Below are 123,567 nucleotides of genomic sequence, written 5' to 3'. Positions count from 1 at the left end.
TATGGGTGCCATTTACAGCTTCATCTAAGGCAGCAAAGATGCAAGAGATGGCTGTCCCTGTTTGAACCAAGGCTTGAGGAGAAGGAATGTGAGGACAGCTGAGAGGATCATAAGGGTCTCCCTCTCTTCGAATCAGGACGTCTTTCAGATATGCTGTCTGCATAGAGCCTCCACCATTGTGAAAGACGTCTCTCAACGTCTCACCACACATACAGTACTGTTTGACCTCCTGCCTTCAGGTAGAAGATACTGCAACATTAGCTGGACGAAAACCTGATGCAGTCTGCAAGAAATCTGCACGTTGGGAAAATGTTTGTTAGCCAGTTAGACAACGTCCCCAAACATAAAGTCAAAGCTATAAATGAATGGCTAAAAAACAACAACGTGAATATAATGTAGTGGCCGAGTCAGAGTCCAGATCTCAGTCCAACAGAGAATTTGTTGCTGGACTTGACAACGGGTGTTCACTTGCGATTCCTGTGTGACCTGGCAGAGTTTGAGCAGTTTTGCACAGAAAGTATGGGGGGAAAGTCTGGATGTGCAAAGCTGATAGATAAAGACCTGTGCATACAGACTGAAGGCTGTCATGGCTGACTAAATACTGAACTAAGGGGGTGAATAGTTACGACAACAATTACTTTGTGCTTTATATTTGCCATTTATCCGGACCGCTTTGTAGAGATCTGTTATCACATTAACATTAAAGTGTCAAAAAAGCCTAAATAATGAAGCCTAAATAAATGTGAATTTCCCCTTGGGATTAATAAAGTATCTATCTATCTATCTATCTATCTATCTATCTATCTATCTATCTATCTATCTATCTATCTATCTATCTAAATCCACTTTGATACAATGTTGTGTAACAGTAAAATATGAATACTTCCAAGGGGATGAATTTTTATAGACACTGTAAATATCCTACTAGCACGCTTTTGTGAATGCAAAATAACAGAAGAAAAAAGGCTCACTAATTAAACAAAGAGATCAATTAAACACACAGCCTGGCTCACTGATTTGTGGCTGTGCTTGGAATAGAAACCTGTGTCCATCATGGCACCCAAGGACTGAACCTGAGTACTGCTGTCCTAGACTCTGCTGTTCTTCTCTCTAGGATGTTATGGCTTTCTGAGTGTCATTTTGAATTATTTCTGTCTATACAAAAAAAGAAAAAAAAATTTGAGAGCATGAGATAAATGCCAAATGGCAACAGATCTTGGTATACATTGGAAATTTAACAGATATTCAGTAAGCCAGTGGTTCTCAGTCTTGGTCATGGGGACTCACTGTGGCTACAGGTTTTTGTTCCAACCAACTTCTATTTTTAATTGGACTGCTACAACAACAATAACAACAGCATTTATTTCTATAGTACATTTTCATGCAAATGGTGTAGCTCAAAGTGCTTTACAGGATAAAAAAGAAGCATTTATAAAAAGTAACATCAGGCAATACTAAATAGCAAAGAATATAGTAAGGTTCAATGGCCGAGAGGTGACAAAAAACCAAAAAAAACTACAGAGGGCTTGAGAGAAACAAAAACAAAATCTGCAGGGGTTCCAAGGCCATAATTGCCTACTCCCCACTAGACATTCTACCTAACATAAATGACCTCAATCAGTCCTCATGGTTTTCAGGCTTCACATGAAAGAATTAGATGATGACGGTCATGTGGACATCTGGCCTTCAATCCATCAATGTAGGGACTGCACGGTGCTTTGATCAGGTGGTGGTGGCACAGATCACCACAACAGAAAAAACAGAAAAAGAAAAGCAGAGAAAAGTAAGGATTAGTATGGATTGCAGAGCCATGATAAAAATGATAATTCAATGCATATACAGTATATCGGAGATACATTCAAATGTAGCTATGAGAAAGCTATGTTAAAATAAATCGTTTTTTTAGCAGTTTTGTTAAGTGCTCCGCCATATTAACCTGACAAATTTTTATTGGTAAGCTATTCCAGATTTCAGGTGCATAACAGCAGAAGGCTGCCTCACCACTTCATTTAAATTTAGCTCTTGAAATTATAAGCAGACACTCATTTGAAGATCTAAGGTTACGATCTGGAGTGTAAGGTGAAGGTCAGTGAACCAAGAGAGTCGGAGTCATCAGGCGCTATTGATAAATACAGCTGTGTGCCCTCAGCATAGCTGTGGTAGCTCACGTTAATCTGACCTAATGGAAGCATTTAGATCGAAAAGAGCAGTGAGCCCAGGATAGATGTTTATGGAACGCCATATAGAACATCATGTGTCTAATTACCACAACCAACAAAGAAATTTCTACCTGTTAAGTAAGACTCAAACCAATTTAAAACACTGCCAGAGAGGCCCACCCACTGACTAAGGTGGTTTATAAGAATATTGTGATCAATGGTATCAAATGCGGCACTCAGATCTAAGAGGATGAGAACAAATAAATGGCCCTCTGTCTGCATTTACCCGCAAATCATTTACTACTTTAACCTGTGCAATTTCTGTACTGTTATTTGTTCTAAACTTGTCAAGAATAGAATGTTTATTCAAGTGATTATTTAACTGCGTAATGACTGCCTTTTCTAGAATTTTACTTAAGAAAGGCGGGTTGGAAATAGGTCTAAAATTGTCAAAAACAGAGGAGTCGAGATTATTTTTCTTGATCAAAGGTTTAATAACAGCAGTCTTAAGACAGTCTGGGAAGACCCCCGTATCAGTTAGCATGTCAGATACTTCTTTGCCAAAGCTTGATGGTATTGGGTCAATGACGCTGATGGAGGGTTTCATTGAGAAATTATTCTATTTAAATCAGGTAAATCTGTCCCTGGTGAAAGAATTTAATTCACTTAAAATGTAATACTAGGTTTTAATAGGATCAGTATTGGGGGGATGTACTGTATTATTTCTAATAAGTTTTTTGGAGGCATTCCATTGAGTGACCAGAGTTTTAGCAAACAATCAATAGTAGAGACATTTTATTCTTTTTTGCTGGTAATCCAAGAGTTTTATTCTCTACTACTACCCTAATGAAGTGATCTGTTTTTATCCAGTTTCTGTGTTTTGGAGTCAATGTACAAATTAAGAAACTAAGCTTTTTTTACATTTTTATTTAAATGTACTAAGACGTTATATGGTGTAACTGATAGAGGCACTGGCGACCCCTTGAACCCTCAGATCAGACGTCAGACACCAGGTAAAAGTCCAACAGTTGCCTTTATTATTAATAAACTGTGCACAAAGTACCCTCCTCTCCACAATACTCATAAATAATAAACAAACCACTAATCAATAACACTCCACCACTCCCAGACACATTGCCACCCTTACACCCAGCACAGCTCCACGCTCTGGTGTTTCTCTGAGTCTTTTATAGTCCTTGACCCGGAAGTGTTTCGCCTTCTCTGTCCACGTGACTAGGAACACTTCCGGGTCAGAAAAAAATCCTTTTCTTCACCCCGGAAGCACGTCATTCCTCTTGTTCATGTGACTCTGACATACTTCCAGGGTGTAAGGAAAATAATTACTGCTCCTCCCTGCAGTGCCTTCTAGCGGCCCCTGTGGTATCCAGCAGGGTTGTAAAGGAAAACTCCAATGTCCATAATTCCCTGCTGACATTCGGGGTACCTCCATACTGCAAGGAGAGCTCCACCTGGCAGCCTGGGGGTATTGGCCGGGATAAATGGCCGGCCACCTATCACAATGGGAAATGTATGTTTTACTTTTTGACAATATTTTCATCCTGATTTTCATTGTTCTTTCCAGGTTTTTCTGGTTATTAATCCATTATTTTTAATTAGTGTATCTGATGATAAAGTAGTTGGAGCCTTTCATCATTCAGTGTTGTTTTCCCAGGTGTCTGCTCTGCTTCTTTTTAATTATCATTAGGATACAACGAAAGAAGCAAACAACACAGAAAAAAGGTCAAAAATAACTGAAAAAAATTTAGTTGAGCATTTAAAGATATTTAAAAAATATAAATACTTTATAAATGTAAAAATCATACTAGTGTGCTTTTCTGAATATAGAATAAGAGAAGAGAAAGAAGAGCGGCTAATTAAATTAAATCAATTATTACCACTGATTGTGAATCTGGTTGGGATAAAGGCCCGCAGCCACAGGGGGTCCCCAGGACTGAGTCTGAGAACCCCAGCAGTAAGCCAACTGGCTACCCATCCCTCACTGGTCATACTGACCACATACAGAGAAGGCAGTCCAGGCCAGATATTCACTATTAACCGGTGGAATTGGTCCAGCACTGGGAACAGACTTCAGTGACGCCTCTTCACCCTTCTGTTATGACCACGTGTTTTACAGCCTGAAGAAGACATTTAGTTTGAAGAGATGCCCAGAAGACTGAAAAAAGAACAAAATGCTCAACATCCTTGAACATTTCTACTGTGTCTGTTCAATCCTTTCTAAATTCAGTTTATGGGGTCCACGTGGTATGGTGGTGCAGTGATTAATGCAGCTGCCTCACAGCTCTGGGTTACTAAGTTTGAATATCTACTCGGTCAATATCTGTGTGGAGTTTGCATGTTCTTCTTGTATGTATGTATGTATGGTTTTCTCCCAGGATATTAGGTTGAATAGTGACTTATTTATTGATTGATTGATTGTGCCTTAGATGTTTGGCAAATATATTAATGTGCAATGGACTGAACTGGCATACAATCCAGGATCAGTTACTACTAAGTTACTCTCCAACTCACTGCTTTGTTTGGGAATAAGTGTGTTTAAAACTTAAACAAATTAATGACTGTGATGGACTGGCGTCCTATCAAGGGCTGTTTAATACAATGTGTTCAATGCTGTCGCGATGTGGTGTGGTCTCTCCCCTTAGCCTATATTGGATTCAGAAAGTATTCAGACCCCCTTTAGTCTCTACACACTTTATTTGCTGTTGCACTCCAGATTGTAGTCAGGTGTATGTATTTTGTTTTAATTCTTCTTGAGATGTGTCAAGAATTTGACTGGAATCCACCTATGGAAATCTGAATTGATTGGACACACACCTGTGTACATAGAGTCCACAATTCACACTGCCTGCGGTGGGCTGGCACCCCTGCCCGGGGTTTGTTTTCCTGCCTTGCACCCTGTGTTGGCTGGGATTGGCTCCAGCAGCCCCCGTGACCCTGTAGTTAGGGATATAGCGGGTTGGAAAATGGATGGATGGATAATGGATAAATGGAATTCACACTGCATGTCAAGATGAAGACTAAGCCATGAAGTCCAAGGAACTCTCTGTAGACCTCTGTGATGAAATTGCGGTAAGGCATAGCTTAGGGCAAAGGAATAAAACCATTTCTAAACCTTTGAGTGGACTCAATAATTGTGAACTGTAAGAATTTATCCACCAGGGCTCTTCCTAGAATTGGTTATCTGGCCAAACTGAGTAACCAGACAAGAAGAGCCTTGGACAAGGACCCAATGGCCACTGTAACAGAGCTTCAGACGTCCTCTGGGGAGATGGGAAAACCTGTCAGAAGAAAGACCATCTCATCAGCACTGCATCAATCAGCCATTTATGGTACAGTGGCTAGATGGAAGTCACTCTTGAGTAAAAGGTATATGATGGCATTTAAAGGACTCTCAGAGGAAAGGAAAGGAAAATCACATCTCTGGTCTGATGCGACAAAAATTAAACCTTTTTCAGCAGAAATCCAAACACTATGTCTGGCAAAATGCTAGGCACTGCTCATCACCTGCCTAACGCCATTCCTAAAGTAAGCACAGTAATGAAGAGTCATGCTATGGGGGCACTTTTCTGTGGCAAGGAAAGGGAGACTGGTCAGAACTGAGGTAAGGATGAGTACAGCCAAATACAGAGAGATCCTCAAAGAAAACCTGATGGTACACTGTCTCAGTCTGGGGCAACAATTCACCTTTCAACACAGCAATGACCTGAAGCAAACAGCCAAGGTAATGTTGGAGTGGCTTCAGGAGAAGTCTCCAAGTGTTGTTGAGTGGCTCAGCCAAAGCACAGATTTAAACTCCATAGAATATCTGCAGAGAAACCTGAAGATAGCAGTTTGCAAATACTTCCTATCCAATCTAACAGGGCTTGAGAGGATCTGGTGGGAATAACAGGATAAACTGCCCAAATTCAAGTGGGCAAAACTTGTATTTTATCACTTAAGGAATATAGCTTGTGACCACCAGGGGGCACACAGCTCCCCAAATACCCAACTGCACAGGCACAAGTGCAGCACAACACAAGGCTCTATTATTTCAATGGGAAATGCTTTTTAATCGTTTCCCACCTTCAGTGCACAGTGCATAGTACACATCCCAGTAAAACACAGTCCCAAGCAGACTGTACTTTGTCTTTCTTCTCTCTCTGTCTCCTGCCGCTTTCACTCCCCCGGCAAGCTTCATCCTTCTTCCTCCCAACTCTGGCTCCCTGAATGGAATGAGGCAACTCCTTTTATAGAGCACCTGGAAGTGCCCCAGGTGTCCTGTGATCTCCTTCCAAGCGAACTTCCGAGTGTGGCAGCATTCCTGCTGAGGATGGCTCAGCCCTTTCCCCTGTGCCCACTGGTGGTGGCCACAGGACCCAGCAGTGGTGAACTTCCATGCTCGTAATCCGTGGCAAGCCAGGAGGGCTGCCCTCTGTCATCCCAGTGAAGGTATTCCCCATACAAGCTCCTTCCCTTAAGAAGGCGTCCCTCCAGGTAAGAGTCCCAGCTGTCCATCACAACCTGAAGTTAGACCTCTTATAACTTTACAAGACGCTGAAAAATTAGTTCACACTTTTGTTTTCAGTTGACTAAACTACTGTAATGCACTCCTTACAGGACTACCTAAGGAAGATATCAATTGGCTACACTTAGTGCAGAATGCAGCAGTCAGAATCTTAACTAGACAAAGAAAATCTGAGCACATCTCACCAGTCTTAGCGTTGTTACATTGGTTACCCGTCTCATTTAGAAATACTACTAATGGTTTACAAAGCCTTAAATAATCTTGCACCGTCATATACTTTGGAATGTCTGTCCCCTTACACTCCAAGTGGTAACCTTAGATCTTCAAATGAAGGTCTGCTTATAATTCCAAGAGCCAAGCTTAAAAGAAGTGGTGAGGCTGCTTTTTGCTGTTATGCACCTAAAATTTGGAATACTTTATCAGAAGAAATTCGCCAGGCTGTTATTGTAGAACAATTTACAAACTGCTTAAAACCTATTGTTTTAAAATGACTTTTTTCATAGCTACATTTTAGATGTATCCCTATTAGTCTACATGGGAACTGAATTATCATTTTCCTCTGGGTTCTGCAATTCCCTGCTAATCTCTACCATGCTCTGCTGTCTTTTCTACTTCTTCAGGGGTGGCAATCTGCACCACCACCACCACCTGATCAAGGTACCATGTTGCCCCCTCTGTTTATGGATTGAATGGCAGGTGTCCCAGATGTTCACATGACCACCATCATCTTCAATTTCTACTGAATACTTCTATGAATGAGAGAATTCAAGTTTTGATTTTTAATAAATTTGCAAACCTTTCAGAAAACATATTTTGCTTTGTCATTAGGGATTATTGATTGTACAGTGATGCACAAAAACGACAATCTATCAGTTTAAAATGATAGATAGATAGATAGATAGATAGATAGATAGATAGATAGATAGATAGATAGATAGATAGATAGAACTTTTATAGTTAGGAATATACAAGGCCATCTTTAGCATATAGCTGATAACATGCAAATTATAGGCAAGTAAACTTACTTAAAAAGTTAAGGTAGGATGGTCAAAACATGAAAAATAGAATATATTTATGGTGCTGAGACTCAGGGTCAGAGGCTGCTTTCTAAAGAAGTGTCTGCATACTTTAAAGCACATCGACAAATATTAGTGTAAAGTGTCTTTGTTGTAATGGTAATCTTATGGCATCCCTTCTGAGATATGTTGAATAGAGTTGCACTAACAAAATACTTGGTTATTTAACCCAGTTAGAAAAACATTGTGAGCATATGCATCCAAGAAATAGATAGATAGATAGATAGATAGATAGATAGATAGATAGATAGATAGATAGATAGATAGACTTTATTAATCCCCAAGGGGAAATTCACATACTCCAGCAGCAACATACTGATAAAAACAATATTAATTAAAGAGTGATAAAAATGTGGTACTGAAAATGAAAGGGTCTGAATACTTTCTGAATCCACTGTATATTATTGGACTAAAAATTCAAATTTCTCTGTGGATGTAAACTAATTAGTAGACCAGGAAAACAATGCTAACTACGAATATGAACAGCAGGTGGCTTGCCATCATTTGGTATTTTTTGTGCTGGTCTTTTGCAGCATCTCCTTTTTCACACCTCTGGCACCCCGAGCCAACAAGCTTCTTAATCTTCAGATGACGGGAGCTACTCCATTCCTGCAAAAGGGCCTGTTGAAGTTGCTGGTAATTGGCAGACAGGCAGTCACAATTCTTGATGTTGCCATCCCAAAGTTGCTTTGTCAGGTTCAAGTCAGGACAGAAAGCAGGCGAAGACAGCACCCTCACAACCACATTCAATCCTCATAACAGCTGTAACCACAGCAGTGGCATGTACACTGCCATTGTCTTGCTATTGGGTCAGATGTCTAGGAGGAGTAAGCAAGAGGGCCTCAGGCAGGCCACCTTACTTTAAAGTCAGCAGCATGGAGCATGAAGCCTATGCCTCATTGTCTCATCATTGTATTTGTTGGAAATTTCTGCAGCAGTATTGAAGGCCGATTTGAAACAATCTCTGAGGTTGACCAATGAGTCTTGTTATGATATGGTCACTGGAGGGTGACAAGATTCTGGATGGATATCTGTTCTGCTGGATCATCTTAACTCACTATGTCTGGCAGCACTGTCATGTGACATGCCTTCCTATGGCATTCCAATGGTGCTTTGTCTTTTGTTTCCACTGTCAGTTGAAGTATTATGGTATGCACACAAAACTTGCTAAGGGTGACTTTTGTCTTGTTGTGACCTAAGGCTTTTTTTAAAGGTGACCCACTCAGACATTGTTTTACCTGGACCTCAGTGGTTAAAAGGCTTTCGTGTGTTAAGCAAATTCCAATGCCATATTGCCTAAACTAGATTTCTGGTCAGAGAACTAAAAAAAATAAATAAATTTTTATTAAAGTAACCGAAACAGAACAAGAATTTTCTCATTACTGAAAATGTTCTGTTTCTGTTTCCATTAGTATATTCAATGGTATATTCAATGGCCACACGTTCCCACAGAAAAGTAGTGTAGCATAATGTTTAAGGCGTATGATTTTAAACCTTGAGACTCTGAGTTCAAGTCCTGTTACTGACTATGGAAGACCATGAGCAAGTCACTTTACCTGCCTATGTTCAACTGGAAAAAAAACATACAGGGTGAGCCAAAAAGAAGTACCACATTTCAAACATTTATTCTACAAAAATGCTACAAGATAAAATAAATGTCATTATGACACAAAAAAGTGTATACAAAATAGATTTTTTTCACTGTGTTTTAAAAATGATGTCTTCAAGGTGGTGGCCATCATTAGTGATAAACTCCTTGAGATGATTTCTGAATGCTCGTATGACTCGTTCAGCTATTTCAAGGGAAATAGCGACGATTTCATGGCGAATAGAGGCCTTGAGGGATTCAAGGTTTTGAGGTCGATGTGTGTATACCTTTGACTTGAAAGAAACCCACAAGATGAAATCGCGTGGATCGAGATCAGGCGATCAGCTTCCCCGGAAACATCTCCCTCAAAACTTGCATGGATCCCTGCGCCGTATGAGCTGTTGCTCCATCTTGTTGAAACCAGGCATCCACCACATCCATTTCTTCCAGCTGGGGCCGCAAAAAGTTTTCTAGCATTTCAATGTAATGTTCTGAAGTGATGGTGATGGTGCTCCCCCTTCCTAAAAAATGTAATGGCCTACAATGCCAAATTCCACAACCACACACCAAACTGTAACACGCTCACTGTGCAGGGGACTCTGATGAAGGGTTGGTTTCAGCCCAATAGCAAAGGTTTTGCTTATTTATGCAACCATTCAAATGGACATGTGCCTCATCATTGCACATCTTGATAAATGGTTTGCAGAATGTTTGCACACAACTCTCTATGGCTCTCCCAGTCTCTCTCAGTGAGTTCCTGCACTATCATAATTTTGTATGGATGTAAATTAAGGTCCTCATGCAAAATCCTCCTCAAACACATGTTGGGAATGCCTAAGGCAGAAGCATGTTTGCGTGCTTCATGTCTAGGAAACTGCAAAATTGATGCCCTTATAACTTGGATGTTTTCAGGCGTTCGTACAGTCCAAGGACAACCTGGAGATTTTCTGTTCAATGTTGTACCTGTCTGTCTAAATTTAGCCAACCACTGAAGAATTGTTTTCCAATTTGGGACATCACCATTAGTAGGAATGCTGAAGTGCGTTTGAAAGGCACGTTGTGTAGTGATGATGGATTTGTTGTTTTGAAGAACGCTTCAACGGCAAAAGCACTTTGCACACCGGACCAAGGCATGTTGCCAACTGAAAACTACAAGGGATTGCCTATCAAAGACCCCCACCCCAACCCACTCGGCTGCCTTTACCTCACGCAATGACCTTGAGAAATGTGGTACTTCATTTTGGCTCACCCTGTATAACCAACTGTATCTCAGAAGTTATTAAGTCACCTTGGATAAAGGTGTCTGCCAAATAAATTTATGTAAGCGTAATATGCATTAAATCGTATGGACTGATGCAGCAGCCTTGTAGCCAATAATTCATTATCACTGCCTATTATATAGATAGATAGTGACAAGAAAACATTCTTGATCATTGGTTCACATCATTGATAGAACACAAAGGCTCTCAGGACCCCAAACATGTACAGAATATAAGAAACATACTTATCAAAAATACCACAAACACATATCAAGCAAGATGTTTTTCTTGGCCTGTTACCACAGATAAGCTAATGATTCTGTGTTCAGGTGAAGCTTTTATAGTTAGGAATATACAAGGCCATCTTTAGCATATAGCTGATAACATGCAAATTATAGGCAAGTAAAGTTACTTAAAAAGGTAAGGTAGGATGGTCCAAACATGAAAAATAGAATATATTTATGGTGCTGAGACTCAGGGTCAGAGGCTGCTTTCTAAAGAAGTGTCTGCATACTTTAAATGTAAAGCACATCGACAAATGTTAGTGTAAAGTGTCTTTGTTGTAATGGTAATCTTATGGCATCCCTTCTGAGATATGCTGAACAGAGCTGCACTAACACTAACAATACTTGGTTATTTAACCCAGTTAGAAAAACATTGTGCGCATACAGTATGCATCCAAGATGTAGATAGATAGATAGATAGATACTCTATCAGCACTGAATTAAGACATAAGTTCACAATAAACAATTACAATATATAACTCTTCTTCCTCTTTTCATACTTCTATGTGGGGTTGTTGCACCTGTTCATCCTTCTCCATACAGCTCAATTCTGCACCTCCTTCCCCTGTCACAGCCTTTTTCTTCATGTCTTACTTTACTTTATGCACCCACCCCACTTAGACCTCTGTCACTTTCTCTTTCCTGGTACTTCCATTCCCATCACTCTTTTGCCGACATACTCTTTGTCTCTCATCACATGTCCATACTACTTAAATCTACTTTCCTGTACTTTCTTAGATATCTCTTCTGCTTTTATTGTACATCTGAGTATCTCATTTCTTATTCTGTCCTTTTTTATAACTCAACACATCCATCTCAATATTCTCATTTCTGCCACACTCAACCATTTTTCATGTGCTCCCTTTACTACTCATGTCTTGGCACTATACATCATTGCTGATCTTACCTCTGTCTTAAACATCTTACCTTTAACTTTCACCTTTATTCTTCAGTACTCCTCATACCTTCTTCCAATTGTTGCATTCACACAGCCCTCTGTATGATATCTCTGCACCTAATTCTCCATCTTGGGCTACCACTGCTTCTAGATATTTAAAAGTATCCACTCTTTTCAATAGCTCCCTCTGCAAGCTAACTTCAGAATCCTGATCCTCATTAAACCTAAAATATTCTGTCTTCTTTCTATTTATCTTCAATCCTCTATCTTCCATAGCCCTTCTCCATTCTTCCAACTTCCTCTTTAAATCTTTCCATCTGGGTGCTACACAACAGAATGTTATGAGCAAAAAGCGTGAAACGCCAGACAAAAATCCATAACCAGGTTAAAAAGGTAAATACTTAAAGACAATCCCTGGTACGAAAACACAAAATAAAAACTAAATATCCATATTTACAGGGAAAGAATCAGAGCTTCCACTGTTAAATGCAACTTCTGATATCATTCCTTTCTTCACCATTTCAATTCAAGCATATGAGCTAGTCTCAAACTTTCCGTTATGTGACAGCCCGAGTGCGTGAACGTGCACGTTTGTTAACGCTCGCGCTCACGCGCCACCCATCCGCCGTCTTCCCTGTCAGGTGCACGTGGGCACGCCGCCGCGTTCTTGTCGAAGTTTTTCGACGGAAGTGACGCGCCGATGACTATGGCGGCTCTCAGTCCGGTTCCGGGTTCGCTGTGAAGTGAAGCGGGTTGAAGTGGACTTTCCCGGTGGGGAGAAGGGGGGGGGTTCGAAAAGAAAGAAAGAAGAAAGTTTTTTGCTGATTTTGTATAAGTGGCGGCAGCGTGAGAAGAGTCGAAACTGTTAGTTTTTGTTTTATTATTTTTTTATTAAGGTTATTAACGTTTTAATAAGTGTGATTTTAACAGTGCGGCCCGGCTTGTTTTTTTTTTTTCCTTCTTCCCTCCGGGTGCCGCTTTTGAACGGTACCGGTGGCTCCCTTGCTGGCTGGAGGAGCGACCTGAGGGGGGTGGCGGCGGTGGCGGCTCCACTCCCTGTCTCGATATTGCACTCTCCCCGGGCTTCTCGGTGTCCCTTTCCCCCCCTCCCTCCCCGACTTCTCGACATGCTTAAAACCCGGCAATGTCTCCTCGGGATCCGCACTTTCCTCGGGGTCACGTCCCGCATCTGGGGCTTCATTCTCTATGTACTCAGGAAGCACCTCCGCACGGTGAGTAAAGCACTTCGCTTCACTTTCTTTTTGCTCAGTGTTTGTGAGTGTGTCGTGTGTGTGTGTTATTTAGCTTTTTGAAAAAAGAAAAAAAAAAGTGAGTTTGTAAAAAATGTAAAGCCGCCGCGGCTTGGTTCAAGTTGAAGAGCTGGCATCCTTCTTTATGTTCGCACACAAACAAGTTGATGTTTGTACAAGTTGTGGGACTTGTAGTGTAAAGTTGCGACCACAGAGCCTCGTCTCTTCGTCTATCATGGGACGTCCTTATGAACGGCTAAAACGGGCACTAAGAGAGATTTGAAGTTTACTTTTGGCCTTAATACCTAAGTTACATTTCCATCAATTGACTAATATTTGCCTTTAAATAGTAAAAAGGACAAATATTCGTTAAGCAATACGTATGCATTAACTCGTGTGCCTTTATGTATACGGTTGGTTCAAAATAAGTGGAAGTCTCACTCTCTTATAGTGGACTCTCTAAAGGTGTTTTGGCATTAACCATCGCTGAGGCCAAGGGTATCTACAACATTTTTATATATAATTAGCCTCTTTATCTTACTCAGTAGGATCTCAAGAAGCATTACAGCTCAGTGCAGTAAAATGTTGGATCCAACTGTAATTTTTTTTTCTTGAAAATACACAGATTAAAGCTGTGTAGTGTGAGGTTACAAACGCTTTTGACTGCTTATGACATTTTCTTTTATTAATTACATCATGGCCATCACCTTTTGGCACTACAATTCCACAGTTATGGTACACAAGTTGAAAAATGCCTTTATTTTTATCAGCTTGTTTTAGTAGAATCCTATAATGTGTATTCTAGCTGGTTTGATATATAGGGAGAAACTAAATACACTAAACTAATTTGTTTAATAGATGCCAAATACCGGTATATGCTTGTGTCAAAAGTGGCTTGCATATCATAGGTGTTACAACACATTGTGGTTTGGTTAAGTCGACTTTTTTTGCCCAGGAAAGTATGAAACATTGGCATTGCAAGAAAATATACAAAGACATGACAACTGAACCGGTGTTTTCATAAGTATAAAGATGAATAATTACCTTTATGTAGAAGTTTAGTGGCATCTCTCCAACAAATGGAACTCAAAATGCTTATAGCTATAGTAACAAGAGTTCTTAAACTTGTGTAATAAGAACCGTTACATTCCTATTTATTGTCCTTTTTGTGTCTAGCTATAATTTTGCCAGAATATGTTTACACCGATCCAATGTCCAGAAAGAGATCCAGTATCAATTTTTGTGCACAAAATTCAAATCACCTTTTACTTAGGTATTTTTGGGTTGACAAATGTACTTAATGTGATGTGATCCAATCACAAGTGCAGGTTTGTAACTTGGTCAGGTGCTCTTAAGTTGTGACGGGATCACTGAAAAGACATGTTAATACAAGTTTTAAAGAGGGTCTTTCTATTTTGTAAGCAAACTTGAAAAAACAAAAGTCCTGCTCAGCAAATGGGCACCTTTATATGATGCCTTTTTATAGCAAGCACCTTCCTTGGGCACAAGTATAGATGCATAGTATCACTTCAGCCATGTATCCATTTTCTAACCAACCTAAGCAATGTTCGCGTCAGCCCTGAATGGGAAGTCAGTATATCATGGGGCTTATTCATGCATGAACCAATGGTCATTCAAAATGGGGCAAATATTTGATATGACACTTAACAGAAGGATACGTGCGATAAAGGGCAAGAAAACTCTTTAAGATGGTTGACCCATCAAGCAAAAGATTGAAGGAATACTTTGTTGGCTTATTTTTTCTGATATAATAGTGCTATCTCGATTTATCATTATCTTTAGTTGACTGATCTTTTGCAGGTTGACTGACTTGCTTAGGGTCATTTTATGTTTAAAGCAGTTATTGAAAAAGTAATCTTGTGGTTTAGGGGCTAGTTCCTTAGCCTATATGTCTCCCTGACTATGACTTTAGTGTAAATGCTGTATGTGTTTGTTTTAGAAATTGATAACCTTGTTCAATGATGGTGCACTGGTACAGATTGATATTCTGTATTTCTGATTAAAAACACAAAAGAAAAAGCTTAACAACTGTAAATGGGCCTGGTCTGTGCCCTGGGATAGAGGGCATCCCCTTCATGGGTTGGTTGCTGTTCTGTGTGTAGAGGTGTCTGGATATACACAGTGAAACTAAGCTGTAAAACTGGATCTTAAATCATTTTGTATGTATATTATTTTCCATTGTACCTTCAGCATAATTTTAAAATATCACATTGAGCAGTGTGGCTTTGTAGATAAGGTATTTCACAATAAATCGCAAGGCTGTCACTTCAGTTGCCATCACTGACATACTGTATGACCCAGAGCAAATGAGGTGACTTTTCAGTGCACCAAATTTAGAAAAATAGAATCTGTTTCAGTCCTGTAAGTTGTTAGACATATTTGGTTGAAAGTACTAGGTAAATAAATAAACAGTATTTCATTTGGTCTAAAGGGAAAATGCAATTGTTACATAAGCTCAAGAAATAGAGAAATTAGCTGAATTGGATGAGCTTTGTTGGGCTTAATGGCCTGTTGTCAAAATTATTCTGTTTTAATTATTAGCATACTAGGCCCCTTCAAGTTCGATCTCAATTCAATTTATTCTTAAACACACTTTATATTGCTATACAGTAGTTATAGATATATTGTGGACAAAAAGAATTGCAGCATAAACACAAAACATTATGACAAGGTCAACAGCTAACATCATGCTATAAATATAGTGTATTCAAAAAGTTAATAGTTTCATTATGTATTTCTACATATAAGTATTACAGTAAGTGTTATGATGCACCATTCAAAAACATTTTATATAAAAATATTAAGTCTATAGTAAACTACAATCAGTCCAGTATATCCCAGAAATTAAGATTCATTAGTCTTCAAACAAGACTTATAGAGTGGTTTTTAAGTCGAAATTGCAACTCTCTTAATAATTTTAAGTAGGCCTAATTGAGGAAAGGATCATACTGCAGGCCGAAAGTTACTTTTTTTGTCGGGGGGGGGGGGGGGACAATGGGGTAGTAGTAGATCTCTAAATTATAGGCCAAGTGCTTCAGAGAACACCAAAAAGAGAGCGAAAATCGGAAAGACTTTGCAAAGGCAAACATAATTATTGCAGTCATGCTAAAATTACAAGTCCTTGACCTTGATGTAAATGCTGAAACTGATGGGGCTTATTTAATATTTAATCCTCATACTTTGTTGTGCATATGTTTTATTTGCTCAGCTCAGTGTGAATTATATTTGTCTTGCCAAGAGTTGCTCTGGCTGAAAAGTACAAATTGTATCTTTGAAGAATCACTGTGCCTTCATGTATTGTGGTCATTATTAATGAATCAACCTCCAAGTTATGTTGCACTCGTTTAAAGTAACTTTCTAGTACATTGCTGTGTTATAATTGTTTGCACACACTTTTTTTTATAATCGGTTTTATAAGTTCCAATCAATGTGAATTTTAACGCGCATGCACAGGGCTACAACTGCACCCCGACTCCTCCCAGAATTTTTACTTTTTGAATATGCAAATCAATATAAGTAACTCCTTCCATTCACTGTTTTGTTAAAAGGCAATGGCAAAAGCACGTTAGAATTTCAACAAATAGGAAATGGAGGGCCTGCTTAGTTAAGGGGAGGCACAGAAAAACATATTTGGTGGCTTAAGCAGTGTTATAAGCAACAAGTGTAAATTGGAGTGGCACAGTGTGCCGGAGGTACTCAACAGTTCAAGTTCCAAAAGTCACACAGTGCCTGAAATAAAAAAAAGAAGTTGTCACGCATCAAAGTCGATGTAAAAAGGTGATTCACAGCCCACCATCTGAGTGTCAACACCACTGGAGGGGGTAGCGGAATTCCGGGGCTCACACTGTATGAGCAGCGAGGTGCTGCAATTCTTGGCGAGACACTTATACTTTACCAGCGGGTGAGGGGGAGTTTTAATTTTTTTTTTTCTTCTTACCATTATCCATACTTGTGTAAATAATTTGCATGTTTAATAAGACGAACAAGCAGGCAGAAGATGCAGTATTACTGTTTATTCTGTTTCAGAGAATATTAAAAGGAGATGCGACTCCAGGTAGTGATGGTGCTGCTGTGCTGAGCACATCTTTGGGTGCTGGCTGCAAACACACCCCTGCCTCAGAAACCGCTGGGCAACCATATGGCTGTGTGCTCACGGACTCTTTTCTGGAGTCACAAAATGCAGTAGTGGATTCTGTAAGAGATGTGTGGAAAGGAATTTGGAAATGTAAATTCTGTACTATGTAATATTGACTACAAATTAAATGAGTTGGTTAAAAAATAAGTGCTATATCTGATTACCTGTTTTTACAATCTGCTAATTACATTCAAACAAAGTTGTAATCGGTTCGATTTGGATGATCATTTGGTGGGTCAGGTTCATCATACCGTATCTCTTTAGGCATGGGCAAGCCACGATTGTGTGCCACATTATGCAGCACGCTACATGCTTGCACAATGCGAGACGTATTCTTTGGGCTACAGAGCAGCACTCTACCAACGGCCCTTAAGCTGCCCTATAGTACATTCTACCACTGCCCGAGCCTGAGAGCTAAAGTCATTATAACGTCCCTCTTGTTCAGTCAGTGGGTTGGCGAGTGGGGTGAAAAGCCATTTCAGCGGGTACCTGCTGTTACCTAAGTAATCATGTTATATGGTTACATCATACAGATAACTTTTTTTTGACCAAAGGGATAATATTAAATATCTTAATGAGAAGCCAGCCATCACACACAACAAATTTGTTCACAACACTACTATTCCTCAGAATGAATGAATCATGAGTTGAGCTTGGCCATCTCGCTTCAGCTACAGCATTAGTGTAATGCATTTTCGCATCACAGATAATTTGCACATTATTCGAGTGCAAATGTTTTCTATTTACATAAGCAAATTCATACTCTAAAGGCGACTATAGCAATGTGAGTGCACTCGGTCGCTCTGATTACATTTGGAAAACTGGACATTACTGCGGCAATGTGCTGTATCAGCTCGTGCTCCTAACCGCTCTCTGTCCCTCATGCCTACGTGACCACACAGTAATACCTGAACTATTCCGAAGCGACGTTTGCACTGTTTTGTGTTTTTTTTTTTTCCGTTTCTCACACCCTCATACACCATTATTGTAAGAGCATCCTTTATCTATGATGGAGCATTCGATCAGAAGAAAATGTGAAGCTGGTTTTAAGTTAAACGTCTTTGAAGTAGCAAAAGAAATTGGCATGTTTATCTTACTCTGTGTGAGCTTTCTCCTTTGATTTCAGGTTCCTTTCACATTCTAAAGCATGATGCTGACTTTAAATTGACCACTCATTAGTGTGTGACCAGATGGGCAGAAGTCCAGTGACCTCATGTCACTTAGTGCAGTGATTCTCAACCACTGGGTGGGTCGTGAGTTGCTGTCATTGAGTGTGATAGTGGGCTGTTGAATGTTTTGCAACAGGATGCCTAAATGATCCGCATTGCTGTGCTTTTGCAGGCACTTGATAATTATTGATTCACCAGAGGGGAAGTTCAGACATTGATACTTGTTTCACCAAAAGAGGCCCCCACCTCCCCTCAATTAATCAACTAAAAGAGGAGAAACTGGGTTGTGACACCATAAATCCTAAGATACATTTACTTAGTGTGTTTGCACGTGCTTTACTCACAGAAAGGTGGTTCTAAAATTCCATGTAAGCCTTTATTCCAGTTAGAGAAACCAAAAACTTGATATCTGAGAAACCAGATTTAAACATGTGGATTTCTCTGCTAATATCCCAGTTACTTGCCATGTAAACTCTTATCTGGGTTACAGTTAAGGACTTCATAATCTGCAGATGTCCATTGGACTATTGTCAGCCAATACATGTCTTTTGCTTTGCATTTGCTTACAGCAGCCCGGGGTAAAAAACTATGGAAGCCTCCACAAATTACATTTCTCGAAACAAACAGCCTTGATGGACTAAGTGGTTTACTCTTGTTTGTCAAATTTATTCTGTTCTTATGTTCTCAGGCAATCGCATTATTTCTTCCCCTGGTTGAGGTAATCTCTCTCAGTATTTCAGAAATCTCTAACTTTAGGTTGATGAGCTGAATGTACAGTGCTATGATGGGGAGCACAATCATAAGTGTAGTAGGGTAACACATTAAAAGTAACATGCATTAAGTAGTTTTATTACTGTTTAAAGTAATGAGCAACCTAATGTAATGCTTATTTTATTGAAGAAAAAATGTATGCGTTATTCTTATCCCAGCAGTTCTGGGAGTAAGGCAAGAAGCAAACGGTATTGATATGCCAGTCCTTTCATTTCTCAAACGTGCAGCCAAGTAGAAAAGAGTGTGCTGCATGCAGTCCACTAGCAAACATATTAATAAAGTTTAAGTTTAAAGTAGTTTTAATGCAACTTTTTGCTGTTGATCTGTTGGGACAGTGTGATCAGGCAATGCATTGTCCTGTTTTCATACTGTGATTCTTGGGGGCTCAGTTTGGGGATGTGAAAGGGGGATGGATGTTACTGCACATAAAGGACTAAACCTATTTATAAAGAACACGAAAATTCTTACATTTAGCTGTGTTCTGTTCAGTTTCAGCATTGCATAACTATCATTTTTTGTAAGTAATGGGTTATATAACTAAGTTACTTTTAAAAAGTACACACTGCTCTTGAGATACAGGCTTCATGCTTGTTTTTGGATTCATGATGGCCATTGATGTGTAATCGTTTTGTTTTTTATTGTGCATGTTTTGATGTAGAAGTGTTTTGGCAAAGGAGAATTCCATAAGTAGACCCTCGCATGTGATCAGGGGTTTTTAGGAAATCAGGTTTCTGCCTTAAGTAGGATTTCCTTACCTTATCCTGGTTTTGTGTGTGTGCAGGTAAATGCACTGACCGAGAAACAGCATGACCTTGTATTGGACTAATTTCTGGGTTAATTTTTTGTTTCTTCATCAGTATAGGTTTTTATTTTTTCTCTTTCAAAGTTTACTGATTTTTTTCAATTTTAGATATTGGAATTTCCAAATACTTACTAATAATTCTTATATAGACACATAGATACACGTTTAAGGAGAATTTGATATATTAAATGCTAGAAAACTACATTTTCAACAGAATTTGTATTTTTCAAGTACACTATATGTGTAGGTATTGAATTTCACCATAGAATTTTGGGAGTTGTGTCTGTTATTTACAAGTCTTGCAGGGTTTAACTTAAAGTGGAAAAATATTACTGCTGCTTTTTCAAGGCAATTGCAATTTCTACCCTATTACGGAGTTAATTCAGTAATAAATATACATAATTCCTGCACTCTGAGAGTACAGTGATATGCGAGTTACAATCGTTATAACTTCGAGAGTCAGGTACTTAAATTAGGTAGTAAAGGATTATGATGAGAATTAATTTGCATTTATGCTCTTAAAGTAATGGACATGGCTATACTTATGAATCCAAAAAATCAATCCCCTTTAAAACCAGTTTTCCAGGTCAGAGTTGTGGAAGCAATTGCCTATACTAACTGTGCTGTGAGGGAGGCAAATACCAACATTACACTCGCACACATCAATACTTGTTCATGTACTCTAGGTTCTAAAAATGGGCTTTGAAGGGTGCAACTGTCACAAGTAAAAATTGAGGCAATTTTCAAACCAAATGGCAATCTCTATACCAATGGTTAGTCTAGAACACAATTAGCAGCTCAATTTGTTTATTCCAGAATGTAATTTGTTTAGTTCCATAATAGCTAGACTTCTGTGTGGCACCTCTTCAAGTGCATGAAGCACAAGGTTTTAATGCTACAAAATGTATTGAGATAGTGTATAATTGCAGATCTACACAGTTATCAGAGATACTAAAACTGCGTGCTTAAATTACTCAGAACAACAAGCAGTGAATTTGTGCCATTTCTTAGGGTTTTGAAGCCAACATAGTAACCATTAATATAACAACTAAAATGTGACAAATGCAGTGAAAACACTTATTACACATATTTGAATTAGAATGTGATGCAGTCTCCAGTTAGAAGTAATTACTGAAGTTAATTTCAGCCTAATTCAATACATATTTTTGAATTTGTACACCGGCATATTAAAGTTTGATCACATATAATGTTCTCACACCTTGAAAACCACAAAAGATGTGAATTCTGAAAAAATGGGTCAATCTTCAGTTGATGAGTTTTTTTCCACAAAGATATTGTTAAAGTTGGGACAATAATGGGGACATTTGGAAAATGGTAGGAGACACCTGAAATTAGATTTGTCTATTAAATATTACTAGCCAACCCGTGGCGTACCATACGCCGCATAATCAGGCCGCTTTTTTTAATGATTTTTAAGCACAGGGAGAAAATTAACATTTGAAAAATCGGAAATGTAATAAATCACCAAGAAAAGTAACATTTCATGTGCCCACCCCCAACTCGTCACCTGAGTCATTTTCCTCTTTGCACAGTCCATATGCACGTGTGAGTCACGTAGACTTTTCATTGTTGTTTGCGGTTTTGGCTGCTTTTCTATATATAATCCACCAAGTCATCCGACCATGGTAGTACCGAGGGGGGGCGTACAAAGGGCAGGGACATAATCAGTGCGAGCGTATGAGCCGCTAGCCATCTTGCTGATCATGTTTTGTAGACTCAATATATATTGGCTTTTCACTCAGCGCGAGGGTGCGCATTCATCTCGAATTATTACATCCTGCTAGACTTATCTGCTACATGGCTGCGTTTGAAAAACCGACTTATCCCGGATGAGTTTGACTGGCATTAATGATTAGGAATCTGGTTGGAACAAAACCCTGCAGCCACAGGGGTTCACCAGGACCGAGTTTGGCAAACACTGCTGAACAGAGACGAAACCGACTCAGGTGAGGAGTGGGGGCAGGCAAAGTAGTTGCAGCTATTGATTATTCAGTGTTGTTTGCCTGGGTGTCTGATCTGCGTTGACTGACATGGCTGTTTTCTGCGTATCCCATGGTTGTCTTCCGGCAGTGTGAATGCTTCGAGAGACAAGGGCGTCCTTGTGTGGTGAGTTGTTGCAGTTTGTGACCACGTCGCAGACATTATCCCAATGTTGGCAAACAAAGCCAACAGCCATGTTGCGAAGTTTGAGAGCAACAGTTTCGTCAATGACATTTTTACATCCAGCTAGTCTGCTAGACTAATGTGCTACACGTCTGCGTTTGAAAAACCGACTTATCCCGGATGAGTTTCACCGGCATTAATGATTAGGAATCTGGTTGGAACAATACTCTGCATCCACAGGGGTTCACCAGGACCGAGTTTGAGAAACACTGCTGAACACAGACAAAACCGATTCAGGTGAGGAGTTGGGGCGGGCAAAGTGGTTGCAGCTATTGATTATTCAGTGTTGTTTGCCTGGGTGTCTGATCTGCTCAACAGGATCGTAAATAAAAGGAAACAATGTGAAGGCAATGTCACAGGTGATCCTGTGGTATAGCGGGTCCACAGCTCCCCTTCAAAAGCCCATTTTTAAATAAATAATCATCGCACTCACAGTGTAGCGAGGGGCGTGGAAGTGTGGCTGAAACGGTTTCCGGGTAGACTCGTGCTGCGGGCATTTCTCCCCTGTGCAGTGTGTGAGCGAGTGAGGAGAGAGAGAGAAAGCCGGTATGTTAGAGTGAGCAAAAACAGGCTTGAAGGCGATGTGTTCCTGTGGTATAGCGGGTCCATAGCTCCCCTTCAAAAGGCCATTTTTAATCAGGCGACTGACAGTAGTGGAGTCAGGCACAGAGAAGGTCAGCTGCAGAGATTGCGTCTCGACTGTTGCAGGGCCTGAAGCAGGTGAGACGCTAATAAAAAAGAGGCACAGGGCTTATTGGTTTTTAAAGACTGCTTCCTTCATTGTGTTTTAACTTCAGTTTTAAAGGATTGCGCGGCTCTCTCTTGCGCTGCCTGTGTGTGCCTCTGTCTCTCTGTGGCGCTGCCTCTGTGTGTGTGCGTGGCTCTCTCTCTCACGCTGCCTGTGTGTGCCTCTGTCTCTCTGTGGCACTGCCTCTGTGTGTGTGCGTGGCTCTCTCTCTCACGCTGCCTGTGTGTGCCTCTGTCTCTCTGTGGCGCTGCCTCTTTGTGTGTGTGCGCCTCTGTCTCTCTGGCGCTGCCTCTGTGTGTGCCTGTCTCTCTGGCGCTGCCTGTGTGTGCGCAGCTCTCTCTCTCGCGCTGCCTGTGTGTGCCTCTGTCTCTGTGTGAACCAAGGTTCCACTGAGGTTGACTAATGAAAAGTCAACGTGGCTTAGAGCTGCAAGTGGACTGTGGCACAGACAAACAGAAATGACGGCATGTTTTCCGAGGCGTCGCGTCTGAGTTGGTGGGCGTAGCTCTGTGATTTTTTCGTCGTATCCAATGGTCTAAGAGTTGGTGGCCGTGGCTCCATCCTGCGTGCGCCATTGGCGTCTTACTTGTCGGCGGTTTAGTGAATCCACGCCCCTTCCGGCGTGCTTTCCATGGGTGGCTACTTGTCTCCCGGCTTAGTGAATTATATATATATATATATAGATTCTTCAGTAAGAGTTATTAACAATGTAATTTGTCCTCCATATACAGGTGTGAACATCAATCTCACAACAGCAAATGCCACATTTGCTAGCAAACCTGATTTGAAAAGCATGTTATGTAAGCAGCTTTAAATAGTTTTCATATGTGTAAATATCATAATCATATTTGCTAATTATATGGCACTGTTAATGTTTGAGGTTTGGAATTTAAGCAGCTTTTATTTTTCAGATACTGAATGCAAAATTTCAGTGAATGAATTAAGTATTTCACTTGGTAATATAAATCAGGTAGTCCACTATGATTTGATCATTCTCTGTAAAACCATCCATTTATCCATCTTCCAAACCAGCTTTATCCTGAGCAGCGTCATGTTACAATGGGGGAACCCCCCACTGCCACCAATGAAATTCAGGCCCTAATGATTATGTAAAATTGTTTTTTAAATGTGCTGTAACTTTTTAATTGAATTCTCAATGTCATATATTTTCATATATATTTATGATTTATGCAATCTAAATCTGCACAGTTCTCCAGTTAAACTTTTTGCAAGTTTCTAATTTTATTTATTACAATATGTAATATTTTGAGAGAACTCAGGGCCTGCCTGAAGTAGGGGCTTGAGTTGCCACGAAACGCTGACATATTGTAATCTGTTCATTTAGCCAACAAAAGGTGTCATTTTACTTGATTTCTGATTGCATGCATGGCTAACACAGTACAACACTCTACTACTACAGAAAAGGAAAATAGAAACCTTTTTTATAATACTGTACAGAAAAAGAAAATAAACTTATTTGGCAATTAGTCTTTTTGAAAATTGCATTTAACATTGCAAAAAGAATTAAAACTTACATTGTTAGATGTTGAAAGGTTTTTGTAGCAGTGAATGATAAATGTCAAAGACATAACATAGTATAACATCGTTTGTGTGGGTTTCCTCCGGGTGTTCTGGTTTTCCGCCCACATTTACAAATATGTACAGGTTAATTTTGATGCCAGTGTCCAGCACTGAGTGTGTACATCAGTGGGCTATGTTATGGACTGGCACCCTGCCCAGGGTCATTTCCTCCCTCGCATCCTGTGCTGAAAGCATTGGCTCTGGCCATGGCAGGTTTGAAAAAGTCATGTTTTCAATCTTGATTATTTGCTTGTCTCAAGCACATAAGGTTAGACAAGCCCCAGAAATGTTCCATACATTTGGGAGATATTTTCTTACAATTAATTGCCTTATCAGTGCAGAGCCTGATTTAATTTAGATCATTGTTTAATGTACATTTATTATAATGCCTATACACAGTAATGAAAATTGTTATTGTCGGCTCCTAATATGTATTCTTCGGTCCTGTCAGATATCAGGAGTACCTTGTTGTTATTTATGCATTTACATTTACATTTTACATTTACTTTTACATCATTTAGCAGACGCTCTTATCCAGAGCGACTTACAACAGTGCTTAGTAATCTACGACTGTTCTTCAGTCTTTAAGGCTAGGATTACCCATATTGGTCAAGTATGGCTCACAATTAATTGCCTTATCAGTGCAGATCCTGACTTAATTTAGATCATTGTTTAATGTACATTTATTATAATGCCTATACACAGTAATGAAAATTGTTATTGTCAGCTCCTAATATGTATTCTTCGGTCCTGTCAGATATCATGAGTATCTTGTTATTTATGCATTTACCCATATTGGTCAAGTATGGCTCTTTCCTGAGAAGTGAAGAAAATCCCTCCATTTAGCACTTAGAATTAAGACAGTACAGTAGGTGAGCGTATAGGCACTATAAGGGGTTTGCATGACTTGCTTTGTTAGTTGTTTTAGATAAGGTATGGTAAATAAAAAGTATTCACAATAACATAAACTACCTAAGCCCCTACTCTGCCCTTGTTTTATAGTTTGCACAGTCACTGTTACTTGCATATCTGCACTCATTCATTGTGTTCATATTGATTGCCACAACTAAAAATTTCACTGTACTCTGTACAGACCCTGTGAAGCTGTTACATAGGGTGTGCAATGTGCATGTATTAACCTTACTATACTGTCCAGGCAGTGATTTTTACAGTGTGTTTTTGTCAGTGTCCTTGAGCATCTCTATAGTGAAATGTTCGATTTTAGTCAGAAAGTGCAAACTAGTTTTTAAAAAGCAAAGGCAGTAACAGGATTATGGATTGGGTGAAAGCTGTGCACATACATGCTATATAACTAGTACTAATGGAGTCTGTAGTAACAGCACAAGAGTCAGCAACAATATTTCACCTGCCACTAAAGTAGCATTTGTGAGATTATACAGTTTTAGACTAAACACTACTTGACTACTGGGTAACTGTGCTACTTCCTGCTAGCTAATACCACAAAATGATGACGTCTTATGTGTGAAACACACTTGAATATGGTGATGTGATGTAGACTTTTTTCCACAGAAAATTTATAGATTATCTTCTGTATGACCTAAATATTCAACAGGTTTTAAGGTGGATAGTAATAGTGTGTTTTCTTTGTGCCATGGTTAAAGTAGGACAAGTAGCATATCTAATAATTAAAAAGAAAAAATGTCAGGGGGACAATGCAATACCTCCAAACAATAGTACAAAATCAAAAACTGTCACAGGCTTTCTACACATTGTCAGAATATCCATAAAAACATTCTTTGTTGGTTTGTTTTCATGAGACATCTTATAAATGATGAGGCATTGGTATTTCTTTTGTCTGTGGATTCATCCAGACTTATCCCTAAAACAGTACTGGCTTTAACTGCAGTAATTGCATTGTCAATTAATATGTTCAAAATGGAAGGCTGCAGCTCAGAAATCCCAATGCTATTCTTTCATAGCATTTAGATTGTACTGATAGACACTCAATTTTCTTCAAAAATCCAGCAAGCATTAGCAGACCTCTTTTGTGCACATCTCTGTGAGACTGGACTGCCACTAATGTATTGTATAGCATATAAAATAGAACTCAAAATGTGAAATAATAATTACAACTGAGTACTTAAATATAGTGTTACATTGTGATAGACAGTAAATACAAGGTAATAACACCTAGTTACACTAATTATATGATAATTTGCATAATAAAGTACATCATAATTAGGGACATTTTAATGTAAAATGATAATTGACCATTCTTACAGAAAACTAAAGGGTAGTTCATCATTTTATACAATTTAAATCTACCTTGGAGTTCTTTTACTTTTTCACATTAGCATGGTCTTGTTCTCCTTTTTATATTGTGCATTTGTACTGGATTGATATAAACAGGAACTGTGTTAACCCTTTGTTAAAAAAATGCTAGGCTAGTTGTAATTAAGTGAGAATTGCATCACAAAAATGAGTTAAAAGAACCACAATATGGATTTGCAAGCATTCAGGAAGCATTCTGTGTGGACTATACTAGATACCCTGTGTAACTGCTAGAAAGTTGTTTTTTCCATTAATAAATGGAAAAAAAACTGTGGGTTTGTGATGAAGATTAATGTGCTTGTCTCCTTGCAAATAGTACTAAGGCATCACTACTTGTTCATCTGAACAATCTTTGTCCAGCACTTTGCTGTTGTGTGCATACTTAAATTTAGGCTTAATTTTGATTGTTACAAAGTATGTTCTGAGACTTTAACCCAGTCACTTGCCAGATGTGGTGTTCCCACTTTTGGGTGGTCATGTTTCTATTCTGTTTCTTGATGTGGTATGCATCACCCTTATTATATGGCTGTAAATTAAATTATTGTTGTGGTTGCCTTTAATTTTATTCCTTCATGTAAAAATTACTTTTTTCACCATGTTATTTTTAAACAAATAGTAGCTGTATATTATTGGTAATGTTACTGTTAGCTGCACAGTCTTTACACTTAATGTAACTTATACAGGAATATAGTTACGGTAGTTGGTTCTTAACGTATGGGTCATGTAAATATGGCTTGACTATGCCATAAATACAGAAAACCTTTGTGGCTGAAATTCCCAAAAAGGAACTACACTTCTCTTTCTCAGCCATTACTCTCCCTTCTTCCTCTGTATTTTGTTACTTAATTCTACACAAAGTTTGTAAACTGTCATAGTGAAGGCAACATAAGTAATTTGAAAAGAGGATCACAGTTGTGGAAAATGTCAAGATCCAATAGACTAATGCATTTAATACGTTTTATGTGGCTCATTTAGTGATATTCCTGTCTAAAACCATTCAATTTTTTGATCAGGTACACCTATTAAAGTTTTTAAGCATGGATATTGTATGAAAATGTATGTATTTCCTCATGATTTCTTTCTATCACAATTTTTATTAAAATAGTAGGGAATTTTTGTAATAATTAGATCTCTGAGAATGCTTGTAACTTGTGTACCTTGTATACAGTGGCATGAAAAATTATTTTGCCCCTCCTTGATTTTCTGTTATTGATAGTGAATATTTTCAGGACATTAACCAAAATTTCATATTAAATAAAAAGTACTTGAGTGAATAAAACATTTTTCTTAAACTTGTATTTCATTTATCTGCTGAACATTGGTACCATGTGAAAAAGTAGCAGTCCATTTTAAAGAGAGTATTAGCTGAATGATCACACCTAGATGTGATTATAGTCCGCCGTTCTCGATATAAATCTCACTTTCTCAGAACAAAATTCCAGTAAGCCCAAAATGCCATAATCAAAGGAAAATCCTGAAGAGTTAAAAAATAAACACTTTTGTTTTTCTGATTTGGTAAAGATCTACAAAATTCATTCTGCCACCACAGTTAGTGCCATACTCTTCAAATGAAAAACTGTTGAAACAATAGTGAATTTTGTCATGGTGCTCAGTCTGCCAGAATTACTCCAGGACATAATGTGAAAACATCCAGGAAGTCACAAAACATCCTAAAAAACATCTAAAGAACTGTAGGCTTCTATTGCCTCAGTAAAGGATGGAGTAATGGGCTTCACTGTAGGGCAGCAGCACAGAAGGCACTGCTAACCAAGAAGAACATAAGTGCTCATCTCTTGTTTGTCATGAAGCACACAGATGTTCCCAGAGCTTCTTGGGAGAATGGCCAAAGTGGGACTTTCTGTATAAAATTGGCCTGTTATGTTCTGTGTATAGCAAATCAAATTACATCACATGTATTGTCAAACATGGTGGTAGTATAATGATGTGGGAATGATTTACTGCCACAGGACCTGAACATCTTGGTAAAACGTAACAAACCATGAATTCTGCTCTCTATTAGGAAATTGTTAAGGTGAAAGTATGGTCATCTGTCTATAAACTTAAGTGTAGCTAGTCTTCTAGCAAGATTATCATTCAAAATAGAAAGGCTAGTCCACATAAGAATGACTGAAAAGATGCACACTTCAGGGTTTGAATTGACCTAGACAAATTTCAAGCTGTGGCAGTACTTTCAATGAGAAATTAATGCTATAAATCCAGTGTTTCTCAATTAATGCATCCTTACAAGGAATAAAGGCTAAAATATCCTTTACAGCAATGTGAAAGATGGGTACTCGGTTCTGGGAGGTGTTTGTTTGCATTCAGTGAAGATGGTGCAGTAAGTTATTAAGTATAAGGGGGCAATTACTGCTTCACACAGTGCTCATTCATTTTGGATAACCTTGTTTATTCAGTTGCCATTTACCTAATATTAGTTTTTGGTTTAAAACCTGAAAACATTCAGTGTCATAAATTTGAAGAACTGTAGAAGAGATCAGGAAGTGAGGCAAATATTTATTTTTTACAACACTGTAGACAACCACAGCAGATAAGAGAGAAGGAAGTTTTTATTAAAAAAGAGAATTAAAATTATTAAGGATTAAATAATAGAACAGAGAACTATTGGTTGTGCAGGATTTGGTGATTTTAGTCAGTCTGGCTGCTATGCACTCTGCTACTTCCAGTATGTGCCTTACTTTTTATAGTAGTCAGACAATGATAACTTGCTTTATAATGTTGTGTGGCGGAACAAAAATGAATCTTTAAAGGATTAAAAGCAAATTTCTTAATGTATTACTGTGTAAGTTGTGGAATGGTGTATGTAAATTCACATTTTCATTCTTATTCCCTACCTCCTTCTGTACTTATTTAATTTTTCGAATTTCACATTTATAATGCTTTTTTTATATACTGGTGTTTACCAATATAAGTACTCTTGCTTAGTATATTACTTGTGATGATATTGTCATAGCCACAGCCAATCTAAAAATAAAATTATAAGTTTGCAAAATATATGGTTGTGTTTTAATGTGTAATTTTTTTCTTACATACAACTACATTTAGTCCTGTTGGCACTGGTTTATAGCTCCTCTATTCTAATCCAATTTTGCTCACTGCATTCCGTAATTCTGAGTGTTGATGTGAGTGTATTTTGCTGATGCCGAGGTCTGACAGATAAGCTGGGGCCAGACCATTTAAACATTTTAAAGTCAGTTCTAAGACTGACCAATGAAATGAATCCCAAATAGGAGTGATGTGCTCACACTTACTTGATTTGGTTAAGAGCTTCACAGCAGAGTTTAGGACCAACTGCAGGCGAGAGAGAAGAGTTTGACTGACATCACTGTACAATCAGTTGCAATAGTCAAGATGGGATGAAATAAGGGCATGAACATTTTTTTCCAAATCAGCAAAACAAAGAAAAGGCTTTTTTTGTTTTTTGTTTTTTTTAAATGAATCTTAACTGGAAAAAGCAACTTCTTGCAATAAAGTTTCTACTTGTCCAGTTTAATTGTATTGCCGAGGATAACACCCAGACTTTTTGCAGTTGTCTTGTAATGTTTTGTTAATCTGGCTAGGTTGGTAACAAGCATACCAGAACACACTGGAAGGACTAAACAGCACAATCTTAGTTTTGCTTTGATTTAAGTTAAGAAAAATTGACAATATCCAGCTCTTTATACCAACCAAGCGAGCTAAAGGAGACCCCAGAGAGTTGTTTCTAAGCGGCAGATAAATTTGGGTGTCACCCGACAAAAACAGTGGAAAGATGCATAATGCTTATGAAAAATATAGCCAAGAGGAAGCATGTATAATGAAAACAGAATTGACCTTGTGGGATCCCATATTTTATGGTATGGGAAGATAACAATTCACCCAAATTAATTGAAAAAAACTTTCACAAAAATATGAATGAAACAAAATTAGAACAGTCCCATGAGTGCCAATAACATTTTATACATGATACAGTAAAACATTGTGATCAATGGTGTCAAAAGCTGCAGTCAGATCTAAAAGTACAAGTACAACAGGTGACCCAGAATCAACAGACAATGTAATATTAAGAACTTTTAAAAGAGCTGTTTCAGGACTGTGATGTTATTTAAAACCAGATTAAAAATTTTCACGTATGTGATTATCCTCTAAAACTGATCTGATTAAACCACTGAATTAATTATTAAAAATGCAGAGAGAGCTACCAACTGATTAAGCTTCTTTGAATAACAATAGAATCACAATAAAACTACGTTTTGGTTAAAAATGCTTAACAAGAAAACTGTAAAATTATAAGTAAGATGACTCGACAGATGTTGAAAGTAATTTTCAGGCACAATTTAAGTACAATGGTAATGACAAATTGTAGGAATGAATGGTCTGTCATATTATACTTACAGTATAAGATTATGTATGGCTTTGTAAGACAATGCTTCTTTGAAAATGTAACAATGATATATTAAGGAAAGCAGATGTTTTCTCAGTAATGTGTTTTATGGTACATTTAGGACTTTTTTTTGGATTTAATCAGCAATGAGTTTTTAAATACAGTTCTAACTATTGACATTGGTATTTGGTATTGGTATAATTCTGATTTCTACATCTTTGAAAGAATAAACCTGCAGTCAAAACAAATCTAAAATATTTCTTATCACATCTATTACCAAAAGGATTATGAACACCAACAAGAAGTAAAGATTTTGGAGTTAATATTTTCAGTTTTAATTTGAAATCGCACAATTGATTAACTGCTAAAGTAATCCAATATACTCCTCAGTACAAGTAGTTGCAGTATAGTAAATGTACAATTCACTTCCATAAAGATATTTGCAACTCATGATGATGAGTAACAATAAACACAATAATATCCACTATCTGATTGTCTGTCAGAGTCTGCTATTAATAAATACTACAAAAATTAATCAATATCTTGATTGTGGGACCTGTATGAAACTTGTTTGTAGATCAGTATGCTTGCCATTCTAATAACACAGCATAATAATGTCTTCTATAGCATGGCACTATGGTACCTAGTTAGCATTTATACCTATAGCCATCGTTCAAGCTGGTATCAAGGTCTTTTAAATTAGAATTAGCTAGCATACCCAGATATGGTGCTGAATTAAAAAAAAAAAAAAAAAGGCAAAAACTAGTCATGAAAAGTGAGCTAAAACTATTCTGTGCTTCACCATCTCTTGCAAAGTGCTTTACAACACTAAACTGCTAGTCATTTTACAGCACCTTTCAAGTCTAGGTTTAGTGGTATGTTTACATTGTTCGCATTGTACATAGTACAATGAAATTCATACTTGCATGACATTTTGTCGTCTTAACTTTTCCAGCATTGGTAATGCATGTAAATTTAGAAAATTCCCAGGATTATACTAGGGCTTGACTCGGGAAATTATCTGTTCACACTTCCTCTGATTACTGAGTCATATTTGTTCTTACGTACTTTTGCCCCAGGAATTCTCAGAATAACCGGCATGTGCGAAAGAATCTTTTAACCTACAATATGGAGTGCAGCTGCAGTAGCTTTTCATTTTGAGCTTTGGAACTTTCATTTTTCAATTCAAGGTTGTTTTAGAATGGCATACATGCTAAAATAAGCTTTTGGTTTCTGGGTTTTAGGCAAGAAATTGCCAAAATTTTGAAGAAGTTGTAGGTTTATGTAAATGCTGAAGGTTACTTTTTGAGTTTAAAAAAAAAAAAAAAAAAATTCAAACTGAGTCTTTTTAGATCTCATTTAATAGTTGCACATATGAACATTCCTTAAAATCTGGCAGTCTGCCATTCACTGTTTCTCCCCCCTTTCAGGGGCTGTTTAATGCACTTACATTTCATTTTTACTAGTGTCCTTGAGTATGTCATTCAGTTTTAAACTGGAAGAATTTGCACGATTGCATTATCGGTGTATTTGGGAACTGAACAACCTGGATAAGGTTCACACACTAACTTTTCTGTACAACACTGGATCTTGATTCCAGAATCAGAAACTGTGAACTGAAGTCCAATCCAATGTCTGTATTTACGTTGCATGCTCTAAATGTGACCTAAGCGTTATCTGAGAGCTTACATGCATGTTCATCGTATGCATAGTGCACAGCATATCTTCCACTTGTGTTACTATATAGTAACAAAGCATAAACCTGGATCCTCACATGTTATTGGATAGAGGGAAAACCTTTTGTCCAAAGGTGGGAATTTGCCATTTTACAGAAGCTCATTTTTTATATATATATATATATATATATATATATATATATATATATATATATATATATATATATATATATATATATATATATATATATATATATATATATATATATATATATATATATATAATCATATTATGTGATATCATCTACTTTTAAATTCTGGTCCGTATTTTTAAAATTTTTATTTTTTTACTGTATCGAGGATTTGTTCTGTTCTGTGTATTATATTGTATTGACACCCACTGCACGCCCAACCTACCTGGAAAGGGGTCTGTTTTTGAACTGCCTTTCCCAAGGTTTCTTACATTTTTTCCCTACAAGGGTTTTTTTGGGAGTTTTTCCTTGTCATCTTGGAGAGTCAAGGCTTGGGGGGGCTGTCAAGAGGCAGGGCATGTTAAAGTCCACTGCGGCACTTCTTGTGTGATTTTGGGCTATACAAAAATAAACTCTGTGTGTGTATTATATACAGTGGAAACTCGGGTCATGACCGTAATTCGTTCAAAACTCTGGTTGCAACCCGATTTGGTCGTGACCCAAAGTAATTTCCCCCCCAGGGTTGTATGTAAATACAATTAATCCGTTCCGGACCATACGAGCTGCATGTAAATATATATATATATTTTTTAAGATTTTTAAGCACAAAAATAGTTAATTATACCATAGAATGCACAGTGTAATAGTAAAGTAAATGTTTACTTACTTCTTCTGGTCACTCCAGCTCCTTGATCGCTCAGCTGGAGCGACCGCTTCCTTTTGCCCCACCGAGTGTCGTCCAAAACACCTGTGCTTCGGCTCTCTCTCTCGCTCGCTGCACGGAATACACAGGGAGAGACTGAACATGTGCGGAAATCATCAGTGCGTACGAACCGGAAGGGAAACTGGCTTATTCTTCACCTGCGTGTGTGGTCGTGAACAGATGCAAAAGTTTGGCAAACTTTTTGGTCGTAACCCGATTTGTATGTGGTCCGAGACATTCGTGACCCGAGGTTCCACTGTATGTATATATGTGTGTGTATATATATATATATATATATATATATATATACAGTAGAACCTCTAGATACGAGTTTAATTCGTTCCAGCACTGAGCTTGTATAGCGAATTTCTCGTATCTAGAACAAACTTCCCCATTGAAAATAATGGAAATCCAGTTAATCCGTTCTGCACCCCAAATATATTAACATAAAAATCAATTTTCCTAACAAATAACACTGATAAATTATATATACTGTAGTCTACCTTTAATAAATAACACTGGTAAATAATAACTGATTATTAAAAGAATCAAAACAGGTGTCCAAAGTGCAGTAGAGCATTCAATAAATCTTTAAATAAATAATCCTTAAAACAGTTGTGAAGTGGAGGTTTAAAATACACAAGAATAACAATCCTTTAACACGAGGTTAAAACGTCAAAAGGATGCAGTCTTTAAAAAACAGATGACAATCCCCGGTGCTTCTTCTCTGTTAGCGTCTCACCTGCGGGCTCTGCAACAGGCGAGACACTCTTAATGCAGCTGACCTTCTCTACACCGTCCTGCTTCAGCTGTTTGGCTCGCCTGTTCAGCTCACTGTTCAGCTACACGCGAGCCTGCACTCGCTCTCCCGCACTGACTTCCTGCCTGCCTGCGCGCTCGCTCTCGCTCTCTCTCTCTCTCTCTCTCTCTCTCTCTCTCTCTCTCTCTCTCTCTCTCTCTCTCTCTCTCTTTTCTTTTACTTCTTCTCCCCCTTAACCGGCTCGCGCTTCTCTATATATGCGGGGAGGACATGGCAGCTACAGCCCATCAGCCACAGGAACAATCATGGATGTGGGCAGTTTCCCACCTGTGCACTTAAGTGAGAAACGCAGACACCGCAGATCGCGGCTCGCAACTGCTACCACGCCCCCTCGCTAAGCCGCGAGCTATACCCACAGCCTGGCTCGTTACGCGAGCCAATGCTCGCATTTAGATCTGAATTTTTCGCTCATACTTTCCTCGTATTTTGAATTTCTCGTATACAGAGGTGATCGTATCTCGAGGTTCCACTGTATAATATATACACACACATACATACATACATACAGTGGAGCCTTGACTTACAAACTCAATTCGTTCGCGAGGGCTGGTTGTAACTCAAGTTGGTTGTAAGTCAAGACTGTTTTTCCCATAAGAAATAATGGAAATGCCCATAATGTGTTCCGAACCACCCACAGCAACACTTACTTAACTTTTTTTTAATAGAAAAGGGTTGTATAATCTGTATAGTTTACAAAAAACACCAATATTTTTTCTAATGTACTAACCAAAAAATTATAAAAAGTGCCTAGCCTACAAGAAACAACAATTTCATACTGTACTCACCATTTAAGTTGACATCTTTGGCTTGCAGGAAGGAAAGAAGGAGGAGGAGAATGAAATGGAAGGTGGTTATTGTTTGGAAGTTGTTTCCTTATACAAATCTTTTCATTGTAAAATTGTCGAGATGGTGGATTTCGACATGCTGTACATATTAGCGAGATCGGTCACACGAACACCACTCTCATATTTCCACATAATTTCTTTCTTTGTTTCGATTGTGATCGCTTTCTTTACCTTCATTACCTTCGCTTGCTTCCTTAGCAATTATCGAAATAAATTATATAAATCACTGCACTGACCGAAATTACGTCCACAAACACATGTATCTGGGCTCCGACTGACGCTTACAAACGCTCTCAGCTGTTTGCCATTATGAATGTAGTGAAAAGACAAGCAAACTGACACCTTATATTGGCTAACTAAAAAGATTACAATATGCAAGCTTTCGAGGCAACTCAGGCCCCTTCTTCAGGTTTGCATCTTGCCTGAAGAAGGGACCCGAGTTTCCTTGAAAGCTTGCATATTGTAATATTTTTAGTTAGCCAATAAAAGGTGTCATTTTGCTTGACTTTTCACTATATACTGTATATATAAAAAAAAATATTAAATCTTGGAAGGGGACGACACGTGATTTTCCGAGAGAGACACTTTCACGTCCCACAAGACGAGACATTGTGCCAAGAGATTTAACCATGCCCGGGGCTGGAAATAAAAGATGAGTAGATGACAAAGTAGAACTTTGTAAAGGATTCAAAAATGTTGGCGCGATACACATACAGAGCAGATTAGAGATAATGGAAGTACGAAAATTCAAAAGCCTCAAAAAAATGATAGTAAAGATCGCATTAGCGCAAACAAATGGAAATGTTTACTTGGTGAAATAACGGAACAGCGAAATGAGATTGAATATATTGTTCTGAGACTTGTACATCGTCCAATTCGTGTTGCTATCAGGGTAAAGTAGTGTTTCTTCCCAGTGAAGAGGCGTATCCATGAGAATTAAGATTTGTTGTTTGGTGAAAGTGAAATCCCGCAAGAGAAAGTTTTAACCCCCGCGAGAAGAGCTTATGCAAAGAGGTTTGGAAAAGTCCTGCCCACATAGCCATGTACACAGTTCAGTCATATCTCATTTGTGTGAATGCTATTGTCTAGACACATTTCTTGTAGAAAGACACGATATTCACTCAAGGACAGTTATATGTTGCGTTGTCACAATGTAATTCCAAACATGGAATCAAAATTCAATGTGGTGTTGACGAAAAGGTAAAAGCGAAGAGAGATTGAATATATGGACATAGGTGATATAAAAGTATGTAGATAGTTTGTCTTTAAACTTTAAGTTGGAGGCTTGTAGATCATCTAATATCCATATTACTAACCGAGAATGGTAAACCGGAAGGCACGGACCGAGGTACACAACGATGGATGCAGGAGACATAGTGCGCAGCCGGCGACAGCGCGAGTCTCATAAACCGCCAGCGAAGTGTGATCCACCGCGCACGAAGGAGTCACCGCTCAAAAACGAAAGAGCTCAACTAACGCCACACAGAAAACAGGATTCTGCACACAGAAAAGAGGATTCTGCACTGCACCCCAGAGTCAAATGGAAGACACTACGAGGTCCGCAAAGGTCCACAAAGATAGTATGAAAGGCGCATGCGCCTACAACGCGCTTCTGAACTAAACGTCCACACTACACAGCATGGTCCGGGTAATAAGAATAAACAAACTCTCCGTATTAAACGTACGGCATCCTCACACGTCCAAACCATATAGCATATATGAATCACATTACAGTGATGCATTATTAACAGTACAACCACAGAAAACTCTCCGTATTAACAGTAAGTGCAATTATCCATATTACTAACGGTAGACAACGGATAACTAATGGAGTCACGATCACGGCTCCAAAACGATCCAGCTCAACTAACGGAGCTACAAAAGCGAGCCCGCATGGATAAAAACAATAGACGTAGGCGCCTACAACGCGCGTCTGAAACTGCGGAAGCAAAACTGTCTCGGCTCCAAAACCAAACAGCTCGACTAACAAAGCTACAAAAACGAGCCCGCATGGACAAATACAATGTACATGGACGCCTACAACGCGCGTCTGAAACTGTGGAAGCAAAGCAGGCACGGGTTCAAAACGAAAGACCACAACTGACAGAGATACAAAAACGAACCCGCCTGGATAGAATCAATGAATGCAGGTGCCTACAGCGCACGTCTGAAATGCTGCAAGCAAAGCAGGCACGGCTCCAAAAAGAAAGAGCATGACTAACGGGGCTACAGAAACGAGCCCGCCTGGATAAAAAAAATAAACGCAGGCGCCTACAACTCGCTTCTCAAACAGCGCAACCAAAGGAGTCACGGCTCCAAAACGAAACATCTCAACTAATGGATATACAGAAGCGAGCCTGCCTGAATACAATTAATGAACGCAGGCGCCTACAACGCGCCTCTCAAACAGCAGTCAATAGATAAACGGCAAAGAAAGGAACGACAGATGGCCGTTAAACAATTCCGCCAATTAGCTGACAACGCATTCTGTAATGAGTCCACTATTAGTGAACATTCATTAGGATTAATGAATATCATTTGCTGTCATTGTCATTCACTTAACTTCCCTGAAGAAACAACTGGCAATACAACTAATGAGTTTACACGTTGTTGTCCAAAAGGTCAGGTTAGACTGCCTCCTTTAGATGAATATCCTGAATATCTACGGAAGCTTCTAACTAACAATGTACCCGAAAGTAAAAACTTTATGGACTGCATTAGATCCTACAATAGTTCATTTGCTTTTGCATGTACCGGGGTAAATATCAGGCCACCAGCTGGCAATGGCCCATACTGCTTTCGCGTATGTGGACAAATATTACATCGGATTGGAACAGTGCACCCTCAACCAAATCATGAACGCAAATATGCACAAATCTACGTGTTAGATCCAGATGACGTGATCTATCAACAGATGAACCTTCCTGAAAACAAGCAATGCACAGAGCTGATAATGAGAAACGTCGCTGAAGTCATAAACAATCACCCATTAGCTAAGTCTATAAAAATGCTACATGAGGTTGAAAGAGAAGCCAATACAGAAGCAGAAGGTGTAGCGCCAACTACTATTGCTTTAGTGTTAATAAAGGACAAAGAACAAGATCCAAGACGATACAATCTTCCCATCGTTAATGAACTTGCAATTGTCTTTCAAAGTAAAGATGGTGAGTCTCCATTTGATCGTGATATTGTCCTGCATTTACGTCCTGATGGAACCAACAAACCTATCTTCCAACGCATAGACATTTGTTTTCCAAAACTTGATACTTTGACATACCCCATTTTATTTCCAACTGGACAAGAAGGATAGAGTGCTCTTTCCAGATATAAAAAACATCAAGCACAGAAACGATCGTGTGTATCCATGAAAGAATATTTCTCCTACAGACTCTCTGTAAGAGACGAGTTTGATCCATTACTCAATGCAGGAAAGCTAACTCAACAATACATAGTTGACGTTTATATTCGAGCAGAATCAAATGATCTCCAGTGGATTAGAAACAACCAACCTACACTGCGAGCCGATAACTACAAATCAGTGATAGACTACAGAAATCGTGATGCTGACGTGATGGATCACCCTGCTGGAAAACCAGTTATTCTACCATCTACCTTTCAAGGCAGCCCACGTAATATGCAACAGCATTACCAGGATGCAATGGCTATCGTAAGAAAGTTTGGCAAACCTGATCTATTTATCACTATGACCTGCAATCCTAAATGGAAAGAAATTACAGATAATCTTATGCCATGGCAAAGAGTGGAACATCATCTGGATTTAGTTGCAAGAGTCTTTAGACTTAAACTAAATAACCTGCTGGAAGATATCAAAAATAGATCTCTATTTGGGACTGTTAAAGCCATTATCCACGTTATCGAGTTTCAGAAGAGAGGTTTGCCGCACGCCCATATATTACTAATACTTGATGATGATTCCAAAATTCGCACAGAAGATGACATCGATAAAATAGTGAAAGCTGAAATTCCACACCGTGACACTTCTCCGCGTCTTTCAAATTGTTATCAGAAATATGATTCATACACCATGTGGCAATAGAAATCCAAACAGTCCATGTATGGTTAATGGCAAATGTTCTAAAGGATTCCCCAAAGAATTCCAAGACGTTACACTTGGAAATATTAACGGATATCCTAAGTATATGAGAAGGACAAATGCATTGCAAATTATTCCGGGTCGTCCAATAGACAATGGCTGGGTCGTACCATACAATCCGTATTTATGTTTACGATACAACTGCCATATAAATGTTGAGATCTGCGCTACAGTAAAAAGCGTTAAGTATCTATTCAAATACGTTTAAAAGGGTCATGATTGTGCTAATGTGTCAGTATCTGAAAGAAATGATCATGATGAAGCTCGAATGTATGTAGATTCACGGTACTTCAGTGCTCCAGAGGCCATGTGGAGAATATATTGCTTTCCAATGCACAATCAGAGCCACACAATATGTCGTTTGCCAGTTCATTTGGAGCACGAACAAAATGTCTGTTTTCATGCAGGTAATGAGGTCCAAGCAGTGAAGAGAGCGGCCACAAAAGATACTAAACTTACCGCGTGGTTTAAACTCAATCAAAACGATCAGGATGCTCACCAGTGGAAGTATTGGGAGATTCCGGTTCACTATGTTTGGGTTGACAATGGTACGTTCTGGAGAAAACGACATCACCACGGTAATAATGTCATAGGCCGAATGTACACTGTCAGTATAAAGGACCCGGAAAGGTTTTATCTACGGTTACTTCTTCAACATGAAACCGGAGCTACGTCATTTGACGACATTAAAACTGTTCGGATTGGCAACACCATCAAACTCTGTAAGACATTCCAAGAAGCAGTAAATGACAAAGGATATTTATTCGATGATACACTTTGGCAGAAAACTCTAACTGATGCAATATCGTATTCAATGCCAGGTCAAGTTCGCCAACTGTTTGCTTATATCTGTGCATTCTCCTCCCCATCAGATCCATTGCACCTCTGGAATACAAACAAACGAGGAATGATCCATATTACTAACCGAGAATGCTAAACTGGATGGACGCAGGGACATCCGGCCATGGGCCGTAGCCGCAAAAAGACGTACTGCGCAGGCGCCCCAAGAAATGAGGGGCCGCGAGAGGCGGACAAGACCACAGAAAAAAGGAGTCAAAGAAATGAGGCGCCAAGAGCACAGAAAAAAGGAAAAAGCACAGAAAAAAGTAGTCAAAAGCAGGCGCCGCACGAAACCCATTGCACACGAAACTAGCACACAAAAAAAAGAAGACGCTCGCGCACAACAGCAAGGCAACCCCCCCCCCCCCCTACAGGCACCGGACGGGACACACACCAAGAGGGGGATTTAACAAGCCCCTGGAACACAAAAAAAAAGAACACAAAAGCACCCCACACACCCTACAAGCAACGGACGGGACACACACAAAGAGGGGGATTCAACAAGCCCCTGGAAAACAAAAAGAAAGAAGACGCTCGCGCAACAAAAATCATCACCCCCCCACCCCCCACATCAATAAGAAGTGACACCCAAAGCCACATATCTAAAGGAAACGTCCATATTACACATACGTCATCTCAACACCTTCACACTAGGCAGCATAGGTGGATCTCCTTACAATAAAGCACTATTAACCGTTCAACTGCAGAAAAGGCTCCATATTAACAGTGAGTGCGATCCTCCTTATTACTTATCCATATTTCGCACGCTGAGGAACAAACAAGACATGAATACACGGTCACGGGTACAAAACGATTCAGATCGGACAACGGGACCCAAACACACGAACACGAATGAAACAAGAAAATACACGGCGGCGCATACAACGCGCAAAGGAAACTCCGGGAGAAAAAATGTCTCGGATAAAAAAACGCAAAGCTCAAGTGACCCCGTTACAGAGACGTGCCCAAATGGACAGACACAATGAACGTAGACGCATACAGCGCGCGTCTCAAAGTGCTACATCGAAACAAGCACGATTTCAAAAGAAAGAGCTCGCGTCTCAGACATACAAAAAAGGGAGCGAAGAGACAGAATAAATGAATGGAGACGTGTACAACGCGCATATGACCTGCCACAAAACAAGCAAGCAAGACTCCAAAAGCAGAGAACTCAACTGACCGACATACAAAAGTAAAAAATAGCGCGTCACAAATAATGGACATGCAACAACGCGGCACTCAAACGACACAAGCAAAACATGCCCGTCGCGGACATCAACACCAGACACCTGCTAAACGATTATGCCAGTTGGCTGACAACGCCTTCAATAATGAGTCCACTATTGAGGAAAATTCATTGGGATTAATGAATGTCATTTGCAATCATTGTCATTCACTTAACTTCCCAGAAGAAACAACTGGCAATACAAATAATGAATTTACACGTTGTTGTCAAAAGGGGCAGATTACACTGCCTCCTTTACATTCATATCCTGAATATCTACAGAAGCTTCTAACTAACGATGTGCCTGAAAGTAAAAACTTTATGAACTGCATTAGATCCTACAATAGTTCATTTGCTTTTACATCTACCGGAGTACATATCAGGCCACCAAAAGGCAATGGCCCATACTGCTTTCGCATATGTGATTAACACAACGCACTACATTATGTCCAAAAAATATTAATGTTAATCACATTAATAACCAGGTCATTTCATTACTTCCTGGAGAGACACGGCTCTTTCTAAGCTCTGACAAAGTTGACTCTTATGACGACAATGAACATCTGAATTTCCCCTTAGAATATTTGAACACTATTAACCCGGACGGATGACCACAACACAACCTTACCCTTAAAAACGGAACAATAATCATGCTATTAAGAAACCTTAACACTAAACAGGGTTTATGCAATGGCACACGTTTAGTCATCAACACCATGACACACAATGTTATTCAAGCAACAGTTCTTACAGAATCACATGCTAACAATACTGTTCTCATTCCTAGAATTGACCTTACGAGTTCTGACCTAGAATTACCTTTTACATTGAAACGCCGACAGTTCCCCATTAAACCTGCATTTGCCATGACCATCAACAAATCACAAGGACAAACCATGGACAAGGTTGGCATCTACCTCTCTGAACCCGTTTTTGGACATGGACAACTTTATGTTGCCTTCTCACGTGTTCGACGTTCATCTGACGTTAAAGTTAAAGTTATAAATGATCCATGCCAAGGAAGACTCATTCAAAGACAAGACACCATCTTTACTACTAATGTTGTATACAAAGAAATATTCCAATAAAACATTACTCTATGCCAAACACTCTATTTTTTATTTATATAGGCATCATCCAAACCTACACACTATTCTATATCTAATTCATACATCTCACTCTTTGTCATGCCCCAACGCCAGGGGTTGGCGAGCGAAGCCCCCTAGTAGAAGACATATGCCACAAGCTGCATGGAAACGATGATTCCTGCATCAACTGTGAGGCCTATGCACTTAAAGATATTCAGTTGGCTCTAATGCTCCTTGGATATACGTTAGATAACTTCAATTTACCAAATGTTCCAGATTCATTACCAACTCTACATTCAACACCAATAAATCTGCAAGAAGAACAACATATTGCGCAAACTATGATTTCCAGTTTAAATACCTTACAATCTGCTGCTTTTAATAAGATTGTTCTTGCCACAGAAGACGACAGCCCCATACCCAAATGCTACTTTCTTGACGGCCCTGGGGGAAGCGGAAAGACATACCTTTATGAAACACTTATACATTTCTTTACTGCAAAACAACAGTTAATTATCGCATCAGCTACAACCGGAGTAGCAGCTAATTTGTTGATAAATGGTCACACATGTCACTCCTTATTCAAACTTCCAGCCCCAGTCACGGAAACATCGGTATCAACTATGAAAATGAACAGTAACAATGCACAAGAAATCCGTCTTGCGAAACTATTGATTTTAGACGAATGTACAATGGCATCCAGTCATTTACTCAACACCATTGATAAACTTCTCCAAACGTTAATGAATAATAATATTCCATTTGGAGGAAAAGTACTGTTATTAGGAGGAGATTTTCGACAATGCTTAGCTATTGTTCCACATGCCATACATTCAGCTATTTTTCAGTCCAGTTTGAAATACGCATTTGGCATTACTTTGAGACAATACATTTGGTACAAAACATGCGATGTCCAGATCCAGAATATACCAATTGGTTATTGCAACTGGGAGATGGAAAGCTTACCAATAGATATGGACTTCACCCAGATATTATTCAGATCCCTCAAGCCTTTATCTGCGACGACTTAGTGACAGAGGTGTTTGGCACAACAATGTCATTAGACCAGATACCACTATTAACACAACGGGCTATATTATGTCCAAAGAATATTGACGTTGATCACATAAATAACCAGGTCATTGCGTTACTTCCTGGAGAAAGCCGCCTCTTTCTAAGTACTGACAATGTTGATTCTCTAGTGTGTGTGTATATATATATATATATATATATATATATATATATATATATATATATATATATATATATATATATATATTAGTTAAAAGGAACAAAATTAAAAATAAAGAAAATCTTATGACTTGGCAGTCACAGTGAGGCTCTATAAAGGTGTAATGAGCCCCAGTAGCATTTCCTGACACACATCTTCAGAATGATTCATTTTGCTGAAAGTACTTGGCGTTAGCGTGTCAGAGAGAGGATGTGCAGCAGCATTGTTTGTAATGGTACTCAGTTTTGTCTTAATTCTCACCATTAAAACACTCTAGACGAGAACAGGCCATTCAAACAAAGCTTGCCAGTCCTATCCACTTATTTCTTACAAACAAACATCAAGTTGAGTTTTGAAAGTCTGTAAAGTTTTACTGTCTACCACACTACTTGGTAGCTTATTCCAAGTATCTTATCGTTCTTTGTGTAAAGAAGGACTTCCTAATGTTTGTGTGAAATTTACCCTTAACAAGTTTCCAACTGTGTCCGCATGTTCTTGATGAACTCATTTTAAAATAACAGTCTCGATCCACTGGACTGATTCCCTTCATAATTTTAAACACTTCAGTCATCCATCCATCCATCCATCCATTATCCAACCTGCTATATCCTAACTACAGGGTCACGGGGGATCTGCTGGAGCCAATCCCAGCCAACACAGGGCGCAAGGCAGGAAACAAACCCTGGGCAGGGCGCCAGCCCACCGCAAGGCGCGCACACACACTCACACACCAAGCATGCACTAGGGACAATTTAGAATCGCCAATGCACCTAACCTGCATGTCTTTGGACTGTGGGAGGAAACTCACGCAGACATGGGGAGAACATGCAAACTCCATGCAGGGAGGACCCAGGAAGCGAACCCGGGTCTCCTAACTGCGAGGCAGCAGCGCTACCCACTGCGTCACCATGCCACCCCACTTCAATCATGTTACCTCTTAATGTTATTTTGCTTAAACTGTAGAGGCTCAGCTCTTTTAATCTTTTCTTATAATTCAACCCCTGTAGCCCTGGAATCAGCCTAGTTGCTGTTATCTGGACATTTCCTAGTGCTGCTATGTCATTTTTGTAGCCTGGACACCAAAACTGCACACAGTACTCCAGATGAGTCTTCACCAGAACATTATAAAGGTTGAGCATAACCTCCTTGGACTTGTACTCCACACATCAGGGCGCTATATAACCTGACATTCTGTTAGCCTTCTTAATGGCTTCTGAACACTGTTGGGAAGTCGATAGCTTAGAGACCACTACAACTCCTAAATCCTTCTCATAAGATGTACTCTCGATTTTCCGACTGCCCATTGTATATTCAAACCTAACATTTTTATTTCCTATTTGTAATACTTTACATTTACTGACATTAAATTTCATCTTCCACAAATTTGCCCAAGCCTGTATACTATCCAAGTCCTTCTGTAATGATGTAATTCCAAATTATCTGCTAATCCACCTATCTTGATATCATCTGCAAACTTAACCAGTGTGTTACTTATATTCCTATCTAAATCATTTATATTTATATATATATTAAAAATAGCAGCAGCCCTAGCACGGACCCCTGTGGAACACCACTCTTAACATTGGCCAATTGTGATAAGGTTCCTTGCACCATCACCCTCTGTTTCCTGTATCTGAGCCAATTCTGCACCGATTTATAAACATCGCCCTGAACTCCCACTTCTTTTTGTTTGATGCCCAGCCTCTCATGTGGCACCTTATCAAAATGCTTTCTGAAAGTCAAGATAAATAATATCATATGCTCCACTTTGATCGTATCCTGTTGTTGCCTCCTCATTGAATTCCAGCATGTTAGTTAGTCTTTGTTACTACCTCCAGGAGACATATATCTCATAACTGAGCCTGACCTTTTAGATTGTTGATTGATTTTTACCAGCCCAACACACCACAGAATAAACTAAACTAAATAAATGTAGTCTCCCAAGGAAAAAAACTGCTTTACCCCTTCTTTTATAGTTCCTCTGTGTTACGAGAGTAGCCCAACCTGTAGTAGCCCAACCTGTCATTGATGTACATCATCACCACCATCACATCCACTCCCTGTATAGTGATCAGTCATGGAGGCTGTTTGGTGTAGTGAAAGTCAATAACCAGTTCCTTGGTTTTGGTGATGTTATGTTGCAGGTAATTATTCCGGCACTAAGAAATAAAGTTGTTGACCTTTCTCCTATACTCTGTCTCACCTTTCTCCTATACTCTGTCTCACACCCATAAATCATCTGAGAATGTCTTCAAGGGACATTACCTGGTGTTATATTTATAGTCTGAGCTATACAAAATAAAGAGAACAGGAGACAGGACTGTCCCTCATGGTGCTCCAGTGTTGCTGCCTTCAGAAATACAGTCCTTCAGTCTGATGGGTAGTCAATTACCCAGGACACCATAGGCTCATCAACCTGCATATATCTGCGTTTACCCCTTAACAGGGATGGCTGGATGGTACCAAAGGCACTGGAAAAATCAGAAAACATAATCCTCACAATGCTGCCAGGTTTGTCTAGTTGAGAATAAGCCTTATGGAGCAGAAAGATAATTGCATTGTCCACTCTAATCGTTGCCCCATAGACAAACTGCAGTGGACCAGGTGGTCTCCCACTAGAGGACTTGTATTTTTCAGGACCAGGATCAGCCTTTCAAAGAACTCCATGAAGTGAGACATAATAACTACAGACTCCTTACTTCTTTGGAACAGGAACAATGCAGGATGCTTTCTACTGCAGTGGCACTTTCTGGAGCCTTAGGGACAAACTGAACAGGTGACAGAGGATACTACAAAGTTAGTCAGCAAAGGCCTTAAGAACTCTAGTACTGACTCCATCTGGTTCCATGGCTTTTCCAGTCTGTAGCTTCCTCAGTTGTCTGCTCACTTAATCTTTAGTTATGGGCAACCAGTACTGATGGTAAAAGGTGGATTTTTCACTGGCCATTCCAGCTGACATGGGAAGAGTTATGTAGTAGGGATGATAAGGGGACCAGTCATTAGAAGAAGGTGGTAGTGGAATGGAAAATCTATTAAATACATATATGCACTCACCAACCGCTTTATTATAGATACACTTGTTCAACTGCTTGTTAATACAAATATCTAATTGGCCAATCACATGGCAGCAACTCAATACATTTAGGCATGTAGATATTGTTAAAGACAACCTGCTGAGTTTCAGACTGCACATCAGAATGGGGAAGAAAGTGATTTAAGTAACTTCGAACACGACATCATTGTTGGTGGCAGACGGGCTGGTCTTGAGTATTTCAGACACTGCTGATCTGCTACAATTTTCACACACAACCATTTCTAGGGTTTACAGAGAATGGTCTGAAAGAGAGAAAATAGCAAGTGAGCGGTAGATGTCTGGGCAAAAATGCCTTGTTGATGCCAAAGATCAGAGGAGAAGGGCCAGACTGGTTCAAGCTCATAGAAAAGTGACAGAAAGTCAAATAACTACTTGTTTTATGTATGACGAAAAACATCTCTGAATGCACAAAATGTCGAACCTCAAAACAGATGGGCTACAGCAGCAGGAGACCACACCGGGTACCACTCTTGTCAGCTAAGAACTGGCAACTGAGGCTTAAATTTGCATGAGCTCACTAGAATTGTGCAATAGAAGATTGGAAAAATGTTGCCTGGTCTGATGAGTCTTGATTTCTGCTTTGGCATTCGAATGGCAGAGTCATAGTTTGGCGTCAACAGCGTTGAAAGCAGGATCCATCCTCCCTTGTGTCATGTCAATATGGACAAAAATCCCTGAGGAATGTATTCAACACTTTGTTGATTCTATGTCATAAAAAATTATGGCACTTCTGAATAAATAATAGTGGCCGGTGTGTGTGTATATAATTTTAATTTTATGTTTTTAGTGTAATGATGCTTTTGATACAAATACTTTTTTTTAGCAGTACCTTTTTTGTACCATTGGAGAAAATTCCACAGCTAAAATGAAATGCTTATCTAACTGTATATCTTGCAGCAGTCCTTTTCCAAATAATCCATTTTGTGTTCACCCACCTTGGGGATTTAATTTATACTGGCTAGTTAAAAAGTTTCAGTCTCTACCTTTGGAAGGATATGAGATTGTTGTCTACAATGACACAGTATAATTGGCATCTCAGATGACTGATCAAGTAAGCAGCTAGAAGTACATTTATTTGATGGGTTTCATTGATACTGAACTGCAGGTGGAGGAGGGTCAATCCCAAAATAGCATCTACTCATTAACAGCCTTAGATAACATAGGGTACTGCACAGTGTTCGACACTTTACAAACTAAAAATACATGGCTTGTTCCTAGATTCCACTTACCAAATAACAGAGCAAGTGAAGTAATACATTAAAGCAAAAGTTATAGGTAACTGCAGCAAATTATATTTTCAAGGGATTTACTACAGTTGTCATTTACATAAAATGTATATGAAACATGGATATTAATAGAAATACATGAAACACACAGAATGTTCAAAAGCAATATAAAACATTTTCAAAAATGCATAAATTACAAAACATTATGGAAAATAATTTTGTAATCTTGAGTAAAACAAATCTGAGTGTAGGTATTATTGGGAGCAAGTTTCAAAGTTTAGGAGGACTACAGAAAAGAAGAACCAAGTTAAAGATTAGGGCCTGTTGATACTTATGCTTTCTAAATAAAGTTGTCTATTTTCAGCCGACTGAGTTGAAGCCATTTGTTGTTATAGCTGAGGGTCCTAGGAAAACAAGATATCAGGCTTTTTAGGGTTCTCTCCAATTATTGGCCCTCGATATTGTACTATATTTTGTGCAGGAAATTACACCCTTGTCATAAAGAGTAAACCAATAGGTGTCTTTGGCATAAATGATCGGAAGGACTTAGAATTGTGCATGCCACATCAGCCGAACCCAGGAGTCGCCCCCTATGGAATATGAGGTGTCAAAGTTAATCCTTCTCTCACAACTTTGAAAAAACAGGGATCAGTAATATAGGAATATGGAATGTTGTTTTATACTATTTAAACATTGCTGATTACTTGTATTTGTGATTTTTGACTCTTTACAAGTGGTGTTAGCCCTTTAAGAGCCATTCCCAGAAGGTTAAAAATGGCACATTTCAAACATAACCATATGGGGTATCATTTTAAACTATTTCAATGTCAGTGACTGAATATGATATTGTTTTTAATTTTTGATCCTTTATAGGGGATGTAGCTCTCTATTGACCGCTATCAGTGGGTGAAAGTGACAAATTACTCTTAAAATCGAGAATGTTTAGACTTTAAACATCATAAGAAATGTAATGATTTACATCATGAACACTCCAAATTAGGTCGATTTGCACTAATTCAGACTTATTTTATTCACTTCAACATAGTTTTCACATTATGAAAGCAAAATACCTTATGTAAAGTACTGTTAAAGATGAGCTTTATAGTTAAATCAATTTAACAATCCACACTAAAGCTTTGTCAGCAAGTATTTATGTCAATAGATTTTTGTCTTTTGGAAGAGTGCTGACGATTAAAGTCAGTATATACTATGTACTTGGTAAGTGGTTTGCTAAAGAAAGGTTAAGTCTACTCTAAAGCTTTACCTAATCTCATAATGTTTGTTTTACAAGGTGATTAATGAATTTGATGTTCAGCACATTACAAGCTGGAAAAGACACCATAATTTAGGGTGTTCATAAGAAGTTTAATGATTTACTTCATGAGGTAGAAGTACATAATAAACAGGAATAGTTGCATCAAATATTTGAAATCTTAAAATGTGTGCTTCAATATAAATGTTTAAAGTCTAAATATTCTCAGTTGTGATAAAACTTGTCATTTTTCACCCTCTGATAGAGGCCCATAGAGGGCTGAATACATAGTAAAGAATGTATAATGAAAAATATTATTGATAATTTAGGACCTTGTTTGAAATAAGTCATTTTAGACTTTTGGGAGAGACTTTTTAGAGGGCTGGGACTACTGGTAAAGAATCATGCTCATGATCAGCAACTTCATAAAACAATCCATATGCCTATGTTGCCAATGCCTGTTTCTTTGAAGTTTTGTGAAAATGTAACTTTGACCCCACCATATCCAAATAGGGGTGAACTCCTGGGTCATTTGATGTGGCATTTACAACCTTAATTCCTTCTCATCATTTTTGTTGAAGACATCTATTAGTTTACACTTTATCACAAGGGTGTAATTTACTGCACAGAATATGGTCCAAACATGGCCTATAAAGTAGGGGTTTTATGGTCTAGAGCAGGGGTCCCCAACCCCCGGTCCGCGGCCCACTACCGGTCCGCAGCCATCTGACAGCCGGGCCGCGAGAGAACTGCCGGCAACGGCGACTCACTCAGACTTTTCAGAACACTTGGCGGGCGGGGCTTTGTAGCGGTGCAGAGAGAGGAGAGAGACCGAGGTGAGAGACTATTACAACAAAGTATTTTTATGGTCCCGACAGTTTCCCCATATGACATGAGTCTATAGAAATCACGTTACTACGAAATACATTCAACAGATGCTTTCATTACAACGAAGTGACCTTGAAATGCTTGAACGAATCATCCACAGAGCAGTTAGATCTGTGGTTGCAGCTCAGTTGTACACGTTTGCACAACGATCCCCAAACAGAAACATTGTAAAAAAAGTCTCTTTCTTCGAACTTTCCTCGTACTGTTTTTTTTTTTTTTTTTTGCTGTTTTTGTTGTCTGTGGTTTTCATTGATTCCTTTTGCTTATTGCTTGTCAACATTTGAAAAACATCCATTGAAATTTAACTCATTGTCACACTCCTATAGAAATGACAGACACGAAAAAAAGATTGCAGTGTTAATGTTTGTGATGTGCAATCTGTTGGATTGGCAAATGTAAAGCATATGTCTTTGTTATATGCAAAAAAAGAAGAAAAATCTCAGATTGCAAACATATGCGAACTGCTTAATAACTTTAATAATAATAGAAATGTTATGTAAATTGTGTATAAAACTGCCCCCAACCCCCCCTGACCGGTCCATGGAAAAATTTGCATCTAATAAAGTGGTCCTTGCTGTCAAAAAGGTTGGGGACCACTGGTCTAGAGGGCTAAACATGGGGACTAATCCAAAATAACCTCAACATGTTGCATAACTAGACATCAACATGGGTTGAACAGTATATGGGGATTTTCTCATACAGGTAAGGCAAGAAGCGCTTGACCAAAAAAAACAAAGCTGAAGTTAAAGGATTCTTAAGTAATTCTTATGAATGCAAAAAAACATAACTTGCGCTATTAGCAGTGAATTAGGTCATTTCCTGTAGCTGTGTAGGGGAGGTAGTGTTTTGGATTGGATTGACTGGCTGCACTTGAAATAAAAAAAAAAAACGACCAGTAAACAAGTTAATGCTAAGAATTTCGGGGTTTCTTATTTTTTAATTGCAGAAACATTAAGTATAAACCTGTTGTGATAAAGCTGTTGATTTTTGAAGGATGTCTCGTTAGTTTTTCTTCTACAGGTTTAAACTTTTTTTGTTGCGGTTGTTTTAACGCATTAAGACAAAGGTCCGAAATTATTTTTGTCTGTGGGCCAGTTTTACTCTGTATTCAGGGGCATTACTCCTTTTGATTTTTAAACTATTGCCATAGTGCATTATTTTTTTTTTTTATTATGTGTGATCTTAAAATTATATTTATTACATTTACTGCACTATTTACCATGTAATGTAACTTTTCAGTGCTCAGATGCATAAACAGTGATGCAGCTCCTCCGTTTGCTCATATACTTCTAGCTGTGCTTCAGAGCATGTATTTAGTATGTCAGGGCTTAGTTGCAGCCGAAAAAAAGCACATGGAGTGGCATGTTAGACTTTTTTGTGAAAAATGTAGGGGTCACAAAAATATCATAACTTATTTATACATAAATGCAATATGCACTCCTTTGCATTTATGCAAAGCCTTTAAATGTGTTAGCGATCTATTGTGTGTCATTTTACTTAACTGTTGTTTACAGAAGACCAAATTAGTGCTATTTTTACTTGAATGGTTTATTTTGTTTTAAAATTTTAATGTTTACAATTGATAGCAATACGTATTCAATTAACCTTCAATGACATTTGCAACTTTTCATTTTACTACTTAGGGCCCTATGGAATCAGTTTTTTTTTTTTTGGTTTTTGGTTTTTACTGTTTTTCCTCATTTCAGATTTTTTTTTTTAAACTGTAAGTAGCAACAGCTACAACAAAACAAACAATAAATGACACTTTACATTCCTTTTTTTATTTTATTAAAATCAAATAACATTCCATTCAAATAACTCATGTTTTATATATAAAAAAAAAGGTTTGAAACAAATCACCCCCCACCCCTGAGAAAGAGAGTTAGGCTAGCATAGTAAAACTTAAAGCTAGTAAAAATAAGAAAATAGATAAATTAATAAATGAATAAAGATAAATTGAGTAAAAGAGGGAAGATAACCTTCTTCCTCAATTTAAATGCTTATCCTAAAATGTTATTGATTAGAACATGCCAGGTTTTGAAAAAATTTTATACAGATCCTCTAAGTGTGAATTTGATTTTTTTCCATTTTCAAATAGTATACAACATCAGTTACCCACTTACTTAAAATAGGAGAGTTAGGATTCTTCCAGTTGAGCAAAATAAGTCTACGTGCCAATAGTGTAGTAAAAGCAATTACAGTTTGTTTGTCCTTCTCCACTTTAAGCCCATCTGGAAGTACACTAAACACAGCTGTTAGTGGATTAGGAAGGATTGTGACACCAAGGCTCTCTGAATGGCATTTAAATATTTTGGTCCAGAATGATGTTAATTTGGTGCACGCCCAAAACATGTGGCCCAGTGAGGCCGGAACTTGATTGCAATTTTCATAGGTTTCATTTTCCCCTGAACACATTTTGGACATTTGTAACCAATATAAATATGCTTGGTAAAATATGTTGAGTTGAATGATTGAATGCTTTGTGCATATTGAGCTAGAGTATATTCTATGCATGTCTGCCTTCCACTCCTTCTCTAAAATAATAAGTGAGAGATCCTTACCCCACTGTACCCTGGGATCTTTGAAAGGAAGGGACTTCAAAATATTTTTATATATTAATGAGATGTTGCCCGAGTCTTCACAACGGATCAATATTTCTTTTGGAATAGAATTAGGTGATAGGTATGGAAAACCAGGCAGGTTCCTTTTAACAAAGTTTCTGATTTGAAAGTAGTGGAAAAATTGTGTTGATAGGAGGTTAAATTTGAAGCGTTATTGTTTATAAAGATGCAAACACATTATCTATATTGAAGTCTCAAAGTGTTTTCATCTCAAACGATTTCCAGAGGTTAAATACTATGTAGGTTTGAGAGGATAGAAAAAGGTAATCATCATGTAGAGGTACAACAAATAAAATCTTCTCTCTCTTAAAGTGCTTCCTACATTGGTTCCATATTCTGAGTTATTGATGGACAATTGGATTATTATTATATTGACAATAATTTGTGTTTACTGGGGCTAAATACTAAATATTCTCCTTGTCTTTATTCTTGGACACAACTATGGTCATTGTGAGCTAATTTCTATTGTAACTGGCAATTTTTATTATAACTTTAATATTATCCTTTTTATTTGGACAATTCAGCAGTTATTATCATTTTGATGCGCAAGGAATTTGGGTATGACTATGGATGGCAATTTTAAAATCGAGAATCAAATTAGCTCAGTGATAAAGTCAAGCTTTTTCCAACTAAGACTTTTATCTAGAGTCAAGTCCATTTTATCATTTGATGATTTTGTGAAAGTTGTACATGCTTTTATCTCATTCTCTCATCTATATTCTGGGGTCAGCCAAGCTTCCCTCTTCCGCCTTCAGCTGGTACAGTACACTGTTGCATGTCTCTGTACAGGCACTAAGAAGCGTGACCATATCACCCCAATACTTGCATCCCTTCATTGGCTTCTAAAACAGTTTAGGAAAAAATGTAAGGTTCTCATCTTTACTTTCAAAGCCATGAAAGGATTGGCCCCCATCTACCTTAAAAACAGCTTCCCTTTCTTCTCTTCGCCTAAAGACTTTGAAGGTTAAAGTGGTTACTTGAAGAAATCAGCTAATTGGATACACATTCAGCTTCATGAGTTTTCTTGTGTAACTAACAGTAGGGAGATGACCTTTCTGTGTTAGGTTTTTTTTTTGGGGGGGGGAATGTTTTCTACACAAACACTAACCCATTAGTTAACTTTATTGTACTGTTAATGCAAACACATTGAGCATAAAAGAAAATTGTGATGGTGTACTTTATGAAGGATGCTATTTAACTAAAGATTTGTTCTCAGCAGGAGTCTGTTTAAAGATCTGTGTGTAAAGCGCTGCATAAAATCCACCTTAATCCACCAAACCTTAAATCCACTCTCTTACTGGGTATGGATAACCATTCAAATAGGAATTCCTTTTTCATTTTTCTAGAAGCTCTTTCACTATTCATGAGGGAGACCGAACAGGTAATATACTCTATGATGTTCATGTTAAAAATGTAATATGTAGTATATAAAGAATAGGTTTGACATGTGATAGAGAATGTATCCTAATTATAAATAAAATAAAAACTTAGCTTTCAGATCCTCACTCTTCCAGTCCTTTTCCCAAGTCCACAGTCTTTCATTTTTAGTGCTGCTGTGGTATTTAAAATGACAGGCTCACCTGCTGGTTAACCAGTCAGGTCCAACTGCTCATAGACGAATACACAACAAAGCCCTGCAAAAAAAACAAAACAAAAAAAAAACTAAATAAATAAATCATGATTTGTGTGCTGTCTAAAAGATGGGGCAAGAATGTAGCATCATAATTGAATTGCAATGTAAAATTAAATAAGCTAATTTGATGTAAAAGTAGCCTGATTGCCGCATTAATTTCAAAATGCTATCCATTCTTACACCAGAAAAATAAGGTTTTGTGGTAATACAGAAATATAATCTAAGCCAGTATAAATGTGTTTTACTCTTACATATTATGCATAATCTGGAGAGAAGACAGAAGGGGAAAGAATGTTTTTTTTAAATGTATAACTTGACCAGAAAATAAAATAATTGAAAACCCCCATCTTGATATGGTAAATGTTTAACTAACAACAAAAAGATATAACATGTAGGAAAAAATAAATGTCACATCCATACTTCAAATGCAACAGTTTACAGATTTGTACTTTTCAATGTTTCCATAATTTAGAAATATGATACCTCTTCTTTGTTTTGGTTCCACTGGTTGTGTTAGTCTCCCCTTTATTTGGTATTGTACATTAGCAAGTCTTGCATGTGTCTTGGGGTTTTTTATACTCATTTGCTGTAAAACTAAAGTATTTCCAGACACCACTCCAGTTACTTTCTTTGTCAGTTAGGCATGCTGGTGAAGGCACTGTTGGCGCTGAAGTTTCTGTCTTAATACCTGTGAGTAGCTGGAAACAGAGCTGCAACACTAGCCATTTCAATTGACAATGTCCGTCTCAATTGTCAAAAGCTGAAGTGAACTGCATGTGCACTTGTAAAGTAGGCTGTAGAATCAGTATGTTTAAAAATGAGAATTGAAGTAATTTTAAAATGTTAAAATCAGTACTTATCGATATTTCAATACTTTTGACAACCGTAATATTTTCTACATTTGGGAATGTGTATTTTGGACTACATTTTTTAACATGAATTTGAATATATCTTGACAAATGTTTTCCCATTAAGCTTATAAATCGAATTTCAATAATTAAAACAATGATCAGTCAAAAATACATTCAGCTATACACTCTAAACCTTTATGCTTAAAACTGAACTAAGTAAAACTCCACATATATACAGTGCATCCGGAAAGTATTCACAGCGCATCACTTTTTCCACATTTTGTTATGCTACAGCCTTATTCCAAAATGGATTAAATTCATTTTTTTCCTCAGAATTCTACACACGACACCCCATAATGACAACGTGAAAAAAAGTTTACTTGAGGTTTTTGCAAATTTATTAAAAATAAAAAAATTGAGAAAGCACATGTACATAACTATTCAAAGCCTTTGCCATGAAGCTCAAAATTGAGCTCAGGTGCATCCTGTTTCCCCTGATCATCCTTGAGATGTTTCTGCAGCTTAATTGGAGTCCACCTGTGGTAAATTCAGTTGATTGGACAGGATTTGGAAAGGCACACACCTGTCTATATAAGGTCCCACAGTTGACAGTTCATGTCAGAGCACAAACCAAGCATGAAGTCAAAGGAATTGTCTGTAGACCTCTGAGACAGGATTGTCTCGAGGCACAAATCTGGGGAAGGTTACAGAAAAATTTCTGATGCTTTGAAGGTCCCAATGAGCACAGTGGCCTCCATCATCCGTAAGTGGAGGAAGTTCGAAACCACCAGGACTCTTCCTAGAGCTGGCCGACCATCTAAACTGAGTGATCGGGGAAGAAGGGCCTTAGTCAAGGAGGTGACCAAGAACCCGATGGTCACTCTGTCAGAGCTCCAGAGGTCCTCTGTGGAGAGAGGAGAACCTTCCAGAAGGACAACCATCTCTGCAGCAATCCACCAATCAGGCCTATATGGTAGAGTGGCCACACGGAAGCCACTCCTTAGTAAAAGGCACATGGCAGCCCGCCTGGAGTTTGCCAAAAGGCACCTGAAGGACTCTTAGTCCATGAGAAAGAAAATTCTCTGGTCTGATGAGACAAAGATTGAACTCTTTGGTGTGAATGCCAGGCGTCACGTTTGGAGGAAACCAGGCACCGCTTATCACCAGGCCAATACCATCCCTACAGTGAAGCATGGTGGTGGCAGCATCATGCTGTGGGGATGTTTTTCAGCGGCAGGGACTGGGAGACTAGTCAGGATAAAGGGAAAGATGACTGCAGCAATGTACAGAGACATCCTGGATGAAAACCTGCTCCAGAGCGCTCTTGACCTCAGACTGGGGCGACAGTTCATCTTTCAGCAGGACAACGACCCTAAGCACACAGCCAAGATATCAAAGGAGTGACTTCAGGACAACTCTGTGAATATCCTTGAGTATGGCCCAGCCAGAGCCCAGACTTGAATCCAATTGAACATCTCTGGAGAGATCTTAAAATGGCTGTGCACCGACGCTTCCCATCCAACCTGATGGAGCTTGAGAGGTGCTGCAAAGAGGAATGGGCGAAACTGGCCAAGGATAGGTGTGCCAAGCTTGTGGCATCATATTCAAAAAGACTTGAGGCTGTAATTGCTGCCAAAGGTGCGTCGACAAAGTATTGAGCAAAGGCTGTGAATACTTATGTACATGTGATTTCTCAGTTTTTTTTTATTTTTAATAAATTTGCAAAAACCTCAAGTAAACATTTTTCATGTTGTCATTATGGGGTGTTGTGTGTAGAATTCTGAGGAGAAAAATGAAATTAATCCATTTTGGAATAAGGCTGTAACATAACAATATGTGGAAAAAGTGAGCCGCTTTGAATACTTTCCAGATGCACTGTAAACAAGACTGTCCAATATAATGTAGTTTTCTTGTAGACTATAATATACAGCAGAGGCGTTGTGCAGAAACCTTGAGTGTTTTGTGTTAGAGCATCATCAATTTCTTTCCAATTTAGATGGTCTATTTCTCATAAAGAAAATTAGCTTTTTTGGTTAGTTTTGCAAGTATAAAACATCACTTTCCCTTTTACCTATGTAGAACGGGTGTCTTACTAGATAGGTCAATGCATGAATAATTTAGTTTACAACATCACTATAGATTTTTCATTACATAATGTTATCCCATTTTGGTGCTACTCCAAGTAATGTTATTAAATGATTGGCAGTATTTATAATTCTAACAGATGAACCATTTTGGAAAAAAATATTTGGTTGAGTGTGGTGCAGAATCATAGAGAGGCATATGCTTGATAACATCATTTTGTAATATAGATTGAAGATAATTTGACCAAGAATAATTGTGTGCAGTGCATCATATTAGCTTCTGACAGATTGATGAAAATGTATTTTTAGCTGAACTCCATTCACAATTTGAGATTTTGACTGAAGGATTCTGTTCCTGTTGTTACCCAGTGTTTTAACACTAGAATTACCAGAGCCTACGAAAAAACTCGTAAATCCGTCCCACCTTAAATCGCGTCTTAAATCCGTTTGCACCTCTCCGCCAGAGTCCTTTGTCATCTAAATGTGCTGATAAAGCTACTAGCAGCCAGCTATTCCATCCCCCACCGACTTAGAATGAACTTCTCTCCTAGCTCAAGCCTTGCCTTGATTTGATTACCTGGGATTGAAGTGGAGTTTTACAGTGGAAATAATTCTAGCGTTATTTGGAATACACGCATTTCATGTGTGTTCCATTTCTATAGTTGGCTGTGCAAACACATTTTTAAAACAGAAACGTTTTTCATATTCTAATAGTAAATGACAAAATGTAGGCATAAACTATATAACGTATGAAGCCTGAAGTCCATATATCAAAGAAACACTTTCACAAAAGGTACAAATAAAAGAACACGTGCGCCTTCATTCAAAAAAAAAAAAAAAAAAAAAGCCGCGTTAGCATGCCACATTGACACTCTTACTACAACCGCAGCAGTGGTGTAGTGGTATCAGCGCCTGACTGGGAATCAGAGGGTGGCGAGTTCGATTCCGCACGGCTCCACTTCGAGAAATTAACTGCTCTTATTCTTACAATTTTAGAGTAACAATATAAATTTGATTTCAGTCTGTAACAGGCGGTGTAACTTATGATACTGGTAAAGGTTAGCTTTTTTTTTTTTTTTTTTTTTTTAATTCACTTTTCATTCTCGCAGTCACATTCAGAATCAATCCATACAACCCCATCTGACACAGCTGGTTTCACATAAATAAAAGTGTACTTTTATTCAAGACTATAACCGAAGAATAAAGAAAGCAAGTTACAGTTGATGGTTGATACGACAGCTTGCGTGGTGCAATGTTAAGAACTGCTGATTTCCGATCCGTGCTATATAAAATCATCACATTCAAATATTAACAGTTCCCACACACCCAAGGTCCGCCATTCCTACATTTACAACATGTGTACTTGTTGCAGTGTACACACCTCTCTGTGCTATGGTTCCTATTACAGTGAATGAGCACCTGACACTGTACTTTCTTCCCTGGGGGAAGCTGAGGTCTTAGAACGGAAGTTTGTTGACGCTGTATCATCTTTTCTTTTTCCATCGCCTTTTCCTGTAAGAAGCGACGACGAAGTTCCTCTGCAAGGTGAGCCATGAACACTCTTCTTTCCTCAGCGGACCCCGTGCATGCCTTATACAGTACGTGTGCGTTCATCGCTGCTAGGTCAAGGATGTTGTAGAACACAGCAACCGGCCACCTGCGTGTTCCTGTGCGCACTGAACAAGCACGCGCCTTCTGGTCCATGATGTCAACGCCACGCTGGGGAAAAAAGAAAGACAAATATATGCGACATTTTGAAGAAATCATTTTATCACCAGAAGAGCACCAGAATACTTCGTCACACTAATATTTTTTTCATTAGCATACCTTCATGTGGTTGTAGTCTGTGACCGTGTTTGTTTTTTTTTTTTTTTTATCTTGCCCAATCTCCACATCATGGTGCATTGTGCTGAGAATGCAGACAGACTTCATCTTTTTGGGCACATACACTGTCAGCATGGCACTGGGAGATCTAAACACCAGCGTGGAGAATTGTTCGTGTACTGAACTGACTTTAGCTGCAGGTGGAAGTTCCCGTCGCACTTTATTCATGGTGCCAAGCAGAGTTGTATTGCGGTGCAGCAGTCTATTAGCCAGCGAAAGTGACGTGAAGAAGTTGTCTGTTGTTACGGTTCTGCCTTTGTCCAGAAATGCTTTATGACCACAGACTCGGAAAGTCTTTCTCCCGTGGGACGACTGGGATCTTTTCCTAAATAAGGAGTGGCATTGCACATGTACTTTGTCTCCAAATCTGCCGCAATCCAAAAAGGCAGAACCGTAACAACAGACAACTTCTTCACGTCACTTTCGCTGGCTAATAGACTGCTGCACCGCAATACAACTCTGCTTAGCACCATGAATAAAGTGCGACGGGAACTTCCACCTGCAGCTAAAGTCAGTTCAGTACACGAACAATTCTCCACGCTGGTGTTTAGATCTCCCAGTGCCATGCTGACAGTGTATGTGCCCAAAAAGATGAAGTCTGTCTGCATTCTCAGCACAATGCACCATGATGTGGAGATTGGGCAAGATAAAAAAAAAAAAAAAACAAACACGGTCACAGACTACAACCACATGAAGGTATGCTAATGAAAAAAATATTAGTGTGACGAAGTATTCTGGTACTCTTCTGGTGATAAAATGATTTCTTCAAAATGTCGCATATATTTGTCTTTCTTTTTTCCCCAGCGTGGCGTTGACATCATGGACCAGAAGGCGCGTGCTTGTTCAGTGCGCACAGGAACACGCAGGTGGCCGGTTGCTGTGTTCTACAACATCCTTGACCTAGCAGCGATGAACGCACAAGTACTGTATAAGGCATGCACGGGGTCCGCTGAGGAAAGAAGAGTGTTCATGGCTCACCTTGCAGAGGAACTTCGTCGTCGCTTCTTACAGGAAAAGGCGATGGAAAAAGAAAAGATGATACAGCGTCAACAAACTTCCGTTCTAAGACCTCAGCTTCCCCCAGGGAAGAAAGTACAGTGTCAGGTGCTCATTCACTGTAATAGGAACCATGGCACAGAGAGGTGTGTACACTGCAACAAGTACACATGTTGTAAATGTAGGAATGGCGGACCTTGGGTGTGTGGGAACTGTTAATATTTGAATGTGATGATTTTATATAGCACGGATCGGAAATCAGCAGTTCTTAACATTGCACCACGCAAGCTGTCGTATCAACCACCAACTGTAACTTGCTTTCTTTATTCTTCGGTTATAGTCTTGAATAAAAGTACACTTTTATTTATGTGAAACCAGCTGTGTCAGATGGGGTTGTATGGATTGATTCTGAATGTGACTGCGAGAATGAAAAGTGAATTAAAAAAAAAAAAAAAAAAAAAAGCTAACCTTTACCAGTATCATAAGTTACACCGCCTGTTACAGACTGAAATCAAATTTATATTGTTACTCTAAAATTGTAAGAATAAGAGCAGTTAATTTCTCGAAGTGGAGCCGTGCGGAATCGAACTCGCCACCCTCTGATTCCCAGTCAGGCGCTGATACCACTACACCACTGCTGCGGTTGTAGTAAGAGTGTCAATGTGGCATGCTAACGCGGCTTTTTTTTTTTTTTTTTTTGAATGAAGGCGCACGTGTTCTTTTATTTGTACCTTTTGTGAAAGTATTTCTTTGATATATGGACTTCAGGCTTCATACGTTATATAGTTTATGCCTACATTTTGTCATTTACTATTAGAATATGAAAAACGTTTCTGTTTTAAAAATGTGTTGCACAGCCAACTATAGAAATGGAACACACATGAAATGCGTGTATTCCAAATAACGCTAGAATTATTTCCACTGTAAAACTCCACTTCAATCCCAGGTAATCAAATCAAGGCAAGGCTTGAGCTAGGAGAGAAGTTCATTCTAAGTCGGTGGGGGGATGGAATAGCTGGCTGCTAGTAGCTTTATCAGCACATTTAGATGACAAAGGACTCTGGCGGAGAGGTGCAAACGGATTTAAGACGCGATTTAAGGTGGGACGGATTTACGAGTTTTTTCGTAGGCTCTGGTAATTCTAGTGTTAAACCTTGAAAATTATGCCTGTGTTTTTGTTTAAAAAAAAAAAAAAAAAAAAAAAAGATTAATGAATGACCAATGCGCTATGGGTTTTTGTGTCTTAGAGATCTCTAAAAGTTTTATTTATTGTGTCCTGCAGTCAGTGTTGACAGCATTTTGGAATGGATGTGTGAGCATATAATAAGATAAACTTGACAAGTACTGTTTCCATCCCTAAAAAGACTACAAATGTTATAAAGGCTAGTTATCATGCCTAAATTTTAGTTAAACCCTTCATGATTTTGTTAAAACAACCACTTTTTTTAATAAAAGTGTTTTTAATAGAACACATCCAAATTCAGTTATGGGGAAAAATGGAAAAGAAAAGAACAAACCATGTGTAACAAACTACTGTACATTAAAAGTGTCAAATGTCAGCCACCCAGCATTGCTAATAGCAAGTGAATTGTCTATCAGTCCTACACAATAAAAAATGTCAATACCAAACCAGTTTTCATTGGTATGCTCAAGCTAAAGTGAATGACACTCTTGCATGTTGTTCAGAATAAGTATTTCTTAGTGAATGGGAGTATTTTTGACAAATCGGTGAGCTGATCAAATTTTTCCCTTTTAACTTTATGAATTTTACTGTCAAAATATTTTTTTTCTTGAGTTAGTCATTTTTTCCCGACTGTCTGTTAATATATGTTTATTATTGTGTAATTCACATAAAGGAATGAGGCTGGAGATGGTGGATGGATGCTGTCAATTTGATATCTTATAGCTTTTCGTTTTCACCCAGCAGCTTGGCAAAGGAATGCATTTGCTCAGTGCCTTTGTCGAGTTACTGAAAAATAAATCCATAAAGAAAAATAATTGAATGCTCAAAACAAAGTTTAATTCTGAGTGTGAAGCATTTTAGTCTTTACAAGGAAATGTTGCATACATACACCCGTGTCATCAACACTTGACAAATGCAAAGGTAAAACTCCTTGGTTGCATGTTGTGGGTGGTCCACAGTTCAGTGCAGATTGAAGGAAAAATGAAAATAGATTTTTTTTTTAAAAAACATGAATAAGGAATTTTATTTTGAGTATAATTCTTTTCTACAGTGGAGAAAAAACACCAAAACCTACAAGATAAAATATTATATACACAGCAAACTATTTTATCTAACAAGGAATATTTTGTGTTTATACCCCCATTGTTAAAGATCTCCAAATGCATGGTTATTGTTGATTTTTGTATTTTATTTTCTGGTGTACAACACAACTCCTCCCCATCTGTTGTATTAAAAAAAATCTAGTAATTAATCAAAAGCTGGCCCACTGGTTATATCATTATGTACATCAAAATTAATGCATCAAAATGTAAATCTTCAACATATACCAGCAGTTTTTTTTAATTTTTTGTCATATTAATGTGTGCATATTAAGCCCTATGTTAAAGAAGCTTAAAGAGAAAATGCTTAATGCAAAAATGGCTTAATCCCAGGTCAGCTGTGTCCTGTCAATTTTCTATGTTAAAAAAAATTTCCAGTTTATTTAGCTGCATGTTATTCATGGTCAACCCTTTATGTAAAATTTATAATATAGTGTTAAACACAATGTTGCATGCACAAATGCTGTCAGAAATTTCAGGCATTTCTGTTTGGAAAAATGGTACCTTTTTAAGAGTCGTTTATTTCACCCATATCCACCGCTATCTTTATCATTAACCAAGTTATAAGTTGTCTGTTTCCTTTTTGTTATCCTTGTGTGTTGTGGGGTGGGGGAGGTTGTTTGTTTGTTTGTTTGTTTGTTTGTTTTAATATTCCTGTATTTCTTGAACTTCTGTAAAAAAAAAAAAAGCTAAAAAATTAGCTGTAAAAAGTTTCTACAGTGTGAAAAATGCCTTTTTGAGTAGCTTTATGCAATTCTTTACCAGTAAATTTAAGAAGTGTTGCCAATGAGAATGAATAGATTAACTGCTACTTCAAGCCATTTCTGTGTCCCATGCATCCCATTCCAGATACCAGGAACCTTCCCATACTTCAAAGCAAGAGTGAAGTACACTTGCTGTCAGCAGATGATTTGCTACATTCTGCAGGTTACAACAGTACATTACTGAAATATGTAATTTTACATGTATGGTGTTGTATCTTTAAAGCACAGTTCTGTTCATCTATAAATAGTGAAAACGAAGAAGCATGGTGACTTTGTTCAGTGTGCTGAGGGGTGATAAAAGAGTAGTGGTTTGCCTTTCTTCTTAGCACTATTCCATGGATATGAACCTGAATACATACACTATGATGGCTATATTTTCAATTTGTTTTGTCCTTTTTAAGTTCAGTTTTTTTTCTTAAAGAAAATTGAGTCAGCTGCAGGCTCCCATGATTTACTGTACATATGATTATGGCAAATGCTCTTATAACATAGATACTTATTTTGTATCTTGATCTATACAACCGTTCATTTTCTAAACCCAGTTTTCTAGCATAATGAGCCTCCTTTTTGAGCCACCTTAGTGACTACAGGGCAGAACTAAGCCTAGGCCTTTTCAGTATCTCTTGCTTATACAGAAAGGGACTCTTTAATGTGTTTAAACTGATGCCCAAAAGCCAGATATGTAGAAATCCAATCAATGTTCAAACCAGGACTTTTCAATTACAAATTCAGTTGGGCCAGATTTTCAAACCAAGAATTTTAGCTGGGCCACCCATTTTCAGCAACTGGTAAGCAGCAGGTAATGACAAATTTTAAACCAACATGAATGTATTGAAAAACAAGTCATTTATGTTTGTAGTCACATCTGACACAGGCACATCAAAAAGTACATTTAAAAAAAAAAAAAAGTTGTCACTGAACAGAATCTGAAATAATTTTTTTTTTTTCCATTTATGACCCAGGCACATCACAAAGTGCATTTAACAGTATAAAAAAAGAACTATTGCAACATGCCAAATTGTAAAATGTCAGTGCAATCCGAAGAAACTGGTGAAGAGTACTGTCAATCAGGGAGTAACGAGACCTTCTTTTTATTTAGTTCATGTGTGAAAAGTTTGATTCACATGTGTATGGTGATCCAATGGATGCAACTTTCTTAACGTTATGGAAATGATTTATGTTGACATCAGTCCAAATCTTCCCAGGCCCGTTAATGTGAAGTTCTGTGCCATGGTTGCAGATGACTGCATGTCAACAAGTTTAATGGTAGCGGTTTTTTAGAAAAGATCTCTGATTGTGTTCCTTGGGGTTTGGGGCACTATGAAAGTTTCTGCTTTGTGCTGAAGGTGTTTTGTAGCTTAAGCAATGTATCATACAGCTTGTAGCTATCATCACTCTTGATGACCACAAGCTTAACCAGCATTCCTCTTTGCTATTGCTTCTACAGAGTCTAGATAAGTCCCCAGAACAGAACCAGCAATATCCTCAAAGTAATGGTGTGGCTTCTATGTCTGTATTCCAATCTAAATTTCTAAAGGCTCCCTGATACTTGTTTATTTGGAGTACCGTAAAGTCTACTACCTGGTTGGAAACTGAAGTCGCAAACAAACACCTTCATCTTCCTGGAGTCCACATTTTCATTTTGTGGCTGTAGTAGCTTTTCAAAGTCAAATATCTACTCACTTTCCGTTTTTGCATCCTGTTTGCTTTTTAATAATATTCTAATAAATAAATGTAGTAAATACTAATTTTTTGTAATAATGAAAGGTCTTCTAGTCTTAGGTTAACCTGGAAGTTTGCCTTTGCTGTTTTTAATGCAAAATTGACATTTAGTATGTTAATAGCACAGTTAATTGGTGAAATGTTGCTTACTTTGAGCATTTTTGACAAAAGTGCAAATTGTAAAATTTAAATAATACCATTTAGGGTGGTGACACTATTTGTTATAATTAGCCCATATATCAAAATTTGCGAGTGTCCTCTTTGCCTATATATAGACGCCATTTTAAAATTGCATAAGGAGAAGTAATAAAGTATAATTAGGAAAGTAATTCATTAAATCCATTTGCCCACATAACCTGCGGCTCCCTACATTCAAGGTGAATAAGTTGAAAGCAAAAAAAAAAAAAAAACCTGTATGTCTAGGTAAATTTCATTTAGTGTTAACAGCTGATCTCCTGATGAAACTTACCAGTAGATAAACCAATATAACCATAGACTGCTTACAGTGTATTTGTGTTCTTGTGAGGCTTTATCAATTTGTTCCTCTACACTATTGTTTGAGGGTTCCTATAGTGTATCTCTATCACCCATACCCTCACTTGTTGGAGACAGCTGAACAGAACTTGTCAACAGTGACTCCTCTCCTTGTGACACTTGAGCACAGCTGAACGCACTAAGAATAGAGAATTTTTTGGTGGGGGTAGGGTGGTAATTGATCTGATGGAGCCAAAGAGATAAGTGTCTGGTGACGGCAGGTGCAGCACAGGTTTTCTGGTTATGTATGCAAAAATTGATTTGTCTGTGAGGCATTGTTCCCAATTATAAATCTGCATTTTTATTCTTGACCTGTATCAGTTATAAGTTGAGAATTAAAAAACTGACTAGTAAACCTAATGCTGCTTATCTTGATATCATTAGTTGAATCTTGTCACTGACAAGAAGCTCTTTAATAGCCTGGGCCACACTTTTATTGTTGTAATGGAGCTAATCATTTTCTCAGAAATCTGAAGTTTAACCAGCAATAGCTTTCCCAGTCATGCCAGCTCTAATGTGTCTCTATAAAGTCAAAGATGCATTCAGTGACCGTGAGCGGTATGCATTGCAGTTTTTGATTTGAATACTTCACATTGTGTTCTATGAAAGATCATGTTGCTAGACTTTCTAAAAGGCTTCCTACTTTTGTCACAGTGAGGCAGATTTCCTCTAACAGGTGCATACAATCTGTTGTATTCAAACTTACTGACAAATGATAATGTTGTATTCTTGATTTATATGGAAAGGAGTAAACAATCACATTGCATCTCTCTGGTGTAGTGCAAGAACACTTCCATAGACCTATTTTATTACTGCAAAATAACTTTTTTTATTAGAGAGTGGTGTTTTATTTTCCACGTTCTGTTGCCCATTTATTCTATATACAGTAACGTTTTTAACTGCACTCCATTTTTGTATACACTTAAGTTAAAGTGTGACCCTTTATTTAACTGCAAAGAGACTTCCATTTTTTAGTTTTGGCCTTGATTTTTTCAGCTTTGTTTATTAAATTCATTCATTCATGTTCTAAGCTCACTCAGGCACTTCAGGGTCTTAGGGAGCTTGGGCTTATCCTGGCATCAAGTGCAACGCAAGAAAACCAGCCCCAGGCAGGGTGACCATCAGTCACAAGCCACACTTACTCATGCAGTGCTAGACTAGAGTTGTCAATTAATCTAATGCTCATTTATTAGAGATATGGGAGGAAAGCCAGAGAGACTACCAGAGTACTGAAGAGAGTCCATAAAAGTACAGGGATAGTTTATATAAAGCACAACCAGACTAGCTAGGGTTCAAATCCAGTATTATGTGAGGCAATGCCACGAACTACTCAGATGCCTAACCCTTATTAAACAAAGCTTATGCATAACTGGCATAAGTGGTTATAAGAATATTTTGGAAGTTATGTTATGGTAGTGATTTAAAATAAAACCTTTTATTACACAATTCACATATCACTTCAGAAACAAGTATCACATAGTAAGGAACATTAAAACGTAAATTTCACAAGAACTGGAACAATGTTCAGGTATTAATTTTGTCGTCTTAAAAGCTGCAAGCAACAAACATTAGGTTTAAAAGGTTCAGTTATATACATATTTAATTAACCTTTTTAGTGTCACTGAGTGCAAATGCAATGAAATTCTTAGCAAAGACTATTGTTTTCAAGATTTGCAGGTTGTTCCAGCCTCATGCCTGATGCTTGCTGGGATAAGCTTTAGGAACCCTGTTCTGGATAAGGGGTTTTGGAAGATGGACTGATTGATAGAATTCAGTTTAATTTATTCTTATAATGTGCACTATCATATCAAATTAAAAGAAACTAAAACACAAAAACCATACAAAATGCAAAAACCTCATAAATCTGGAGAAGTATGCTTATAGATGTTATTAATTTCAGTTTTTCTAGATAATAAGTATTATGAGGGGAGGATAAAGCAAAATTCCTTTCTACAAATTTTAAAGAAGATTAAACCTAAGCTTATCTTTGGATAATGAGAAAAAAGTCTATTCAGTGTCTACAGTATACTTTTACTACTCATGGCTATTCTACAGTGTACTATTGTATAGGCATCAAGAAATGAACTCTAGATCTGTTTTTTGTAATAAATATCAATTTGTTGTAACCATAATTTCCTCTTATTGTTAGTGACACTAAGTGCCACCAGTGTATGAGACAGAAAGGAGAAAGAGAATGCGAGACTTGGTTGCAGGTGGTGACACAAGAATACCAACAGCTTTACTGAGAACACTTGTAAGAGTATGCTATGCTAAAAGAGTCGGACTTAAGCTATGATTTAAATATTAAGACATAAAGGCTATCCTGTGGCATTAACAATTATAGTAGCACAGAGTAACTAAAGGTTCTGTCTCCCACAGTTTTTAGTTATCCTTGTGATTTTAAGAAGATGCATCCTGTGATCACATGGTGTGATGTCATCTATAGGCATTGATATGATCTGTACAGTAAAAGGAAGGCAACCATTCATTCCTTTATTAGTATTATTTTATTATTTATTAGTATTTGTAGCCATTCTGTACTTTATATGGTAAAGAGAAGATTATAAAATAAATTGTAAATTTAAGTGAAAACCAATACAAAGTTTTTAAGATGTTTTATATGGGCATACCTTTTCTTTCTTTTATGATCTGTGCTGTTGTTTTTGTTTAACTTAAGAGCTGTGATCAGCATTTTTAAACAGCCTGAAAAATCATAAAATGGTCAGTTCTGCTTAATCCAATAACTGAATGCATTTTTTGGCAACCTAAAGAGGAGGAGTAGCATTATCACATGTAATATTTTTCTACTTTTTATGTCTGACCAACATGCACTGCATTAGCTAATCATTAGCTATTTCACATTGTGCATTTTTAACTGAAATGCTATTTGATCTAAAGATTAAAATTTTACATATTATTCATTGCCAGTAGATTAGATGTAGATATATGCAATTTTTGTAGTGTCTGTGTTGCTCTGAGTAATTGTTTAAAACCATAAGTACAGGCTCCATCCAGCAGTAGCACTTAACATTATTCAGACATATTGCATAGTAGGAATACAACTAGGTGTTATACTATTGTGATTAATTCACCAAATATGTAAAGGTTTTAAAGGGGTCATTTAAAGAGGGCCAGAGATATTTAAAAAAAATATTCAGCAAACATAGTGTTTGCACCTGCCCTTTTAGACCTGATTAACATTACATGTTTCCAGAATGTGTTGACATCCATTGTTGTTGTTGATCATCTGACAGATCCTTTGTCATATATTTATTCATGGCTTGTCAAGTTCACAGTTGCTTCATTAATCCTTTTTTGAAAATGAGAAGTGAAAAGATTATCTGAGTTTTAAATTCAAAGCTCATTTGTTATTAACTTGTAAAATGATACCTTAAAATGTGCAAGGATGAGTACAGTAATCTGGATTAGGAGTTTATTTTTATTTCATGCTTCCCATATAGTAAAGTAGAAATCAACATTATAATGAGGATATTGTATATTTTAAGGAATATTCACATTTTAGATATCTTTTTACATGTTTTGACCATTTTCAACATGATTTCTATATACAGTATATTTTTATTTCTTTGTCAGTGGCATTTTTAATTCTTGAAATTATAAACTTGATCATTGTCAACACTGGAACTCTTACTACAGTTCTAAAACATCACAACCATATTGATTTTACACAAAATCCTAGGAGTAATTAAATTTGATTTCCTGAGTGAAAAACGTGTACAGTAATTGTAGTTGTCAAGCTTAAAAAGATCCATTCCATTCATCTTTTAAAATTTCAACAACAACAACGTCAAGTCAAGTTGGGGAGTATGCACTGGTACAGTGCGTTGCCGCACCCACTACACGTCGAAACAGGTCAGGATCCCGGTTGGCAACCCCCCAGGCAGACATGCGGTCCAGTCCTACCCTCCGGAAATTACCCTCTGTCTGCCGCAGCCAGGTGTTACGTGGGCGACCCCTTGGCCTGGTCCAGCCACTTGGGTCCCCAACAATGAGGATCTTATGAGCCAGATCACCCTCGGGGAAACATGCCACGTGGCCATAGTGCCGTAACTGACGCTTCCTCACAATGCAGGTAATGTGCCTAATTCGGGACTCCATGAGCAACCGCTCATTCGACACAAAGTCAAACCAATGGTACCCAAGGATTTTCCAGAGAGACACAGTACCAAAGGAGTCCAGTCTTCGTCTCAGGTCACTGGATATCGTCCATGTCTCACAGCCTTATAGTAAGACAGGAAGTACCAGGACTCTAAAGACTTGGACCTTCGTCTCTTTGCATAGATATCGGGAGCACCACACACCCCTTTCCAGCGACCTCATGACACCCCATGCTCTTCCAATTCGTCTACTGACTTCACAGGAAGATTCACAAGAGACATGAATGTCACTGCCAAGGTAAGTAAACCTCTCAACAAGGTCAACACTCTCTCTGCAAACCGACACTGCTGATGGCTGTGCCCAAGAGGTCATTAAAGGCCTGGATCTTGGTTTTTATCCAGGACACTCGCAAGCCCAGACACTCAGACTCTACTCAATCTCTCGAGCGCCCGATCAGAGCCTCCATTGACTCCGCAAAGATCACAGCATCATCCGCAAAGTCAAGATCCATGAATCTTTCTTCACCAACAGATGCCCCACAGCCGCTGGACCCCACGACCTTGCCCAGCACCCAGTCCATACAAGCATTGAACAGAGTAGGAGCAAGAACACACCCCTGACGAACCCCAGAGTCAACAGGGAAAAACGCAGAGGTCCTGCCTCCACTCTGCACAGCACTCACAGTACCAGTGAACAGGCCAGCCATGATATCCAGCAACCTCGAGGGGATCTCGTGAACCCTCAGGATGTCCTACAGGGCAGCTCGATCAACTGAGTCAAACGCTTCGCGAAAATCGACAAAGGCTGCAAAGAAACTCTGCCAATATTCGCGTTTGCGCTCTATGAGAACCCTCAGTGCCAGGATGCCGTCGATGATAGACCTCTTAGGCGTAAAACCAGACTGTTCCAGTCACTGGTAGGTGAGGAAGTGATCACGGATCCTATTGAGGACGACCCTAGCAAGGACCTTACCCGGCACCGAGAGCAGTGTTATCCCCCTGTAATTGCTGTAATCCAGGCAATCACCCTTCCCTTTCCAGATAGGGACAACAAGTGTCCTCCTGGCATCATCCCAACATCTACTGTATAATTAAAATAATGAAAAGCATAATCTGTATGGTAAGAATAGGAATATTCAGTTACAGACTATAGCACATACATAAGCTGACCTTTGAGTTAAGTGCTGGTATTATAGCTGAAAACTTGTGCAAGCAATCTCAGACAATGTGGTTGAAGAGGAGGCAAAGAAATCAGTATTTGCTATATATAGATCCTGAAAATTGAATGTCACTGCTAGGGTTTGTAGTTCATGTGCTGTACAGCACCAGAGTCCTTGGTTCAAACTAGTCCAGGCTCAGCCTGTGTGGTATTGGCACTTCCCGTCCAATGTATTAATGTTTTTTTTTCCCAGATGGCTTTCTTTTTTAACCCCCTCCCACACTCTTTAAGATGCAGGTTAGCTTATTTGGCAAATCTTGGCCCAGCGAGAGTTAATGTGAACTGTGGTGGACTAGTTCTTGACTTGTGCCTAATACTGGTTTAAAAGACGCTTGCTCCCTGATACCTTGATCTGATTCTATGTTGATTAGAAAACTAATGAATAGTTTCTTCGTTCAGGAGTCAAAGGGTCTTCAGACCTGCATCCTCACCCTGCAGTCTCTTTGTGTTCACACAATTAATTTTTTTATTCTTTTATATGGTCTCCCTGGTCCTTGTGTCCTAAAACATTTCAATCAAAATATGATTTATTTCTCTGAATATCCATATACAGTGCAAAAATTTGGATTCCCAAGAACATATTTTTAAAATTTTAATGGTAAAAGATCGAGGCTTTGCATTGTAATGATACCAGATTTCTAATAGGATGAAAAGGGTTCAAAGCTGGATTTGAATTTTCAGCTTTGTTTATTTGCATTTATTATAAAAGTAGTTATAACTCATTAAAATTTAAAGTTTGTTTTATTAAATTTGTCTGGACTTTTGGTTATAGCACAGTAAATTATGGTGGAAGCTCTTCACAGAATATAATTTGTACACAAACTGTATTTACACAAGAAAAACTTTACATTTTATATGAATTGGCTTATCTAAACTAGATATGTTTGAGTGTGCCCTTTGATGTATTGGGGCCTCATCCATGGCTGGATTCTTCTCTTAGCCTAATGTTTCTGAGATGTGGTAGCTTCCTTTGACCCTTTATTGTAATAAGTAAGTTTGAAAAATAAATGAATGCAAACCCAGAATTTCCATTATAGGTCTACAGACAAAATAAATATGTTGTTAGCATCAGACATAATACAGGAATCCAACAACAACAAGCAGGATGCCGCTGTGTTTTAGGAAAAAAATTACTCTCCCACACACTGTCATTATAGGCCAGTTTATTGTTTAAAGAATGCCTAAAGTTAGTTATTAGCTTGACAAATAGAAGTGCTGTCATCAAAGAGCTTTTTAGGTATAGGGGTGAAAAACCTATTTTAGAAAAGGTTTGGGCTGGTTTTGAATAAACACATATTTCATAGTTAACATTCAGAGACTTGCAAAGGGTGTTCAAGCTTTTCAGCAGCGCTTTTTATTTAAAAATATTTGTTGTTCTATAAGCTTATAAAAGGAAAGAACACTAGGTAAAATTAAAATTAATGGAATGTTTAAGTTACAACAGAATGGTTAAGGAAAACTTAAGATGTGAACTCCTTAGAAATATGTTGACAGGAACTGAACTCAGAAGGTAATGCTAGAAATCCCTCAATTCTTACAAAGTTGAAGCTGTTCACTACAGAGGGATGGACAAGAGTTCTACTACAACTGTAGTAGAAACACAAATACAGGAAGTAATTAGTTGCAATTATTCAAGTAAAGGTGGTACAACCAGTTACTGAATCTAAAGAGACAAATACTATTCAAGGTCAAGTTAAACTCTATCTCATCAATTTTATAACCTGTTTATCCAGTTTAGGACTACAGAGAGTGAGTGGGTTTGTGGGGAGTTTATTTTTGTATGCTAGTAGTATTACAATTGCCTGGAAACTTTATCAAACTAATCCACTATCATCTTGTTTGTGCTGCATTTTTGAATTACAATATTTTACATCCTGAATGTAGAAATGATAATTGCATCATCGTTATGCTGTACTGGAGGAACCTAACTTCATGTCAAACTACCAAAGCTGAATTTCTTCTGACAAAAATGAGCAACCGCAAAATTTGATTTTGCTGATATACTATATACTATATATTTGCTGTAAATTCAAATAATATTTTTAATATGGAATATGCAAAAATGGACTGTTGTGGTGTTTGGCTGTCTTAGTATAACCTGGCTCAAATCCCTTTTTCCTTTGTTTTTTCTCAGCTAAATGGTAAAATGGATACTTTTTGATGACTATCTGAAAATCTTTGCAATAGTTTCACTTAGAACCTTTGTTTGAAGTTGTTCTGAAGAACATTGGTTTCTTTGTGCTTTTAATATAAGCATAGTCTCTTATTGGCCAATCTATCTTATACTGCTTATATTGCAAGGTGAGGTTCAAATTTACACTTTCCTAGGCGTACAGGAAGTCAACAAAAGCCTGCTGTTTACACTGGCTAACATAGAAAGCCATCGAGCAAAACAGAATTTACCGTTCAGCAGGGTTATGTATGTCTTTTAGACACCTCTGTGTTTGCTATTGACAATCAACTTAGGTTTCAACAAGTAACACGTAATTGCTTATATTTTAAATGGTCACTCCTCACTTGCTTGTTTTAAATGTTTAACATTTACTGCTTTATGGTCATGTGCTGACATCATCTTTTTTTTTTCTGCCCTTGTATTACAGATAATCCAGTATCAAACGGTGCGATATGACATTTTGCCTCTGTCTCCTATTTCTAGAAACAGACTCAGTAAGTACCTTCATTGTGTCTTCTCTCAACAATGCTATAGTTTCCTTAATAGATGCACACACTTAAACACCAAACCTCATATCTAACTTTTCTATGACGTGTTACAACTAAAAAGACTTAAACAAAAGAGCAATAAAGTATGTAAGGCAAGTAAGCATTGACATAATATGTATAAAAATTTGATTTGAACATGAGTTGTGGCCAAAGAATGAATGTTTCTGTATTATTGAAAGATAAGTATAACAAATGTGACATTAATGTATTTTTATTTATGTCCATATGGAAAACCAGAGAAATTTGGAAATTAATAAAGTATGGGGTATAAAATGTATTTCTTCACCATCATTTTCACTTTTCTTAGTGAAGGTAATGTCCTCCAAGTTTCTACTATGGAGTTCCCAGATGAACATGGGCCAGTCAAGATAAAATTCCTCTTCTCTCTTGTGTAAGCAATGGGCATGCTAACTAGTAGTAGTAATATCAGTATTAAGTAGATTCCACAACCATCTTAGCGGATTATTTTATATTCACTGTTCAGGGAAACAGACCTCTGTAACATGTTTGCAACTATAATGCAAAGTATCTGAATACAGCTCTTACTTTGTAAATACAGAAACCACATTGCATGCAGCAGCAGTAGTCCCAGGAACTACATGTCCAAGCTGCTTCTTCCAAAAACTACCCCAGTGTATAAAACAATAAGCTTTTTCCCAACTCCACAAAGTACATTTAGATAGGATAGCTAGATTCCCTTGATACCTCACATATTTGTGCAAGGAAAAATGAATTGGTTTATTGCATGACAATACAAAATCCACATTTCTCCCCCTGGATCTAAGGTTCTGCAGCTTACTGAAATCTCTGTTCAAGTATGCTGGTGTAGTCTTTCCAGGGGAGGGTGATCCCATGGTAGCTCAAACATGCCCTTTGGCACATCTGTCATTTCAGAGGTAGATTCTGCACTCAAAAGGGCACTGACTGCATAATCCTTCTGGTACACTTCAAATTTATAGGATTAGAAGAGAGAATGATTAGTGTGATGTTTTAGTGTGGTTTTTTTTGTTTGTTTGTTTGTTTTTGTACGTTTAGAGCCTTCTAACTCCAAAATTGGTTTGAATAACAGTACAATTTTTTGTTTGAAAGCAGGTACACATATGCTGTCTAAGCAAAATTTCACTTTTAAAATGCTAATCTTAGTCAGCATTATAATAGACAAATATATTTAGCTGTGACTTTTAAATTATGTTATGCCAGAATATGTTGGGCTCCAGCAAAGTGTATTTGTTTGCTCATATACTATGGATCAGTCAACTTTTAATGTGTGTTTATCATGTCTTCTCGCATTATCCTGAGGACCATACCTCCTAAAAAGGTAGTGAAATAGTTGGAAAAGTCTAGGAACGATTGAAAGACCATTTGAATATCAAATTTGAAGTGAATAAAACATAAGTAAATAGCTTTAATAAATAGCATTTTATGAAGCATATTTTTATCTTCGGATTTGTTGTGATGACTACTGTTATTAAACAAATTGTTCCAATTTTCATGTTGAAACAATTAATTATCCATTTAAATTAATAGTTGTTAGGTTTTCATGTTATGAAAATTTACTGTGTGGAGTGGTTTTCAGGAACAGATTAGCTTTGTAAACTGGGGTAAGCCTTAATGTGGTTTTTGCGTTTGTTTTTAGTTTAGTCCGTTACTGATGTCAAAGTGTATCTTCCTATCTTAAAGTCCAGTTTTGAGCAAGAGAGTGAGATAAACAGTATGAGATAATTGCACCTCTGGGCTTCCTCCTCTCTTCTTTAATTCTCTTTTGAATTAACTCATGGCAGTGTACATTTTATTACTTATCAAGGTATAGCTCAATTCTGCATCTCAGTTTAAGAGAGATAAGGTTCTACCCTGTCTAAACAAGATTTCACTTTTAAAATGCTAATCTTGTCAGCATCATAATAGACAAATATATTCTGACACAACATATTTTAAGTCACAGCTAAAATATGTTTTACTGTTAATTACTGTTAATTTTTAGCTGTTTTGATGAGCTTCTCCACAAGATATAATTGACTTAAATGTGTCCAGAACTGTCTTATTAGTTTAAATTGATGTCACTCACCAGTATAATTCACTGGTATACAGTGATTTTGGTTCCAACAATGTCTGAACGGTTTTATATTAAGTTTATGGTGCTGATTAAGAATATGACTTTGGTTTTGCTAGATTGGCTCTAGTTTCTGAGATATTTAATAATTTAACGCAACACGTTTGAAAAGTATTCAGAATTGCAAGAATATTTTTATTTTAGTTACAACTAGTAAGTAAACAGTCTAACATCATACAAAAAAGAAATTAAAAATATCTAACAGTGACCGGAAAAAAGTTATGTATGATTTGATTAATTAATTAAATATTAATTAGTTATTAATTGTTATTAATGTCAATGCTTCAAAAAACGCTGTTTATGCTATTTCCTTTTATGTGTGTCATCAGGACAATCACATTGGAGACTCCAACAGTAGTCTGCCATCATGTGTATGTCCCATCTGCCTTGATATCTCTTCTCCATCACCTTCATATCCTGGTGGAACCTCTCGTCTTGTTCCTAACTGAAGTCTCCAAGGTTATGTGGAAATCTGTTTAAATGGCTATGGAGAGAGTGCATCTTTATGCTCATATTAACTCCCAAACTTCTGAAGTTAGCAAGCATGTCTTGCACCAATTCTTCATAATTGTCTGCTCTGTGATTACCCAAGTAGTTCTTCACAACAGAGACAAAACTCTTCCAGGCCGAAGCCTCAGTGTCATTCATGCATTTGGTAAAATTTACGAATCTGAGGACTAATCAAAGATTCCAGCTTTTAGTTTTTCCATGCTCAGTCCAGGGAATGATCTACAAATGTACTTGAAGCAATTACCCGTTTTGTCCAAAGCACTAACAAATTGCTTCATCAATCCTAGCTTAATATGAAGCGGTGGGAGAATGATTTTGTTCTTGTCCACCAGCGGCTTATTGATGATATTCGCAGCGCCAACAATCATTTCTTCCCTTGTAGGCCATGACACTTTTGTCCAATGATCTTGCTTTGCCCTGCTATCCCAGAGGCACATGAAGCATGGGTATTTTGTGTATCCAGCTTGCTGTCCAAGCAAGAAGTTCACCATCTTCAGATCAACACAAATCGACCACTGATGTTCCTGATAACGGATTTTCTGTAATACGATTTTTACATTTTCATATTCTTCTTTAAGTTTTGTTGAGCAATGGGAAGAGACGCATAACGGTTACCATTGTGCAAGAGAACACATTTCAAGCTTCTAATAGAGCTGTCTATAAAAAGCCACCAGTCTTCTGGTCGATATTCTGTTAGTCCCATTTGAAGTACAATTCCTGGGATATCATTGCAGTATACAAGTTCTTCCTCTTGGTTGAAATATGGGAGAAGCCTCTCTTCTCTGTCCGATAGGCTGTAATTTTAACTTCCGCCTTTATAAGATTTCGTTCATTAAGTCTGGACGCTAAAAATTCAGATGCTTGCTTGGACAGATGTAAGTCTCGAATCAGGTCATTGAGTTCTTTTTGGCTTAATGGTTGAGGCATCGAAGAGCATCCCTCAAATTCACTTCCACTGCTACTACCTGCCATACACTCCAATCCCTGCCTCTCTTCAGAGTCTGACAGTGGCTGGTTTGGTTGTCTGGTAAACACTGGTATGGGAACGTCATTACCATGTGGAATAGGTCATTTTGCTGATTCCAAATCAGGCTAATCCCACCACGCTTTCTTGTAACGATTAAAGCCTTTAATCTTTACAGCACAAAAATAACAATCGTCATGGTGGTTTTTCGGTTCTCTCTATACCATTGGCACACCACAGTTTAAACTTTTTCTTTCGTCCACTGTCGTAGGTGCTCCACACATGTTTTGCAAACCATATGTGGAGCCCAAGACTTATCCTGGTCTCCAAGCTGTACTCCAAAATAAGCCAGGTATACTCGATGCCCAAAGTCTGATATTTCTTCTTTGTTTTTCAACCGTGTACTCTCCACAGATGTAGCAGAATACATCAGGATTGTTGATGCAGTCTCTTCTTGATGAAGTCATAATTTTTACATGTATTTATATACTTATTAAGACAGAACTCTTTGGGTATAAACCAAGACTGGGTTGACAAACATACTGTAGCAGACTTCCTTCCTCTGCAAATTCACAGTTGAATTCTGGCTTCAAAAAGTCGCTTTTATAGCATTGTAGGCCTACAAATTGAAATACAAAATAATTATATGGGATATTTCATTACCTAAGACACTGTTAAAGAGTCAAAAGACAGACCAAAATCTATTGCATTTGTTATCACACACAAGGCACATTGGGGGAATGCATTATTTTCATGGATGTCCATTATCTCAAAAACTAGAATCAATTCAGCAAAAGTAATGGGATTTTTTTTAATTCAGAACCCCCAAAATACCCTAAATCCATTCAAAAAACATTGGCACCTGAAAAAAAAAATTGTTTTTGTAGACCTCTATAATTATAGACTTTACATTTTCATTTAGTTAAAAAAATGTTATTCAAAGCTATTATTAGTTTGAAAGTGAAAAAGTGTTGGAAATCTGTTATGCAGCTTACAAATTAATTTTAACATTCAGACCTTAGAAAACTGTCAAGATGCAAGGTTGATTAACTGTGAGGTAAAAGAAAATGCTGGCTTCTATTTGTGTTTTGACACAATACTGATCAGTGCCAGTTGGCAATATTCAGAAGTAAAGGTTTGTTTACACAACATGCCCAGAATGTCAAAGCTGTTCACAAAATTGCTCTCCATGGTGACTGAAGAATACAAACCATCAAGCTTAGAAGTTAATACTGTGTCATATTTCTATATGTGTAGTTTAACTTAGAGACTAATCCTTTTCCTGTTTTGTTCTGTGGTACACTCTGAACCTAAATAAAGGTAAATGGCTTTTAAATGTAACTAATTGTTCCACTAAATGTAATCCACATTTTTGTGAATGTGGTTTCATTGTCATTGTATGTAAATCCAGATTAAATGACTCTGTTTTTCAACTGCAAGAACAAGCATTGTATTGTATAAAATTTATGAAAAATGTTTCACTCAAGAATGCAAGTTTCCTTGGCAATTTAATGTATACTATGATTTTAAAAAAATAACTGTTACTTGAAAAATACTGAACTCGAAGTCTTTAAATCGTTATGGAAAGTCATGTCATATGTGTAGTATTAAAATTAGAATTGTCTGTACTTGTGCAAAAAATCAAAATGTATTTGAATAGCTTTTACGTTCACATAAATATTTTCAACAATGCAGTAACTAATAACATTAAAAGAGTAGTGAGATCTCTGTTTGCACACCCAGACCAGTGGTCCTGTTAATACTGCTATTTAAACATACGTCACAGACAGTCTGCACAGCTTCTATCAGAGACAGATAATTTGTAGTAAGGTCCAAGTTTTTTGTTTATGCTTTAGAAGATATCTCAATATCTTTTGGTTTCTCTCCTTAGATGCAGTAAAACGAAAAATTCTGGTTCTGGATTTAGATGAGACGTTAATTCACTCTCATCATGATGGGGTTCTGAGGCCCACAGTGCGGCCAGGCACACCACCTGACTTTATATTAAAGGTAACAGTAATGCTTTTCTATAGTTATGTATACTGTATCACTGAAAATGTGGAATAAGATAGAGAAGGTGCACAAAACAGGAGCAGCACAAGACAAAAATTCCACCCAGGCAACAAAAGACCATCTCTGAATGTTACTGCGGGTGGAAGAGGTCATAAGCCGGACATCATCAAAGTCTGGGACTCTTAAAATGAGAGGCACCATGACATGGCTGGCAGCAAAGGAGTCCTAGTATGAAAGAGCCGAACCTTTGCTAGCTATTTTGATTGCAGGCTTTCTACAACCTACCATAGGTTTCTTTCCTTTTAATCAGAATAATGGATAAAAGATTAAACATTTCTAGGACCATTTAGAGGGTATGGTGGCCAATATCAACTGTCTCCTTGGAGGTTACTCCAGAATATAGAATTTAAAGGCCTGTCTTTCGTCATGTCCATTGACTGTAGCTTGAAAATGTATGTGAATTTGGGTGGTTTTATAACTAGTAGAGAAACAAAATATAAGGAAGGGAGTTCCTGAATGCGAATGTTTTTTGTTGTTGGTTACATTTGCTTTGTAACAATACTTGGTCTATTTACTTTGACCATTACTAACTTCATAATTATAGTTTAATAAAATGAATTTTTGTGATCAGTGGTTCTTAGTGCTGTAGGCTCAGCATCGGGTTCAGGTGTGCACATGATGGCTCTGCTCTGGTTCTGATTGTAGTGCTTGACTGAACACACACTCAAGTGCAACTGTGAGTGGATCAGTTGGGTGCCACATTCCCTTCTTGGAGTGGGCAGAGGGTCACAACTGTGCCCAATCAAGCCAGTATTCAGAGCCTGCATTGCAGAAAAAGGAATGGAGAAGATCGATGAAAGAAAAGTACATGAGATAGAATGAGAGTTGAAAGTTTAAAGGGAGGAATGGAAAGGAGGACAGAAAGAATGGTAGAGGCAGCTGGTTCATGAAAGGCAGGTAGCTGGGAAAAGAGCCCCAAAGAAGAGCATATCACAGGTGATCAAAGGGGCTGAATAGAGTCACTCTGGCTGAGCAGCTTTAGGTGGCTGGAGTGACCTGTTACTCATGTGGACTCCTGCTTAAGGCCGAAGAGTGGCAGTGGGAGTTGCAGAAGGGAGGCTTGGTTTGGCACCCAGCCAGGGCCACAGACTGCAGCAGGAATCCAAGCCTGGATATAGAAGGTCATTGGTGAGACTCCCCTCTCAAGCTGCTGTTCCTCTTATCCAGGGTGATGTGGGCTTTTAGAAGTGGTGGTAGTAGGGCGTGTGAGGGTTTATTTTTTTTTTTTCCTTTTAAAAGGAAGTTTCCTGCTGCATGGATTTTTAAAACCTGTGATTTTTATTAACATTTATTGCTTTGTTTAACCTCCACGTATTATACAGATTTTATTGATTATTTATTTATTGAATTTGTTAATCGCTGCACTATTTGCATTGTTATGGATTGTTTTAATAAAAACACTTAACATTTTTGCACCTTCCCCTTGTTGTAAGTGTGTGATCTCATTTGCTTCACTCATCTCGTTCTATGACTATCGACGGTTCCAGGTTTAAAAGGCTCCCAGTAGCTACAACGGAGTTTGGAGCAGACCCAGACCATCACAGTTTTATGTGATATCTTGAATTGTTTTTGGTTAGCATGACTTTAATGAAGTGGTCATCTGCATTTTCAAAGTTTGTCTTTCACTGTTTAAAATTATTTTTTAGTATTTCTCCATATAAAATGTGTATTTCAATAAAATATTTATTTTTGGAAACAAAATACAAACACTATTAGGAAATGCACTGGGTTATAGCTTACTCAAAACATAACAAGCTTTCATTTTGCTCCAGTTGTTTATTAGGATAGGCTGCAAAATGTCCATATTCTATATCTACCACTTTTATATTATGTTTCTACAATGAACATCATTCCAAGGTGCTTCGGAAGTACAGGTTCCTGGTCTAGTTGTTATTGTGCAGTACACAAATTTGATGTGATTTGCTGTGATTGTTTCTATGTATGAAAAAATATTTAAAATGGTGATTTTGAACATTCAAGTTAATCATGCTTGATTTAAGTTTACTTTTATTTTTACCATCTTTGTGAAGTGGTTAGTACATTGTATTATGACCACAAAAAAGCCCAAAGACCTTTGTAAATAATATTTGTTACTGATGTCCTTGAGACTCTCCTGAACAACAGCTAGTGCTGTATTGTTCATAATAGAAAAAAATCTGGTACAGTAGTCTTTCTTTTCAAAAGTTGTTAAAGATGTAGTGTTTTGTGTTCAGCACAAGAGAATCATTTTCTGTTGTGAGGCAATATTTCATGGGATGCATCAGAAGAGAAATGTTTTGTTCAGCATGGACTCTGTTATATCTGGGAAAAATATTTCACACTATCTTCCGCAGTTACAACCTCAAGTGTGGTAGTGATGATAGTGTTACGGTTTAGGGATGCATTGCTACATGAGGCGTGCTTTTAATATGGGGCTTTACAATGACCAGTTTAATTTGTACCTGCACCCTTATGGTTTCATGTCCATAACCTTAAGCTACTGTGATTTGTTCTCAAAGAACTAGACCAGATATATTGAATATGTTTATTGTTATATACTTAAGGTTAGAACAGAAATTTTTAGCCCTGTTACCTTTATATTCCTTTATAGGGGTTTGTACTCTTTAGTTCTGTAATAGTCTTGACCTACTGAGAATTTATGACATATAACATTTAATAATCACTTTCTCTAATTTGACAAGTACTAATGTACTTGCAACATTCAGCATCTGCATTAATTTTTGTTTAAACCAATAGTTATGTTGATGAATAAAGTTTTAATATTTTTATGCCCTTCAGCATTAGTTCTGTGTTTGGTCATGAAACACTATAACTGATTGTTCAAGTGGAAAAATTTGCATTATAATATGAATTATGGCACTATGGATATAGTAACTTGGTTGTTTGTGTGCATTATTCATTCTTTATATGCATTACTATATTGTGTAGAAAGAGATTCTGCTGTCTTCAGTTCATTTGTTCCTGGAAGTGCTGCAACTTTGATGAATTGACTTTATTTGATGGTGTTAATATTACTACAGTAATAGTATACTTCTAGTGTATACTTTGGCTGATGTTTTTTCCCAAAATTAGTTACTTGATCAGAATAAGTACAATATAATTTTTGTGGGATTGTTAAATCCATGAAGTGTGGTATCCTCCTGCACAGAATAAAAGACATAATGAAAGAAAAGTACCAGAATAAGGGGGGGTGCTTCAGTGAGCGCTGCCAATTTCTTCTCTAGTTCTGAGCTTGTGATATTTGAAATCCAATAAGCGGGACTGAAATGCAGATTGTGAAGTTATTTTTCACAGGGTGACAAATTTCTCTGTGATGTTTCCTTATTATGTTTGTTTTGAATATATTTCAATCTAAATATTACATGCAACTTTTTTACTCAAGATATCAAGACTTACAAATTCATAATCAAATTTCGAGTTTGCCCCATAAGTTAAACAAGGTTTATGTGAGTGTTGCCTAAAAGCACTTCATTCAGTTTCTCAGTTGAGTTTGGGGTGATGATGTGGGCTCTTGAGTTAATAGATTTTTGTTGTCTATGACTTCAATTATTTTTTCTCAACATTTTTTAAATAACTGCAAAAATCTTGATTTTCCTTTAACAATGGTAACTTCAACAAAATGCTTCCTGTAGCTGCTGATCAAACCTGTGTAGGAGGTATTTTGACACCTCTCTTTATATATCTGTTTATCTCATTTCCTTTCCTTTACAACACACATTCTCCAGTAGTACTATTTTTCCCCTATTGGTGTACTACCTATCTGATTGTGGACTGATACAGGCCCTGGTCTTTAGAAAAGCTTTTGTGACAATTTTTAATTTTGAGCTTCAACACAGAGTTCCAAGTACCCCCCTTCCTAGGGATTCAGTATACTGTACTTTGTTCATCCGTGATCATTTAAACTATGTGTGAAAGTTTGTTTTATTTGTTTAATCATAGTGTCTCTGTATATTTGTACTGTTGTAAGAAATACTGTATTTTGTTACTACTGACTCGATCATTTTTTCCTTTCTGTTGTAGGTTGTAATAGATAAACATCCTGTCAGGTTTTTTGTACATAAAAGGCCTCACGTTGACTTCTTTCTGGAAGTGGTAAGTACCTGTTGGTCTTATGGCTCATTATTTTTTTTTTCTCTTTAACAAAAATCTTAAGTTTGGCTTAGTGCTATTGGGAGACAGCGCACAGTGTTGCTTCATATGAAATAAATATAGATTTATTTACTTTCTCTTCTACAGGTGAGCCAATGGTATGAACTGGTAGTTTTTACCGCCAGCATGGAGATCTATGGTTCAGCTGTAGCTGACAAACTTGACAACAACAGAGGAATTCTGAAGAGAAGATATTATAGACAGGTAGTGGATTTTGTATCATTATATACAATGTTTTGTACATGTTGAATTTTATTTCTTCTTATGGGTTTTAGAAATCTGTTGTTTAAAAACAGTACTTAATTGCTTTCTTTATATATTTTAAATGACTGATTTCAGTGTAAAGTTTTGTGATGCACTTGGGAATCCCATCATTAGAAAAAATGTTAAAAAGCAAGATTGTGCCTAACTAGCTTTTCTGATGTTGAACATATTAATGGGACTCTGAATCAGGAGTTCACTTTTAGGATTATACTGAATGCCTCTGTTGTAAATCCAGACTGAGCAGAATTCACTAAAAGAACTTTGTAAATAAATCTATAATTTTTATTCCCATTTGGATACAACTTAAATTGGGCCTGAGGGCTTTCATATGTTAACCCATGTCCTGGCACTTGGTAAGTTAATGATAATACAGGCTGAGCTTAGTTGTCAGTAGATGATTATATAAGTATAAAAATGAGAATAAAATAGTCTGTAGCTTAGTGTAATTATTTTCAGTTTTGAGGATTTTTCTTGTTTTAATGACATGATAGGCAGATACTTGAAACCGTGTTGTTGATTTCCTATTCAATTTACAGCTCTTACATTATTTGTTGTCATTATCTTTAAGTAATAATCAAAAGTGTCTATTACTCAGGTAACTGAAGTGATACATGGCTTACTCTCTTTAAAGATGTAACACTCAGTAATCAAAAATAAAGATCTAGGATGTCAATTTTCTCTTCACATAGGAATATTAGATGAGTTTCAAATATTTATGCAGTGCTAGTGCTGTTTTTTACTATAGAATCTTTTATTATAGAGATTTAGATAAGACTGTAATATACAGTATGTACTGTGCAAGTATTCAAATGTTAAAAAGGAAAAAAAGACAAGGAGGCTGCAAATTCTTTTTAGCAGTGCTATAAAATGCTTCTTCTTTCTCAGGACTGAAAGCTTCCTTAATGTTTTCTTTACAGCACTGTACGTTGGAAATGGGTAGCTATATTAAAGACTTATCGGTAGTACATCATGATCTTTCAAGCATTGTCATTTTAGACAACTCTCCAGGAGCATATCGCAGCCATCCAGGTAAGGAACAAGTTTAGTTTTTATTAAACATCTTTGTTTTTTGTTGCAAGTAAGTATTAAAAAAAAAAAAAGAGAGAGAATTATAAAACTGCTGCATTAATGTGAATTGAAAATTATTTTTATAAGTGAGTTAATTCTGTCTCCACAGCAATACGGTATACCTCCAAACAATAGTACACAGAATAAACAGTGTAGAAACCTTTATTAATTTTTATAAACTATGGTTTCAGTTACAGTAAGGAGCCAAAAATGCTTCATCTTACTATGTTAATAGCCAATGGAGGCATAAGCATTTGATATCTACAATCCATTTTATTTTTTATTTTTATTTTATTGATTTTATTGTAATCATTCCATACAAATACATCAATTTTTACAAAAAATACGATTAAAATTTTTTTGCATTCCATTTTAGACAGAGTAAATATCCTTAAGAGACTTGTTTGATCAGGCAAATACTTAACTTAGTTTTTAATACCACTTATTGACTGTTTTATTAATGTGCAGTAAATAAGAGTATATAAATAGTTGCCTCTTACATTAAAATGCAGATAGGATAGAACATTTTAACAAGGAAGACCAATAATAAGATATAGATTTGAAATTATGGAGGTTATTTGCAAATTGTGAAAGTAATATATGACAAGTCACAAATAGTAATGTTCTGTGCTATATTTTAGGAAAAAAGGTAATTCTTAATGAGGGGAACCAAAGGAGTGAAAAATATTCATGTTCAAATATTTGTGTTATCTAAACCCTAACCAACAGAGAATTTTAGACACTTTGATTTGAAACACCAAGAAATACCACCTGCATATAGTCAAACAGTCAAACTCTAACCTCTCAAACATGATTTGTGTAGTCTTCATTCATGACTAAGGATTAATGAGACCTTTCCTTTTTATGCATTAAATAACTTGTAAAATTGGCCAGTCTTCATTGAAAGTTAAATAAGAAACTTTTCTTATTTGGTCATCTAAATAGAAATTTAGTAATTAGATTTTCTCCTGGATTTTTTTAGGTTGGTTGTTTTTAATTTTGCCCATATTTTGTTGTGAAGCAGTGAGCCTTTGTAGTTTCAATATGACCATTTAAATAGACCATGTCAGATTTCCTAGTTATTTAGAGCTTAATACTGCTTTCTCACTGGATGATACTTATTTAAAGCTAAATAGAAATAATGCAAAAAATTCAAGATTAACCATCACTTTCTCTTATTTGCAGTATTGACAGACTATGATAACCATGTGTTGTATTCTTTTTCAGATAATGCAATACCAATAAAATCTTGGTTTAGTGATCCCAGTGACACAGCACTTCTTAACCTGTTACCTATGCTGGATGCACTGAGGTATTTTTCTTTCTTTTTCTTTCTGACTTACATTTTTTGCTGTTTTTGACAAAGAACAATTGTCAGACTTCTTGTCATTTGGTCATAGGAGCACACAAACACCAAGCAAATTAATTCAAAATAATATAGGTCAATATTGAACTAAATATTTATGATTTAGATTAATAGCATGATGCACAGTACAACTTGTGGTAATATATTATTTGGAAACTATTTCATAAAGTCATATAGTTCTCGCGGTATTTCCCTATTACAAGCTCCAACCAAAAAGTGAATTGGAGTATTAGTCATCATAATTTGCTTCCACACTAGTTGCCTAGTTTGAAACATTGTCTCTGATTACAGTGTCTTTAGGCTTTTGCTGCATCCAATGTCATTAGAAGCTGGCTCCTGTCTTTATCAGAACTTGTGGTTTACTTCTAGTTTCAGCTTCTTAAGACTTCTTCTTCCTCACAGAAGTACAAATAATGAAAGCAAACTTTCACAAGCTATCATAGACGTAAACATGTAGGGTCCTTAAAAACCATGTTTTTACAATCATTTGAATAAGCAACTTGAAGAGCAGCTCAAGACAAAGCTTTTTACACACTTTTATATGGATACATACTGAAGATTAACCCCTCCTCAAAAGTAGAAAACATTGGTATCCTGTATGTGGTAATTTCCCAAACTGATTAGTAGACAGGAGACAAATATTACAAAAAATAACAGTGGGCTACATTGGATCAGGTCATTGGTTGTATTCTTCAGTGAGCTATTTATATACTGTTACTTTTTAAAATGTATTATAATCACGTTTTTGGCTATTGTAAGTAAACTTGCAAAATTCGCCAGTCATGCTAAAATTTGAGTGTCAGCAGATGCTGAATGAGTCTTTTGCAAAAACAAACTAGACATGGACAGTTTTCATTACTGGAGAGTCCATTTGAAAATGTTTTTTTTTTTTGTGTAAAATGCTACATACAGGTTAAACAAATTATAAATGTATGGTTGGTGATATCTGTACTGTTAGGGGAATGCTATGGGAGGTTTGTGAAGGAATTATATACACACGCTGTAATTCATGTAGATATCAACAGAATAGTAACTAGATTCCATGTCTACACCTCATCTAAACGTGCTAAACTGTTTATTTACTCTTGGTCTTTTGACCATGCGACTTAAACCCCTGTGCATGAGTTGGTAAGACACTTTGATGTGTATGTTTTTAAGTGTTGTACTGCATGAAGAGGAAAACATTTTGTGATCCTTTAAAATATTTCAAATTTCTATTTTAAAATTTATGAAGTGAAGGCTTAATTCACAGGTGTCAAACTCCAGGCCTGGAGGGCTGCAGGTTTTCATTCTAACCTTTTTCATAACAAGTGACTAATTTTCACTGCTAATTAACTTCTTTTCTTTAGCCCTGTTTTAATGATTCAGTCCTCTGAATTGATTCTTTACTTCATTAAATGACAGCCAAACAGAAATTAGACGTGAAACGAGCCAACAGATGACCAATTAAACTGGGGATTCAAACTCCAACCAATTTCACTCCAACCAGTTTCTTAATGAGATGCTGATTCTTGTTGTTAATTGAACCCGTCATTTAATTCCATAGCTTGTTGCTGCTCTCGCGTTGCCACAGCAGACATTTCCAAAACTGTTGATTGTCTGTTTTACTGAAACCTTCACCCTTCTTTATTTTCAGCTATTGTGTGATGGGCACAGGGGAGCTGGTCATGTGGCTGCTTGTTTTGTGTCTCATTATTGTTTGGCTGCTAATTAAGGACAAAGAAACAACTAAGGGGTCTGAGTCATGTCAATTAAAACAAAGGCAAAAGAAGTTAATTAGCAGCAAAAACTGATCACTAATTAAGGAGATGGTTAGAATGAAAACCTGCACCCACTGCGGCCCTCCAGGACCGGAGTTCGACACCCCTGGTTAATTTGATCATCTTACATGACAGCTGTTAATGGGGTGTGTCCTAAGTAATTGTGAGTAAATGGTGGTCATGACAAGAGAGATCATCTAATGGGAGTACACTGAGGAATGGCAAAAGCTGGTGGATTTGCCCTTGTCAGATGAGGCTACAGATAAAACATTTGAGTGTTGGATTCAGATTTGTTCTACTGGGGTATGACTTGTTTTCTTGGTACACTATGATTTTTTTCATTTAAATTACATACATGAGGGCATTGTTTAAAATTAAGGGCATGTACCTTCATGATGGAAACCAGGAAGAATTTCCTCAAATAGTGCATTACAGACTGCAGAGTCATGTAGCTGACTATTTTAACTGTAGATTTAATTTGATTGTCTAAATTTGGATAATATTGTTCAATGTAACAGTATATAATGTACATTTTTTGCCCTTCATTTTTAAATGAATTGTCAAACATTTATCTTATAATACATCATATTAAGTACGTAAGTATTTATTGAATGTAGTTGGATAGCCTGGAATAACAGACCACATTTAACATATCAGCAACTGACTGCCACTAACAAGAGATATACATAGCAACTGTATATATAGTCATGTGAAAAAGAAAGTACATCATCTTTTAATTCTAAAGTTTTACATAAGGACATAATAAAAAATCATCTGGTCCTTAGCATGTCTTAAAATTAGGTAAATGTAACCCAACAACATCTGACATATTACACTGTCATTATTTAACAAAAACTAAGCCAAAAGGCAGAAACAGTGTGTGAAAGCTTAAGTGCACCCTTGCTGCTTTCATAGAAATTAAGATGGTAAGTAATATCCAGGGGCTGCTAATCCAAAACACTTGATTGATTATATAACCTGTATAAAAGCAGAGGTTTTGACAGTTTGCTGGTCTGTAGCATTCAGGTGTGTGTTAATACAATGTCAAGGAGGTAAGACATCAGCAATGATCTCAGAAACAATTGTTGCTGTCCATCAATTTGGGAAGAGTTACATTCTACAGTGAGAAAGATTATTCACAAGTGGAAAACATTCTAGACAGTTGCCAATCTTTCCAGGAGTGGACGTTCCAGCAAATTCACACCATGCAATGCTCATAGAAATTGGAAAAAAACAAAGAGCTACATCACAGACTCTATAGGCCTCAGCAGATTAAATGTTAAAGTTTATGATAGTACAATTAGAGCATGACTGAACAAGTATGGCTTGTTTGAAAGTGTTGCTAGGAGAAAGTCTCTAAAATGAACATGGCAGCAAAGCTTAGGATTGCAAAGTTGCATCTGAACAAACCACAAGACTTCTGTAACAATTTCCTTTGGACAGATTAGATCCAAATACAGATGTTGGGCCATAATGCTCAGTGCCATTTTTGGTGAACACCAAATAGTATATCAGCACAAATACCACATACCAACTATCAATCATGGGTAGTGAAGGGTTGATGGTTTGGGCTAGTTTTGTAGCCACATGACCTGGGCACCTTGCAGTCATTGAGTCAACCATGAACTTCTCTGTATACCAAAGTATTCTGGAGTCAAATGTAAGGCCATCTCTCTGACAGCTAAAGCTTAGCCAAAACTGGGTCATGCAACAGGACAATAATCCCAAGTACATCAGCAAGTCTACAATAGAATGTCTGAAAAAGAAAAGAATCGAGGTGTTTCAATGGCCTAGTCAAAGTCCAGACCTCAACCCAATTGAAATGCAGTGACAGGACCTTAAGAGAGCTTTGCATAAACGATTATCCGCAAACCTCAATGACCTGAAACAACGATGTAAGAAACTGATAGTCATACAAAAAATTATTACTTCAAGTTATTGCTGCTAAAGGTGGTTTTACAAACTATTGGATGATGGGATGTACTTAGTTTTTCACACATGGCTTTTCCATTTTGCCTTTATATTTTGTAAAATAAATAATAACATGGTGGAATCTATTGTGTCTTTTACCTCTGAGGTTAGAGTTGAATAATTTTAGAACCTGGAAAGGACCAGATTTTTTTTTTTTTATTTCCTGATACATAAAACCACAGAACTGTAAGAGGGTGTACTTTCTTTTTCACATGACTGTATATGAGTGTACCGGTGAGTTACCTGGGACTAACTGCAACTTGAAACTTGGTGTTTCAGTGTAGAATTTAACATGGATGAGGGAGAGAAGCAATAAAAGAAGTGGTTAAAGTGTGTTCTTAATGTTTTCATTGAGTGAGTGGTCATTCAGTCCAAAACATCCGTAGCAGTGAGCACTATTTTCTTGATGCAGACTGATATTAGATGCCTTTTTGTTGCATTTGCATTATACTTTGTGAATTGTTTTGACACACTGAATATAGGCAATGCATTGCATTTCTGATTTTTTTCTGAGTAATTCTAGCTGGTGTTTACATTTGTCCTTATGCTAATGCTCACGAAGTCTAGTGGCAACTCACTGATGTTATCACTGAGATTGAAAAAGAAAACCCAGACTCACTAATCATTATTTTGGGCAATTTTAATCATGTCAGTTTTAGCCATGTCGTTAAATATCAACAGCAAATAAATGCCAGAGATGGAAATATTCTAGATCACTGCTATGCTGATATCGAGGATGCTTATCATGCCTTCTCCTGTGCCAGAACCATCCCCGCCCCCCATTTGGTATTTATAACCATTCTATGATTCACCTTATTCTTGCTTACAAACAAAAGCTGAAAATGGTAAAGTTAGTAAAGAACATTTACTGTAGAAAGTGGACCAGCAAGGCAACAGAGGAGCTTCAGGACTGCTTTGCCTGTGCAGACCGGAGTGCCTTCAAGACTGCCATCTCTAACTTACACAAATACACTGATGCTGTAACTTCATATACTGTATTAGTTTTTGTGAGAATGTTTGCATTTCAACAAAAACTTTTGTGAAGTTTAGCAATGATAAACCTTAGTTCACCCCAGAGCTCACACGACTACGCCAGGTCAAAGAGTGTTCTTTCGGATCTAGCGGTCGTGAGGAATACAGGAAAGCCAAGTATATCTTAGACAAAGGGATCAGAGGTACGAAAAGAAAGCACTCAGATAAGCTGCAGGAAGAATTGTCTGCAGATGACTGCACATTAGTCGGAAGAGGCCTTAAACAGGTCAGTAACTACAAGAAATTAACATCAAGCAGTTCTGCTTATCTTCTTTCTGGCTAATCAGTTTTATGGTCGTTTTGAAAGACAATGGGACATAAGTCTACCTGATGGTCTCACTGTTACCACTCTATACTCCTCAGTTTCCCCTCTCCTGTCATCACTGCAAAAGACGTCTGCAGCTAGTTCAAAAAGCAAGATTTTAAAAATGCCCTTAAAAATTTACCACTTCACACTCGAGCACTGTCCATAATGGACAGATTGTCTACACCATTTGCAGACATTTTCAACCAATCTCTGGATCTGTGTATGCACTGTTCACGCCTGACTCCAACATCATTCCAGTAGCAAAAAAATCAAAGGTCACAAGCTTACCTGACTATTATAGACCTGTAGCTTTAACCACAGTGGTAATGAAGACCTTTGTACACCTTATGAATTACCACAAGAAAGCTGCAAAACACTTCCAGAACCCTTTTCAGTTTGCATACAGTGCCAACCGGTCTATGAATGATGCAGTGAATTTAGGTCTGAGTTTTATTTACCAACACCTTGATAAGCTACAGACATATGTGAGGATCTTGTTTCTGGACTATCATTCTGCTTTCAATCATCCCAGAGCTCCTAGATAAGAAACTCACTCAGTTCAGCCTTCCAAGTTCAATCTGCAAATGGAACTCGGACTTTCTTACAGATAGGAAACAGTAAATGCATTTGGGCACACACATCTCTGACCCATTAACCCTTAGTACTGGTGCACCACAGTGATGTGTCCTTTCCTCATTATACTTGTCACTTCAAGCAAATAAGTCTACCTCTGGTGATTTGTCTGTTAAACTTCTTAAGCACTAATAGGCCTCATTTCATACAGTGATGAGTCCATATACAAACAAGAAATGGAAAATCTGACATTGAGGTACAGCCATAATAATGACAGAATCATTTAAGTTTCTGGGCACTATGCTGTCACAAAACCATAAGTGGGACAATAACATCACATTCATTATTAAAAAAAACCATCAGAAAATGATCGTTTTGTGTCAGCTGAGGAAATTCAATTTCCCTCAAACAATATGGGTTCATTTCTACACAGCCATCATCAAGTACATTCTGACCTCATCTATAATTGTCTGGTTTGGTGCTGCCTCTGTTCAGGCTAAGTTCAATCTGCAACGCATCATCAGTGCCTATGAAAGGATCGTAGGCTATGACTGACCATCCATTGAAGTCCTATATGAGTCCAGGGTAAGGAAGAGGGCTGCAAAGATCATTGCTCATCCGACTCACCCAGGTCATCACCTGTTGCAAGGACTTCCCTTCAGAAAACGTCATCATGCAGTGAAAGCTTAAATAACACATCACCTAAATGTCCCCCCTGAGCTTCTGCTCAGTATCTATGTATACCTGCACACTAGACTGTCTAGACATTTTAATCCTACTATCTCTTTTTTTGTATTGCCCTTGCATCATATTTCCATTTTATATTTTATCTTCCTACAGTGCATCCGGAAAGTATTCACAGTGCATCACTTTTTCCACATTTTGTTATGTTACAACCTTACTCCAAAATGGATTAAATTCATTTTTTTCCTCAGAATTCTACACACAACACCCCATAATGACAACGTGAAAAAAGTTTACTTGAGATTTTTGCAGATTTATTAAAAATAAAAAAATTGAGAAAGCACATGTACATAAGTATTCACAGCCTTTGCCATGAAGCTCAAAATTGAGCTCAGGTGCATCCTGTTTCCCCTGATCATCCTTGAGATGTTTCTGCAGCTTAATTGAGGTCCACCTGTGGTAAATTCAGTTGATTGGACATGATTTGGAAAGGCACACACCTGTCTATATAAGGCCGCAGAGTTGACAGTTCATGTCAGAGCACAAACCAAGCATGAAGTCAAAGGAATTGTCTGTAGACCTCCGATATAGGATTGTCTCGAGGCACAAATCTGGGGAAGGTTACAGAAAAATTTCTGCTGCATTGAAGGTCTCAATGAGCACAGTGGCCTTCATCATTTGTAAGTGGAAGAAGTTCGAAACCACCAGGACTCTTCCTAGAGCTGGCCGGCCATCTAAACTGAGCGATCGGGGGAGAAAGGCCTTAGTCAAGGAGGTGACCAAGGACCCGATGGTAACTCTGTCAGAGCTCCAGAGGTCCTCTGTGGAGAGGGTTGTCCTTCTGGAAGGTTCTTCTATCTCTGCAGCAATCCACCAATCAGGCCTGTATGGTAGAGTGACCAGACGGAAGCCACTCCTTAGTAAAAGGCACATGGCAGCCCGCCTGGAGTTTGCCAAAAGGCACCTGAAGGACTCTCAGACCATCTATCCATCCTCTTCCGCTTATCTGAGGTCGGGTCGCAGGGGCAGCAGCTTGAGCAGAGATGCCCAGACTTCCCTCTCCCCGTCCACTTCTTCTAGCTCTTCCGGGAGAATCCCAAGGTGTTCCCAGGCCAGCTGAGAGACATAGTCCCTCCAGTGTGTCCTGGGTCTTCCCCGGGGCCTCCTCCCGGTTAGACGTGCCCGGAACACTTCACCAGGGAGGCGTCCAGGAGGCATCCTGATCAGATGCCCGAGCCACCTCATCTGACTCCTCTCAATGCGGAGGAGCAGCGGCTCTACTCTGAGCCCCTCCCGGATGACTGAGCTTCTCACCCTATCTTTAAGGGAAAGCCCAGACACCCTGCGGAGGAAACTCATTTCAGCCGCTTGTATTCGCGATCTTGTTCTTTCGGTCACTACCCATAGCTCATGACCATAGGTGAGGGTAAGAACATAGATCGACTGGTAAATTGAGAGCTTCGCCTTGTGGCTCAACTCCTTTTTCACCACGACAGACCGATGCAGAGCCCGCATTACTGCGGATGCCGCACCGATCCACCTGTTGATCTCACGCTCCATTCTTCCCTCACTCGTGAACAAGACCCCGAGATACTTGAACTCCTCCACTTGGGGCAGGATCTCGCTACCAACCCTGATAGGGCACTCCACCCTTTTCCGGCTGAGGACCATGGTCTTGGATTTGGAGGTGCTGATTCCCATCCCAGCCGCTTCACACAACTCTCAGACCATGAGAAAGAAAATTCTCTGGTCTGATGAGACAAAGATTGAACTCTTTGGTGTGAATGCCAGGCGTCACGTTTGGAGGAAACCAGGCACCGCTCATCACCAGGCCAATACCATCACTACAGTGAAGCATGGTGGTGGCAGCATCATGCTGTGGGGATGTTTTTCAGCGGCAGGAACTGGGAGACTAGTCAGAATAAAGGGAAAGATGACTGCAGCAATGTACAGAGACATCCTGGATGAAAACCTGCTCCAGAGCGCTCTTGACCTCAGACTGGGGCGACAGTTCATCTTTCAGCAGGACAACGACCCTAAGCACACAGCCAAGATATCAAAGGAGTGGCTTCGGGACAACTCTGTGAATGTCCTTGAGTGGCCCAGCTAGAGCCCAGACTTGAATCCGATTGAACATCTTTTGAGAGATCTTAAAATGGCTGTGCACCGACACTTCCCATCCAACCTGATGGAGCTTGAGTGGTGCTGCAAAGAGGAATGGGCGAAACTGGCCAAGGATAGGTGTGCTAAGCTTGTGGCGTCATATTCAAAAAGACTTGAGGCTGTAATTGCTGCCAAAGGTGCATCAACAAAGTATTGAGCAAAGGCTGTGAATACTTATGCACATGTGATTTCTCAGTTTTTTTATTTTTAATAAATTTGCAAAAACCTCAAGTAAACTGTATTTCACGTTGTCATTATGGGGTGTTGTGTGTAGAATTCTGAGGAAAAAAATGAATTTAATCCATTTTGGAATAAGGCTGTAACATAACAAAATGTGGAAAAATTGATGCGCTGTGAATACTTTCCGCATGCACTGTATATTTCTCTTTTGTATTCTGTGTTGTCCTTGTATGTTGCACCAATACTATCAAGACAAGTTCCTAGTACACATTAGTTTACCTGTCCAATGAGTTCTGATAATTAAATGTGTTTTTCACATTTCTGTGTATGCATAGCTATTTAGCCATACCTTTAACCTCTGGAAGGGTTTTGAGTGATTTACAAAAATCTTAAACAGATTTGATAGAATACTGATAATTGAAGGATACTTTGTTATAAAGGAACTGCACAGAATTGAATTATCTTCTGATAAGACTGTCTCCTAATTGTACTTAAATATGTTGCATTCATTTTTTCCCCCTCTTCCTCTTACCAGATTTACAGCAGATGTCCGATCAGTCCTCAGTCGGAATTTACATCAGCACCGGCTCTGGTAGTCACATGAGCAATCCAGGCAAAGAGACCACCACTTTCTCTCCAGTCCACCCTTTTGCTACTCCTGTGAAAAAATCCTGGTGGCTTTTGATTCCATTTTCATCTCTCTGGTTGGTTTGTTTGTTTCAATGCCTGTCACAGAGCTTGTGACCTGTCTGGAGAAGACTTTGAGCCTCCTGCCTTATACACCTATCCTGTTATGGAGCTGTGTTTTCTGGGACAAAATCTTCCCCACCCTTTCAAAAAGACTGCACCAAGAAGATTTGGTACTGTGCAAATGCTTTCTTATTCCCACCATGGCTTTTTCTCCCCAACATCCTATATATCATATACATTATATTGGACAAAGTACCCCATAGGGGCACCCCTTTCAATGCTTCCCTTTCCCTTATTACAGCTCAGATTTTTATTGAAAAAGACACACATTAACAAGGTTGCCACTTCTGTAGATGTGAACTTGAAGGACAACCGCTTAAAGCCTCTAAACTACTTTGCACAAAAAAGACAGTAGGCTTTGGGGACATTTTATGGTGTTATGAGTTCAGGATAAGACTTAATGCACAATTAAAACACGAGGCCAGCAAGCCCTGCAGCAGACTGTGCAGATGTCTGGATTGGTTACGTTGCTAACAAAAAGGAATATTTTAAATGGTAGCTGGTACAAGAGGAAAAGAAGGAAAATACACAGGACCGTCAAAGGAACAGTGGAATTGTAATACTGCTTCTGTATGGAATTTGTATCTTTTTCTGTTCCCCTCACAAACGGGCACGTCAGGAAACAATTAAAATGGCGTGGAAAAATTATATTAAAATAGACACATTTTCTAAAGATTGAATATTCCATCCTTAAAATTGCATTCAGGTTTCTGTTTGCCCACAGGTAGTAAATGCATGCAGTTCTTTACACCAGGTGTGGGCAACTGCTTTTGTTTTTTTGTTTTTTTTTTCTTTTTATTTTGTTGGGTTTTTTTGCCTTTTCTCCCCTAACTTCATGATTATTAATCAAAGCAAGGTAAATCCAGTGAAGCTAAATAAAACAATGTTTGTATGTGCAAACAGCCTAGGTCTCCTCCCTGCAGCACATCAGAGCCCAGTTGCTTGTGAACAGTTTTGTGTCACAGGTAGTACTGCCATGGTTTCAATTTTCATAGCTGTCTTTGTTAGTTTGGGCATTATTCCTGTTTTAGCAGGATGGGATGTCAACGATTTGCATGATTTAAAGATTGTATTTTTTGTCTTTAGGTGCCCACTTTTTTTTTTTTTCTTTCAGACTATCTCTTGACCAACAGCCTAACCATTTTACATTTTATTTATGTTGGCAGCAGTTAAACCAAAGACTGACCATGAGCTTAGCAACTGTTTAATAGGTTCAAGCAATTTTACTAAAATTGATTTTACCTGGGTGGTATTGTTAATGAGACAATTAATTTAAATACAGTATGTTCACATATTGTGGAATATTTGTTACTGGAGCCACATTGTCTTTTGAGGATTTAGACCAGAGAGTGCAGGTAAATCCATTTACTGAAATTCAGCTTTACAGCACACAAGAAAGTATTAAGTTTAGCTGCTAAGAACATTTAGCAGGGGAGACATAGCCATAATTGTGTTGCCACTAATGTCTCGCCTTACCTGAGAGAGCATACCCATCAGTCTTGAAGTTTGCGCCGATTATAAAATTGTTTTTAAAAATTATTCAAATGAGCTCAAAAATTAGCAGTCTTGCACACAAATCCCTTGATACCGCAGGTTTGCAGATGGTGCTAAAATAGGCCTATGCCAGTTGTCTTCTATAGTGTGGCAGTGAGCAAAGTTGAAGGATGCTACTTTGTCACTTTACAATCCCTTATAAAAATTATGGCATCCAGTCTGCAGATTTCAAGCCCGTTCCCTTCCTGCCTCTCCACAGATCCCACCACCTTTAGAGGTAGCTTCTTTTCTTTTCTTTGTATTTTTTTTAAGCCAGAATGTTAGGTTAAGGAAATGTTGCTACAGTGAAGACTTGCACTGCAACATGCCCCAATTTCACAAAGAGGACTGTTTACCAATACCAGCTGGTTGTGCTTATATTATCAGGACAGGTTTGTCTTGAGTTTCATTAAATAATAAAAAAGAAAGAAAACTTGAGGTGTGTTTAATCATCCTTTAATGACAGCTGTTCAAAATACTTTTTTTTTTTTTTTTTTTTTAACAATAAATTCACTACTTTAACTTCTTGGTGTTGGCCAGATATGTGGTCTCTTAAGTCAAATGGAGTATAGTGAATATCAATGCCAATTGACATTGACATGTTCTCATTTTCAGATAATTTGGTGCTGTTTTTGTTGGGGAATGGTTTGAGCAAAAGAAAAATCCTTTATTTTGCACAAACTCTAGTATTTCTCCCTATCATTCTGAATGTTTTAATAGCACATTTAAACAAAGGGTAAGGTTTCGCTTCACCAATATTGTATATTGTATCTTATTACAATCACTGAGGAAGAAATTTGTTGTTGTGAGTAAACCTTAGTTCTACAGCTCTACCACTCCTTGCATTTTAAAGGCTGTCTCATGAACCAGTTATGTGTTTTCGGCTTATAGGTCTCTTTTTCTCTCTCATATAAATGCAAAGTTGAGTGACTGACTCACTCACTAGTCAACAAAAACACTATTTCTCATTTAGTTAAAAAGCTAAAATTTGGAAGAGTTGTTGGTATCTGCTAAAAAAAAAAAAACGACATTTCGATATTTAGGGTTAAAAATCTCCCACAATAGAAAAACTAAATACCCTCCAAATCTCAAAATTGCCATCAAAGATGTGATTACAATTTGATAACATGGAAGAAAGATTAAAATTAGCCGACATGTTTTTTTTTTTTTTTTCCTTCTTTTTGTTTGGCTTAAAAAATGTACTAGTAAATGGGACATTGTAATGTATCAAGTCTTTACAAAGGAAAAATTGGTGTGTCACTTGATGGAAATAAAAAGTCTGCAGAAGCAAAGGGAGAGAAGGAAAGTTGGGTGAAGCTCAAAGAAGACCCAAAGAAGACTAACATGCGCCTATTGCTAAGTGCAGTGGCTATGAGCATAGTCCGTATGGCACAACTGTTCCAGTAAAAAAAAAAAGGTATTTAACATGCATTCCTCCATCTTACCTCCAACCATGTGGCAAATGCAAAACCAGTATATACAAAGTTTCCAAACCATTAAGTTGCAATCTTCCTTTTTTTCTACAACCCCAACCGCCTTCTTGTTTCGGCTGCTCCTGTTAGGGGTTGCCACAGCGGATCATCTTTTTCCATAGCTTCCTGTCTTCTGCATCTTGTTCTGTTACTCCCACCATCTACTGTACATGTACTCGCTCACCACATCCATAAACCTTCTCTTAGGCCTTCCTCTAGCTTGGCAAGCTCTATCTTTAGCATCCTTCTCCCAATATATCCTTCATCTCTCCTCTGCACATGTCCAAACCAACACAATCTCACCTCTCTGACTTTGTCTCCCAACTGTCCAACTTGAGCTGACCCTCTAATGTACTCATTTCTAATCCTATCCATCCTCGTCACACCCAATACAGATCTTAGCAACTTTAACTCTGCCACCTCCAGCTCTGTCTCCTGCTTTCTGGTCAGTGCCGCGGTCTCCAACCCATATAACATAGCTGGTCTCGCTACTGTCCTGTAGACCTTCCCTTTCACTCTTGGTGGTACCCGTCTGTCACAAATCACTCCTGACACTCTTCTCCACCCTACCTGCACTCTCTTTTTCACCTCTTCCACAATTTTACTCTGTATTGTTGATCATAAGCATTTAAACTCGTCCACATTCACCAACTCTACTCCCTGCATCCTCAACACTCCTCTGACCTCCCTCTCATTCACACACATGTATTCTGTCTTGTTCCTAGTGACCTTCATTCCTCTCCTCTCTAGAGCATATCTCCACCTCACCAGGGTCTCCTCAACCAATCAATGATCGGTGCCAAGTGCTTTTTGAAGCACAACTTGATGGAACAAAATGAAGCACAATTCTTTCTGTAGCTGATTTAGATGTTCATCAGAATGTAATTGAAACAACAGGATGATGATCTTGTGAGTAAAAAAGTTTTTTTTGGTACACATTTACTGCTGTTCAACTACATTATGTGATCGCTCGTTCCATGTTTGTGTGGGTCTTCTCCAGCACACACACACAACCCCACCCCCACCCAGTGTTACTTGTGTTTTCCTTTACTTCTTATTTCCACTAGGTGTCCTCAAGTATAGGTTTCACTTTTTAAATGGAAGTTAAATCAGCTTTATTGATACCTTTCAGAATTTTAAACCTCTGATGTCGATCCTTCTAGGTTCTAGGTCAGTACTACAAGTTCAGTTGGAGTAGGTTGTGTTTTTTCACCCAAAGCTCCACTCTGTTTCAGCTCCATTGTCTTACTTTGTAGTGCAGTGATTAACTACATACAGTTGTGAGCAAAAAAATATTGGCACTACTGTAGTCTGCTTCAGATAATACTTCAATTTTCCACAAAATATAATGTATGATAAAATGATTAGTGTTAACATGTTTTTCATTTATTTGCTTTGGGAGAACATAAAAACCCTGGGAGGAAAAAAGTCAAATCTAATCTGGTTTTACACAGAACACCAAAAAGGATGCTAATGTAAAGCACTCTTGTAAATGTAAATTTAAACGTACTGTATTACCTTTGTTTTATGAGTGAGTGATCAAGTTTGTCATACCTTGTTCTAAGTGTGCCACAATACCAGGATCTCTGTATTCAATACCAATGCCACTGCAATTTTACAGTTTAGAAACAAAAACAGAAATCACATTCAATGGCTTTTCATTAAAAGCACATTCATTATTTATGTGAACAATATTGTGCCTTTTTCTGTCACAGAACATAAAATACATGAATATTAAGAGCAACAGCAGTGTATATTCATCAAGTAGTTACTGCCAGTGCTGGCATTCATAAATATCAAAATACAATGCAGGGCCTGAATTTTAATGTTTTAGACACGGGGAATTCTGCGCTGTAACAAGAAGGTGGAAAGGCCCGTTTAGAATGTTAAGGGATGTGAGCTCTGGAAACTGAGGTGGAATTCTGGGATTTTCTCTAGTACTGTCAGCGCACTCTGGATACTAAGGGGGTTGCACTCCAGACACCAAGGGGGGGGACCCTTGCTTAGGCCCTCCATATGGGCTTGGTCTGTCACTGATGTGCATATTCTATTCTTGTACAGCTGCCTCTGTTGTGCTGTTTACAAAGTATCTTAAATGAGTGATCAGACTTAATTATTGTTTAGCTCGTATTCAAGTCCAGAATTGAACCACTAACTGGACTGACATAACCTGTAGTCCATTAATTTTCACCATTCAAATATATGACTTGTGCTTTCACTATGTTCATCACGTTTTAGGGATTGTACTCTTAAACATTAGTTGGCTTTCAAAAAGCAAATGCATTTGTGTATTTATATTCAAAAATGCTTTATGCTTGTTTCTCCTGTCTCTGCGATAATGCGTTTCTGTTAACACAGTACATGTTGCATTGATAGGGAGCTTTGAAACACTGACACACTAAATGAATTTTATTTTGGTATTAACAACTGGAGCAGCTTATTTCATTACTGGTGTAGACAAGCCAAATAGCCTCTTCATTTAAAATATTCTTTGATTTTAACCTTCTACAACTGTTGTTAACATTGCTGCTACTATCCATTGTGCAAGTACTTACAAGAGATGATTGTGGTGCTAATGAGAATGAAGACTGGTTGGCACAAAGGGGTTTTCAAGCAGTCATCCTCCTCCCTTGACGTTTCATCGACTAGCTTACATCTCTGATGGCTTTGATGACAACTTCTGGTGTCCCAGAATCACTCCCCTCTGTATCTACCTAATCTTCAGCATTGCGCCTTTGAAGCACAGCTGAGCTCATGCCTCTTCAACCAAAGCCTCTTTCTGCTGTTTTCTGAGGTGGTTTTGATAGTTTAAGGCCTAGCCCCAGATCCCTAGTTCTTTGAGCAGCCTGGTGGTAGAGGTTGATACAAAGACTCTGCATCGCATTTCCACTGGGCAGACGTTAGGGCTTCAGCCCCGATGATGTGCTTCAGTAACTTAAGTTTCACACAGCGTTACTTTTTACACCCTTTAAGGCTTTGCCTGTAGAGAAAAGCCAAGCAAAATGACACCTTTTATTGGCTAACTAAAAAGATTACAATATGCAAGCTTTCGAGGCAACTCAGGCCCCTTCTTCAGGCAAGATGTAATCTTGCAGGCCTTGCCTGCAGATTCTTCCCAGGGTACATTGAGCTTGAAGTTATAAACGGTATGTACTGAAGCAAACCCAAGCTCCAGGCCAGGCCTTAAAGAGGTAATGGCAATCTCTGATAAAAATGTGAGCTTTTCGCAAATGTCTTCTTGTGGCCGATTGTAACTGGCCTAGCTCAGGTGCTGTGGAGACTGGATGTTTTCTTTCCCCACATATGAAAGATATTATCTGGGGTTTCGTTTTTCTTAGCATTACAGAATTTAGTGGTAGCTTGCCTAATCTCCATTGCTGAAGTAAAGTACTTTAGGACTTAGTTGTGCCTCAAGAGATACTGGCATGGAAAATTCTGATGAAGATTCATTGCTGTATGTCGCTCTGATAGTGAAGCTTAGCCGAGTTGCACAAATCCTTCCACTTTTCTCACTGTTTAGCTACGGAAACCGCTTTAGCTCACCTTGTTGCTGTGCTGTGGCGTTATTCCAGAACAGATGACTAGTTCCAAGACCTAAGCCTTCTCTTCCCTCCCAAACTTTTCCCACAATGTCCCTATTCTTGATAGCTAAATGTGCTCTGCACAGCCTTAGTTGGTGTCCACTTTCAAGCAGATGCCAGTACTGGTATGTTGTTGCTGATTTTTGTGGCCCGGGACTCATCAGTGTCTTCTGATGCTTTACACTGGCACACTTGAATTTCTCCATGAAGTTGAAGTCCTAGTAGTATTGCAGTGTTGCTCACATCAATATCAGAAACGCAGTCCTTGAGTCTCATAAATTGAAGCCTTGACATCATAGGCTCATGGACCTGTATATCTCTGAGTTTACCCCTTAACTGGGATGGCAGGATGGTACTGAAACAATTGGAGAAATCAACAAATATAATCCTCACACTTCTGCCAGCTTTGTCCAGGTGGGAATAAGCCTTGTGGATCAGAGAGATAATTGCATCCTTTTAGCTTTTGTTTTCTGGCGGTGTTCTGTGCCCCATTAGTCTCCATTGTAAAGCACCAGAGTGAAGAGGAAGACCACTACTGATCCCACTCACTCAAGAGGGCCCAGCACTGATCCTTCAAGCACCCACATGCAACCTTGACATCTCTCCATGCCAGGAGACACAGTAGGATCTTCCCAGGTAGGTAGGTAGGTAGATAGATAGATGGATAGATAGATATACTTTATTAATCCCAAGGGGAAATTCACATACTCCAGCAGCAGCATACTGATACAAAAAAAAATATATTAAATTAGAGTAATAAAAATGTAGGTATAAACAGACAATAACTTTGAATAATGTTAATGTTAAGTAGTAGGACTCAAACCACCTGTGGGCAGTCCCAGTGATGCCAGGGTCAAAGAGGGTGCCCTTACTCTCTGGGTAGCTTGGTGCTGTGACAAAAATGAGGGAAATACTTAAGCACAGAAAAAGTTAAATTAACTGTTGGCGGTTGAATGGGAATTTCTTGGTTGAAAGGTAGGAGTGCTAATTACACTACCATTACATTGTGTGGTGGTGTTTTTCTGTTGGTAGATTTGTAAGTGGTATTTCATGCCACTTGCAAATATTGTTTTCCAAGTATTTGATAAACATGCCCCCATCACTTGCACTTACAGAAATCTTTGTCACTGTCTTTAGGAGCCATGCAAATAAGCATCTTATTGTATTGCATACCAATCCAAACAAAATTCATAAATTCTGGCCATACTATCAGTCCATAGCATAGCTCATTCACACTGGGACAATGGGAAAGGCACTATATAAATAAAATGTATTAATTATAAGATAAGGGACGTGCCTAACCCGGTATAACCTAGGAGACGCCCCGAGAAGGATGCTTTTTCTAATAGTTTGTGGCTAACATTGCATCAGTTTCTCGTTAAGTTTTGAAATTTGTGACAGCACTCGTGTCCCAATCCGGGTGGTTCGTCGTGTGGTGGGTGCGGCAACACGATGTATCAGCGCATGCTCCTCAATCTCTCTATCGCTACACACTTAGAGTACCTTTTTTAAAAGCACAAACTGGCGCTTCGGGCGCCTATTGCGCAAATGCGTAGATTCCGCAGTCCAACGTCCTTTAAGCTTTCCGCGCATGCTCACATTCTAATCTTCATCACCTTCCAATCACCACCCGCCTGCCGCCCCACTGTCACGTGCGCTCTACATGGCACAAGCTGCCGGCTACAGAGCTGAACCAATAATAACTGTTATGGTTACGCCTGTCTTTTTTAAATCGTTTAACCATTTTTCTAGTTACAATGACCATTTAAATTTGTGCCAACGTTTTCATCGCGTCACCTGACGTTCTTAATCTTTTTCGTGGCGACGGGGGTGTAGTGGGGGCGGAACTTATCACGAGACTTCTTGACGTTATCGATATCACATGACCACGGGCACGTAGTCCCGTCACTCCTAGACGTGCACATCCGCGATCTTGAAACGTTCTGAAACCAAAACAAAGTAGTCCGCCGCGCGCCACTCAACGCGAGCGCGTTGTCAGAGACCGTTGGCCGAGCGCATCAACGGGCGAAGCCGACCACCTGGCAGCTCATCACATAACCACAACGTTTGTATGGCAGGTAAAATTAATATTTAAAAATATGGCAAAACATCTGACGTGAAACTGTGGAATATTTATTTAAAAATGTGTTTCACGCTTTTTAATTTGAATTTTAACTATGTGCTTCCGTACCCTCCTTCAGTTTAAGGTAATGCAAGATGTTTACTCTGGGATTGGCGGCACGGTGGCGTTGTAGTGAGAGGCGCTTCCTGCATCCTTGATCCGATTCCAAGTGGCAGTCTGGAAGGAGCTTTCACATTCTCCTCATAAATTACTATTTTTGTATCCCACATTTATGAGAGTTTGACCTCTTAATCAATATCACTGTTATTTATTATTATTAATAAATAGAGAGTGTAGATTAGTGGTTACTGATTTGGACTTCAAGCCCAGAGGTTGAGGGTTCACATCCAGCTTCTGACACTGTATAACCATGAGCAAGTCACTTAACCTGCTTGTGCATCAGGTGCGAAAAAAATAAAAGAAACCTAACCAATTGTATCCCAAATGTTTGTAATTCACCTTGGGTCCAGGCATCAGGTAAATGCAATTGGATTATTTTATGATATTAAACTAGAATGTCCACAGTAGATTTACCGTTTTCATGAGATAGTTTAAAATAGACGTTTTAAAATGCTTATTTTATTTATAAACTACATTACGTCTAGTTAGTTACTTTCAATGCTATGTCTTCTTACAATCAAAACCAACTAAGAGACTTTTACCATCTATTTTTGGTGCTTCTTTTTCCCCAGAATTACATGCCATTTTTGTTTTTGAAATTCTTGATGTACAGTTGGCTCCTTAATCCAGGTACCCTGCAAAACTGGCACCCCTTCCAGAGCTATCTCCTGCTGTCATGAGCTAGGAGTCCCAAACACTAGGCTACATTCACAGTACCAGGCTGAAATCACTCAAGTATGATTTTTTTTCCTTAATTTGACACCAATCTGATGTTTTCATGGCTGTGTGGACAAAGAAATTCGATCTTTTCAAATTAGATTTGAGTCCGTTTCATATGTGGTTCTAGATTGAATGCGTATCCGATTGGTGGTTGTGCGACATGAATGAGAACAGAGTCAGATCGGATTGCATGTCATTTCCTTGCCTATGCACATGGCCTGAATGCTGCCATCATCAGCCAGCACCTGCAGTGTGACAAAACAACAATGGAGGAGAGCTTCAGCTGAAAACAGTCACGGTCCCACTATTGCTGGCTCCTTTCTCGTACCCATACATCTCTAGGTGCAGCAGAGCCAGCAATAACTGCAAAAAAAAAAAATAAAAACTCGCTGCCTGGCTTTTTTTTTTTTTCAACATTTTTTTTAATCATGTACAGTTATCAAACTCTTGGCCACCCTACTGAGCAGAACGGAATGCATACACTAGCTACTAGTGTGACCGTTTTTTCAGCTTTAATACCATGAGCCATCACACATGCATGACATTTTTTGTTGTTGATGATGCAGATGACTCCTGCACAAACCTACCAATGTGTGCCATTTTGGAGGACAGCCAAGGTGACATTACTGTTTGATATAGATTCCTTGTACTTATGAATGTGAACAGTCAAGATGGGCGATTCTAATCTGAGCAAAAAATCAGAAACGAGCAATGAGGTGTGTAATGTGAACATCGCCAGTTCTAAAGCACATCAACCCAAACACTTCCAATAATGCCAACTAGAGTGGGATATCACCATGAAACCCTGGCTAGTAATAATTGCAAGCACCAAATCTTTATAACGTAAAAGATTTGTTCTTCAAAATCATCTTTGATATCTATCTATCTAGAAAAGGACCATCCATTTCACCTCAAGCAATTGCTCAATTCCAGAGGTCCTGTATGGGAAAAGGAAGGTTCAGAAGTCAGGATGGATGGAGACACGTGTTGAGATACAGAACGGGGCCTGAAGATTGTTGTGTGTTGTGAAGGTTCAAAAGAGCAGATGAATCCTCAGAAAAAGCTGGGAGACCAACTGGGTCACCCCATTTATTGTTAGGGTCCAAAACAGAGTGCTAAAAATAGCACTCATTGGCACAATAACAGAAAAAGGCGTACACGCTGATTTATTAGCCTATTTGGCTTTTCTAAACATTGTGCTTGGTTGAGCGGATCAGATTTGGGGACTTCCAACATGCGGAAGCACTGCTCCTGGTGTGACACCATTCTTTCCGGGGGCATCAATATTTATAGCATGGGACTGGATGGGGAGAAGTCTGTGGACGGGGCTTAGTTGCACACTGGGCGAATTCTCAGCGTTGCAGAGGAAGAAAGAGATAATACAGTTAGCATGGGTGCCCCCTCGTGTGAGGGTAGTGGTATTCCAAGCTTTAACAGAGGCAGATGGGCCCTTGTGCGCTCATGCAAGACAGTGTATATAAAGTAACCTGGAAATGTTGTCAGACTGTTGAAATGAAGAAATTACATGTACGGAATCATGTTAATGTGACAGCATGGAGACTGTCTTTGAATGTTTACTGATTTATTTATTTTGGTCTAGTCTTACTCCATATATTGAGCTATTCACCCCTGGATTTTGTCCATACTCTCTGAGTGTAGTCAGTTTTTTGTTACAGTAGTTTATACGCCATTTTATGCTGATCTAGGAGGTGCAGCCAAAACTGTTTATGAAACTGGTAATCAAATGACCTGGCTCATTCAAAGTTGTAATGGGTTATTTCATTTTCTGCAAACTGGCCACACTACCATCAGTATGTGAATATTAATACTACAGGGGACAATAGCGGTTATGGGCACATTTCTGGCATTTGCAGATCCCATCACATCGTAGTCCTGACCATGCTGTTATTTAATGACTACCAAAATACAGCGAGATACTGAAATGAGGAAGCAGAACTCGAGCAATGACAGTAGAGGAGTGCTGCTGGTGTGCAGACTGAGATGTGCTAACATTTCCACAGGTACTAAAGGAGACCGATGCTGTCCTTAAATACATGAAAGTCAGTGATCATTAAGGGAAAAAACTAAACGTATACCCAAGTAGTAAGCCAAGGATCTCCAAACTTATAATAATAATACATTTTATTTATTTGTAGGCGCCTTTCTAAACACTCAAGGACACCGAACAATAGAAAAACACAGATTATAAACAAAAGTAAATTACAAATGTTAAAATCAGACAGAGCAATTGTAATCAAAGAGAAAAAGCAGTCAAACAAATGAGTTTTAAGTTTAGATTTGAAAGTGAAAATGATTCAATATTTCTAAGCTCAGATGGTAGTGAGTTCCAAAGCTGGGGAGCAGAGAAACTGAATGCTCTGCTCCCCATAGTGGTAAGACGGACGAAGGGGACAGTCAGGTGGATGGAGGAAGAGGATCTAAGGGTACGGGAGGGAATGGCAACATGGAGGAGGTCCGACAGATATGGAGGGGCAAGGTTGTGGATAGCTTTAAAAGTTAGTAGGAGAATTTTGAATTGAATTCAGAACTGAGCTGGAAGCCAATGAAGCTGCTGCAAAATGGGAGTGATATGGTGAATAGAGGGGGTTCTAGTAATGATGCAGGCAGCTGAATTCTGGACCAGTTGAAGGTTATAAAGAGATTTGCGCGAAAGACAAAAGAAAAGGGAATTGCAATAATCCAGATGAGAAGTGACAAGGCTATGAACAAGGACAGCAGTGGTGTGAGGAGTGAGGGAGGGGCAAATACGATTAATGTTGCGCAAGTGGAAATATGCAGACCGGGAGATGTTATTGATGTGGGACTGAAAGGATAAAGTACTGTCAAGGGTGACACCCAGCCTCTTAACCTGTGGGGAAGGGGAGACAGAGGAATTATCAATAACAAATGAAAAATGATCAGTTTTGGATAATGTTGATTTTGTACCAATGAGGAGAACCTCAGTTTTGTCACCATTTAATTTAAGAAAATTTGAAGAACACCAGGATTTGATTTCTGCTATGCAATCAATAAGTGAGGAGGGTGGAAAGGAAGCAGTAGGTTTGCTAGTGATATAGAGCTGGGTGTCATCGGCATAACAGTGGAAGCTAATGTTATATTTACAAAAGATATTACGAAAGGGAAGGAGGTAAATAATGAAAAGGAGGGGCATCTGGACAGAGCCCTGGGACACACCTGAAGTAACAGTGGTGGGTTGGGATGTGAAAGTTTTAAGCTGAAGAAACTGAGTGCGGCCTGAGAGGTAGGATCTGAACCAATCTAGTGGAGTGTGGGTAATGCCAATCAAAGATGATCTATTGAGAAGAGTAGGTGTGACAAATAGTGTCAAAGGCTGCAGTCAGATCAAGGAGGATGAGGATAGTAATTAAACCAGAATCAGCTGTCATAAGGAGGTCATTAGTAATTTTTATAACTGCCGTTCTGTACTGTGGAGGGGACGAAAACCAGACTGGAACTGTTCATACAGATTATTTTGAGATAAATGAGAATGAAGTTGAATAGCCACTATTTTTTCAAGAATTTTGGAAATGAAGGGTAGATTAGAAATAGGACGAAAATTACTGAAATTAGTCAGATCGGCACCAGGTTTTTTCAGTTTTGGGGTTATTGTAGCAGTTTTAAAAGATGAAGGAACAGTACCAGTAGTGAGAGAAGAGTGGATTATAGCAGAGATAAGAGGGACCAGAGAGGGGAGGCAGGCTTTGACCAGAACTGTAGGGAGGGGGTCCAGTTGACAGGTGGATGGCTTAGACTTACAGACAAGATCTGAGATTTCTAAGAAAGTAGGAAGCTGAAAAAGAGGAAAATGAATGAGTTAGTGGGTGAAATTCAAATGAAGCACTGGAGGAATCCATACCGAGAGACTGTTGAATCTTCTGGATTTTTTCATTAAAAAAGGACATAAGAGAATTGCAAAATTCAGCTGAGTAATGGTGAGAAGATAAAGAATCGGGGGATTGTGTGATATTGCTAAGTAGTGAAACCAATGACTTGGTGTTGCCTTCATTGGAAGAAATAATGTGAGTATAATAGTTAGATTTAGTTTGGGCATTACAGTCCTTGTAATAAAGTATATGGTTTTTGTACATCTCTTTGTGAACAGAGAGTCCAGTTTTTTTATATAACCGTTCAAATTGCTGGCCTTTGGCTTTCAAAAGCCTAAGTTCAGGTGTGAACCAGGGAGCAGAAAAGGAGAAAGAAACGGATCTAGTTTTTAATGGAGCGACAGAGTTAAGAATACCATTAAGTCCAGTGTGAAACCAGTTCTTCAGGAGTGGATAAATTATGAATGCCCATAAGGGAATCAATGCTAGAGGAAAGAGAGTCAAAGTTAATATTCTTAACATTATGGAAAGACATGAGACGGGAAAGCTTAGTGTTGGAAAGTGCAAGTTTAACATTGAATGAAATAAGAAAATGATCAGTTATGGGGAGTTCATCTGCAGTACAATCAAGCGGGGTAACTCCAGAACAGCAAATCAAGTCCAAGGTATGTCCTTTGGAATGAGTGGGAACATCAGTATGCTGCTGAAATCCAAAACTCTCAAGGCAGGATGTAAAGTCTCTAGGAATAGGGACATTGATATTATCCATATGTATATTGAAATTCCCCAGAAGTATTATGTTTATTGAAACGGTAGATAAGTGTGTAAGGAAAACAGCAAAGTCGTTCAGAAAGTCATTATTTAGTTTAGGGGGCCGGTAAACAGTTGCAATAATAGTACGAATAGGTCCATTTAATTGACACACAAGAGATTCAAAAGAACTGAAGGCAGGAACAGACAATGGCAAGACTTTCCATTTCTCATGATACATTAACGCGAGACTTCCTCCCCAGCCAGAGCCACAGGGTTGAGAGAATTAAACAAACCTCAGGGGAGTGGATTCGTTAAGTTGGGAAAAGTCATGAGGTTGTTGCCATGTCTCAGTTAGACAGAAAAAGTCAAACTTATGATCAGTGAGGAGATCGTGGATGAGAGACCCCTTGCTCGTGAGTGAGTGGATGTTCAGCAGACTGAAGTTGACAACGGCATTATCACATTTAGCAACGGTGTTAGCCGACCGGGCTAGGCTGGCTAACACACTGTGGTCAGCGACTCTGCCTAAATTACGTGGAGAACATCGAGAACTGGACCAGATGGAGTTTATTATTTTTGAACTGTCCGCTTGGATACTCCTCCGGGACCCGCGGTGAATGTATCTCTGATGGGGGAGGAATACTATGTCTGGGTGGAGATACAGGCCAGTCAGCGGAGGCTCAGACAGGTAAAAGCGGAGTTGGAGTGGCTCTGCAGCTGAGTACTGAAGCAGGCCTGTCGCAGGTAGGATAGCGAGCAACAGGAGGGACCAAACAAACACCAACCAAATAAATATCCTACCGGTCCACAGGTTAAGCGAAGACGCACACAACTCAGATGTCAGGAGAACAAAGCCAGGTAAGTTGCAAAGCGGGCATAGGCCTAAGAATAGTCCATACACAGCCAAATCAGCAGTCAAGCTAGAAATCAGTCTAGCTTTAAATGATTGAAAAATAAAACAACGAATAAATCTGCCCGAAATGAAAATGAAAACAGCTGTTTAGTCCATTAGATTGTAAGTTAATCGTTAAAAAGTTACCGGAGAGCAGCGGCAACCAGTCACGCCAGCGTTCGCTCAACCGGAAGCACTGCTTTAGGAAAACCAACATGCCTTTCAGGAAAATGTGGCAGAAGAAAAGTGGGTTTTACAGCAAACGTTCAACAAGTTGATTCAACAAATTAAAATGACGTACAGGGGGTATGGGGGAAATCAAGAACTGGTCTAATGAGATGAATCCAAAGCAGGTCTTTAAAGGTCTGAACATTATCACAGGATTGATACTGGTACCTTCCCAATAGGCAAGGACCACATGCTCACAGAACTATTTTACTAGATATGAATGCAGTGACTTCAATATCCAAAATGCACAAGTAAAGCCGGCATCATATTACACGACTTCTAGTCAGTGGGGGTGTCAGCCTTGATGGCTGCTGCTGCTGCTAATCTTGTTGCTTGTGGACGTCAATTTACATGACTAGAAATTGAAGGAGATGATAAATGACCTGGCTCTTTGACAATTTTCTAGTACAGGGTCACATTTATGTAGGTATAGTGAGTTTGCCCCTTCTTCTGACAGCCAAAAATGTTCTGTGTGACTGAGGAACCGCCTGTGCAAAAACTTTACAGGTATGGCCAGTTCACCTGCAATTTCTGATGTTTTTTTTCCATTCTTCTGTCTTCTCCTTCCTCTTCATCTCTTCCCACTTCTTTGTGGGGTTGATGTGCTTGATCTGCCTTCTTCAAACAGCTCGGTCCTGTATCTCCTCCCCAGTCAGACCCATTTCATTCAAATTTTCTTTTACTTTATTCATCCATCTCTGCTTTGGCCTCCTTCACTTTTTCTCTTGCCCTGTACTTTCATTCTCATCACTCTTTCATTCACACATTTATTGTGTCTCCTCTTTACATGTCCATACCTCTTCAACCTGCTTTCCTTTACTTACTTAGATATCTCTTCCACTTTTGTTGTACCTCAGATTGTGTCATTTATTATTCTGCCCTTTTTTGTAACTCTACACATCCATGTCAACATTCTCATTTCTACCATATCTAGTTTCTTCTCCTGTGCTCCCTTTACTGCCCGTGTCTCAGCTCCACATATCATTGCTGGTCTTTCCACTGTCTTAAAACCCTGACCTTTAACCTTCACCTTAATTTTTAAATACTCCTGATACCTTCTTCCAGTTGCTCCATCCACATCCACACTACACACTATTACATTCCATTTCCATTCTGCTGTGGTATGTAAAATACATGACATCAGACAGATGAGCATCTGTTCTGTTTGTGATATCCAAAACACCCGTGTTCCTTATTCCCCTTCTCTGCATTATATGCATTGCACTTTTGGGTAAGCACTCATGCACACAGGGTCTACCCCTATGACTCAAACCAAAATCAAACCTGTTGGGGTCAGTCAGAGACTGGTTGGGCTGAGTCACTGAGTATATCAGACTATACAACCAGCAGTCACAGGACTGCACCGCAACTGGCCCTGACTCACTAAAATTAAGTAAACAAGGACTATTGCTAAAAATCTCTAGAGAGGTTATGTCATGTGACAGGGCAATAATGAGACTTTATAAAACTGACAGAAATATTACTAGGATGGAGATCAGCAAAATTTAAGAGAATAAATCTTTGTGGCAGGTCAAAACCAATAGGGCAGTGTAGCCAAATGGAGTATCAGGATCGCTTCTGAAGTCATGTTTCAAGCAGTTCTGACCAGTTTATCATTTGATTTCTAGCTGGACCTCGAGTTGTGAAAACGGTCAATCATTACCCCAGTTCTCAAGGTTTTCAAGCCAGGGAAACTCACTTACACTCCAAAAAAGTGCTTTAAATATTTGATTAAAAATACTTTTAATGACACAGTCACAGACTGAGCCCATTGAAGATAAGCTCTAATTTGCTTACTGTGCAAAGATACATGAAGAAGATTCCATTCTGGTTATATCAAGTCATATCTACTGGTTCTGTTACGGCATTACATCTAGATTTTTCTTTAGCATTCAATATCACCTAGTCTGATATATTAATTGAGAAATGTGAACCCGGGTATTTCAGAATAGATTCAGGACTTTCTTTTATATTATTTGCAGATAGTCGAAGTATTGGACCTGCTCAAAGTCCTGTTCAGTTTGCATTATTGTTTCTGCTTTAAGCTAGTGACCTAAGATATTGTAGAACAATCATCATTGTTCAGTTATCAAGTATGCTGATGACACTGTGGTGATAGCACACATATCTGGGGAGGATGAAAGCCATGACTTCAATCAAAAGTACTGTTTAGTAATATGGTGCAATAAGAACTATCTTACTGTGAATGTCTAAAAATAAGATTCTCTGATGACTCTGCACTTATGTGGTGTATCAGTAACAGGGTTGAGAGACAAGGGTAGAGTCAGGTGGAGAAATTTGTCTCTTGGTGCATAAAGAAATGTCTGATACTTAATATCAGAAACACCAATGAACTGGTTATTGACTTTCGCCACATCAAAGAGATCACAGGATGTCTAAAACCGACACCCATCAACACCCTCTACATCTTGGCCGGTGTTGCTGCCCTAGACATAAGAAGAAATGTAGGAAGTAAACTGGAAAAACTAGAGGACCCCAGACACCTACTATACGGCCATATCAATGTCGCCAAACGCCTGAAATCTCGTAAAAGCTTCATGCTTGAGAGACCTCTAGACTTAATGGCAACAGCAACAAGGTTGGACTTATGGTGCGAATGCATCAGAAACATCAACACAATTGACGGCATTAGCACAGAAGTGAGAGAACATCTACCTGCTGGCGGTGACCTAGACTGACCAACATGGAAAAGCCTTAACTGCCTGTGCACCAGGACTGGCAGATCCAAAGTCAACATAACCAAGTGGAGATACTCTGATGACAGAAACTTGTGCGACTGTGGGGAAAGCAGACCATGGAACACTTCCTGATCTTCCAATTCCTGGACAAACCATACACCTTGGAGGATCTCACTTCGGTCAGCAACAGAGCCATAGCCTGTGCTCGCCATTGGAATGGCATATGAAACGTTTGGTTTTAAGGACTCGAGAAGAAGAACATCAAAGAGCCTCTGTGTCTGGTCACTGTTGAAGGAGCGAGTGTAAAGGAGGTGTACTGCTACAAAGTACTTGGGGGTTCAAATCAGTGACATGCTGGATGGGTCTCATAACACGGAGAAATTATAGAAGAAAGGGCAAAGTAGGCTTCTTTTTCTTAGTATACTGTGTTCCTTTAATGTGGGAAATGACATCCTTCACATCTTCTATAACTCTGTGATGGCCAGTCTGTGGTATGGTAGGCTGGTAACATCACTTCAAAAGAGACCCACTGAATTAACAAGCTAATTAAAAGGGCAAGCTCAGTTATATAGGACCTACTCTGGGCCCTCTGGAGGTTGTAGCAAAGGAGAGAATTAAAACAAAATTGGGTGCCATTATGAACAATGCTGCACATCCTCTCTGACAAACTAACACAGAGGACTTTCAGCCAATGAATTATTTAGAAGAAGTGTGTCAAAGAAAGGCTTAGTTGGCTCCTTTATTCAAACTGCAAGATACTTACATAATGCCTCACTTTGACTGAGACCGCCAAGTCAGAGGTTTTCTTTCTATTCAAATGTTCTTTCTTTTTAGTCATTCTGGTATGTGTTCAGACCATAGTGTGTGTATATATTCATTTTTTATTCATGTATTTATTTAAGGAGTTGCTGTAAAAAGCCAAATTTCTCCTGGGAATAAATATAGTATCTTATCTATCTACAGACTATTAAACAACTATAAATAAATAAACTAATATTTGACTTTAAGAACTGGAAATCTTTACATTCACCCCTTATTGTTCTGGGGGAGGATTTATAAATAGTAATTGAGTGCAATGCAGCGCATGTGCTCCTGGGGATCACATTCCTAGCTCTGCTGAAGTAAGTGATACCACACCAGGTCAAGAGGGGCTTTGTCACTAACTATCTCCTCTTTTGCCCACAGTTCTGAGCAAACACCCAAGGAGTGTGCCTAGCCTCACCCACAGTGCCCATAGTAGACTATGCCCTTCCCTTCACACACCATAAATGCAAATCAGTCTTGGGAAGGTGGTGTCTCAGTTTGACCATACCCCCAACTTGGACAGAGATCCTGGTGATGTAACTGTTTGCTAAGAAGCTTTAGTAGGCTGATAAGACCCAGACTTTATTTTGTGCTGTGGGCACTTTTTCTATTAGTTTTGCTTTGCCCTTTAAATGAGTTTGCCGAGCTGGTTCCCCAGTAGGTTTCCTGGGTTTGTATGGTATGTCTGGTCACAGTAAATGCTCATACTTACAAATTCACCTAAATAATAATCTAAATTGGAATATGAATGCAAAAAATATGTTCTAATTGCAATCCGCGCTTACTTCTCTGTAATCTCAAACTATTTAAAGTGGACAGGGACCTCGTGCTGTCCCTTTACCATGGTGTGATCCAGTCTGTCATCACTCTCAGCTTCATTCCATATTTAATTGTGACAGCATTTCTAGCCAGGAGTCATCTTGGGTCTCACGTGACAATCTTTTTACACCTGGATTTGGGGATTTTCTCCCATTCTTCTCTACAGATCTTCTCAGGCTCTGTCAGATTAGTTGGAGACCACTGGTGGACAGCTAATTTCAGGTTTCTCCAGAGTTGTTCAATTGGGTTAAAATCCAGGAGTTTGTTGGGCTGCTCAAGGACATACACAGAGTTGCTCCTAAGCCACTCCTGTGTTGTCTTTGCTCTGTGCTTAAGGCCATTGACCTATTGGAAGGTAAAGTCTCTCTATTATAAAAAAAAATCCTGCAGAGAAACAGTAGGGCGTCGAGATGTTATCTTCACGTTAAGATCACGGAAGACACTTAAAAGACCCACGAGACTAAAGAGATTGGCCACGGAGCGTCTCGCGGGGACCTTAAACATGAGACTTTGTGCCAAGAGATTGACCCAGGACCATCTCACAATGACGCAGAACATGAGATTCCTGCAAGACATGCCCCACTTAAAACCAAATAAGAGCACGGGCAGCAACACACTGAGTCATGTTTTGGCTTTGAACACACACAGATCCATGGCTGTCAGCGCATATAAAGCGTATAAGGACAATACGTTATAGATGAAACGTAGATGACTAAGCAAAGAAGAAAGCAGCGTGGAGAAAAGAGACTCAAAAGCGTTGGAGAGACAAAAAAGAAAAAGAATAATCTAAGTGCAACTTCAGAAAATAAGGAAAGTAATTATCAGCCCAGAACAAGTGGAATTGAAAAAAAAAAAGCATGTCCAATCCGGACATTGGTACTATACACATGCAGAGCATGGTTAGAGATTATGAAAGCAATGGAATTCGAAAGGCACAAAAAAAAATGTTTTGCGCGATACACATGTGGAGAAAGTTAAAGAATACAAAAGTAGGAAAATTAGAAAGTATATAAAAAAGAAAGTAAAGATCGAAGTAGCGCAAACAAGCGGAAATTATTGCTCAAAAAAGGGAAAATAATCACCATGGACCAGGTGTCATTGAAACAAAAGCAGGATAAAGCGAGGTCAGAAATAAAAGACAGAGTAGAAAACAAAGTAAAACGTCATAAAGAGATTAAAAAAACAAGGGAGCCAAACACATGCAGAGCAGGTTAGAGATAATGAAAACTGGAATTCAAAAGCCTCAAAAAAAACGTAGGTGCGAAACACATGCGGAGCAAGAAAAGCAGAAAAATATGACAGTGTCAAAACAAAGAAAGTAAACATCACATTAGCGCGAAGAAAGAGAAATTATCACTCGGAAAAATAACAAAAAGGTGAATAGAGATTGAATATATGGACATAGTTTATATGTCAGAAATATGTAAATATTGTAAGGCTTTGAAATTTAGGTCAAGAGAATTTCAAAAACGAAGTTTACCTCACTTGCATTTATTGGTTACTTTGCAAAAAAAATTATTAACTGCTGATGATGTAGATAGTTTTGTCTCTGCTGAAATTCCAAACAGAGAAACCTATCCTGAATTATGGTACAAAGTCATTAAACACATGTCTCACTGACCTCATTAAAAAGATTCAGCACATTGGGACTCGAAAGATTCCAAATATTGTTTTTACAGAAGTTCAGAAATAAAAGTGAAACTAATGAAATAGCAACAATTCAAAGAAAAAAAAAATCTTAAAAGTGTGTATCCAGAAAAACAAAAATGGGGGTTGGTGAGCGAAGCAACAGGGGGCAAAGCCCCCTAGTTTTCATTAAAGATATCTCTGTACTTTGCCCTATTCAGCTTTCTCTCAATCCTATCTAGTCTCCCAGTCCCCACCATGACTTTACCTTTTGAATTGTATTGCACAGGTGATGAGCAATGCCTGGTTTCCTCCAGACATGATGCTAATCTTGGTGAAATTGGACCAGGGAATCTTGTTTCTTACAGTATGAGAGTATTTTAGATACCCTTCAGCAATCTCCAAGTGTCTTTCACTGAGGAGAGTTTTTTTCTGTCCATTGTCATAAAGTCCACTTAATAGAGTGTTTCAGTGATGTTTGTCCATCTGGAATTTTTTTTTTCTGCACAACGTTCTGGTTGTTTTCTGTCATAGTTTTCTGCACATGCTCTCAAGCTCTGTCAGGGTGAATGGAGACTGTGAGCCGATAGCTATTTTCAGGTCTTTCCAGTGATATTCCATTTGTTTTAAATTCGGGCTTTGGCCTAGCCACTCAAGGAGATTCATAGCCTTGTTTCTAAGCACCCCCTGTGTTGTTTCTGCTTTGGTATCATTGTCCTGTTGGAAGGTGAACCTTTGGTCCAGTGCTTTGGAGGAGGTTATCATTAAGAATATGTCTGTACTTTACTCTGTTTAGCTTTTCTTCAATCCTGACTAGTCTCCAAGTCCCCAGTGCTGCAAAACAACCCTACAGCATGAAGGTTACATCACCCAGGACTCAGCGAAAGCTCAGGGGGGACAGGGCTTTTTCCGTTGTGGCTCCAAGGCTCTGGAATACACTGCCGATCCACATTAGACAGGCCTCCTCACTGCCCATTTTTAAGTCTGCTCTTAAGACTTACCTCTTTGGTTTGGCGTTTGATCCTGTGTGAGCAGTTGATTTTACTCTGTTTTAACTCTGTTTAGTTGTGTTTACTATGTTTTAATTAGTTTCATTTATTGTATTTTATTTTACTTATTTATTATTTTGTTTTTGTTTAAAATTTATTTTAGCCTATGTTCAGCACTTTGGTCAGCGGCTGTTGTATGTAAAGTGCTTTATAAATAAAGTTGACTTGACTTGACTTGACTTGACCATGCTTCACTATTGAAATGATATTGCACAAGTGATGAGCGGTGACTGGTTTCATCCATACATGATGTTTAGAATTGAGGCCAAACAGTTCAATCATGATTTCATCACACCAGCAAATCTTGTTCCTCATAGTCTGAGAATCTTGGTGGTGCCTTTTTGTTAACTGCTTAAGAGGGCTTTCATGTGTCGTCTGACCACTCTGCTGATCCTCTCAAGCTCTGTTAGGTTAGATGGAGACTGCTGGTAGATAGTTATTTTAAGGTTTCTCCAGAGAGCTTTGATTGGGTTTTAAGTCTGGCTTTTGGTAGGCCGCTCAAGAACATTCCCACAGTTATCCCTAGGCCACTGTTTTGCTTTGTTTTTGTGATCATTGACCTGTTGGAAGGTGAACGTTCAGCCCAGTCTTAGGTCCAGAGCATAGATTTTATTAATGATCTATATTACTAAACGACAGTTTAATTTATGCACGGCGGATGCACCGAAGCGCATGCGCAATGCGCCGCAGCACCCCAGAGTCAAACCCAACGGCTTCCCAGAGTCAGTAGGTGGCGCCCAAACAACACAACCTGTAAAGTAAACTTGCTCTAATCCACTGTGCCAGCAGTCGGTGTCAGCAGAGGCAAAGGAGTCACGGCTCCAAATGGAAAGAGCTCAACGATTTGTAATATAAAACCGAGCCCATAGTTCCCAGAGTCAGTGCGTGGCGCCCAAACAGCACAACCTGTAAACTACACTTGCTCTAATCCACTGTGCCAGCAGTCAGTGTGTGTAAGTTGGAGTATGCTTCCTAACAGTAAACGACTTCTACCTAATGACACAGCCACAGAACAACAAAGACGAGACCGCATGGATAAAAACAATACACGGAGGCTCCTACGACGCGCTTCACACACACCAGAAGCAAAGACGTCACGGCTCCACAATGAAAGAGCTCAACTATCAGAAGTACAAAACGAGCCCGTATGGATAAACACAATGAACGAACGTGCCCACAACACGCTTCTGACACAGCAGAGGCAAAGGAGTCACGGCTCCAAATGGAAGGAGCTCAACGATTAGTAATACAAACACGAGCCTGTATGGCTACGACCTGTAAACGAGCCCGTATGGATAAAAACAATGAACGAAGGCGCCCACACAAAGAAACCGCTTTAGTACAAATATGTTTATTTAATTACATGAAAACTTTACCATGGCTACGACCTGTGAACTAAACCTGAGGTAAAGCGTGCACGCCAGGTTGTACAGCCGCCCGAACGCGACCGCCCACACCACCGCATATACCACGTTCGTTTAGTAATGTAGTCCTCCATGCCTGGATCCGCCGCCATGTTCACTTCAGCATGCGAATCCGCCGCCGTCAGCAAACGACTTCTCGCTGATGACACAGCCATAGAAAAACAAAAAAGAGACTGCATGGATAAAAACAATAAACAAAGGCGCCTACAACGCGCTTCTGAAACACCAGAACCAGATGAGTCACAGCTCCAAAAAGAAACCACTTTAGTACAAATATGTTTATTTAATTAAATGAACTTTCCCAGGACGCACCCACCCTCCATGATATTTCATCCCTCCAAGTATCGGAGGGAACAGAAAGTGATTGCCTTTCTTGGATTTGCGTTTCTTTCGAGAATCGTGGGCTTGCTGGTATCTCCATAATTTGCTCTGTCCAGCTCTCGGTTAATTGCTGTCTAGTCTCTCAGTCCCCACCCTCACAAGCTGATGCTGCCACAACCATGCTTTGCCATTAGAATCTTATCGCACAAGTGATGAGTGGTGCCTGGCTTCCTCCAGATGTGAGGCTAATCTTAGTTTCATCAGTCCAGAGAATCTTGTTAAACCTGAGAGTCCTTTAGGTGTCATTTAGCAAACTCCAATGGGGCTGCCACGTGTCTTTAGAGAGGAGAAGCTTTGTCTGGCCACTCTGTCATAAAGCTCAAATTATTGGAATGTTATGGTAGTGGTTGTCCTTCTGGAAGTTTCTCCCATCTCCACACAGGTTCTCTGAAGCTTAGCCTGAATGCCACTTGGGTTCTTGGTCATCTGTCTTACTAAGGCCTTTCTCCCCTGATTGCTCAGTTCAAGCAGGCAGCCAGCTCAAAAGAAGAGTTGTGTTTATTACAAACATATTCCATTTAAGACTTATGGAGGCCACATTACTCGAGGACATTTAATGCTGTAGAATTTTTTTGTAGCTTTCCCAAGATCTGTACCTCAGCACAATTCTGTCTCTAAGCTCTGTAGTCAGTTTCTACATCCTCATTGCTTGGTTTTTACTCCGTCAGAAATTTCCAGCTGTGGGACCTTCTATAGACAGGTGCTTGCCTTTTCTAATCATGTCTAATAAATTGAACTGACCAAAGGTGGACCCCAAACAAGGCACAGGAACATTTCAGTGATGATCAATAGAATGTGATGCACCTGAGCCAAACTTCAAATTCTATAGCAATGAGCCTGAATACTTCTGTCAATGGAATATTTCAGTTTTTTTTATTTTTAATAAATTTGCAGACAATTCCTAAAATTCTGCCCCTGCTTTGTCATTCTGAGGTATTCAGTGTTGTTTGATGAGGGGAAAAATTAATTCAAATGATTTTAGCACAAGGCTGCAACATAGCAAAATGTGAAAAAAGTGAAGGGGACTGAAATAATTCCTGAAGTCAATGTACATGGGACCAAGTCAGAGGTTGACCTGCTGGTTCCTTTGTCCTTTGGATTTCATTGTTAAATGGCAGAAGCATTTAAAAAACAGGGAATGCAGCTCTAAGACTTAAAGATGCAAAACAAGGGTTGAAATCTTAACAAACAACGTAATGAAAAAGAAGCAAAAATAATAATTGTTTCAGGAAAAAATAAAAAAACTTCTAATGAAATCTGGGGTTATAGAAGATCCCTGGGCATCCTTGTAAAGAGTGTATCCCGATGTCCAGGCTAAACTACCCACCACAGCCTAGTCATTCTGGCCCCCCAACCCACCCCCTGTCTGTAATCTCTTTCACCACTTCACCAACTAACAGCTAATGTGTGGTGAGTGTACTGGTGCAAAAATGGCTGCAATCTCATCATTCAGGTGGATGTTACACATTAGTGGTGATTGAAGTGGCTCCCCATTCACTGAAGCACTTTGAGAAGTGAGAAAGGCAGTATATAAATATAAAGAATGATTATTATTGATTTTGAACAAACACCTGCAGCCACTGCTGCCTTTTAAGACTGAACTTGAGGACCCAAGCTTCTTCAAGGACAGGGTCTGGGCCTGGATTTCAACAGCCTCAGTTACTGCTGTACCATCATCTTAAAAAGTGCTGGATTAGAATCCCCAATGTTTGTGACAATTTTTGTTTTCTGGATATTCATGTTTTCCTCAAGACATTTGTGTTATGTTAACTGTTATGTTAACTAAATCAGTTCAGTAGGTGTTAGTATGAGCAAGTGCATGAGTGGTGTTCCTTGATGTGGACTGGCACCCTACCCTACCTGGAGTTGATTTTTGACATTTATTCAACCATAAAACTTTAAATGACTTCAGACCATTGGCGTTAACATCACAGGTCATGAAATTATTTGGAAAACGTATAAAGAAGTAGGGGCGGCACGGTGGCGCAGTGGGTAGCGCTGCTGCCTCGCAGTTGGGTGACCTGGGGACCCGGGTTCGCTTCCCGGGTCCTCCCTGCGTGGAGTTTGCATGTTCTCCCCGTGTCTGCTTGGGTTTCCTCCGGGCGCTCCGGTTTCCTCCCACAGTCCAAAGACATGCAGGTTAGGTGGATTGGCGATTCTAAATTGGCCCTAGTGTGTGCTTGGTTTGTGTGTGTCCTGCGGTGGGTTGGCACCCTGCCCGGGATTGGTTCCTGCCTTGTGCCCTGTGTTGGCTGGGATTGGCTCCAGCAGACCCCCGTGACCCTGTGTTCGGATTCAGCAGGTTGGAACATGGATGGATGGATGGATAAAGAAGTAGCTGAGAGGTAAAACTCAAGAGTTTATTAGATCCATTTCCATTTGCCTATTAGTCTAATATGGGGACGGAGCACACCATTGTTATTTGTTATGTTAACAATTTGGAGGACATCACGACTCACATGTTTGTAGACTTCTCTTCAGATTTTAACACCATCCAGCCCCACCTTCTTGCACAGAGACTTTTAAAAGACTCTAACTGGGACTTCAGTTTGGTAAGATGGCTGACTGACTTTTTATCACACAGCATATAAAGAGTCAATGGTTGACTGTCTAACATGCTGTCCTCATCCACAAGGTTTCTCTCAGGGGTCTGATCTGTCACCACTTTTGTACATCCTATACAGTAATGGTTGTCGCAGTAATTTGAGAACAGGTTCATCTTTCAATTAGCTGACAACTCAGCAATGGTAGGTCTACTGAAGGAGAATGAAACCAGTCCTGCTTCAGTGGTAAATGGTTTTCTTAACTGGTGTAATGAGTCTTTTCTATACCTATATGTTACAAAAACTAAGGAACTAATAATTGATTTTAGAAGAAACCCCATTCACACACATGAAACAATCTTCAAAGACTTGGCAGTACTGATTGTTGAAGTATTCAAATATCTGGGGACAAAAGACTCAAAACTGACTTTTAAGGAAAATGCAGAAGCCATCTGCACAAAGTAACAGCAGCAGCTCTACTCCATAAGGAAGCCAAGTCTTTTTAGTGTGAGTCCTACATCACTCTTCAACCATTGGGATGACGGAATAATTTAAGTTTATGGGCAAAACCTTAAGGCAGGTGCCTTTTCACCTAATGACTACAGACCAAATGGCACTTATGTCTCACACCATGAAGGCCTTTGGGAGGCTGCTCCTGTATTATATGAGTCCTCTTGTGGTAGACCACCTGGACTCACTGCAGTTTGCCTGTCGGGCAAAGATTGGTGTGGATGATGCAATTATCCATCTGCTCCACCAGGTTTATTCTCACCTGAACAAAGCTGGCAGCACCGTGAGTATTCTGTTTTTATGTTTTCTCCAGTGCCTTCAATACAATCCAGCCATCCCTGTTAAGGGGTAAACTCAGAGATATACAGGTGGCTGAGCCTATGGCGTCCTGGATGATCTGTCAGGCAGACTGCAGTTTCTGAGACTCGAAGACTGTTGTTTCTGATACATATGCGAGCAATACTGGATCGCCACAAGAAAAAATCCTGTCTCCTATTCTCTTCACTGTGTACACCTCTGACTATAAATATAACACCACGCCATGTCACTTGCAGAAATTCTGTGATGATTCTGCACTTATGGGGTGTATTGATAAGGGGGATGACACGGGACAGGAGGCAGATGGAGAGGTTTGCTAGTACAGAAAGAAATGTCTGCAACTTAACACCAGCAAAACCAAGAAACTGGTCATTGACTTTCACCACACCAAACAGTCTCTATGTCCAATCACTGTTCAGGGAGACAGGTTGGGCTGTCTCATAACACAGAGCAACTATATA

At 38.6% G+C, this 123,567-nt stretch overlaps 1 protein-coding gene across 1 annotated transcript; it reads left to right on the top strand.

Moving 5' to 3' along the window:
- The first annotated feature begins 12,427 nt into the window (after positions 1-12,427).
- LOC114649028 (CTD nuclear envelope phosphatase 1A) lies at positions 12,428-97,636 on the top strand. The gene is made up of 8 exons (XM_028798438.2): positions 12,428-13,018; positions 73,623-73,689; positions 79,219-79,337; positions 83,421-83,492; positions 83,637-83,753; positions 84,731-84,842; positions 86,109-86,193; positions 95,453-97,636. The coding sequence occupies exons 1-8, from the start codon at positions 12,914-12,916 to the stop codon at positions 95,511-95,513; spliced, it is 738 nt and encodes a 245-aa protein (XP_028654271.1). The 5' UTR covers positions 12,428-12,913; the 3' UTR covers positions 95,514-97,636.
- The last annotated feature ends 25,931 nt before the right edge of the window (positions 97,637-123,567 follow it).

The sequence above is a fragment of the Erpetoichthys calabaricus genome, chromosome 3, assembly GCF_900747795.2.
Source record: "Erpetoichthys calabaricus chromosome 3, fErpCal1.3, whole genome shotgun sequence".
Classification (NCBI taxonomy): Eukaryota; Metazoa; Chordata; class Cladistia; order Polypteriformes; family Polypteridae; genus Erpetoichthys; species Erpetoichthys calabaricus.
Note: the sequence above shows the minus strand (reverse complement) of the source record. Positions and strands in the feature narration are given on the sequence as shown.

Coding starts and splice junctions, on each gene's coding strand:
- LOC114649028 (XM_028798438.2), top strand. CDS start 12,914: ATGCTTAAAACCCGGCAATGTCTCCTCGGGATCCGCACTTTCCTCGGG. Junction 83,493..83,636: donor TTGACTTCTTTCTGGAAGTG/GTAAGTACCTGT, acceptor TCTCTTCTACAG/GTGAGCCAATGGTATGAACT. Junction 84,843..86,108: donor AGCATATCGCAGCCATCCAG/GTAAGGAACAAG, acceptor ATTCTTTTTCAG/ATAATGCAATACCAATAAAA.